This window comes from Catharus ustulatus, chromosome 2, assembly GCF_009819885.2.
Source record: "Catharus ustulatus isolate bCatUst1 chromosome 2, bCatUst1.pri.v2, whole genome shotgun sequence".
Lineage (NCBI taxonomy): Eukaryota > Metazoa > Chordata > Aves > Passeriformes > Turdidae > Catharus > Catharus ustulatus.
This window is the reverse complement of record NC_046222.1, coordinates 10,332,589-10,476,767: the sequence shown is the minus strand read 5'-3', so window position 1 is coordinate 10,476,767 and position 144,179 is coordinate 10,332,589. Positions and strand designations below refer to the sequence as shown.

The 144,179-nt window shown below is 40.5% G+C and overlaps 1 protein-coding gene across 3 annotated transcripts; it reads left to right on the top strand.

Annotated features, from left to right (window-relative positions):
• Positions 1-37,792: 37,792 nt before the first annotated feature.
• Positions 37,793-122,216, top strand: LOC116992500 (SAM domain-containing protein SAMSN-1-like). Of its 3 annotated transcripts, XM_033052191.2 has the most exons (16): positions 37,793-37,811; positions 46,118-46,255; positions 52,420-52,460; positions 54,856-54,893; positions 56,445-56,531; positions 60,267-60,334; positions 63,780-63,848; positions 66,594-66,717; positions 67,886-68,262; positions 103,500-103,571; positions 104,141-104,299; positions 106,305-106,425; positions 107,779-107,930; positions 109,914-110,120; positions 111,651-111,801; positions 120,992-122,216. In XM_033052191.2, the coding sequence occupies exons 2-16, from the start codon at positions 46,127-46,129 to the stop codon at positions 121,195-121,197; spliced, it is 2,001 nt and encodes a 666-aa protein (XP_032908082.2). In that variant the 5' UTR covers positions 37,793-37,811; positions 46,118-46,126; the 3' UTR covers positions 121,198-122,216. The 3 variants fall into 3 exon arrangements, with proteins under 3 accessions (XP_032908082.2, XP_032908084.1, XP_032908083.1); XM_033052193.1 differs by lacking the exons at positions 37,793-37,811; positions 46,118-46,255; positions 52,420-52,460; ... (4 more) ...; positions 66,594-66,717; positions 67,886-68,262 and adding an exon at positions 86,595-86,727 and having other exon boundaries at positions 104,144-104,299; XM_033052192.1 differs by lacking the exons at positions 37,793-37,811; positions 46,118-46,255; positions 52,420-52,460; ... (4 more) ...; positions 66,594-66,717; positions 67,886-68,262 and adding an exon at positions 86,612-86,727.
• Positions 122,217-144,179: the final 21,963 nt, after the last annotated feature.

Genomic DNA, 144,179 nt, shown 5'->3' with positions numbered 1-144,179 from the left:
AGCAGTTGATGGACAGCTGTTTGCAACGTTATGGTCATATATTTGTAGACCTAAGGGAATCAGATACCAATGTCCTCATAACTGCTAGCCTGGTAATTAAATATGACAGTCTTATCATACAGTGTTATCAGCATTTTGAAAGTATGTCTCGAAGACAGAGATACAATAGTCCTCTGCAGTTCAGCACCAGACAGCAAAACATGTTTAGCATGAAAGATAAAAATTTGAGATTCCAAATATATAGGGTTGAGACCTCGATAATGGAAGGTAAAGTAATTTAAAAAAAGTTATATTTGGAGAAAGATAAATGTGTTAGAACTGTTACAATGACCCTGCAATAGACCCAGAAGGATAGGATAGAACTCTTACAGTGATGCCATTCCCTTTAAGGGCTGGTTACTGGTCTCCATAGTTTTACTGATTAGTATCTTTATCAGTGAAGACTTCCACTGAAATTAATAGGATTAAATGTGTTGCCATAACCTGATCCTTGAAATTGTTAGAATATCTACAACTTTACCAGTTTCTGACTGTGCAGGTCTGTTTTGCTATAACATTTGAGTGCATTTCTTTCTTGATTTTTTTTTATTTTTTTTTTTTTAAGCCAGTTCTGATTTCTGGTTTTACCACTACAGTCTCAGTGAAAGCAGTTTTGAAAACCAAATATGTCACTTAAGTGAACAAAAAATCAATAGCACACAAAATTCTGGGAAACCCATTCTCCAGGAAATATACATCTATATTTTATCTTCTTGACTTCAATTATCAGCTTTGCCAACTTCTGCTAGAGACACTTTCCTGGCTCTTCAGCTCTTTCCTCATCAATCCCTGACGCTCTCTCTATTTTAAATGACTGTGTAACTCCTCTCCCTCCTACTTTTCAGCTGATACTACCCACTTAGATTTTGACACCCATCCTCATCTTTAGTTTTACTCTGCTTATAAAGTGTTGCCACTGATTTTGATGGCAAAATACTGTGATTATTTCTATATGTGTTGAATAGGTAACAATCCTTCCCATCAGAAGTAAGATAGCTTTAGTTGAGCAAAGATATTGTTGCCTTACTGATTAAACTACTGTGATCAAAACCTGTGTGCAAAAGCAGCTTATTGTCTGCAGGTGAACAAGATCTGGATTTCATCAAATTCTCTTCCTCTTGGGCTGTCCTTTATGATTTTAATGCAATTTATTGATGCAGCAAAAGTGCCATTCATTACCCAGTTTTGAACACAAGTGTGGAAAAACCAGTGTCATTTACACCTTTTAGTTTACTTAACTGAACTGAGAACATAATTGTGACAATTGCAAGGGAACCAAAGCCTAAATTCCACCTGAAATAGAACCTCAAGTGGTGTAAAGAAACACTGTGCCTCCTTGTCTACAACAGCCTTGCAAAAGCTGGCATCTGCACACGTTCTGTTTTGTTGCTCATGTGGATGGTGAAGTTCCTTGGGAGGAAAAAATCGGGTTACCAGTTGAATTGCACAAATGTGCTGCTGGGCAAGAGCTAGGAACTGTGGTTTAAATTGGAAATATTTTAAAATGTCACTTCCTTGGTGTTTTATTAAAAGGTCATCTGGCATCTTAAATAATAGGTGGTTTCTAAAGGCAGTATGTGGAGATGGAAAGGATTCTGGACATGGAACGTGCACACCTAAGTGTTATCTTATTTCCCAGGGTGGACCCAATCAAATCTTTGTGAAATGAGTATTCTCCCTGGGTTTTTATCATCATTTGCCCAGCTTAATTAAGCTTTTTAAGGTCAATAAGTGGCTTTCTTGGCATGCTCAGGAAAGCCCTGGCACCAGCTCTGTCAGAGTAGTAGATCTACATCTCTTCAAGCCAGCAACCCAGGTATCTACAGCAGATAGACAAAAAACTTCTCAACTGTTCAGAGGCTGATGGCAATCTTAAAAAGTGACTGCCTGAACTACCTTCTTGTTTCATTTTCTGTAATGAGTTTCTGATTTTAATTTGGCAGAAACATGAAATCCAGCTGACGGGCCATGTCTAAGGCTCCTGACACAGACATCTTCTTTATCTCCCTTAGTTTTGGAGTTGTTCATTTCCTCCTCAGAATCACAAGCCCTCCTTACAGAAGGGGTCTTGGGAAAAGGCAATAAGTGTTATCAAAGATCAACCTGCAAAAGGCAATAAGTGTTATCAAAGATTTACCTGAAGAATAATATACTATACTGGCCTCAATTAGAGAATAGGCATGAGTTTAGTTCTCTTCACAAGAAGCATTTCTTCATCCCTTACTTATGAGCAGGAGCAAAATTGCTGTTTCATCTCCCTCGTGGAATCTGTGATATTTAAGGCACCTCAAAGGAAATTTACATCAGCCTGTTATGACTTTATACCTCCCCCATCAAATAGTGGCCTTGAGCATGGAACAGAGACCTGAGGGAAATATGACAGAGAAGGAAGAGAGCCAAGCAATTAATAATATTTATAATACTTCCTACATGTAATAACCTATGATAAGGTTAGTTCCTCTTTTTTTTTTTTCCTTCATTATTTCTATGCATAAAAGTTGCTGCATGAAGTCAGTACAAATATGTGTATGAAAAAGTGTGGAAAAAGACTTGTTTCAGGCTCACTCTGTGTGTGTGTGTGTTCTGATTTTGGTAGAAGTTTAGGTGTTTCTGGAGTAAAGGAAGAAGTAGAATCAATTTAATTTATACTGTACACTCTGGATACCCAGGGAATCTTTGTGCTTAGTGATATCTAGGTCTTGCACAGCTAAAAGTACACAACAGAAAACTTGGGTGTTTTACTGGCACAATATCACTTTGCTTAAATAACCTCAAAGAATTGAAAGAGAGATGCAATTACTCCAAAATCTTTGTATGACAAAACGAACTGCACAAAAAATATTTTGTGTGTTCACTGAGGAGTAATTTTCTCAGGTGTAATTAATGAGTTTCCAGACCATCCCACAGATAATACTGAAGGAAAGAGGTGATAGGAAAAATAAGAGGGATCACTAGAGTGTATTGCTTTGGTTGATATGAGTTAAGGAAGATGCTACTCAGTGTAGCAGGGCCAGAGGCTGGCTTAGAGGACAGAGCTGCTGATGGAAAAAGTCAACATGTCAAGTTACACTCCTAAGTGGAGCTGATTTTATGGTGGGCTTTTCACACAGGTGACATTACCTAGTTTTTAATTACTGCAGACAGAACGTCTTAGCATAGATTCACTGGAGGACATATCAGTTGTCATTTTGTTGGTTCCAGTAAGTGCTCCGAGGTCCCAGTTGTTACTGTCTGTGAAACATGCTTTGTAAATCTTATCCTATGTGAATATCCTTGGCTATTGATTCTTCTGTGAACTTGGCAGTCCTGTCAATAAAGGGAGAAAAAAAAAAAAAAAAAAAGAAAGCATTAAAGGAAAATCAGTGTCCTTGCCTTATGCAGTAACCTGAACAGTTCTTGGGAAAGAGTCCAGTACCGGCACAGTAGCATGGTTAATTAAAGCAGTAACATCATTAGTATACTAATTTGGGAGTGTGTGGATGTTGGGTCTGTGTATATCAGGGACACAGTGTAATTGTTGCCCTTCTGTTCTTGGTTTATAGTTTTCTCGAATTACGTGCAAGCTGAGGTAAAAGTAGAATTGCTAAACCACTCAACCAATACCTGAATTAAAATACATATAATTTTAGGGAAGGCTTTTTAGTGCCAGAAAGAGCACAGTGTTATCAGGATATCTGGGCACTAGAAACCTGAGGAAGCTGTTCTGAGATGGCTAATGCATGGGTCTGGACTTCTGCCAAGGAGCCATGGGGATCCATAACAAGGCAAAGGAGTTTGAAATCTCCTTGCTCTCCTGGACCCGTACACCCAGATTAATGTGTGTGGGTCAGGTTTCTCTCTAGTCTGGCTCTGCACCCTGCTTTATTACTTCACACTGTAACTCCAGCAGGGCAGTGCCACACTCTTGTCTGTTGCAAACTGGGAATGTTTCTAAGAAAAAAAAAAAAATTATTCCTGCCCTCGCCTTGATTTAGATTTCATTAGTTAATTGGATGCACAAGGTACTGCATAGAGCTACAGAATGATGCTGAGCCTCTCCTCCAGTCTCTGTCCTAATTTGTATGGAGCAAACCACTTCTACTTAGAGGTCACAGGAAAAAAAAAGGTGCTGAATGAGAAACATGACATTCCTGTTTCAACACTATTAAAAACTGGAATAATGAAAATTTCAACACCTCTCCCACTACTAGTGCAAATAAAATATCACTCAGTGTGTCTCACACTAAGTACATTTAAGGGAAGGATTTGAACTGTAATGTGCACGTTAAATAGAAAAAGGCAGAATGTGCCCTCGTGCATACAGAGACTGCTGAAAGACACAACCAAATAAGAGCAAATTTTGGCCCCTTTTAAATCAGTAGAACTTGATACAGTGCCTACAAGAATTCAAAGCAGCTCACTCAGCAAATTGTTATCTTGTGTTTGGAAAAGCAAACCATCAAGACTGTAGGATCATGTTTGCAATCCATGATTTAATATGTGTTTTATCACACAGGACAGTACTGTCATGGCTCATTCATGGAGAACATAAAAATAGCTATTGACACTGCAAACATACTGTGAGCTCACCTTACAGCTTCAAGAATGTTATACTCATGATGGGTTTAAGGAAGAAAATGAACTTCTGGATTTGCTTACGGAAACATTGGAAAAATATCAATTAAACAGAAATCCAAAGTGTGTTGGCAGTTTACCTTCCAGAACTGAGACTGGCTTAGAAGTTAATGCTGATCTGCAAACAAAGAAGAGCCCAGAGGCTGTTGGAGAGGCTGATCATAGACTGTCTGAAAGGAATAAAAATCACCATCCTCAAATCATCTGTGTCAATAAAAATCGGTGCTTTTATTCAAACTTCCAGGTTTCTCAGAGGTGCTATCCAGTCCCACACACCTTATGGGGTATCTTCTGAATCCTGATATCTTGTATGTGGATGCAGGGACGTGCAAGGACTTCCCCTGCCTCAGCCAGATGTTAGCTCCATGTTTTCCTCCCATCAAAAAGTAAAAGCTTCTGAGCATTTTTCATGTTCCATTCTCTTCGGAGAACCTCTACTACTTAGAAATTCATGTTATTTCTCTCTTAGAGAAGGAGCTGTTTCAGCCTATTACTTCTTACCAGTAATGGAAACCTGATTGGGCAGTTCCATAAGGATAAAACACATTTCCCAGCTGTTCTTTATTTATGTATTTTCCACCGTGAAGCCTCCAGCGCTTGGGACTGATACTTCCAGACATTTAAGTGCTCCTCGTGAAACTAAACAGCATTAAGTAAATATTTTTTTTTTCGAGGCGTTTGTCCGAGCATTGTGCTTGGGCTGTTCCTCAGGGGTCACCTCGCGTGTTTCCAGCAGAGCTGCAGCAGGACAGCAGAGGGAGATAGCGCTCAAAGGAGGGCAAGGCTGGGCTTTCCTGGGACACCCATGGCCAGCACAGCACTGCCAGCATCTCGGGAAGAGCCCTCCATCAGCAGCAATTCCTACATGGCAATTCCCTGCCCTGCCCCAGCATCCCGGTCCAGTCCCCATCCCTGTCCCAGTCCTGGTGTCCCAGTGCTGGTGTTCCTGTCCCAGTCCTGGTGTCCCTGTGCCAGTCCTGGTGTCCCTGGCCCTGGCCAGCAACCACTGGGCTCCTTGGCCATTCCTCACAGACACTGACCTTGCACAGTGTGCTGTCTTTACTAGGTCGTGCCTTTACTGAGAGTGTGTTTGGTGCATGTGTTGGTTCCGTAATTAAAAAGCCAAAATACGGCTCCTGGAAAAAGTTTAACCAATTATTATCTTTCCTGCACAGAAGGAAGAGAGGGCTAGGACACGTCTGTTTAAAGTGACTGTGCAAATTGATGTTCCATATTTGTAGTGCTCTCCCCCAGTCACTTGCATACAAAGGGCTGGATTACTCCAGCCTGCCCCAGGAAAAGGTTGGGAATGAATGCAAGTCACAGCCACTCCCAAGGGCCTTCCCCCTGCACAGCCACACCAAATCATTTAGGTTGGAAAAGACCTCCAAGATCATCCAGTCCAACCTTTTCCCCTGCTTCCCGTGGTTGGGATGGCACTTTGATCAGGATAACATCAAAGCCTTATCCTTCCACACTGAGCTGTATCTCCGTGGAGGTGTGACTCCCAGACCCTGCTTTCAAGGTAACCAGAGAAAGATCAATAATGTCTCATCTGAAATCCAAACTCCAGTTTTAATTCACCTGGCCCACTACGGGAGAAGATCACCTCCTGCTCCCTTACACTGCAGTATGGACAGTGCTGGGAGTAACACACTCCTGGGTTTGTCAGAAGAACTTATTTGAGTCTCCCTGCACAAATTGTTCTGGTTGGTTTTTCCCTTTTTATCTTCCTTATGGAGATTTTTGGAAAACAAACCAACAAAGAAACAAACAAAAAGTAAACCAAACCAATCCAATCCAAACCAATCCAATCCAAACCAATCCAATCTAAACCAAACCAAACCAAACCAATCCAAACCAAACCAAACCAAACCAAACCAAATCCAAACCAATCCAAACCAAACCAAACCAAACCAAACCAAACCTGGTCAGAAAGGCTACAAAAGAGATTTTGTTCCTTGAATGAACCTCCAGAATTTTAGATCTCTCTTCATATTCTCCTCCATCCCACCAGAGGCACAGGGTTCTTTTTCTGTGTTGTTGGATTCCATCTCCTGAAAGAAATCAGGAAAAAAAGAGGTGAATGGTGCCCTTATCCTAAAAGAAAAAAAGGGGAAAAAAGAGGTGAATGGTGTGCTTATCTACCATTGAGTTCATCATCATTACTAAGATGTTAGGCACAGTATCTTTGAAATATATTCTGACTGTTTCAGGTTTTGCATAGTTCATGCTATTTTTTACTAGAAAGAATATTTTAAAATTTGAAGGCTGCCTTTAACTTATGACTGTAAATTTTAAATACTTACTTCAATGAGACACTAAGTCTTCGCTCATTTCACCAGGAGAACAATTTCTTCCCCTATTTTTCACACAGAATATATCTACAAGTGGCTGGAGAGAAAAATGTGGAAGATAAGCTAGAAAATGAGCAGCAATAAGGCAGCAACTAGGGTGTCAATAGGATACTACTGTAGTAGTTAAATTGCTAAATCCTGTGGTTACTGAATACTCCTCAATATTAATAAGACTTCCACCTTCCTATGGCTCTGACATACTTTTATTAAAACCTCAGAAAGTTCATTTCTACTAGTAAGGTTTGCATGTGTTTCTACAGCAGAAAAACCCCAGCTAACCTCTGTTTAAAGATCAAATTGCCTTACAGTTGGGAAAGGTTTAGTTCTCCTATCTCTTTTATAATAATACCATTTCTCTTTGTTGAAACCTTTTCTCTATCTGGGCTATTTTAGTGGAAATATTTATTTGAAGAGGTTGGTGAGGGCGTTGTTGGGAGGCAGTGGGGAAGGTTTTAGTAGGACTCCTGCTCTGGTTAACAACATCTCAGTGTGGATGCTTGTCCTCACACACAACTTCTGGGAGCTCATTCAGCCCTGGATAATTATTCAATGGGACACGTCTGGTTCTTACAGAGTCAGCACTCCCACCAGCTTCACTGGGACTGCTGCTGCAGGATTCAGCCCCACTAGAGCTAAATAGAGAAAAGGGATGAAGCTGTTTTGCTGAGGCAGAGAACAAGCATTGACAAAATAAATCCACTGAAGGAAGGAGAGGAAATATTACTGCAGCATTGTGTTGACCTTTGGGAAACGACTCCAAGGTATTTTGCCACTGTAACTGGGAGGGGGCCTCAGGAAGAGCTAAGATAGATGAGGCAAGAAGAGTTTTCTTATCATTTTATGATTTTGTTTTGTTTTGTTTTGTTTTGTTTGTTTACTTGGGTTGTTGTGGGTTTTTTTGGTTTTGTTTTGTTTTTTAATGTTTCTAAGGAGGGGTTTGTCTGCTTTATTTCCTGGTGTGACTTCTGTCTCATTTGGTGTCTGCTGGGGCAACTTTCTACTAAGACATCTATATCCAGAGCAGCAGTGATGAGAAAAGTGAGGAAGAGGGAGTGCTTTCAGATCATAGGACAGGGAATTAAAGTGAAAGTTTCTCTGATGTGAAAGCTTTACACATGTGCTTAGCTTTACAGCTGAGATACTAAATGAAAATGTAAATACAGTGCATGCTTCAGAACATCACTTGTCATTGGAAATGGTGCTGTTGAATAGAACTGAGGCCACTGAAATAGGAATAGTACAGGTAAATTGATGGTTTGTACCAACACCAACCTGTTCATTGAAGAAAACTGAAGTTACAGGAGACAGCAGGAGTGTTTTCACCTTAAGCAGTGTTTCAACAAGACTGATAATTTTGAAGATCACTACAGAAAAAAAAGAAACAAAAAATAATCTGGAGGACAAATAGTTCTGATGGATAAAGTGAGCATCTGATGGCAGACACAGTCTGGGAAGAGGAAATGCAGGTTGTTGAAATTAATTAAGGATAGAGTGAAAGGAACTGCAGGTCACATGTTGAAGAAGCTCATGGGGGAAGCAAATCCATGTGAAAACTCATAGCAGCTCATGGCACTTGCTGGGGGAGGGGGAAAGACATGGGCAGCAGGAAGAAAGATGAGTCTTGAGCGTGAGGAAAGCTGACAGTGGCCTAAAGCATACCAGGCAAAGCTGAAATCTAGTCCTGGAGAGGGCTTTCAGAGAGAAATGGAGCTGCTGAGGGCAGCAGGAGAGGGGAAGGAAGCAAATTGTAGAATAAACCAGGGGTGAGGCCAATGGAAGGAGCCAGGGGAAATGAGATAAAATGATAAAGAGATTTGGAGAAGAGAAATATTATCTGAAAAGTCAGAAAACATGGGAGAGCTTTAAGGAGATAGTGTCCTTAATTTTCATCCTACAACCCTGCAGCAAGTATTATAGAGGGGACATACCAGAAATCTTTATTCATTGGTGATCTCTGTCATAATGACCCCTTGGAGGTTTTGGCAGACTCCAATTTAAAATAGCTCTGAGATACACTGACATTAAAAAAAAAAAAAAGGCAGTTTAGCTTCAATGGATCTTAAAACTGCCCTAGCTGAATGAGGAGTCTTCACCTGCAGCTCAGGGTCTGCAGCTCAGCTTTGTATTTCAGTTTGTCCAAGCAGCTCCTGGTTTATAACCTGTTAATCCAGGATCCTCTTCCCTGAGCAATACCACCAAAGGTAATGCTGGATGGATGGGGACAGATGGGGGGGATTTGATGCTCTTTTGGCAAATGTGTTGATGAGGGGGCTCATTACATGGATAGCTGAGTGACAGGGATGGTTATCAGGGCCTTGCTCCTTAGTGTAGGTTCTCCTTCTGGCCTGACAATTTATGAACACCAATCTCTACTCCTCTGCTATCTGTGGCTTCCTTGTTACTGCAGCTTCATAGGACAGGCTGTTTCCAGAGGTTCCCAGAAGTGGAAAATTCCCTCAAGAGAGCCGGATAAAATATCTATTTCTCATAGTGATGCTTATTAGGAGCTTTCACACACCTCAGTGAGAGGGAGGGGAACCAAAGGTTGCAGGTGAGGTATATCTGGAGCTCAGCTGAATGTGCAGGTTTGGACCCAGGCTGCTGAGAGCTTCTCTGGTGGCAACCACTGATGTGGGCCTGAGTGACACTTAGGAAATGAAAAGTAATTAAAGTCATACCAAGAATATGACTCAGAGAACCTAAACAGGTAATTTTTACTTACCCTGGTGACTGATTCAGGGGGATTGTGTGTGTTTGTGAGTTAACTAATTAATGCTTTATGCAAGTTGGTGAATTAAAAAGAGAAGCAGAACTGGAGGTCCTTGCTGGTGTAAATCACATACTGAACTCAGTGAGACATACCTAGTTGCAGTGGTGGAAAACTGACAACACTTCTGAAAAACACGAGAGATAAAAACACTAAACAAGAGAAAAAACTCGTAGTTGTGGTTATGGTACATCCCTTCCTGGCAGTGTATGGACAGAAAAGAGAACTGAAAAAGCAATTATTTATGAATTACGTAAATGGTGGATGTTTCTTTTTCTGTTAATTCCTTCTTGAGTTGTCTGTCGAAGAGGTCACAGTTTTCTCAACTCTTACTTCAAATTATTTGTCAAATTCCTTCACATTTTAACTCGTGCATGGGGCATTTTGGAAGAACTCTGAGCAGATGTGTGGGTCTATGACTTGTCTTCTTTTCTTCTCTCCTATTGACTTCACAGGGATTAGGTCACCAGCATGAATGATGGATGCACATCAGAAAAATTACACTTTAATAGCCATGAGCTACACTTGCTTTTTGAATTTCATAGAAACGGATCCAGTTCCAGCTGGGAAATGTCAGCTTCTGAAAGGCAACATTTTTTCCAAGAGAAGTGGGCTCTGGAGGCTCTTGTCCCAGCTGAGTTCAGTGAAATGTTAATGAAGCATGGAGGGACAGAGAAATATTCTTGTCTCTCAGAAGGTGTTTCTCCATAACCAGCTTTCAGTGCTGGAGCCTTCTTCACTGCAGTCAGCGAGATCAATAGTCAATTCAAAGGTGCAGAAAAAAAAAAGTGTCATTGCTAGTTTTCAATCCCACTTTAGCATTTCAAACCGAGCCACTTCAGACAGTCTGGGGCTGGCTTTCACCCACTGAAGTTACAGGTAAATCAAGCAGCCCACACGGATTTCACACGCGCTCCCAAACTGGGAGGAGCATCTTTAGAAACCTGCCTGCAGCTTGTTTACAGCACTCGTAGGAGGTCAGAGCCTGCCCTTTCAACACAAACAGCTACACCAACAGGGCATAATAAAAACACTGAAGGCTTCTTTAAGCCAAAAGAGGGTAGTTTAAAACTTCCCAGCACTTCTCCCTCATGGAAACTGCTGTGTCTCGCAATAACATTTACGGTTCTGTCTGCCTCGTGGTGTCAGCAGGGAAAACACCACTCGAGCAGGCACTGGAACGAGTTCTGATGTTGACCAGGAATAGAAACACAGACACTGCTGCCTCTGGAAAGTGATGACCCAGATATTTTTCCACTGTGAAATATTTTGTCAAACATATAAATGCAAGGCTTGTAACACCTTGATATGAATTCTTACGGCATTTACTGTCACAAGTTGGGGTGATGTCATGACACAAATGATGCATTTACCAGACCAGATTTAAGATTAATGAACTGTTCCAAAAAGGAACTTTTATATGTACAAAGAGTATTAAAAAGAAAATAAAAATGGGCTGCCAAAGCACCGATGACATGCAGAATATTGAAATAAATAGCTGATGATTCAAAAAGTGCTGAGAGAGGAGTTTACTCAAGCACAGCAACTCTGCATGTTTGAATCATTTTTGGGTCTGTGTCACACTGGTTACCACTGTTACAGTCCCAATCCAGGGAAGGTAGAACATCAAGGGCAGTTGTTCTGCCATGGTGAGAGGATATTGATTGAAAATGCCAAGTTGTGTATATTTAAGTGTGAAAAGAGATGTGTTCACCCACCTGAGTGGTTACTACTTTCTAAATGTCTGTCTTCAACAGGCTTCATTCCAAGGTGCCTGCTCCAACCTAGCATTGGGAAGTTCTCTAAAACCAATATTAAGTAATTCGTGTAAGGAAAAAAAAAATCTCCATATTATAATAAATCATCAAAAGCCCCATAATGCAAAACATGAAAACATCAACATTTATGGAAAATCTTCCACCCAAAAATCTCAAACTTGCTCAGTCTAAACATCTTTTGTTTGTATTTTTAGTGCCTATAAATATTAAAGGATATTTTTTCTATGTATTGCAGCAGATACTTAAAAGTCACTGATTTTTACACATCCTCTGATGTGCATGTATTTTTATTCTCCTTCCAACACCAAAATTCCTGTACTTTGAAGGTTAATGGTTGCTGCTACTGAGAAATATTCAGTATGATCTCGGAACAGCTTGTCACAGGACGTGAGCTAGAAACCCCCAGTTGGTGAAATAAGGATATAGTTGGGTGACACAGAGTTACATAAGCAGGAATTCTCCAAGGACATTTTGATGAAGTCCTCTGTTGCTGTGAAAAGCTGCACAAGATTATTAATGATCACAAGTGGTCAGAATGTTTTGCATGGTCAGAAATGGGATAAAAATAACACACCATTTGTATTTTAACAGCGTGCTGGAATGGAAACACACTGCATGCTATAGTCCCATCCTGGCTGTAACAGATCACAAATCTATTGATCTATTGATTCTTCCACAAGCAAGTGAAGTGCAATACCCAGGGAGCTGTGCAGCCATCACTCTGAGCTTGAGAAGCAGTCCATGATGCTCTTGAATATAAAAGTAATAACTTCTGAGGGGAAGCAACTGCAGTTCTCTGCAGAGACTGAAGGGTGTGGAATAACCAGAATCCCCCCAGAACAATGAGGGAAAAGCGGAAATGGGAATCCCATTCTTGTTGGTGTGGTATTTTCCTAATCACATGCTCCTAACGAAAATTATGAGGCAGGGTCCCTGAAAATCAGGTTAACCATATGGCGAGCACAGGGCTTGCTTTGTAATGCGTGGGTTTGCTGAGGATTAGAAATCTATTAGAGAGCAGATTTGGAATTCCATTGAAGAAAGTAATGAACTGCATTTCAGTGGAGAGAAAGTAATCTCAGATAAGCAGAGAGCACAGTCAGTTTGACAGTGTGCTGCAGAGGTTAAAGAGGTGAAGTAAAAGTCACGCAAAACCACTGAGGAGATACACTGAGGTGAAGTTCTTTTATTTATTTATTGTGCTGTAGGCTTCTTGAGGAGGAGTTCTGTAGATGAAGTGCATGCAAGAGCAGGTCTATTAAAAGCAACTCTCAAAATACTGAACACATGGGGCTAAAGAAGCACTTAGCTAAGAAGCAGATGAAAAGTCTCAAAAATCATTCAAATAAAAAATTAGAAGCTAGTGAATTATGTGGTTTCTGAATGTTCTGTGAGCAATTGGTAGATCAAAATTATATGTGAAATAACTCTACAGCATACACAGAAACTCTAAAATTAGATGGGGAGATATTTTATATCTCAAAAATCTGAAAGGATACCAAGAGGCTATCCCTAATTTTCATTTTGCAAACCAGAATCCAAACCCCAAAACCCTAGAAGGAATTTCTGTATAGTGAAAGGATGAACTGTAAACAAACTAGTGATTGTGGTTGGATTTTCTCATTTATTGAATATGGTACCTCTGCTCTCAGTGAAACTGCATAAATATGGTTTTTCAAAACAAAGAGTGGTACCACAGAAATCAGTATGCAAACAGTGTGTTGCTTCAATATCATTGCCAGGCTTCCTTGGATTCCAGACTTGACATGTCATAAGAATTTATTTTCTCTGCATAGCATGTGTACTGGGCCTAAATTAGCTGTCAGCACAGGTAGATGCTTCATGAGTAGTGAATTTTTACTTTTTGTTTCCCTGTGCTATGGGGAGCATTAAAATCTATGATGTGATGGGGTGAAGTTTGCTTTCCCCCTCTGCCCAGATGTCAGCAGATAAAAAAGTGAACCATTTCTGGGTGTGCCTTTGTCCTATAATTTCAGGGTTCATACTGCTTACAGAACACTGAGAAAGTTAAAACATTTGGAGACATAATCTCCAGCTCTAATGGAATGCTCTTCCATTAGCAGACCTATAAAGAGAGGCTCTGCAGAGGGCAGGGGGAGACCAGATTCAGTCTGTACCTCAGAGACAGTTCTTAGCTCACAAACTGTCTGACCTGGGGTCTTGGGGTCAATGTTTGGCTCTGATTTCCCTGTCACCTCACACAAAACATTTCATCATTGCACATGCCTGTTCTGCATTAATAGAATTCATCTGCAGTGTGGAATTTATCCACCCTGGAGGACACACAGTAAGAAAGTGTTTATTCTCAAGGTACTGAGATCAGCCACCCACAGCCTTCTTGCTTGATCTTTTTCCCCATCATTTCTTACAGGCAATTACAGACAATTTTTCATCCAGGCTTTTCTCAGGCTTGTGATAGATATTTTTCTTTTGGATCTGTGTGTGCATCTGGTTTGCTGCTTGTTCTTTTTTAACTTGTACATTGTTGCATTGTTTTTATTTCAGCCCCTTTTGCCATTACTGCCTTCGAAGTGTTTGATAATTGTGTGGTCTGCCCAGCTAAGCTGCAGCTTAGAACCACTTTTGGTGCTCACCTTGCAGCCCTGGTGTCTGTACACTGCAGACTAGCAATGAATTCTGCTTCTCCATGCTTGTCTCATCCTGCTGCAAAATACTTCTCTCCTACTTCCATTCTACTGTCTTCCTCACCAAAGTTTTCCTCTTCCAGCTGAAATTCCATGCTTGCAATCTCAGCCACATTTTTCCCATCTTGCATCCTGTTTCAAAACTTTGCACACCTTTATTATTAACTTCTCTTTACAAGTTTCAGCAATTTATTCCAGTGAAAACTGTGCATACCTTTCCCCCTGAAAAGACCATTTGAGCTTCCCATTCCCTCCCAGATTGCTTCGCAGTTTTGTAAAGATTCTGTGTTATCTTGTCCCTTGATTCAGGTGGAAGTTCTTGAGTCATGCTCCTTCCCCAAATCTGTCTTCAGTTTGTATCTATGTTTTCCCTCCTTTCCTTTCACCTATGACACTCCAGCTTGTCCCTTCACAGTACAGTCATGCCTCAGTCTTTCCTAGTACAAATTTCACACCCTTATCTTCAATGTGCCTTTAGGTATTCTCCTTTGTCTTTCTCCTTTTCATTTATGTGTAACTGAAGGTGCAATTTAGAACTTTGAAGGTCTACTTTTCAGTTATATCCTTACTTCCTTCCCCTTTTGCTACATCAGCCATATCCCACTGGGCTCACTAAAACCTTTTCTCTCAGAAATGGCCAGGGCTGTTATTCAGAGCTTATTCTTCCTGACCCATCAATAACATTCATATCCACTATCAAACATATCAAACCTTTCTCATGATGGCCCTCGTTCTTGGGCAATGGTCCCAATAAATACCTGCAAATTGTCATGTTTATTATCTTATCAGGCTTCAAATCTTTTTTTAAAATTCTTGTCAATGAAGGCATTGGTGAACCAGCTCCTCTCTGCCAGCACTGTTTCAGTTTTCCACATGTAGATCCATGTTAACTATTAATGTTACTCATATTGCTCTTGTGAGGGTACTTGTCTTTTACTCTGGATCTGTGTATCCTACAGCTCAGTCAGGTCTTGCTCCATAATTGCTGCTCTAAGTTCTACAGCAATAGAAATAACATTAATAGTAGACAGAATCCCATTGACATTCAGCACTGCAATCAGCACCTTCAAAAATGCTTATAAATAGTACAGAGAAATTATTGGCAGGAAGGTCAGATGTTTCCTAGGTTGCTTAAATAACAGAAAACAAAATTAAATTCCTCTTAATGAGCATGGCTTGAGACTGATTTTCATGGATTAAAACAGATTAACCCACTAAACATAGCTTCAGATCCTGATTCAGTTTTTTCTTTTCCCAAAGCTAAAAGACATTTAAGTTCTTCTTCTATTGATTCAGTCTCTTTTATTTTTTTCTTTTCTGTCTTTGGATATAAGTGAAAAATTTGGCAAAGAAATGGTATAGGACAGGTTGCAGCCACATGTTCTGAGCGCTCACTGAGAAAGATAATCAGATGTGGGAAGCTGACTAATAGAGATGTGGGATGAACTGCTAAAAAAGGAGAAGCGTTTCAGAAGAGGATTCCCAAGAGACAAGGATGGAAATGTGTTTTTCTCTGGTGCGTGGCCAAAGATTTTAGTGTAAATATTGGATAATTACAAGCTGTTATTTATGTATGGCAAAGGAGCAATCAAGACCTTCCTTATGCTTACATTTTTCTGCTGTCCCATGGAGGCAATAACATTTGTACATCTCTCAAAAGGTATTTAAGCCTTGCATGTATTTGCAGCATCCTCCCCTGCCTTGCTTTGAAGGGCTTCACTCTTCAACCACTCTTCATCACCACATCCTTAAGAAAAAGGGCTCTTTCTGTCAGGCCCAGTAAAACCTTTACCAAAACAGTGTTCTCTGACTATATTTCACATTCAGCTTCTCATCTTAGCCTTGCTGACTACAAATTGGCCTTAGATACTCTTAATTTCTTATGCAGCAATCTCTAGTTCTTTTTAGTTGTTGTCTTGTCAAGAAAACCTCTTCAAATACTTTGCATTTCTCAGCTGGGTGGTCTCACAGGCTATCTTAACATGAATGTCAAACTTAAAATAATCATTCTTTATCAAACTTCTAATTTGCAAAACCCTGACCCAATATGTGTGTTTTCAAAGACCTTTAAGATCATTGTTCCCTCAGTATAAGAAAGTTGGAGATTTCAGGATGCTTCACTTTCAGCCAGAATTCTCTGGTAAAGACTTGGCTTTATCCATGCATCCTTCAAAAATACAGGATTTGGAATAATTGCAAAAGGATAATCACAATTGCTAAGGAGTCACTAAAAGCCCCCTTGAATTCTTACAAAGCCTTTTCTGCAGAGAAAGCTGTGACTCAGGGGTTATAGTATTTCTTGGTGTGGAATTTTCGAAATCTGTGAGGTCATAGAATCACAAGGTGGTGCAAATGCAAAGACTTGATAGGAGGAAGGAGGAATTTCTGTGCACAGCATCTTGCTGCTGAGAATGGACTGTCTTGGGATTTTACACCTCTTCATGCACTGAAGATGGACTTCACTCCCTAATATCCATCTCTGGGTCTCCATCTCTAATGATCAGCTCCTTCAGGCAATATTTAATTGAGTAATTTTGTGATCAAGATATAAATTTATTACAGGCTGGATTGTGACTGACAAACTCATTTCACCTATGACCTAAACTGAATATGAACTCAACTCTTCTCAGGTAGGAAGCTGATGTATAAGATTGTTTTCAAATCATTGCCAGGGGATTTAGAGTGCACATTTTTAATGGTTTAATCTGGGATTTAAATCTGAAACCAGTTAGTAGAAGAGTTGGACAAAACCAAGACAGACAGATAAAGCATAATTTTTGTCCAAAGTAGGATCTCCTCCCAGAATAGTGCTTTTGGTGGGAAAAAAAAAAAAAAACAAAAAAACAAAAAAACCAAAAAAACAAAAAAAAATTATTTTAGCACTGAAATACACAATATAATATTTCTTGGAAATATGTCTATATGTTATGTTCTTGACTATACACTGGAAGTACAAAAGCTAAAATAAATATTGCAATGTTCACAACCTGCGTTTTTGTAAGTTTTTGCTAGTGATGATAGATATAACAAAATTTTAAAAGCTACTTTCCGTAAATTGGAATGCAGACTACTTTAATGGCAGATGTTGGTCAACATGTTTTTAAAAAAAATAAATCCCTAAAAATTTACTACAACCAGAAGGTAAGGGAATGGCTTTCTCAAACATTTTAATATGCTAAAATTAAGCACAAAAACAATTACATTTATGCTGTACAGTTAATAATTTTAATTCTTTTAAAAATTCTCTCTTTTTTACCAGAAATTAAGGACTCTCTAAGGCTGGGAAACAAAGACCTTTCAAGAACATTTTCCTGCTGTTCTGTAGGTTTATTGTCTTAATAGATATTCACATTGATCACTGTTTGCTTTACATTTTTTCACATCATATTTAAAATTGACATATATTTGAATACCATTATATGGTCAGTGGAGCTATTCATTTAATAGGTCAAATAATCATTATATTTCACTGGGATGCTGGGGTTTAATTCATTTAACATTTTAATCTTCCATCAATTTTTCCTTTAAGAGGATTTCAGCATATACAGGATTTGTATAAATCTGTGGAGTAAATTTATTCTTTTAACAGTTTTATTCTTTCATCAGAAATTCATTTAAATGGATTCTACTATATATCACATTCACTGCCAGTGTGGCTTTAGGTCAGGCTGTAATTGATGCAAAAGCAATGAGGTATTAAAAGAGAAAGGAAATATCTGAAGTTGGAAAGGGTTCAAAAAGTGTGCCATTGTAAGGCCATGACATTCCTCAGATATGATGGGGGTGGGGGATGGACCCCTCATAAACCATTTCTGTCCAAAGCCTGGCAGAGTTGCTAATTTCAGCTCCTGCTGAAGTCACAATCTGTGCTAAGGGGGCCAAGTTTGAAAGGGCACAACAACACAAAAATCCCATATCAGAGTGTAAATATGAACCCCTCTATTTGAGACAAGTCTAGAAGAATTTGGGAGAAATGCTTTCTTCTTCTTCACTTTGCTCATGCAAAGCATTTAGCACAGTCAAGATTTTGGGGTGTTGCTTGGTTTTTTTGGGTGTTTGCTTGTTTGGGGTTTTGTTTGTTTTGTTTGTTAATGTAGGCTGCTACTCTGTTGGTATGGGATGCACAGAGCAGAAACTGGAATATGTTCATTTTCCCAGGTTCTGATGTAGATTGGTAATGGCCAAGCTTAGCAGAAAAGAAAGAAAGGGTTTTCATGTGCACAGGCATGAACAGAGAGAAGAGAATTTGTGGGGAAAAGGAGAATGGTGTAGACTGTGTAAATATGCTAAGATTTCCTACATATAGAAAAAAATAGCAAAAAAAATCTATTTCTGAATTTCTACATGTCACCTCCTACCATTTAATACATGCAGCATAAGGACAGACTTGAAAAGATATTAATCAAAGTTACATTAAATTCACAATTATAAGTCACACCTCCAGGTCTCAGCAACTGTCTTGGGTTACAATACAGGGTGTGATAAAAGGTATCTATTCTATCACCATCTGTTGAGGGTGGGGGCAGTGATCCTTATCTCTGTGGGAGATATTCTGCTAATGGGCCATCCACTGAAACCAGGCAGGGCATTGTTCTTTATCTTTTCACAACCCATCCTTCCTCCAGCCAGTCATTTTCTGCTCATGGCCATTGAGTCCCACTGTGGGACTGATAAAATTACTGCATCCCATTGGAAGTTGCTCCAGCCAGGGGGAAGAGCCCAACACTTCTTACCAAAATAAAATCAGAAGCCCCTTGATTTCAAAATTATAATAATTTGGAGGGAGGGAGGTTTACATTCTCCATTTCAAAGAGAAGCTCCTGCCTTTCTCAGCAGACACCTGTCCTCCAAACTAAAACAGCAACTTTTTGTTCTTTGTCCATATATAAGCCGCACCTGATTATAAGCCGCACTTTGGGTTCAGACCAAAATTTCAGTCAAAATGGTGTGGCTTATAATCGTGAAATTACTTTAATTAACGACTTAAGAAAGTTGTTACACTGCAAGAGCTCCAGGGTGTGGGTTCATACCTCTGTCCAGATCCAGCTCCACAGATGTCTGTTGGTGACCTTGCTGACAAAAGCTTCTTGGCCACGAGTGTGGGGAGGTCAAAGGGAGACCAAAAACCACCTGGCTGTGTGGTACCTTCATTGGTGTCAGCTGCAGGAGCTGGTGGAATTTCTCAGGATATATGGGGCAGCCTGTGGACCTCTGATAGTGCTGGTGCACTCAAACAGCCAACTTGCATAACCTCGAAGTAAATAGAACAAAACAGGGGTTTAAAGCTGACAATAGAGAGCAAAAAATTGCCAAATAGCTGAGGAAAATTCAGAAATTCTGAGGACTATGATGGAGGGATAGAATCTGTAATATTTATGTGCATCTAAGAAAGACTACATATCTTTATTCAATTAAATAATATCAAATAACATTGATGGAAAACAATTGCCAAGAAAATATATTTATGGAAATATCACTGTTTTTAAAAGAAAAACATAAACTTGGATAATTTCTTTTAAGTGTATGACACATACAGTATATTTTAGTTAATTTAAAAACTGTTCTTTTGCTAGAATTGCCAATAGTTGGAAGGAAGTTTGGAATACAAGTAGCATTTCAGAACTGATGAGGAATGGTTGACTAGATGAAGAAAGATATAATGAAGGATCTGTCGAACATGTACTGTGTTTCTGGTTTTAAGTCAGCAAATAAAAAGCTATAAAAATTAATTATTTACACGTAAAACTAAAATGCCATCTCAGAAAGTACAATAGTTACAGGTAACTATAGTTTTCACAGAGACCTTTTAGATGATAAAATGTAATTATTTCTTTTGTAGTAACTTTTTCATCTCAAACATATATTGGGGACCAAGGCTATGGCTGAGACCACAGCTCATTTAGGCTTATGGTTAAAAGTGCAGTACAGATAAGATTTAGTATAAGGAGAGGCACAATGCCTAAATCTCCAGCAGAAGTGGGGCTGCAAAAGGGTGGTCACAAGAAGCAATCCTGCAGAACATTTTCTCTGCTGACATTTTTTCCATCTGGGTGATGGCTTTTGAGTGTGGGCTCGGTCTCAGCCCATTCTGGTGGTTGGGGTTAAGCTTAGGAGAGACACAGTTTGCACTTCCTTCACTCAACCTGATAATCAGTTTTTCATTTTCCTCTCTATGAGATCTCTGTATTTATGGGATATTCCTCCATCTCACTTGAAGTTGCACCCTTAGAATGGTGTGATGGCTTTGTATGCTAGGGACCTGGTGCCTTCAACTTGCTGCAGTCAATTCACTTTGGACAACCAATAAATTTGATTTTTATAATGAGGAGTAAATCACAGGAAAGGGTTGTCTATAATGGACTTAGTAGAGTTAGGAGCAAGAGTGCAGCAGTTCATATCAAGAGGGTTTTAAAACAGCTGCACAGTAAAGGACATAATCTTCATGGAGAAGGAGAATTTGAAGAAATTTGGGACAGCCAGGTAATAGTTACACAGCTTGGAGGTTCAGAATCTGTTGTTGACTTGTTATGGTCTATTGTGGCTCTGGTGTGGTTCTTGGTTTGATCTGTAAGGATACCAGGAGCCAGGAGGCTGGCTGAGAACAGAAAGATGGGGTGAAGTGCAGCATGCCCAAAGCAGCTGCAGTGCCTCACTGCTCAGTGCACCGAGCTGCATGTTTGCTAAATTGAATTATACCTTTAAATTAATTCAATTGAGTGTGAGACGAATGAATTATAGATCATTCTTGGTGAGGCTATAAATATGGCTTTATAGAACCCAGCACCACAAACAGGAAAAGCCTACAATAATGTATTTGCATGTTTACATATCACTCCCCTGTGGTGGATTAGCAAGCAGAAAGAAGTCTAAAACCACAGGGGGAAGGTTTAAATAGGATGATGCAGACATTAGTGAATGATTAACCATAATTTCACAAAGGTGGAGGGTAAGCTGTTCATTTTGCAGGATCTCACAAATGTGTTTTGAACGATTAACTAAATTTGCTTGGCAAAAGTTTAATTAAGGCTGCCACTGATTAACAGCAATTATTTAACCCGGTGCATAGGCTGGCTACTCACACTGTGTGGAGAGCACAGCAGCAATGATAGGAAGGTGTTCAGGGGTTCTTGGGAGTGCCTGGGCTAGCTACCCCACCTCCAAGGAGCAGAGGGGATCTGAGAACATTCCACAGCTCTCCTGGAAGGGCACAGGGTGTCCAGAATGGAGACACAGACACAGACAGCATCCATGCACAGCCAGCTCTGTGGCCAGTGCACCAGGGAACGGGGTCAGAGCCCTGTCCCCGCTGCTGAAAGGATGGATGCTGCTCTCAACACTCTTCAACACATCTCTACAGTGCTGCACAACCAGGCTGAGCCCTGTGTCTGCAAGGAACTCAAGGCAGGGCATGAATGGAGCTCTCGTGTTCTTTGCTCCTTCTTCCTCCAGCAGCCCTACCCTCCTCTTCCTTCTTGTTGCTCTTCTTTGTGAAAATGAATGCAATCTGTCCCTGGCTGGTTACACCAATATTTTCAAGTGCTACTTATGGTCTTTTATGGGTAATACTATTTTGGCACAGTTAGACACGCTCATGAGAACAAATGACGTCTCTTTCACATAATTGTTTTTATTTTTTTTTTCTTTTCAGAACAGGAAAAAAAAGACTAGTGCTCTTAATAACTTATGACTAATGACTATCCATTTGCTCCGAAACTTACTGTGAATACTTCTTGTTTTGGAGACACTGAGTATTTCATTTATACCTTTCCTATATTGTGATGTTTGCAGAATGTTATCCAAGCAGTAACTTCACACGTTTCAGAAGCTCCAACATTACTCCATTAGCAGTTTATATGAATGCTCAGTTCCAAAATATCTGTTACCTTGTTTACAATGATTTTCAAGCTCACACACAAATCCACTAAAAGGCCAACTCATGTTGCTCTTCCATTAAGAAAGCTATATGTCTTGCTCTATATTTGCACTTAAGACCTAAACTTATTGTGTATTATATCAAGTATGGTGTTTCTATTTTTCTATCAGCAAACTATAAAAGCTAGCTAATTTTTAACCTGGTTGTTTTCTGTTGGTATACCTCTAAATCATTACTGCTTACAACAGTAAAATAAGCAATATATAGTCAAGAAGTATCACAGCCATGAAAAGTTTAAAAAAACCCCCAAACAACTGGAAATCATGAATTATCTTTGGATCAGGTTATTAAGGGTGTTCCTATCAATCTACTTCTGTGATTTGTTTGTCCTTTGAATAGTCATAAATAATTAGCCCATCTTCTTCTATCAGTGTCTAAAATAAAGGACTGGTGATGTCAGGACAGTTTGCTTTGACATTTATGAAATATGCTATGATCTACCTGTAACTGATTGTAGGGGTAGCTGGAAGAGCATATTTTTAGATTGCTTCATTTTCTGTTATCAGAAAATCTGTCAGCCTTAGCTGGAAGGCTTAAGCTGTTCCCTTACTTCAAGGAGGCCTCTACGTGTCCTGCCCTTGGGAAGCATCTGTTGTTTAATTTCGTGAACCGATGCTCAGGTTAAACTGCAGAAGATTAGCCAGGTCCTCCTTCATTTTTTTGTGGCACCTGCTGTTCCCCAGAGCCCCCTGGGGCATGGAGGGGGTGAATGCTGTCCCTGGGGATCAGGGCTGTGTGGGAGGCACACTGGGGGCTGCTGTCAGCTTCCCAAGGAAAGAGGAGGGAGTGGGGAGTGGAGAGGAGCAGGGGGAGGATGCTGCCAGCAGGTCCCTCTATTCCTCGACCTTCTCAGGCTCAAGGTAACCCATTCTCCTGCCTCTTGAGGCACCAGCTTTGAAGTGAGCTTTCCTTCCCTCCCAGAGGCAGGGTTTAGACCCTGTCCCTGCTTCTCCTATGTGATCCTTTGGATTACTGTCTTTGTTGATAACATCACACCAGGTACCCAAAGGGACAAAGTTAAGACCACATGAATGGTATTATTATTTTTTCAAGAGCTCTCTGAAACTTCCATTTTTACAGCAGTACAGCTGTGACCCTTCACAATTATTTCAGCATCGTGCAATTACAATTTAGACACAATGGGTAGTTTTTTTCATCATTCCCAGCTCCTTTTGACTCCATGTGTCACTTCTCCCACCAGTGAGCACAAATCCAGGTTTGCCCACTCAGGTGCTCTTTGCTCACCACCCACCCCACACCACACTGGAGGAGCAGATGTGAGTGGGTTGGGTGAGGGAGATGGGGCCCTGGTCCTTTGCAATCCCAGCACTTGGCAAGGACCTGAAGGAAATAGAACAAAAGGGGGGTTTCTTCTGGCATATGCAGGCTCTGTTTCCATGTCCCTGCAGAGCTGAATTACCTGCCCCCACAGAAAAATCCACGCTTTTCTCCACCCAGAATTAGGAGATTAAACTCAGGTTTGACAACTTCTAGTCTCAGAAGCAATTGGCAGGTTTTAGAGAAAGTGCTGGATTGCCATAATCCGGTTGTAAGGTGACAGATGTTTGCTTAGCTGGGTTTAGGTCACCAGGTGGGATGGCCTCTGTCCTTCAGGTTAGTCCCAGGACATAGGATAGGTGGTAAAATGATGTTTGAAATTCAAAATAACACAGGGTTACAGAGAAGCTCTGTCAGAGTTTTGATGATTTGTGGCTGGCTGCTTTAGATGCTGCAGTGTAGCTGCAGATTCTTCAAAGTATTTGTTGCTTCCTCTAAGTATAATCTCAATTTTGTGGAGGTTTAACATGAACCAGCTGTTCTACAACCATATGGTGACCTGAGCAAGACACTGGACTGACTGGATTTTTTTTCAGTTTTACTAAATGTGGGGTTTTATGTGGATACAGAAAAATGCAAGATAGAGAAGTTTATAAAATATCTCTCACTGCATTCACTTCTACTCTTGGAGCAGCTGCTTATGCTCAGCCTCTGAACTGAGTCAGTCAATTTACTCCAATAGATACTAAATCAGTCCCTTTATCCTTAATGATTAGACAGCAGCAAAAGGCACATCTGATAAAACATGGAGAAATCCAGCACAAAACTTAAGCTTTCCTCACAGAGAAAGAAATGAGCCCTAACTGTGACTGAGCAGGTTAATGGCAAAACTGTACCAAGTGAAATCATTCTGCAAAATGAAAGCAGGATCAAAGATATTAGACAGAGGCAATAGCATGTTTAAGGTACAATAAAGAATACCTCAAACCATATTTGTCAGCTACTATTCCTGTCTTATAATTAACAGCAGATTACAACTGAGTTAAATCTTAACACTTCACATTGCAGATTTTCTGTAAACAAAGTAATTTGTTTGGCTTAATTCTATATTCCAAGTAACCTTTGTAAAAGGTTTACTTCACTGAAAACTACCATCCATCTTTTAAACTCAACAGTTTTATCTGACCTGGCTTCCTTAAACATTTTACTTATTTTTTTACAAAGATTAAAAATACACTGTGGAGTAAAATTATCTCAGCTTTGAAAATATGAAATTGCATCTGAAGCAGTGCTTCAATATGTAGTAATTTACTGTGGTAGCTCTAAAGCACAGATGGGAGAGTATAGAAAGAGGATTAAGCTGCTTTCCATATCCTAAACTTTATCAGGGATAACACAGAAAACTGTGTCATTCATTACTGCCTGGGGAGTTCTTAAGTGTTAACAATTTATCCAGCTGATACAGTAGAAAAGCTAGGAAGTATTTTTTTTCATTAGCAATAACAGACTGCAACTAAAATGAAAGTCAAAGTTGCATTGCAAGAGTTTTGTTCACCTGCCAAACAGAGGAAATTAATTGCTTCACCTTATATGTAAGCCAAAGTCTAAGTGCATGGACTCAAGAAAAGCAATGCTGAAAAATTTGTTGTCTGGAGTCTTTATTTCTGAAAAGGCTATTTTGGTACATTAAAAATAATGAGACACTGGTTTTGATACTTAATGCCATGCAAGGTTTATGTTCTTACACCATGCTTCACATCACACAACTGAAATAGTTTAGGATTTCATTCAGAACCTATTAAAATCAGAAGAAATACCCTCATTAACATTTAGCAGCCTTTGGATCAGACCTACCCAAAGATCCAGCTGATAATACCAATACATGCAAGAGATTACACCAAAGTCTTGTTATCCCTTGTAATTATATCTCCCTCATGTTTGTTTTCACTTGCATGCTTTGGCAATTTTTCTAGACACTTCTGTTTAATCTGTGCACTTCGATTTAGCAGAATTTTATGACTGCAGTAGTTTTTCAATGATTTTTGAGTTTCTACAAATCCAAAATTTTAATGCTTAAGAGGCAAGTGTACTGTGATTTTTCTGTAAGGCTACTGTTGCAGAGTAGTTCTTAATTTTTTTAATAGAAACTCTTTAATGTAACATATATTTTAATTAAAAAAAGAAAAAAGAAAAAATAAAAGGTCTGTACGTGCAGGTTTTCTAGATTTTGTCACAAACCAGTTTATGGAACCTAGTGTATGTGTATATATATTCACAAAGATTTCTCTGCCTCAAGAGTATGCATTTAATCCTGGAAGTGCTAAGTTGATTAAAATTTTTCCATTGTATTTCTGTCAAATTCAGTAGGATTTCTGCATGAAAGCCTGGACTGCTCAGACAGCTGCATTGAATCTCTTTTACATGGTATTTTTGTCTCAGTTTCCCCTGAAAACTCTTGCTACAGATCTATTTCTCTTCTCTTAGCTTTTGTTCTATTAATGCCTGCTGCCAGTTTCTCTTTGTAGGCTGGACTTTATTTTATCTTCTGCTATTACAATTAGTACAAAATCTACAGGTAACATGGAGATGTAGGACACCATTTGAAAATGGGAAAATGTCTCTGGAGTACTCAAGACCACACAAGCAGACACATTGCACTGAGGTGTTTGGTCAAGAAGAGATGAGTACCCATCTCCAGCAGTGACTGAAATTTTTATGTAATTCCAGCCCTCATATTGTGTTTTTTCTTTTTCACTACCTAATCCCTTAATAATATATTATGCCTTTTTTGGTATCTGTGAGATAAATAATATGTTTTCTTTAAGGAAAACCCAGCAAAACTGTGGCAATGTCTGACCCCACTTGCAGGAGCAGTGAAAGTTTCCAGTTCCAGGCTAGGATATGTGCACACACATTTATCCTCTCCTATTCAGTTTTTACATTGTGCCATCATTTTGTTTCAAATAAGATTCCCTGTATGCACTCAATCCAACTGAGTTTTTCTATCAAGACACTGGTGACAAAATGGACTGACTACCCTGTGGTTAGTGCTACACAAGCAGCAAGCTACTGAAAATCTGCCCATTGCATTTGGCTTTCCCACTGTCTTTTTGAAATGGCTCCTTCCCCATCCTCAACGTTTGTCTCCTGGAAATTCCTGGATTGGTGGAAGGAATGCAGTGGTGAGCAGAGGGAGATGGCAGCGTAAGATGCATGCCAGCCTTTGTTCTTCAAGAGGTCATGCAGAAGAAACAAAGAAAATAAGATTGCCAATTGTACTACATAAACTGCACAGTTTACAAACTAACTGCAGAATTAGACTGCTTCCAGTTTCATTCTGAGCATGAACAAGCATCTTTGCTGGATACTCAGTGCACAAATCTACAACTCTGGTTTGTGTTTCAAATTCTGATTTTCTGCAGACTTCTTCCCTGAGCACACTTAGCCAGTCCTCCAAATTGTTCTATTTTACTTACTGCAACAATTTTTATTTCTACTCCAGTGAAATCAATATTTAATGTTTATTGGAATTGACTGGAGAATCCACTTGTATCCTCTGTCAAACAGTGCTCTGGCAATCAGGCCAAAGAGTCATGCACAAACATTAACACATTTACACACACCTCTCCTTAGCTCCACTAGTGTCTAATCAATCTGCATAAAGCTGAACAGCTGATTCAAGGTTCTGGAGAAGGAAGAAATCACCTGGTGTGGTGAAATCACACAGAAGAGAACAGAAAACAAGAAGAAAATTTGAACCCTTGGGAGAAAAGATGCTGAGGCTGGTGGGTTGCAGCAGGAAGGACAAGTCCTGTCCACTCCTCTACCCTTGTTCTCTACAATGCTTCCTTGGGTAAAGCTGCTCTGAAGGAAGCAGTCAGAATAATTGCAGAGGTATCATAGGAACATGAATGCATAAATTATAGATCCTGATTTAGCTTAAATGTAGGGTAACTGCCTAGCTGCTAAATATTGTCAAGAAATCCACAGTGTCTGAATTTTTGCACAGACAGACTTTACATTTCTAAATATCTTTAAGCATCTTAAGAGTGACGAAGCAACTGAAACCACAGACTTGAAAATCAACATTTTGACTTCAGACATTCCCTCATCAGTGCCTATGATTTTGGTTTTTGGTGATGCAGACAAAAAACTCATCTGTATGACAACACTGCCATGGGGATGCTGAAAGGATAACTGTGCTAACTGTGAAGTTTTAGATCTGATACCTCTGGTACCATGTAATGAAGGTGGGAAGGGATGGCCAGCAGCACCACCTCTGGAGCCCCACCTACACACTATCCTGGGTAAAACTGCTTCTAGATGTTTGCAGCACTAAACCAATATGTGTGTGATTCACTACGCTGTTCCTGATGGATATTTGGAGTTTATTTGTGAGCAGTGTTTTCCTCTTGGTGTTTTTAGGGTAACAGGGCTTGGAACTACATGTGGATTCAATAGAGTTAGAGTAAATCTTGGCTGTTCCATGGTTATCCAGGATAAAAAAACAGTCATCTATTCCACTGAATCCCACTTTGAAGAATTTGAGTGAAATAAGAGCAGGCAGAGTCACAGGGGAATGGGTTACTCTTTGATGTACAAGCCTTTGAACTGTAACTGTGCCTGTTGTCCACACCCTTTTTGCAGATTGCTGGATGCCAGTCTTCCTCAAAAACTGTCTCAATTCTTCTTTGCTCTCATAAATTAAAAGGAGTTAGCTTATGCAGGTAGAAAGTCCTATTCAAACACATAAATGCTGCCTTGGGTTTTTCCCTGTCTCCCCTCTCAATCCATCTGTAACTCATTAGGATGATGTTAATGGTCCTAAAGTAGAATAACACTGAAATTTCCTCAGCAGCAGGTTTTTTGTTGTAGTGTGTTTTGTGGCTTTTTTTGTCTACTTTTTTTTTTTTTCCCCATGTATGTTCCAGTTTTCAAGTTGCCCATCACAGGCTTTTGGTCAGTTGCCTGAGGTAATCATGTTCTGCTAAATCAGGGCATGGGGGCAAGAAAGGTTACCCTGCTCAACCTTTATAAAGTTTCTGGAACTGCCAACTCCAAGCATCTTGTTTAACCAGGATGATTTAAATGAGTGATAATATCCAGTTACTAGCTCTGAGACAATTTGGCCATCTGAGGTACCATGAGGACTCAGCTACAGCAAGCAAGGCTGTTCTCCACAGAAATGAATATGTGCTGGTGTGCTGCCAAGATTATTCTAGGGCTGCAGATGGCATCTACTGTTCTCACTGCATAAGCCTGGTTTAATGCGACTGGTGCAGACAGTGTGTGGCCAATGCAAATTTTTTTACTGATGGGATGTGATAATCAAATTTAAATTTTGTTTTCCCTAAATATTTTAGAACACACCAGCCATGTGTTGTTCTTACAACATGTCCTGACAGTAGTGTACGAACTTCTTCCCCTTGACATTGGCCTCTTCTGCGTGTTTGATGACCTTAATGAAAGCCCATAATAGCTGGTACAGATGGGTCCTGTTTTGGAGGTAGATAAAGTCATGGCTTGCCATTGGGAGTGAGAACTGCCATTTTTTCAAAGGGCCATAAAAGGCAAATACAGTTTGTCTCTCACATGGCACAGTATGTTTGTAGAAGTGATGGAAAGTGCTATAACACATGGGGAGGCAGTAAGACAGCGTTGCAGGGTCGGGGATAGTCAGAAACGAGGACACTCCAAGCTGGAGGCTCTGCAGTCACATGCACAGGGATGTAAACAGCTCAAATTGCCACTGAGTCAGTTGATGTCTCCTTGCCTCTAAAAAATAACCCTGTCCTAAGGATTAGCTGCCCGGGTGTGACTGCTTGGGGACACTGGATCAGCTGGCGCAGCCCAGACGGGAAATACGAAGCTCTGCTGATATCCACCAGCCCAGGATCTATCCAGAGCAACTTCAAAGAGTATAAATGTTCCATCCAAACAGTGTGGAGCTGTTAAGCTGTGTAAAACAGCAAGGTGGGAAGAAGTGCTCTGTGGGCAGCATCTATTACTTGCTGAAGCATGAACTATTTTATGTAGGCTATTCCAGCTCATGAGTATATTTGCAGCCCGTAAGAGTTTAGACCAGTGTCTTTCAAGCAAATTTTGTACTTCTTGGGCACTCACACTTCAGAAGTGTTCTAGAATATTAGAATCTCAATGGATTTTTCTAAGTAGAGATCTAAGTTGCAGAGTGTTAGAGAAAAGCTTTATTTGGCACAACAGCAACTTTTCACTGTTGCACTTGTTAATGTACAACTGCTGTGGATTGATGGTCTTCTCAGGCTGTATTAAAGAATTGCTTTTTTTAATCAGAAAAATGGTTTTATCCAGATGCTGAATCTAAGTTAGAATTAGTGTAATCAAAAGGTGTTACTTGTACAGCAGAATTTGTTGAGAATGATATATAGAAGAACAGGCTGCAGGCAGCAGGTACAGATCTAAATCAGGTAAGAATCCACGGGTTAGGTAAATGAAAACTAAGTAGGGAATTTCTGAGTTCCTAATTTTGATTTCCAAAATGGGGAGTATCATATAAACCTGATAAGGAAATGAGAAACATGAGCCAGGAGTTCACCAGTGTAATTGTTAGGTTTAATATTTTTTTTGTTTCATTTTTGTTTGTTTTAGATGCTGCTGCAGCCTCACTGTCTGCCAGTTGAGTTCCTCCTGATCTGATGAGCATGTCAAAGAGTGTCAGGGAAGATTCTTGAGGGCAGAAGAATATTTTTAATTTGGTGCTGCATCTACAAATTTAGGCAGATGCAAATCTGAACTGGCTGGCTAAGAGCCAGGTCCAGCCCAAAAAAAGCAGGATATGTGGTGGTATGGACAAAATAGTACATTCTGCTGAGAGGCTACTCATGGAGGTGTAGGGGTGGAGGGTGGGCTGTGAGGAGCAGCTGGCTCCTGTTTCACTCAGAGCATGGTGCTGTCAGCAGCCATCTGTGGGTATGTCCTGAAGATAGGACAGTACTGAGAACAGGAATAGGTGTCTATGGCCACAGGAACTGGGGCTAAATTAGGATAGACTGTCCTAGAATTATATAATCATAGAGTGGTTTGGGATGGAAGGGATCATCTCATTGCTCAGAGCCCCATCCAACCTGGCTTTGAACACTTCCAGGGATGGGGCAGCCACAACTTCTCTGGGAAACCTGTGCCAGAGCCTCACCATTCTCACAGGGAAGAATTTCTTCCTAACAGCAAATCTAAACCTACTCTCTGTCAGTTTGAAGCCATTTCCCCTTGTCCTGTCATCACATACCCTTGTAAACTCTCTGCCTGTCTTGTAGGTTCCCTTCAGTTACTGGAAGGTGCTCCAAGGTCTCCTCAGAATATTTTCTTCTCCAGGCTGAACAATCCCAGCTCTCCCAGCCTTTCCTCCCAGCAGAGCTGCTCCATCCCTCTGATCCCTTGGTGCCTCCTCTGGGCTGGCTCCAGCAGCTCCCTGTCCTTGCTGTGCTGGAGCCCAGAGCTGGATGCAGCCCTGCAGGTGGGGTCTGAGCAGAGGGGGCAGAGGGGCAGAATCCCCTCCCTGCCCTGCTGCCCACGGGGCTCTGGGTGCAGCCCAGCACACGGGGGGCTCTGGGCTCCCAGCACACGGCCGGGGCATGTCCAGCCTCTCAGCCACCAGCACCCCCAGCTCCTTCTCCAGGGCTGCTCTGGCTCCATTCTCCTCCCAGCCTGTCCTTGTGCTTGGGATTACCTTGATCCAGGTGTAGGACCTTGTACCTGGCTTTGTTGAACTTCATGAGGTTCACCCAGAGCCACTCTCGAGCTTGTCAAAGCCCACCTGGATGGCATCACTTCCCTCCAGCATGTTCCCAGCTCCACACAGCTTGGTGCTCTCAGCAAATCTGCTGAGGGTGAGCTCAGTTCCGCTGTCCTGTCACCCACAAAGATGTGGCCTCAGGCTGTATCCTACATAACATATAAATTGGTAGAGGAGCTCTGAATTAAATTGCCAGAAATGCTCAGATCGATAGATGGATTCTTTTTGGCTTCATTGAGCTTTGGATCATGCTCTTAAGGAAGAAATGGATGACTACAGGCCTTAACCTGAATTCTCATAGGCAAGAGTGGAGAGGTAATCTTTCTTGCAGAGTGGATTGGAAAACCTCTGCTAACCTTTCCAAATTCTGCTCTAACTGCTCCCACCAGGCCTGGGTGGATGCAGACTTAGAGGGCAGCACTGATTGTTTGGAGCTCTTTCCAGCAGGGTGCTGTCACCTTGATATTAAAAAAAAAAAAAAAAAAAAAAAATCAAATTAAAAGGGAAGGTTGATGGAAAACTAAATGTTTGCAAAACAAGCTGGTTCTTTGAATTTCCCAATCCATTACGTAACAAAAATGCATGAACTGTGTGATTAAGAATACTAAGTAGTAAGTACAGAAATCAATTCTGTTTAGTGAGGATTCAAATCCCCTTGAGGATTTGGAATGTTTTTTAAAATCTAAGGAGGTGTGTGTGGGGGGGTGACATCTTTTCTATAAATGCATAGAATTACTAAGCACAAGGGATTTATTTAACCAGGAAACTTACATTACTGAGATTAGACATCTCGTTTTCAAGGTGCTCTGGGAAGATAATGACTCCTGTCCCCATAATTCACTGTAGACATCAGTTTTGTCTGATAATACATAAATTGACCTGATGATAGAAGTTAGCAGTTTTCACTCTAAATTGCAGTACAGTGCTAGACAGCAATAAAGAATGTGTGGGCCTGATTCATTGAGTTTCTGTAAATTATAAAGCAGAGGATTTGTCCCTCCTATTTAGGAAATATACATTTCCTCTCTAGAACAGAGATGCAGTTTTTCCTTTCATTAAAATATAAATGCCCTGAAAAACAAAATTAAATCTTCTGGAACAAGGGAAAGAACAATGTGGTTATTTATCCTAAAAAGAAGGTTAGCCTCAAGGAATAGCTGAATATCACAAAATGAATCATATGGAAAACACCATGGGTTTTTATGATGCTGTGATTAAGTGTGATCAGTTAGCAGGAGAAGGTGCGTGAAATTCTGAATGCAGAGAATTTGATGGGAATTTTGCCAGTGACTTTAATAGGCACAGAGCTTCCCTTGGAACCTGGAAACTGTGAGAGCATTTTACTTGCCTATTTGATTTTGAGTTAGGGAATATTGGCTCTTCTTGTCTTTATTTGCTTGATTTTCTGAGCTGCAGTAAATGTTATAGCATTTTATCTTGAGTAAGCTTAAAATAATCTCTAACTGAGCTAAACTCTGTCGAGAATCCTTGTTGCAGAGGTGTAAAAACTGCTGTATTGAATTGATCCCTGCATCTGTAAGATTGTCTTTTCAGAGGAGGAGCAGACTATTGCAATTTGGCAGAGGTGAGGAGGATTGCGAAGCTTTTTCCTTACCAATTTTTAATTAGCTGCTGAATGTAAAAGGAGGAAATGAAGAAGCTGCCTCTAAATTGAAGGAGATTCTAAAAGAAAAAAAAATCAATACCATTTAAGGAATCAGATTTTAACTTGGCACTTCATGGGTCCTTTCCAAACTATTAAGTAGATGTAATTTAGAGCCACTGATTAGAACATCTGATTCAGGAATATCAAATGTTAGTAGCTCTGTCTTAGAGACTCTATTGTGTTTGTGGTCTGAAATGGAGCTTTCTACCATTTAGAGTGTATTCAGGGGATGTGCATGGCAGAAAATGTTAAACTTGCCTTACAGTGGAAGCCTCCCAGGTTCAAACAGGAGCTTCTCATGGAGCACTTGGCCATGGGATGTGGATCACAGTTCTGCACAGAACTGCTTGGTCACCTCCTGCTGGAAGTGAACAGGAGCAGGTGGAAGGAGGCAGGGGCTTTATCCAGTGTGCACCCACAGGATTGCCCTCACATGGGCACTGGAACAGGCACTGGCTGAAAGCAAGTGCAGAAAGTTCTCTCCAAAGAAATGGGACAGCAAGAGGACACCTCTGACTTAATATCTGAATTCCCCACTTTCCACCAGGATAATAGCAGTGCACTATGTTTACCTTGAAATGATGATAAAGGAATAATTCAGCCTTTTATGCGGAGTGAACAGAGAAATGTGACCACTCAGTAGTTACATGTTTAACCTGTATGAAAACATTCAGATGACAAATAAGTGATGATCAGAAGAGAAGTAGATGTAAATTTTATTTAAGGATTTATATGCTATAAGAGGAAAAAACAGAGGAGGAAGAAAACAGGAGTACAGTAAATTCATGATTATAAGCCACATGTCCAGGTGTCAGCAACTGTCTTGGGTTACAATAGAGAGTGTGATCAAAGGTATCTGTTCTATCACCATCTGTTGAGGGTGGGGGCAGTGATCCTTATCTCTGTGGAAGATATTCTGCTAATGAGCCATCCATAGAAATCAGGCAGGGCATTGTTCTTTATCTTTTCACAACCCATCCTTCCTCCAGTGAGTGATTTTCTGCTAATGGCCCACTGAGTCCCACTGTGTGACTGATAAAATTACTGCATCCCATTGGAAGTTGCTCCAGCCAGGGGGAAGAGCCCAACATTTCTTACCAAGATAAAAACAGAGGTTTTGGGACACTAAGGGAGCCCCTTTCTCCACTGGACTCCAGAGGAAAACCGGATTTATCCACATCACCACTGGACCTCCAGAGGGAAACTGCACCTTGTACAGGAGCACTGCTCCAACTGAGCCACATCTGTCACTGCAGGAGGATGCAGCCACCATTTAACGGGACTGCTGCCAACACTCTGACTGATGGGGCATCAGGTTGTACTCTGTCAGTGTTTGGAGTTTGTGCTTTGTAATTCTGTATTTCTATTTTAATTTCCCTAGTAAAGAACTGTTATTCCTAATTCCCATATCTTTGCCTGAAAGCCCCTTGATTTAAAAATTATAATAATTTGGAGGGAGGGGGTTTACATTCTCCATTTCAAAGAGAAGTTCCTGCCTTTCTCAGCAGACACCTGTCCTCCAAACTAAAACAGCAACTTTTTGTTCTTTGTCCATATATAAGCCACACCTGATTATAAACCACACTTTGGGTTCGAACCAAAATTTTAGTCAAAAGGGTGCTGCTTATAATTGTGAAATTACTGTAAATATTATTTCGATATTCACTGACATGTATCCAAGTTAACAACTACTACTATATTATTCCATCACACAAAGAAATCTGTGAGCCACACAGCCCTGCTGGTGAGCTCTCCGTCTCTCAGTGGCAGATGAGGCTGCACCAGCAGAGTGGCTGTCATTAGAAGGGGAGCCTGGAGCTAGGGCTCAGTTGAGAGTACCTGCACCATGGCTCGACCTTTACTGCTTGTGTGCCAGGTTAGATTATGAATTGCCACTTGCTGTGAATGCACAGATGAAATCCAGTCTCCTGAAAAGGCCAGGGATGCCTTGAGATCTCAGCTATGAAGTGGATTCATTGCGGAATAGAAAATTCAAAATATGAAGATCTCAATTGGTGCAACCTTTTTTTTTTTTTTTTTTTTTTTTTTTTTTAGGATTTAGAGCCCAAGCATATAGAAATCATGCAGCAGCAGTGAAGAAAGAGAACTGAATGCTAACAGTAGTGCAAGATTAAAGCTGGGAAGTGAAGGTTCAAGTATTTGATAAAAACTTTTTTCCTGTCCCCTTATTGAAGTGTAGTTTGCTGTTCTGTTATGCTACTGCTGCAGCAAAATGCACTATTTATAACAGATAAAATATACATAGAGGTCACAACACTGATGTTACCTTCAAATTTGATCTATTTAGTTACTGTTTTTTAATTATTCTCAAAGCTCAAGTGCTTTCCACAGAGAGCTGTGATATCAAATGGCATTATGAACTCTTGCTGTGTATTTTATTTGTATTATTCATCCTAATAATAAGCTGTTGCTTCTTATTTTAATTATTCTAGTAGGTGTTTCCTTACAGATTGTGATTTATCTAGTAGTCTAATGTCATCTCTAGTTTAGGCTTATCAACAAACTTGACCCTCACAGAAGGCTGTATCAGTGAATAATAAACATCTAAAGTGTTGCTTTTTCATAAGAAGAGTTTTAACACTGACAGTACCCAAACCCATGTAACACCATGTGCATTTTGGCCTTCCTACACAGTTTCTTGCCATATATGTGTCTCTGTAACTGTAGGTACAGGAGGCTGCTTTTTCTATTTTAATGTTTATTCTTAAACTATTTTCTGTTTTGCATGTCTACAAATATAGGCAAAGTGAAAACTTAATAGCTTAGTTTAAGGTCTGCCCTCTTCATTACTCTTACCTTGAGGATCTGTGGTACAAAATCAACAAACTTCCTCCGAAATGTTTTAGAGTAAATAACCAAATCACCTCTAAAGCTACAACCCAAAATCAAGAAATTAAAACAGTCTGAACGGAAGACAAAATCCCCCCGAGTTAGTTATTGTCATTTTAGTAGCTCTTCAGTCTTTCTGGAGTTTCCAGATAGTCATTACTGTAAATAGGCATAAAATAAAATAAAATAAAATAAAATAAAATAAAATAAAATAAAATAAAATAAAATAAAATAAAAATTTAAAAATAATTTAAAAAACAATTTTATATAGCTGGAAAGGGTGCTTTTGGTCATAAATTTCATAGTGCACATGAGGTTTGTGCTGGTAGTTTAGCTTTTCCAGCTGGAGAACCTGAGGCACAGGAAGGATGAGTACTTGCTCCCTCCCAAGGAAACTAGCAAGTGAGCCATAAAGCAAATGCAAGCCCATCTGTGGCAAGCTTGGTGTCTCAAATGTCTATTTTTGTGTCACTAGGTGGTAATTGACAAAATCTGTTAATGTTCCTCAAGTTTATAGAAGGAGTAAATGAGAAGTCTCTCATTAATTTGCTTCTAAATGATAAAATTTGTCATAAAGCTCTTCAGAGCCAACCCTACTTTACTAATATGTGAAACCAAACTGAAATTATAAATGAAAAGGAAACCTGGGATAAGCCTTCAAGAAGGCTTTTACATGCTTTACAGCAAATTGAAAAAGTGTATGTTAAGGATTTTTCCTTTTAAAATCCTGAATGTTATATGTGTTTGTTTGTGTGACCCTTGTTTGGGTTTTGCTCATGGTAGAAACCAACTTATGTTAAAATGTATTTATCCTGCCAAGGTACAGACATTTCAAATTTGCTGAGATTCAGACTACAGTCTACAAAATTACTGGAATAAACTGAAATAGTCAGATGATGAAAGAGATGCCTGTCCTTTACAAATATGCAGCTGTGGGCCCAAAGAAAGGAAATCAAGGTCATGGTCACAAAATGACTCTGCTTCTCCCTTTGGTACCAATTGCTGCTTGTTCATGTAATCAAATTCCATAGCACTCACATAAAAGCTGTAGGAAATTAATTTATGGGAAATTAATTGTGGGTTGGTGGGCAATATTATTCCAAATACAGTCTAATTTCAGGTATTTTGTAATCTGTAAAAATTGAGATGGACAGTAGTTTCAGCATTACTTCTTTGTTAGATAGTTCTACTCCACTATAGGCAATGGAATTTTCCTGGTTTATACCAGCTGGTGACATAGACTACTATTTTTTCTACAATAATTTCTCCTTTGTTTGCTTGTCTGTATGCTTTATAATACCTCTCACTAAAGCTAAATCCATGGATCAGCTTTAACCACTCCCAATTTTTTTTATTTTCCAGATTTGACAAGTTTTCAAATGGCAAAATTGGTTTAATCCTAATCTTCACCATCAAGCAATCCATGTGTTAGGCAGCAGACTGGTAACTATTCTTTAGAGTACAGGTGTACAATTTGAGATTTTTGGTTGTTTTTTGATTGGTTGGTTATGAGTATTTTTAATAATTTGTTTGTGTCTCACAAGTCTTTTTTCCTCGAGATCTGTAAGTAAGAAGGTTCCATTCACAATATAGTCATTAATAATTACTGAATTTTGTATATTTACTCCTGTGTATAGGAGACCAGCATTTCATGAGAATTTCTGTCTTTTGATCATCTCAGTAAACTGAGAAGATTTGCCTCGGAGTTAGAGTAGGTGCCAGTAGTCTCAGACAGAAAGAGTTTTATTTCCCTTAGATGATAAACTTTAATGGAAACAACAGCCTGCAAGAGAGCATTTTCTGAGTTCATGAAAATCATTCAGACCCTGCTTTTGTTTTGCTAGTAAACATTGCTCTTTAATTCAGAAAACAGTTTGTACTGGCCTGGGGAAGCCTGTCTCATTTGATAATGGGCTCTGAATCCCGTGGATTATTGCAGGGATTTTATCTTGCAGTAATCTCCAGGGAGAAATGTACAAACAGCTGGGAGAGCAAGGAGGAACTGCATTGTGCGGCAGGAGTTTGTGGAGCAGAATTTTAGGGTGCTGGAGTGGATCCCAATACCAACATGAATCTTTTCTGTTTTTCTCTGGTAAGTGTGCACACACTTTTTTTTTTTTTTTTTTTTTAATGTAAACTGAACTGGTGGGTGTGCTTTTAGGGAAAAATAATGAAGGTTTTATATCACAAATGGTGCAACGATTGTATAACGACACTGGGTCTCTCTAGCCTAGATGAAGGAGTTATTGTATAAAAAAAATTGTGTGTAGCAAAATATGATTCAGTAAAAATATAAAGCAGAGAATGTCTAATAAATGTGCCATGCACTATCTGTGCCTATTGCAAAACCATGCAGGTTTAGTCACGAGGCATTTAATCCAAATACCTTACTTCATAAGTAAGATAAAATTATTAATATATGTATTTTATAATTTGTTTTTTACTAGTTTTTCTTTTTCTTTTTTTTGTTTTTTTTTTAAGATAATAGTGTCTGTTTTTATTCTTCAGTAGATTGAGAGAATTGCTAGAACTTTTCAAGCAATAGTTTTCTATTAGCCAAACATAAAAATATAGTCATCAGGGATAATTTAGTCATGGCAATATTTGCACACAGACAGAGGACTTGTTTTATGACTCTCTTTAGTTGGTGTTGCTTTTTTGCACTTTTTCTGTTTGTTTGTTTGTTTGTTTTAGTTGGTTGGTTGGATGGTTGGTTTTTGGGATGTTTTTTCTTTTTATTCCCCTCTTCTCTTTCCCTTCCCCAAGGCAACTGCTCAGAATGAGCAGGTAAATCAGGATAGGAAATCCACAGAAACTGCTTCTGTTTTAAGAGCTTAACCATCTGCCAATAGCTATGCCAGGTATTAGTAATGGTAATTAGCTCAGTATATTTGCTGTATTTATGCAGCACAATAGATCTGTTTGCCCATTTTTCACCTTTTGTCCTGATGTTTAGTATATCTTTCCCATACATTTAGAAAGAATAATAAAGATCAATATTCAAGCTGCACTAATACAAACTCAAATAGGGCAATTGCTTTGTGTAAATCGTTGCTCCTGATTGCTAATACTTAGTGCAGAGTCCTGGTGTTTTCCAGATCATAAGGATTAAAAGCTGGTTTGTACTTAAAGTAAAATGCAGTGGTATTTCAGGATTCTGTGACAAGAGTCACTCTGAAAAATAATTCCCTGGGAACTCAGTGACAATTTTGATCATAGTTTTGTGTGAATGCCCATGTATTTGTACAAAGTTAACAATGGCTTTGTGGTACAATCTGTAACAGCTTGAAAATACTCATTTCAGAAGTTCTTTGGGAAAGAACTGTTCTACCAATATCTCCCCGTTCCATTGGAGCAGCTTCTTATTTTCTAAGCAATTCACTTTTTAAAAATGTGTTGAGCTTTGTATCAGTTGAGAAACCAACATTCAGATGAAATATCAGGTAGATGCAGCACCCAGGGTTTCTGTGGGAGCTGCTGTGGTAATGGATGGTTCAGACAAGTGAAAGCTGGTGCCATGGTAGTTTCTGTAATGAAATAATTAGTTCTGTTTAAAGATTGCTGCTAAGAAGATAAACTCAGTTCTTTACAAGCTTTACACGGGAGCCATTCTGTCCGCTTTGGTAATTCTCTGCTCCCAGCAAAACACCTAAGTTATCAACATCTAAAGATAATTTATAGGTCATTAATGGCTTTCATAAAAGGAAAAGCCCTGTGCAGTCCTCCCTGTCCCTGTGACACAGGGCAGTTGCTTTCAGTGATCAGATTGTCCAGCCTGGAAACGAGCTGGTGATCCAAGGATGTCCACTGGCCACTTTTACTCTGTCGCCCTGTGACCATGGAGAGGCTGGCTACTAAGTAGTTGTAGTGTCAATATAAGGGCATTTTTCCCTTCAAGAGAGTCAAGCCAGAAATACTGAACAGCATCAACATAATTAGGATTCAAAGGCAACTTTTAAAGGTGCTAGGGGAGACACTCCTCAGTAGATGCAAATAACCACCAAGGAATAGAAATCATGGTTGATTTACATTGAGTGAACATCTGGAGTAACTGCTAAACCTGAAACCATGGAAGAGAAATTTAGACTGTTGACAGATAGAACAGAAAGAGCTGTACAAAATAAATAATATTCTCAGGGAAGTATTTATCCCACGTAGACTGGCTGACAAGATTTCAGACTGCAGAGTGTGTGTGTGTATATATATGTGCATATGCATGTACTGTTAAAATACACTGGTTTATAGCTCAGAAAACAGCTTTCTAGCCTATACTGGAATACAGTGGCTGAAGTAATCCAGAATCTGAGAGAATGACAATAATTCTGTGTTTAACCAGAGTTCTGGCTGATCCAAAGAGGTGGAACATCCGGGTAGTTATAGGAACATCTGTTCATACTGTTGAATTTTAATTTGGGCTTGCTTTCCTACTTGTCCATAAACCTGAGACATGGTTCTAGAATGGGACACAGTGTTATGGGCCAGTGTAGCAAATAGTGATGTGGAGGCTGAAGACACATAATAGTCACAAGATGGTTGTGATGGGGCTTTGGAGCCTGAACTGGAATCTCCCCTTCCCACTGAGGCAAAGAGGAATATCTCCAACCTGTCCCCACTTGGGAGTCCTCTGATCTCCTAGTTTGAGTGCTCCAGCATGGGGTGTTTCCCCTGCAGTACTTTATGTCCTGACTTGACTTCAGAATGATTTGGTTTCTCAACTGAGATTATTTTTCTCATTAGACTCATTGCCCTGTTCTCAAGAGATTTGCAAGCAAATTAGATTTGCCTTCAAAACCTTGTGTCCCTTTTCCATTTACAAAATGATCAACAGGATAAATGTCCCTCTTTTTTGTAGATATATTATGTTAAAAGGTCAACCTTAGCCCTTAAATTTTCAGTGTCTTTTCCATCTCATGGTGCTTAGCATGTCAGAAAATTGAATCAGAACAATACTCTTTATATTATGGGCAATATACCTAGAGAGTCCCAAATCAAGCACTGCTTTTGTATGAATTGCAAGAATTATGCTGCCAAACCACCTGTTTTGATACACTGCCTAATAAATGTCAGAATCCTAGAAATATGATAAATAAAACTTATTATTGAACTGTGAAATCCTTTAGTTAAGGTAGAATGTTTTTCCTGCATTATTTTCCTAAACTGGCTCTCCAATATCATGGATATATGCACTAGGACTAGCACCAGTTAATCTGGAACAGTACCTGTTAAATGTATCCTGACCCATACTCACTGCCCTGCCCTCCAGTGAAGTTTTCATAAGAAAGCACAGCAGAAACCTGTGTAAGGCCAGTGGAGAAAGGCTGTGCTAATCACAATGTTGTTCAGATCAGTTGTTCAAGTTGAGCACTGCTCTTAGGATTTAAGCCAAACAAGATCCCTTTCATTTGTCTATTTCTTTCCCATATGGTGCCTTTCCAACCACCACTTTTGCTAGTAAAATGTAAAATACTGAGTGAAAGTCTAATCCTCTTAGTGATTTTCAGTAGCATTGGACTAGTTATGTTTTATTTTGGTTGTTGGTTTAAAGATGTGCTGACAGCACAATGTAAAACATATTACATCTAATGTTATAAAATGGAAAAGCCCTTGGCACTAAAAGCTAATGTTTCTATAGTGCAAAATGCAGAGGGAATAAGTATTAATAAAAGTGATGTAGTGGATAAATGATGAATTAGCTGGAGCCTCTATGTTGAAGAAACCATACAGTAAATAGAAAAGTGCTAATGCTGCTAGGACTAGTAGGACAGGATGATATTTAGAAATGGACTGGTCTTAAAAATATGCTTTGCCAAAGAAGGATTAAGGGAATGTGGAAAGAAGTGACTAGAAGATATCTAAGTGGTTGAACTTTGTAGAGCTTCCCATGTAATCATCTCTACATAGTCCTTGTTCCTTTTAGCTGGATTGCCATCATCCCACCATACACAGGATTAGATGGAAAATGACCTGACTGCATTACTAAATGCTCCTTCTCCACCTTATGATCAACCTAGCCTCTGCATGCCATGATGATAATAAAATCATGCAAAAGAAAGAGCTACAGGCAATTATTTTCATCTAGATCTTAACTAGGATATTTTTTCCCATAAAACTCCTGAAGCAAAGAGCTTCAGAAAGCTTTCTTATTCCATGTAGGATAAAGAAAATGTGCTAACTACTCCAGAAGTTCATATTTTGTTCTGCTATCTCTCATTTTCCTCTGTGATGTTTACTGTGCTCAGGACTACTACAAGAATTAACATATGAAATGAAAAAGCTTTACTGACTTGGCAGCTTCTGGTATAAAAGCAGACTTCACTGAAAAATAAAATAAAATAGAAGGGAGAAATAAAATTTCAATTTCAGTTAAATATTTTGAGTTGCCCTCAAAGAAAGGCAATTACTACAAGGAAAATAGACTCTTATAAAGTATATTACCGACAAGAAAAGAAAAGAGTTTTGAAAATTGAAGGTGTATTTTCTCTTTTTCGGGTGCTCTCCTTCTCATTCCTGTGCTTTTTTTACATGAGTTTTCTTTCTTGCACTTGCTTTGCTCATTGTCCCTTTCCCTCTCTGTCATGTGTTCTCACTCTTTCTTGTGTCTGTGCTCACCTGAGCCCACAAAAGCCTCCCTTCCTCTCTTCTCTCTTTCCACCTTCTTTTGTGTCACTTTATAATATTTTTATTTTTCTCTCACTTTCTCACTGTCCCTTGCCTTCTCTTTTCTCTCCCTTTTTATCTTTCTCATGCTTCTCTTTCACGAGCTCCCTTTATGCTTCTCCCTTCCTTCAACAATGTCATGTATTATTTCCTATTGAGGGAGAAGTATATGAGTATTTTTCATGCTGCAGAATCCTGTAAATGTGTGACAAGGTTTTAAACTCATCCTTTTTGTCTAGAACGTGTGATTCTGCTCTCTCACTCATTTTCCCTCTCTCCTCACTCTCTTTTCTGCACACTCATGCCCTTTCTCCCTTGCTTAATACTTCATGGCCACTCAATCTCATGTCCTGGTGCCCATTTTCCTGCACCTTTTCTCACTCTTTCCTGAGAGCTCTGTCTGTCACAAGGATTCCTCACATCCTCATTCTCAGTCTCTCCTGCTTGCACACTCACTTCTTGCACATGCCTTTTCTGTCTTGAACAATCTCTCTTTTGCACACCATCTCTTCCTCACTCTTCTCTGCTATTCACACTCCCATCTTCTCATGCCCCCACTCTTGCTTCCTTGTGTTTTGCTGGATTTTTTTTGGTCTGGCATATTTTCCTGCACACTCTCTTTCTCACATTCTTACTTCTTTTTCTCCCACTCTTCCTTCTCTTTCTCTCACATGTGCTGTTCTTTGCAGCCTTGCTAGCGCATGCTTGTGCTTCTTTGCACACTTCCTTTCTCAAGCACTTGCCCTTTCTCCTGCTGGTGCCTTTCTTGCACCCTTCCCTGTGATTTCCTTCCTGAGCTCTCCTGCTCTCTTGCCTTCAACCCTGCCCTTTCTTGCACCCACTCTTTCCTGTGCCCTCCTGCTTTCTCACGAGTGTTTGTGAGCGTTCCCTCTGATGTGGGCTTGCTGTCTTACAGTCACATTTGCTTTCTTAGTCTGTTTTGTGTGCACTTCTTTTCTCACATCTCACTCTTTCCTGCATGCAGGGATACTTTCTCATGCCCTCTCCTTTTCTCACACCTTGATTTCCCTTACATTTCCTTCCTTGTGCCCTCACACTCGTTCTCACAACATTGTGCTTAACCCTTTCCACACCATGATGCTCACTTTCTCACTCCCTTTCTCTGCTCTTCTCCTTGTGGTTTCTCCCTCTTTATTTCTTGTGCATTCCCTTTCTGGAGTGCTCCCCCTTTCTTGTGACCTCCCTCTTTCCAGCATCCTCCTTGCACATGCTAGTAGTTTCTCCTGCAACCATGCTCCCACACACCATGGGCTTTATCCCATCCTCTTTCTTTCCTTTATTGTGGCCACCCTTTCCCACACTTTTGCTTTCTTGCTTGCTTTCTTGTCCATGCCCTCCTTTGTCACACCCTTCCTCATTTCCCTGCACCTGATCTTTTTTGGTGCCCTCTCTCTCATGCACTCATTCTTTCTCATTCCCTGGCTCTGTTTCCCATTGCTTACTCTCCACACACTCCTGTGCTTCCTACTGCACTCACAACCTTTCCATTCCCTTATGTTCACTCTTCCTCAGGAAAACTTTACTTTTCATCCAGTATCTCTGTCTCATGCTTTCTTTCTTGTCCTCTCCCACTCTCATTCATGGATCCTCTCACCTTCACACATTCCCTCTCTCTCCCTTGCTACCTCATCTCTTTCTTTTTTTTCTCCACCCACTCTCTGCTTTGAGTGCTGGCTCTTCCTTGTGCACTCCCTTTTTCTTGTGTTCTTTCTCACAGCAGTTGTGCTTTCCCGTGTGCTCCACCTGCATGCATCCTCTTCCTCACGCCCTTGTAATTCTTCCTGCACATTCTACTCTTTGTGCCCTCACTCTTCCACATCGACCTGCTGGTTTTTCTGCACATTTGCTTTTTCTTATGTGCTCACCCTTTCTCATGCCCTTGAGCTCCATCTTTCTCACACAAGATTTCTCTTTCTTGCCTGAGCTCTTTCTTACATTTTTCCTCTTTCAAGCACTAATTCTCACACGCTCCCCATTACTCTCTTTCTCCCTTTCTCTAGGTTTCACCTCTTATCTTTCCCCCTCTCCTCCCTCTCTTGCTCTTTTCCCCACTTCTTTCCTCCTCTCTTTCTGTATTCTTTTGGTGTATTTTCTTACCTTTTCCCCGCCCTGCACCACTGCTTTCACTGTTCCTTGTCCTATCTTTTCTTTCCCTTTTTAGCTCTCTCATACTCTCTCTTTCACATGAGTTCTCCTTTCTTCTCCCATGTCTTCATTGAACACTCTCTTCACCAAAATTGTGTTTTATTCCCTATTGTGGGAGAAGTATATGGTTGCATTTCACATTGCAGAATCCTGGAAGTGTGTAACAAGTTTTTAAACTCATCATTTTTGTCTAAAAGTGCTCCATCCACAACTTCAGATGGGGAGGCTGAACCATCATTGCTATGTGGCAAAATACTTGCAGTGATAAAAAATAAATACTGTAATAAAAAAAAATGCAGCTGCTGTCAAAACCCAGGCTCAGCTGGATGTTCAGCACTTCCATGTGTTTCATAAACTAGGCACCAATTTCCCAGGAAGATTAACTCATTAGTTCCTAGAATAGGCTCAAGTATGTAACTTGAGTATTTTCAAGAAGTTCGCCAGGAAATATTTCTCCCAAAATATTTATTTTGGTTTACCAAGAATCTAGCAGACTGAGGCAAATAAATATCCATTGATAAACATTGTGCTTGCAAAAATTAGTCATGTCTTTGAACTGCTGCTCCACCAGTCAAAAATATTGCCTGTAAAGCTTTATATATTAATAATATAACTTCAAATATACATCTGTGTTTATCTTCTGTTCTAAAGGAACAAATGCCTTTAAATAATAATATATTATGTTAATGTCAATGGTGTTACTCTGCTGTTAGTCACACTGCTATAAATTTGATTTATTCCTTAATTAATGCAGCTAAAATTAGTAATCAAAATTCATTGGGAAAATATTCAGTGCAGATCAAAATGGCAACATCTAAAATTTAGGATCATCAGTTAGAGTGTCTTTAGTTTTGCCATCTGCTTTCACTTAACTCCTGAATTATGAAATGGCAGTGTGTATATGTAATCCTAGCTCTTGGATGTGGGATAAATGTGAAAATATTAGCTTCTATTAAAATGTTTATATTCTCCATGGTCAGTTAAAAAGAACCTTACATGTGCTTTAAAACACAGAGTTCAAAAATGTGAATGCAAATGGAATTTTTAATTCTATACATTATTATTATTTTGGTGGCCTAAACCATAATTGTCAGATTCTGGGAGCTGCCAGCATTATTTCTCTCTAATTCTGAATAATGAGGTTACCTTTCTGCATCAAATTGATCTTTTTTTCCTGTATAGAAGTACTAACTATAAAACATTTCTATAGTTCATATAGAGCTTTTATGGTGTATGGTTTTCACAGTTATCACAGGAATTTTCATGTAGAGTTCAGCTGGAGATATACACCTGGTTTTACTCCTTCTGAGCAGATAATACTCATTTTTACTGTACCCTTGGCTTTAACATGGCAATCTATGGTGTCTAAGTCATGATAGTGTGAACTCCACCTTTTGAGTACTTGCTAAAATCAACATCTAAATACCTTTTTAGAGGAAAAAACTAAATAAAATATTTCAAAAGACAGGGGAGATAAAACACATTCCAAATCAAATCACACAAACACCTTCCTTTTTAAATTATGGTTCATTCGATATGTTTGCAAGTGTTCATCTCTGTTTAAATGTATTTTAGGAGGGCTCGATGGACAGCTTGTATGAGCCTGCCCCAGAACATCAGGAAGCCAAGGATACAACTGCTGCTGAAAGCCAGGCTACGACTCCAGTGGGCACACATGCAGACTGTGGGCCTCCTGACAGGTCTATGTCTTTGGTAAGCAATATTAATTGCAAAGCACGCAATGCATTTTGCAAAAAAGCCCAAAACAATTGCTCTGTACGTGGGCACGTGTGTGTTCTGCTGGCTTATTTTCCAGTTTGAACTCTTTAGGCTCTGCAGAGCATCTCTGGAGCCAATGACCTGAATTCTGTCCAGTGGTAACAAGCACATTTGAAAGCAGGTCATGGGTTTCTCTACAGCGAGCAGCAAAGGGAGATTAGTGCAGCTGCACTGGACAAGGGAATTTCTCTTTGCAAGTAACAGTATATGAAAACTCTGGGTACAGTCACTGGTTTGTGTCTAAAGAATATACTACCACTGTCTTTGGTTGTCCTTTTTATTCATACAAAAAATGCATTTCTAAAGCATGAGTTGCATGAATTTCGTAACTGATGGCCTCTGGAATAAACTTGACATTTTACAAGACCTCATTAGGCAAACATGTGAAGAAGGTTGCCCTCCAGTTTTTTTCTTTTTCCTTCCTAAATGATGTTACCCTACTTAATCCTTTCTTATTTGTGTGTTATTGGTATAATCGATGATGCTTTGACAAACACTTTAACATGGTATATTAAATTTCATAAAATTCATTTCATAATCTTTGTTCTCTGCTTTGCAATGTGCCTTTGCTTATAATTACTGTTTCTATTTCAATGTGTGATGCAGTCTGGTGATTGAATAAAGGGGAAAACAGGATGTTCATCATTCAGAGGAGAGTGTCCTCCCTTCACATATTGTACCCAGTTTTATCCACGTGCACTCTGGGTTAGGTGCCATGTACCTGTGAGACTGCTGGGCCTTTGGTGTTGAAATGTCACAGCAGGTTTGCACACAGGATTTGCCTGGAAAAAGTGATGCAACTGGTGGGATGGGAGAATGCCTGGGGAATTGTGACATGCACTTGTTAAATTGCTAAAGGACTGAAAACAACTTGTTCTCAGACCCATCTCACTCTGTGCATGTCCCTCTCTTCCACATAATCACCTTGGGACTGTAAATAATGGTCCTGGTTTTGAGAGTGTAGCAGTGCAGAGATCTCAAGGTGATTCCTCATAGCATCAGCACAGATCTATGGGCTCTGAAATGTCCCTACATTATAATTTTCCTGCAATAGGTGGGAGATGCTCTCCTGAGTGACAGGGTTTTCCCCCATTACCAGGTTGTTGCCTTGTCACTATAAGAATGAGCTACCTCTACAATGTTGCAGTTAAGGATGTATAATTGTGGTTGTGAAATATGGCTGTAACCTCATCCTAGCTTGATAGGAGTATGGTCATTGTGGGAAGTTCTAGTTATTTGCATTTGTATTCTGCATGCCATTTTACATGCCAAAAGATGAACATTATATTACAGCTCCTACATCCATTCAGTCTTTTCCCCCTTTGCTGTGACTCCAAACCAACTTAAATTTCAATGACTGCAACACTAATGTTTCCTTGGCCAGTAGATGTTAATCTGCTAGAAGCAGTGTTTAGACAATGTAAAATGAAAAAGAATTGTTTTTTGGTTTGTACCCAGAATATGAACTATGATATCCTGATGGACTTTGCAGCAGAAAACTAGTAGAGATTGCCCTTTATTTTCTCAAGATATGGTAAAGACACACCCACAGCACTGTCCTCTGCTATGGTTTGTACAATCTGTAAAACTAAGATTTAAAACTGCAGTGGTTGTTTACATCAGGCTGTTTCTTGCTTTTTCTTGTTTTATTCTGCATTTTATTTGGCAGCATCTTCAGATTTTTCATTGTATTGGTTTAGAGTTAGGCTTCATAAATTATTTGGCTAAAGAAAAACAATCAGCCTATCCAGTAAAGAAGTTTGTTTTCCTTGAGCCAGCCTGCAGAAGCAGATTTGCTATTAGTGTAGGATTGGAAAATCCCATGCATTAATCTGAACAAATTTTAGCAAAGTCTTTCACATTGCTCAGTGTTTTGTGGGATAGCACTGCACAGTCTATGAAGACACCTGTATAACACTTAATAGAAGATCCAGCACTTTGGCTCCTGCTGCCTCTTATCACATATTTTTGTTTTCTTAAAGGAGATATTACGGTGATGGCACATTTGCTCATCATTAAATATAAAGTTCATCCTCAATAAAAACAACACTAAATTGGATAGGCACACTTGGCTCACTAGGCATAAACAAGAAGCCCAAGGCTGGCTCTGGTTTATTTTCTGGTTTAAGAGAAAATAAAGGAGTTAAGCTGAGCATTTAACTAAAAATAACGGCTGGATGCTGTGTCACTGTGCTGGCTGTAGAATCAACACGATTATTTATAAAATACTTTCTAGAAACGGAAAACAAGATTAGTGATGACGTGTCGGCAGTAAGACCTATGGAAAAATGTGGCTAAGGCCAGAGGCCTGTGTGTAATCTTATCTGCTATTTCTGGCCTGTGAGTTATTACAGCTACACCTTGGATGAAGCCCTTAAGCTTATTAACCGAGCCCATTTGTGCTTCTCTCCCATTTTTAATTCCGTCACTCGGTTCCAGGCTGTGGGGCAGCCCCCACAGCATGATGAATTCAGCACATTATTGGCTCCATTTAGCCATCCATCACCATGCAGCAATGCACGTGTGTAAGTGCACTGCTAAGTAGGTATGGACTCGAGAGAATGTTTAAATGGTTGGCTGAAGCACGGCAGGTTCCACAGAGCTGCTAAATCCCCAAAGGGTGGAGCAGCCCAGCACAGCAACTTCCTCCTCAGGAGGATTTGCCCCTTCCTTCTTCCTTTACAACTTCAAAATCAACGGGACAGGCATCCAGAATGAGCTTCCCTCACATTTAATAAGGGTGACTAGGGCTAGAGAAAATTCTTCCTTGTAATGCAATGAGGTAGTGATTTTCTTGCAGTGAACTTGGCTGTTGTGATTTGTCCTAATCATGGCTGGGCTGTGAAATTCTTCTGGAGATGTGGGAAATGCAGGGTAGTGTGGTCACTGAAGCTGTGCAGGACATAATTCACTGAACATAGACTTTGGACATTCCTTTTTGAACCTCGGCTCTTTTTGCTCCTGGCCAAACATCTGCCCAAATGACACATCCTGTATGAAGAAAAATCTTCCTTTCATGTACTCTGTTCTTCTCCTTCACATAACTCCAGAGACCTGTTTAGTATCCAGAATTATTTGCCAGAAATGTTTCCACTCTGGGTTTCTGTGGTACTATCTTAAGCCTGTTATGCACATTTGCCTTTTGATTTTAATCCTCTTGGAGAATTGGCCTGTTAACTTTGTGATTACTTTGCCTGTTGCTCAGCTTCAGTAATATCCTCAGAAAGCAAGAAAAAAGTAGATTTATGGATTTGTTTTTGTACTTCATGCATAGCAAATCTGAATTGGACCTTCCTCAGAAACAGCTGGTAGCCATGAGCACGTAATGAATCACATAGGTACTCTGCCTGTAAATTTGCTATTAACTGGGAAACTGAATTTCCACCTCTTGTCACCTGGTGTTACAGTCTTCTACCTCATGAGCTGTCTCCAGCTTCGCAGGGGAAGAGTCTCCAGTACAAAAACCATCCTCATATATATCCTGTCAGACTGCAATCGCCAAATGTCATAAGATCCACGTATTTTTGAACTGCTGACTGCGATATGATTGACTACCCTGTATATCAGAAGAGTGCCAAAAAATTCATCAGTTGCTCCAAGCTGTTGCCAAGGATATCAAAATCAGTTGTGATACCTGCCTTAATCTGCAGTGTTATAATTGGCCTTTGATCCCAGCGAGGGAAGGAAGAGGGCTGGTTACCTGAAATGGTCATTTCCCTGTTTGCAAGTATTAACACATAGAGGAGCATGAGCTTTTCCCATCCAGCTTGGAAACACCAGAGGGTTTAATTCAATTCCTTAATTCAGAGTTCTTTGATAAAATCAGGAAGAAAAGGGCTTAATCAATAATTTCATCGTGCAGGGTTTCACATGTGCAGGTTTTATTCTAGGAAATGGATTGTTCACATTTGGGATAAGGAAGGAAAGGATTGTTCCCATAAACAAGATAATTATGCTCTTTATAGAATGTGGAGAATAGAGCTTTATTTACATTCTAACATAAAATACAATTTTAAAAACTAGTGTCATTTTAAACTTACATATAATTTTAAATGTAGTCAATACTGAAAAGCTACTTTGAAAAAGTACAAACCAGAGCAATTTACTCTTGTACCCCAATTTAGCCACCTGATTCAGAAATAGCAGAAAGAGTATGTTGAATGAAAGGTGCCATTTTTAATTGGCCATTTAAGTCCACAACATACCTTATTTTGGCACGGCATCCCATGATATCCTGTGAACTCACATCAGTCATCACCTCAATAGGTGGTGTACTGTCAGCAATGCAACTTTGCTGGACTTTAAGAATTGGTTTCAAGTTGTGGAGCAAAAGATAATGACCCTGTTTCATGGCCTACTCCAGCTTTTTGCTGTGTGAAGATATCTTCAAGAAACAAATCTTTCAAGATATATTGCCACAATGTGGCCTGTCTTGAATTTTTTCCCTGGATCATACATGGATTTTAAGTTACAATACCCTTTGGTTTCTGACCTCCATGCACAGTGCTCCCCTTAACAAACCAAACTGTTCAAACTGTTTGAAATCAAAGATTTGATATTTTTCAGTGAAATTTGGACACTATCCTTTTAAAGAAGCCTTAAAATCACTTTTTAAAATTTTTTTAAACTTCTCTATTTTTGTGCACCTCAGTTAGTAATTTCTCTTATTTATTGAAAATACTTGTCCTGAGACTAAAATGCTGACATTTTTTCAGCAAGAAATTTATCTTACATTGCTTACATTATTTCAAAGTGAGTGATAAATTGTATTATTGATCTACATGCAGTATCTGTAAGCAAATCGACACAGGCAAAAAAAAAAAAAATTAAAAAAAAAGTGGAAACTGCATATAATTATTAACATTCACAAACAGTCATGCTAAAAGGACCTCCTACACTCAGCTAAAATAACAGCACAGGAAAACAGCCTTTTCTTAATACACTCCCTGAAAAAGATTAAAAAATCTATAATGAGTTTGACTGAGAGGAGGGGAGAAATATAAAATGCTCAATTATGCATTTACATGGTTTTATGTAGTACAGGTTTTGGGATTTTATCATGCAACCTGGATGACATTTTTAAATTACTGTGGTCAGAGTCATGCTGATGCAGTTACAAGAATGAAATAAATTAAACATAATATTATGAAAAATAGGTCCAGTTAGACTAAGTTTTCAGATTTATAAAATAATGAATGGTTATATTATTTTTTAATGCCTCTTGTTGCAGAACAGATTGAAGTGGTACCATCACAGACATTTTTAACCCAGTTCCTGCTTTTCAGGCTGGAAGAAATAAATAAGAAAGTGACACAGTGCTTTGATATCCTGACTAAGGAGATATCACAATAATATAGAGACAGAGGTCTCTTCTGTCCTAGCATGACATCCTTACGTTTTCCTACAGTTAAAATTAACCTCAAGTCCATGGTTAACTGCACAGCAAACATGCATTGAGATGTTTTGGTACCATTTGCCCAGCAAGACACGTTTTTGTTCTTTCTTTCGACAGCTACATCACTTCTCCTCCTTCTCACACCTTGTCAGGCTATAAATATTTATTGTCTGGGCCCTGGGGGCTGTGTGATCTTGCCTCCAGGCCAGTGTTTGATTCTGATTTGGTCCCCTTCAGAGCTTCCAATTTTATCTGCAGTTTCCTGCCCTCTTCCACATTTCCCTGCTCATTTGGTTTTACAGAGTCTGTGTCCCATGTCTGTCAGGAAACCTCAACCCATTGCAAGGTGTGGGTATTTTAATCCTCATAAAGTCTCAAAGAATCATATTGTGGAAGAAATATTAATTCCTGGGGTATGAGCATAATTCTCTGGTTTTTCAGGGGTATTATGGTTGTCATCTTCCTGAGAGCCATGAACAACTGAAGCCTCCTGAAATCAGGACACATAATTACATATATTCTGTGCTGCACTGCATCCTCCACAGCTTCAGCTGTTGGAAAAGGAAAGACTGAAAATGTTAGTGGATATTAAAAAACACACATCAAAAGTATATAATTCATTGTCTTTTCTGTGACAAGACCAATATATTTGGAATAAACAGTTTTGATTTTCATGGACCTTTTTTCTCTATCTTTTTAAAAGGAGTTCCCTGACTTTGAGAACACACTGACCAAAAAAAGAAAGTAAGTTGAGACCAGTTCAAGGTCTACAAGTGTCACTATATTTGTCTGTACCTTCCATCCTTGTTGTTTTATTAATGTTTGCCAACGTTGCTTTCATTCTCATAGAGTACACGTATTAATGTTGCAGTTGAAGAGCACACAGCAAGCTTGTAATGCATTACTAAGGCTCTTTTGCCATGACTTTTTCATTTCCACACAGCTTTCTTCCAAAAGATGAGAACCAGGACAGCTAAAATCAAATGCAGTTAATCTGAGCTTGGTTTAACCATATGTCTGCTTTTCTGAGAGATTGAAGTGGTAACCTATTTTATAGCATGCTTGCACCATTGACCTGATAATCTCCTGAAGAGTTTTTTTTATTGTTGTTGTTGTGGTTTTAATCCATGTAAAAAAATCCTTTGCAAAATGATTTGGATAAAGCAGGTCAGACATAATTTTATGAATCATTTTTGTGATAGCAGCATGTTTTGAATCCATTCATAAACACAATGCTATGGTTTGGGCTAATGATCAATATTTATTAGCAGGCAGAGGAATTTGTTTTGAAAATTCTATTTTTGCTTCATGTTGAAGTCTATTGCACTACTGAAGTGGACCCCTCCAAATGAAATCTGAAATCCTGCCTAATGGAATGATACAGACAGATCTCATCTGTCTGCTGTGACAGACATGAAAATCCCTGGAGTTTTTGTTGGTTTTTGTTTTCTTCATTTGTAGGTGGGGCCCCACTAAATTCAGAACATCAATGTTATCTGTGTCTCCTGCTAAAATAATCTCAAAATGGGTGAAGATTTATAAGAAAATTAAGAGCTCTTTTGTCTTAAATAAGACTTTTAATCTATTTCTTGTCATCTGATAAATGCACTAGTAACTTATCAGCTTTGAACACAGAGACATGCACTTATCTGTGAGATCTCAACTACATGTCCCTACTCAGGGGTCCATGAAACTCCTCCCAAAATTTCATTAATTAAAATATGGACATAACTCTTTTACTCATGGATTTCTCAGGCCTTACCAAGCTCTACCAAATATGATAAAATCACTTGGATGCCTGAAAGTGTCCTGCTCAGATCAGAACTAGGTCTGGCCTAGGGAAAAAAATAGCAGTCAATAGCTCAAATGTCAAATTTTACAATGCAAATGAAACTATTCTCTTTGAAACCTAATCCTCTTGTAAAAAATATTTCAGAATTTAGAAAGAATGTTGAGATAATGTGACTGATCAATTTACAAAAAAAAAAAAAAAAAAAAAAAAAGTGAACTGGAAGAAAATAGTTTAGTAGGTTGAATCAACATGAAAATATTTTGCAATGAAAATTATTTCATCATATCTAGCCGTCACTATCCTGGTGTGGCACTCCCAGTGAAAATGTGGAAGTTTTCCCATTGACCTTCCGTGTAGATATGGATGAAGTGACCAAGGAATTAATCATTCTCTGATCCATACAATGGTGCAAAAAGGAAGTACCAAATTATATGGAGTAGCAGAAATACCATAAATATTCCTTGTTTAGACAATAAGAATGTAACTGTGGAATTCTGGAATCACAACATCCAATAAATTTAAAAGGAACTAGTGGGTACAGAGCAGTTTCTGTAAAAACCCACAACTGTTTAGCTGCACCCTCTTGCTCAGAAATCCCCTCAGCACCTACATGACTGAGGATGGGAGAGGGGTCCCAAATTTTGTGCTTTTCCCTTCTACTGATCATTGTCACAGATTAGACAATCCCTACTCTCACCCACTATAACCACTGCTCATAAACTACTCTTCTCTGTTTTTTTAATGGATAAAGTTAAACAAATTAACTTTTACTCAAGGATTTTTTTTCCCGCTCTGTTAAGTTAGTCTATTCTTCAGGTGGTCCTCTATGAACTACTGACCACAGATGGAAGCATGAATTAGGAATAATCCTTGATGTAAATGTGCAAAAAGCTCAAGGTTTTACTGGGGCAATAAAATGTCAATCAGGGTCCTGGGGATGGTATGTTCCTATCAATCTCTGTTTCAATCTGTTATCATGCCACCAAACTTAAGGCCATAATTCTAAAAGTTGTAGGACGCCTCAGATCATGTCTAAAGGAAAGCATCTCTTCTTCCTGATGGGCTCCCCAGATTCCAACATGAATTCTGCATTTCAAAAAGAAACCTGTTTCACATGTCCTTGCAGAATGGAACCTCAGATGCTTCCAGAGCTTTGTGTGCTGTGTGGGAGTAGATGATTGGGTGAATGGGACAGTAACTCCAATTAAAGCCAGTGGGAATAACACAGCTAAATCCCTGTGCCCTGCTTTGAAGAATTAGTTTGAAAATACCCATATTTCATTAAACACGCTTTAATTTTTTTCATTCTGACTTTCAGCTAATGGTAAATTCTTTTAATTCTTTTAGATCCATCCAGAAGTCCATGTCTGAAAATGAAGCATTTGGTTAGTAGCTGCTTAAATCATCTACTGTTTACTTGCTAATCTCAGAGAACCAACTTTAATTAAGAGTCTAATTTGTTTTACATCAGTTGGAGCAAATGCAAAGGAAAGGAGAAAATAGAATTAAGCTATCAATATATTCTCCCTTCTTCCCTGCTTTCCACACACACATTTGCAGGTAGATAGAGAAAAAAGAAAACTAGTTAAATATAGAAACTACATTGTGATGAAGAACCTGTTATGGATAACATTAGAAATACTCAGCATGTCCAGTGCTTCTTTTAATCATTTCAATAAAACACTGAAATGTCTCTGATCTAGGAAAATTCAGGTCCCTTGCCCTTTCCCATTTTAAACTATTTTGTGAGAATTTTCACAAACAAGATCACCAAGAAGGAAATTCAGGGGTTTTGTTAAACCCATCCTGACACTGTGTATTGTTATCTACACTTGTGTTTCAATGGGTTCTATCTTGTAAATACTCCATAGGAAAAAATCATCAACTTCTTAAAAGTAAAATTTCCTGGATTTTTTTTTTCAGTGAGAGCTTCCTGTTATCATGCTTTCATTTATTCTTTGGAGTTTTGGTTTAGTTGTCCTGCTGAGTATAAAAGGTATTGTATGTAGCTGTAATGATGTGGCTTTATTTCACAATGTGTCTCAGATAGATGAAAGCTCCCCTGTGTTAATGCCTCACTCTGCAGCCCTGCACTGGGAGCACTTTCATGCAGGACATTGTCATTTGGTCCACAGCAAACAGGCTGTAATGAATTCCCAGCAGCTGACAGGATCAACAAGAGCTTTCACAAAGAAAAAAAAATTCTGAGTGAAACCTAGCATTAAATAATACTCAACAAAACGAAACCAAACAAACCCAGAAAGCACAAACTCCAAATAGTTGTCTGTGTGTTGTGAAGCATGAGCACTTTGAAATTCACTGAGGGAGCAGGAGAATGGCCATGTCTTTCTCAAAGCCAGCCTAGTTCAGCCATCCAGGCTGAGACAGCCCAATCCTTGGTGTCCATGGGGCATCACTGTGAGCATCTTTGATGCTATTCCTTGCAAATGCACCAGTTTGGTAATGGTGGACTTAAACAATAACAATAACAATAATTATTAGTATTAGTATTAGTATTAGTATTAGTTAGTATTAGTATTAGTATTATTAATAGTAATAGTAATAGCATTAGTATTATACAATTCCTGGAAGCAAAACAAAGGCAGATATTCTATGGGATGCTAGGTCTTAAATCCAGGGTTAAGAAAGCCATCATCCTGACCATGTGTTAACAGTGTTAAATGAGGTATTAGACCACAGCAAAAGATGATAAAACTTGAAGTCTGACCATACTAAATATTATCCATGCATCCATCCATCTATCCATCCATCAAAATTCCTATATTTGAAAATCATCAGTTCATTTCCATGTCTGAGCAGATGCTCCAGTGTCTGCAAGCTTGTTTGATTTGCTGATGCTATTTTTTGTAGAATTTCCTGTAATTTCACAGGTTTGCTGTGAATTCAGGTGACTCCTCTCTGTGCTTTTACTTTAGACAGGAAAAATGTGAATGGCACACTTTGGCAGGGTTCCAGGAAGCCGGAGAATGATTCCTACATAAGAAGGCACTGTCAGCTTGAAGGTAATTGCTAAACAGATTTCAGCTGATTTTGCATTTTCAGCAAAGTATTTAAAAAGGAAAATTTCTCATTTTCACCAATAATCCAGCTAAATAATTTGTCAGATCTTTTAGAGGTTTATTTTGTCCTCAAGAGGGGTAAAAGTAGTTAAAATAAAGCTTACCTTAAAACTGGAAAGCTAAGGACATACTTTATGGGTAATTCACTCTGTAGTCCATAGGAGACTTTCCCTAAAGTAAATTGGCACAGTTGTGCTGTGTAGGGCTTGCCAGCCACAGTAATCTGTGTTTTCTGGATGTTTAACACAGCTCCAGATATCCAACAGGGAAAGGATGCAGCTCTTCTCAGAAGAAACTTTTTGTGGCAGGTGCAAAAGAGAGCTGGCAAAATTTTAGGTGCAAGTACTTTGTCTGATTCTCTTTCTAAACCTGTTCTGATAAACTTTATGAAAACAACCTTACAACTAATGCATGGGAAGTTGCTTATGACACTGCTTAAGAGTGTACCAATATAAATTCATTAAAACAACATTGAGTATTTACAAATGAGCAGTCACCTGACCTATTTAAACACAAACTGGACTTTAAAAATCAAAATGCTTTGATAATCTGCTTGATGTTGCTTCCAGGAATGGCATTTATATTTGTACTTTTCAAAGTTGATAGATCTCTTAGTGTTGCTTAATCAGACCAAACCAGACAAGGCTCAGCAGAAGGAGAAACTAAGATATGTGAGATTAATGTGGAAGTATGTCTTGTTCTCAATTTAAACCAAAAAATGTGGGAATATCTCCTGCACAAATGGTCTAGAGATCATCCACTGATAGGAGATTCCACTATTATCTGGATGTGTCAAAGAAAGCAAAGGACAGGGCACCAACTTTCCTCCTGAATTTCGTTCAGTTCACCACTTGAAGTTAAACACTGAGATGTTTGGAAATAGATCTGGAATTGCAATATATATCACATTTGCCCATCTATGGGGAAATTTGGTTTCTTGAACCAGAAATAAGAGATGACAGGAAGATTTAGAGGAATTCTTGTACTGAATTAGCAAGGGGAAAAGCGACCTTCAGTAAGTATCCTTGGCTTGCAAGGAAGAGGTTCTAATGATAGGTGAAAGAAATACTGGGCATTCCTCTCCTGACAAGTCTTACTTTTAACCAAAACCATTTTGGAATGATTCTTTCAATGACATTCCAGAGGTTGCTGGATTGGAAGTGGGGAAAGGCTGAATGAGAAAGCAGAACTTTTTGACCTTCCTCCAAAGTCTTTTCTACTCCAGGCATTTTTTACCCTTTTAAATATCCAAAGCATGCAAAAGAAGCAGTGCACATTTTAAAAGCTGACAAGTGTTGTAATTGAAGGGCAGGGGCCCAGAGGGAACAGGAAGCAAAGCTGGCAGCTAAATAAAAATCTCCCTTTCCCCTACTGCAGTAAAATTACTTCAAGGGAAGTCCCCTTCACACAGCAGTGAAAACCTTTGCAAGGAGATTCACAGTGTATCACTATTGATCAAGATAATTCGTCACTATTGATCAAACTTTTCTCTGAGCAGAGATAATCCTTCAAGGGCTGCAAGTCTATTGCACAAAATGAATTTCTGTTATATTTAAAATGCCATCTATGGTGGTCACCATAGACTTCTCTGCTTACTTCTGAGCTGTATCCACAGACCTGTCTCAAATCTCACTGAAATAATTGCAGAGACATCCACAGACAATGGAAGCCTTTGGATGAAGCCCTTAATGACAGCATGTGCATTGTTACATCTGCAAACCCAAATTTTCCAGGATGAAAACACAGTGAACACGTATTTATCCCACAGACACCGTAGTGGAAACACCTCCCTTTGCTCACAAGGCCAAACCCAAATCATCAGCCTGACATTTCCCATCCTTAAAGCATCATTGTTGAAAAGTTTGACTGTGGAAGTCACACTCATTGGGCTTCCATGAAGGATTATGGAGACAAACAGGAAAGAATTGGCACCTCTCAGAGCCAGTGGATGTAACTCTCCACTGGTCCTAACCCATTCCACAGAAGAGTGGCTGGTACCTTTGCCAGACAAGGAAGACAAGAGCACTGCAGCTCTATTTGAAGTTCATTTATATTTTTTGCATGTTTTTGTTGTTGGTTGGTTGTTGTTGTTTGGGGTTTTTTTTACACAAATACCTTATTCCATTATTCACTGGGCTGGAGAGCAAGATGTAAGAGCACTGTGGGTGCAGGTTATTACAGCTAACAAAAACTAAGGTTGGTGGGACCACTGAGGTTTGCTTTACTAACTTGCTGTTTTAATTTGGGTTTGAACAATATTAAGTCAAAAGCAGTGTCACTGCATGTAGTCTTTCAGATTAAGGGAATTATGTTTCCCCACAACTGTTTGTGATTCAGCTGCAAACAGCTACTCAATAATTGTGTTTTGGATTAGACTGTAAGAGGACTTTGGGGCAAAGAGCTGAACACTGCAAGATTTAATTTCCAGATTAGGCTCAGAGAGCATAGGGATGAAGAGTACAGAGATGCCTGCAGGAGATGAAAACAAGCTATCCTGAGGACCAGAAAGAACCCAGTGATGTTAATTTGGTGTTGCATGAGCACTGCTTAACATGAGTCGTGGTGCTCCTGGAAGTCCAGCTAGCTATATAATGAAATAAACCACCAGATTGTCAGACACCAGGCCCTCAGAGACTTCAGGGAGATTGGTAGGTGCTTAAGACAAAATCTGGACCAGGATCTTTGAATATAAATTTTAATGATCACATTCAGATGCTTTTTCCATGTGATAGCTAAGGAATCGAAGTCACTCAGAATTATTCCCTGAATTACTCTTTCTTTTCCTGTTAATTGTAGGGAATACTATGCAATCAGTCTCACCTGCCTACAGTTAGTTTTTGGGGATCTATATTTTAAATAAGCTGTCCTTTTGCAAACAGGAGAACCACTGATGCTGTAAGATATTCCACAGAAACAATAAAGATGCCAAATTAGGATTAATGGGAAAAGAAACCCCAACACATTCCTGCTGTTTTCTAGTGACTTTATAAAATGTGATATGCTTAGCAGATTTTTTTCCATTTTTTTTTTCTCCCTGCAAAATATCTGAGTGATCCTGATATCTGTTCTGATGGAATCACTAGGGCTGTCCTACAGTTGTACAGTACTGGGTGCTTTCCCTTAAGGTTGGGAGCAAAAGTAGATCTTTCAAAGAAAGCTTGCTTAAAATAATTTTTTCAGACTTGTTTGACCTTTTATTGCTTATTGTAGTGAAGGTTAATACTCTTCCCATCCAAACATTCATTTATTGTAAGAGATGGGAGGACATTCATCCTTTGAAAACAATTTCTGATCTAATCTAAGCTAAACAGATCTCAGTTGAAAAGATCATTTTTGCCCTTCATTTTTCATATGAATATTCTGGACTTTGCTGCTGTAAATTAGCAGGGCAAGAGGAAAGTCACAGGGGGGGTCTGGGTTAGTAAACTGAGTATTGAGTACAGAAGAAGAAATAAGCACAAATGAGTTTTCTTTCTGTGAGTCGGTTTGCCAATTTGTTCTGCAGTCTCACTTCAAAGCAGTTTAGGATAAAATGTATGCTTAAATGATATAAGATTAACTTCAGAGAGTCAAAATGTCAGTTCAAAACATCAAGTGCAATTCAAATGATTTTCCTCGTAAAAACATAAAGCAGGACATTTTAAAGCATGTTTTCTCTTTTTTGGTCATAATTCACAGAAGATAATATTATTGCTGATGGAATACATTTACTCCAAGGAAAGAAGATAGAAGAAACAACATGTCAGGTGAAACAACTACTCCTTTGTTTTTTCAGAATCTCAATTTTCATTCAAATAAAATTCCATTTCTTGTTTCCATTCAGCATTTGCCTAGCCTAAACTTCATACTCAGTATGCCTCTGTGTTTTAGAAGCTGATTTTAAAAGAAGACTCTGGTGACTTCCAAAGTTGTTCATAATTTTTCTTATGCAGGCCATATGGATTTCATTGCCTAGAAAATCTTTTCCTTCCCTGAGTGAATACATTTCTGCTAAATTGATGTACTAGAGCTGTGTCTGGCAGGATCTGTAATAAGTGTTTAGATCTGTCTTGCATGATCCATATTGGCATATGTATCCTAATGCTCTCTGAATTTCTATAAACTTATACCACATCTCTTCTTCCTAAATCTGTATTAGTCATCCCACTGGCACAAGGAATTAATGAATTCTGACCCCTGGGCTTGCATAATCTAGCAACAACATAAAAGTAGGTGATAACCCATTAGCTGGTGAACAGCAGAGGTGAGGAGAAAAACTTGTAGCTCTGGAATTGGAATGACTGGTGTTTGGGTTCTATTTCACTTCCAGTCCAATGTTTTCTCTGATAATGTTTGACTTCAGTTCCAATCTGTGGCAAACCAGTTTAGCTCTGCTGATTTCACAGGACACAACAGTTTACCCAGTTTGGGACTAAAAATGTGTAACACACCTGTATATATCTGTGTGTTCTAAATTAGGAATTAATGCAATACAATTCTTTAGAAGCTGAAAATCTATTAAATTTTCTTTTGCAGAAAAGTTTTAAATCCAAGGTGAGGATTAAACTTTAGAAAAAGCTCTGAGCTGAGTTTCCTCTGTTGTTTCTATACAATGTCAGAATTCGTTTTAGATGTTTAGGTTAAAATCAAGAAAAAAAAAAGTATATTCATCACCCTTAAGGCATCTGAGATAAGACAGAGAACTGTGAAGACCCAATGCTTAGGCAGCTCCAGTGTAGGTCAAAGTCAGGGTAAAAAAAAGAGTCAAATGATCTGCATATTGTGGGACAGATAATAATATTGGAAACTGGTGCCTGCAAAGTCAGTGTGTCCCAGGTGTCTCCTGCTTTCCCCCAGGGTTTATCTGTCTCTGCACTGCTAGCTTGTTCCCATGATTATCTCCTCTCCCAGCTGACAAAAAAGTACCTGAGGAGGAAGGAAAGAAGGAAAGAACTCTTTTTCTTTTGCATCTCTCATTCTCTGATTTCTTTTCTCTCATTTTCAAGCATTGTGGAGAAAGATTATGCTTTGATTTCCTACAGTAGTTCTTCCCTTAGTGGGAGGGATCTCTGGTTCTGCCCCTATTCTGCCATGACAGCTTTTGGACTGGCTCCTGGTAAAGATCCCAGAGGTCATTCCTCATGACAGGCTATGGAGGGAAAAAGGAAATAAGGCCTATGTTTGCTTTTGGTATCAGTTCCCATAAAATCCCTTAAAACTTTTCCCCATGAACCATTTGCCCCATTTTAGAAGGAAAGTCCTTTTTTTTGACTTCTCAAAGCATTTGAAGCTGCTTTTTTCAGGTGAAGGATGAACTATGGGGACTTGTGTCCCTCCAAACTTTGGTATCAGTTTAAGAGCTATTGCACTTGCTTTTAAAAAAAATCAGGTTTAATGTCATTATTTTGAATTTTAGTGATTGCTGCCTCTTGTTTTCATTATCATCTATGCAACATTGATAGAATTCTCTTTTAAGCCTCCAAAACAGTCTGATTATCTCTGCATTCATTTGCTGCACTACATTACACACACAAACAAGGAAATGCTGAGAGAACAGCATTATGGGGGAAGCTTTTTCTGCAAAATCAGCACAAATGAGTGTCCTTATGAAGCGCCTGTCTGCTGATGCACACAGCATGGGGAGCAGACAGGAGGAATTAGAAGTTATGCAATTGCACAACTGCAGCCTCAGGATCACAAAACTGGGTGGGATAGCTCACACAGCTGAGCTGTCCCAGAAAGTCCAGGGAATTACAGGCTGCTGCTCCCAGGAATGTGATGGAGCAAAGGGCACAAACTGGGATACAGGAAATTTCACTTAACATAAAGAAAGCACTCTTCCACTGTAAGAGGTGGTCAGACACTGATGAAGCTTCGTGGAGGGGACATACAAAGTTCATCTTTGGAGACATTCCTGGCAGGAGATGGACCTGTGCAGCTTGCTCTGGTGACCAGTTCTGAGCAGGGAGCTAAACTAGGCAATCCCCAAAAGTGCATTCCTACCTCAGCCAGTCTCTGGGAGTTTGTGATTCTGTGTGCCATGGAAGAGGCAAATTTACAAATTTACAAGCAGGAGTAAGTAGCACAGGTGAACACCTCAGATTTTTTTCCCTCTTGTTGAAGGAAAAAGAAATAGGGGAAAGAGAAAGCAAATAAGTTTCCATTAGTGCTTCACAAAAGCTTTAATCCTTCTCCATTTCCTAAATTGACATTCATTCATCCCATTCCTTCTGTAAGTGCTGGAAAATGGTTCTTGAAACAGAAGTACAGGTTGAGGGATATAGCATGAGCACCACTGCAACAATTGTACCTTACCATAAAAAGTGCCTTTACTTTCTGCATTTATTTTTCATACCTTTGTTCTTATTTACTCATGTCTAGCAGGGCTCCCCTGATGGCTCGAAGCCTTTGTAGCATATTGGGAAGGACATAAAATATCAAGTAACGCAGTCTTTGGGCTAATACATTTTCAGAAATGTTTCATGCCTCATTTCTCACGTAAATTCTTAGGTTGCATTCAGCCTTCAACGTGCCATTCATATTCATGAAGGAAAAAGGCCAGTGTTCATCACTTTCCTGCTGAGCTGTAGGCACTGGCAGGCTTGCCCCTGGGGACTGCAGCAGTGCCCCAAGGAAGGTGCATTCCTCTGGTGTTCCTCTCCTGAGGACACAGTGACCAACACATGGCTGATGGGCAGATGATGGAAGTGTGAATAGTCTTGTGCTAGTTCTGAGATTGTCCCATTTTCTGCACATTGATAATCCAGTTCAAACTCACACCCCTGGTGCTAAACATCCCAGGAGAAATGAGGTGAACTAAGCAAGACCCTTTTTAGAACTGCACCAGTGATGCTCCTCAGCTGGGGGAAGTCTTCTCTGGCTTTCCTGTTCATTGAGCATGAAAAGCCAAGATCTAGGATGAGATCCAAGGATCCCATTCTATAATGCACAGATCTGCCATGGTATCATTTTCACTGTGATGTCTCCAAGGCATTACTGACTCCCAAATTATTGAGGAAATCAAGACAGCTCAATACCAACATAATTTCAATGTGTGGCTGTTTGTGAAAGTCAGTCTTTTACATTCATATCCACACAGTACCAGCCTGAAAAACTGCTGAGCTCTTTTCTATGTTTAATTACATGGTGCTATATATGCTTATTCATCTTATATAAATTATATTTTTTTATTTTACTTTTCTTACTATCTAGGTGATAAACTATGAGCAATGGATCCCACCACGAGTTCACAATCCAGGTGTGCCTGGTAACAGTGAAATGGTAAGTTGCCATGAAAATTGTGTATTTTTTCACCAACAGCTGGGAAGAACAGGCTGGTTTTTCCTGTGCTATATGATCCTTCTCCAAAAGCTGAAAGATCTTTATCCACACCCAAGTAATTAATCATGATATCTCTTAGTCTTCTGTAGAATAGCTTATTATTGCTTTGCTATTAACCATTATATTTCTTCATCATTTATAGAATATTGTATTATTGCTGTGATTCCCAGGAAAGAATCTGCCTATTATCCTAGGCTGCTTAGTTTTACTCTGTACTCATTTTAAACTAGTTGGAGTACCAGACCAACATCATGGGAATATTTAAAGGTCAGATATATATGGGCAGGAGCACATGAAAAAAGTCTGCACAGTGCTTCTCTATTCACTGGCTGACCATGGCTATAATGACATTTTTAACAGAAAATTTATCCAAATTTGGTGCATTTCACAGAACTCCTTCAAACAGAGTAAGAACTTGTCTATCATCACATACTATTTTAATATTAATTATGTGCAGCCATGTTATTACTGGAACTTTCCAAACATTTTTATGGTACCATAACAATTAGCACTGTGGACACAGTAAACACACACTAATTTTTGTCTTTGCACTATTACACTATTCTCTGAATTTAAGTGCATTGGTAGTCATAATTAAATCATTGCACTTCTTTGGGAAAGGCAAAGCAGTTGAAGAAAAATCACAGAGATTAGACTGTGCCATGACTAAATTCTTTATGCTGAGAAGTGACATGCTGTGCAAGTAGTTTTATTGAAATTAATGCAGTTACACCCAGGAAAGAGAGTGCTCAACAGGACTGAGATTGCAGGAATCTGACCAGCAGTGTTTTACACTTAGCTTCCAAATTGCTGTATTTCTGTCACCAGGTTAATCCTCATAATATCTCACTGTGCAAAGGTTTCTAAGGTGTTTAAAATACCTTTGTATAAACTGGAAAGAGTTTATCAGACACAATTTAGGTCTTTCTTCTGTAATGCATTTTAGAAGTGCATTTTTAAAATGTATATTATTTTGTGCTTAAGTATTCCTGCACACTTCATGCAAATTATTTGCAACTAAAGGGCAGCCTGTGATTTATTTTTTTACACAATTCATTTTGATTTGTGATGTGACATGATTTTTCATCACTAAAACCCATTAAGTAGGGAAATCAATAATATTCTTGGTTCTTATTCATGCAGGAATTCTGTCCTTATAGATAGCTTTGCTTATAGAATGGGGCAAAGCACAGATCACCTGATTGTCAGGTTTCTACATTAAAGAATGTTTGGATAGGCAGACAAAATTCCACATTTAGATGCTTAGGTAAGCCAAAATAAAATACTGTAAATTTGGAAGCTATCTCACCACCAGCTGATACTGATTGAGCTTTTTTTTTCTCCATGAGAGTTACTGCATTTATTATTTAAGCACTTATGACTTTTCCCTAACAATAGACTCTATGAAATGAGTGCTTTTAAGGAAAAGAGGATTAGAGTTTGCCATTAATGAAATTATCTGAATAGATTATCTTCCATTTATCTTGATGTCTCCATGATGGAAACCCCAGATCATAAATCAAAGTCATCATGTTGCTTTTGTGTCGTTACTTATAAGTGAACAAATTATTATTGCTACAAGAGATCTAATATGAGAGCAGTATTAGCATTTTAAACCATGTGATTTATTTTGCAAAGACATCTCACAATGAGAGACTGAAAAATTGCACCTCAGTTTCTCTTGCTAAGGTAAAAATGCATCCCTGCTCTCTGAATTTGGAAGAGGAAGGAAATCTGCGCACAGGTGAAGGACAGGAAGAGCTCAGCAGAATTGTTGGTGCTGGTGAGCTGGGGGCACACTGTGTCCTATGGGGGTCCACCTGTGCTCACATCCTCTCTGCTGGGCACCAACCAGTAGCTGCAGGTCACCAGCTGAACTTGTGGAAAGTGTCTTTGGTTTTAATTTGCCCTGTAACAAGTTCAGTTTGTGGCACTTTGAGACTGATGTGCAGCTTTCAGGGATAGCTGCAAAATTCCCTGCGGAACTAAGACACTGATGAGGCCATGGCTTACAAGAGACACTGGAGACATGAAAAGGTGCCAATTCTCTGGCTTCCTGCTCTGCTTCTGTGGTTGATTCCCAGTTTCCAGAACATGTAACATGCTGCTAAGAAGGAGGGAGTTTAAACCAAGTGCTATCCACTCTGGGAACTTTTACATTATTGTGATTAAAGGAGGAGGACTCCTAGGGTCCTGTCCTTAAGGAAAGAAACCAACATAGGCTCCATCAGCATCACTGTGATTTTTATCACCCATGAAGGTAGCCCTGAAAGGTGTATCTAGACACATAATAACAATAATTATGGTAATATTTTACGTAACTAAGATTATTTTATAATAACAGTTCCTGAAAGAATTAGGCAGTTTCAGATTTGTTGGGGTGTGGGTATATGTTTATTTTATTAGGTAATGCTCAGGTATTCAAGGAAAGTGATATGTAAACAACAATATGAACACCAGCCTAAGCTTGATGTTTCTTGTGAGTTGCCTTTTCTCCCTTTTTAACCTATTCATCTGAATCAAGGAAAAACCTGACTTTCAAAGCACAGTGTCAATGATCAGATCTTAGAATCCTACACTTTGTCATTCTCAAGACAAACACCATGTTACCCTTAGTTTTTATTTTTAGGATTTGAATTATTTTAATGTCTTGTTTTGTTTTGGATTTTTTTTTTTTTTTGTCAGGGTACAGAACCAGACAACAAAGCTGAGTCCAGAGGAACATTAAAAAGATTGCAGAAATTGGTCCGAACAAAGAAAACAAGTACACAGAGCTTGGAAGATGTCAAGCACGTTCTGGTTCCCCTCAGTAAGTACAGCATCACATCAGCATTCTCTCCAACATTCACCACCCACAATTCTGAACCCCCAAAGGAGATGTTAGTGTGATACCACTGATTTCCTCATGGTGTGAAAACCCATTTCCTGTGACACTAGTGGAGTTTTGTAACAGCACATCTCACAATGGGGACTCTGGATAAACAGAATTGTATAACAGCGGGGCCTCCATGCTGGGCACATTTTGGGTTCCCTAGTTTTGCATCACATTTCAGGTCAGACAGACAAAGTTCACAAATAGGAAGATAATTTCCAGTGCTAATCCGTGGGTCAGCAGCATCTGAAAGTGCAGGAAGGTCTGAGGTGTGATAAGCAAGTCGGTCTGTCATCTGTGTAATTCTTACACCTGGCTGTGAGATGCAGGAATTCTGAACTGATTCTGGCCTCAGCTGATTTTCTGGAGTTTCCTGTAGATCTCTGATCTGACTGTGCAGCAGTTCTTCCTCTGAACTTGCTTTGCCAACATTATTATAGCTACACACACATTGGTTGTACAATGCACTTATTTATATGATTATTTATAATCCAGTATTAGCAAAACGAGTTTAAACTCTCTGCTGAACGACTGCTCCAGCCAAATCACTGCTTGGGCTCAAACACATGAGGAAATAGGGATTTTAGCAACTATTTTGTAACTAAAAGGGATGGGAGAGCAATAGTCCAGAAAGCTTCCTGAACTTTTCCAGCTCAACTCATGCCCTCTGAAACTACCAGCAATATGACATTCAGTTAGCAAATTTTCATGGGCAGAACTAACAAAATTTTCCACACCTTTGAGGGAACAGGATGAATATACCACATGGAGAATAAATCTCACTTTTGGCTCAGATGCCTGACCCAGTACAAAATCCTTTCCATCTCCCTAATTATCATAAATATTTGGTTTTGATTTTGTTGGAGGTTTGTTTGGTTCTTTTTTCTTTTTGTTTGTTTGGTTTTGAGGTTTTTGAGGTTTTTTTGTTGATTTGTTTTTTGGTGAGGATTTTTGGGGAGGTTTTTTGTGGTTAATTTTTTAAGAGTCCTTGGCTTTTTCATTATATAGAGTGAAAGACAGTTATTAAATTAAAAATTAAAAAAAAAAGTGTGCTACTTTCTTTATGAATTGCAACATACTCTAACAAATATTTGCATTTTTAAAGATACCTTAGAAGATGCTTATCTCTCTGAAGAGGATGAAGAAGCGCTGACTTCTTGCATGAAGCTGACAAAAGCTCAGGAGAAGAAGACGTGGAGAGATAGCACAAGGAGAAAAGAAGAGACTGAGACCAGGACAGATTTTATTTCTGCGTCTCTGGGCCGCTCATACACTTCCAGATTTAATAACTTAGGAACTATTTCAATCCATTCTGAAACAGAGTTTCACTTGTGGAGTGACTGGAAGCCATTTCCTGACAACCAGCTCTGTCCTTGTGACTTTTTAATTTCAAAAATAGAAGAATGGGAAAACTGTACTTGCTCTTCTCACCAGCCACATCTTACATACTCCCTAACTGATATGGATCTACAGTACTCCTGGGTAAGTGGAAGTGGCTGCTTTTGTGCTGATATGCATAAAATTTGGAAACTTTTTGCAATGATTCAGCATTAAAGAGATGCTGTCATCTTCCATGTGGTTATGAAATGCAATAAACCAAATTTAGATTCCAGGTAAATGGATGTGAGTGCATTGCTCAGGCTAACACCAGGGGTTTGTATAGCCCTAGGTAGTTCATTTTTAACCATGCAGACATCAGCAGCTTAGAGATGGAAGGCTCTAGGCTATTCAGTTTCTCATCAGCACACTCATGGTTTTTTTTGGTTTTTTCATCTGCACTATACTCATCCTTCCAGGCTTAGAAAACTTTCTGAAAGTCTGGGCTAAGTCAGTAAGGGACAATGAAGCCAATGGACTTGGAGCAAGCTCCTGGAGGTCACTGCAATACTAGTAAAGGACACTAGAGTTATTTAGGCAAATGTCAGAAGTTGCAGAGGTATTTGTGTTTCTGTCTTCTTGGTCAGCTCAGCTGGCAAAGCCTATTTTTGCAATTACCTGTGTGACAGCAAGATTCTAGGGACAGAAACAAAGAAGCAGAGTTTAATCTTGGTCTGAAATTATCTTCCTTGGATAGATCTGTGAAGGAGGCTTTTGTATTTTAATTGCTGGCTTTTGAAAAAAGGGATATTCCAAACTAGAAGAACAAAACCAAGAGAAACTCTTTGTGGTGAGATATACAAAATACAGACACTGGCTTTACAACAAGGCTTTTCTCCCTCTCCTCACTGGGCACAGCAGGTCTTCTGGCACTCCACAGAGTGGTGAGCACATGGAGGGTGACTGGTAGAGAGAAATACATCAGGGAAGCAGTAAAAAGTAGGCACTCTCCCCTTTTATGCCTGTTCCCTTTACAGTGCTCCAGGGACAGAGCTGTCTCTCACTGTGAAATAACACCAGCTCCCAGGAAAGTGCACCTAAAGCACAGGAGGTGAGAGACCTGCTGAAATCTGAGCCAGCTGTGTTCAAATGGACACCTGAGCAAGAGCAGCCTTAGACCAGAGAGTGTCCTGCTGAGAGCAACATGGTCTGTGACATGTGCCAATATAGCATTAGAAAGGTAATAGCTGTGGGCCTGTACAGCAGCCACATTTCTGAATTCAGGGAGGAGTAATTCAGTTCCTTTGCAATGACACAGTAGCTGACATACCAGGCAGGACCTGAAATGTGGGATTTATCTAGCTGTAGATCTTCCTGGGATTTAATGTAGAAAACAGAGTGTAAATCTTTGAGTTGGCAGGAATGGGCTGGGAGCTGAGAACAAAAAGCTGGGGTGTGGCAGGGGAGTGCCCCTGCATGCCAGGAAATAGGGCACTCCACAGAAAGTGAGTTATGTCAGGGATGCTGGGCTCCATCCTATGCCTGCCTCCTTTATGCAAGCAGCTCTCAGCATCCCAAGTGAAGGCTGAAGTCTCAGGTAAAAACAGTGATAGAGGTGTCAGTCAGATTTATGAGAACATAAGTGTCAATTCAAATAATTTTATTTCATTTTGTCACGAACAGGCTGCTAACGTTCCCTACCCTGGTGAGATTTGTCCTACCCATGTTACCATTAAGTGCCAGCAAGGGGTTTAGTGCTTTTTTCCCCCCAAATTGTTTATTTTGCCATCTGCCTTCCTGACAGGCTCTCTACTTTAATGTATCTCTGTGGGCTTAGTGTCTTTAGATTTAGATTACAGCCAATGGCAAGACATCTCATTCTTTGCATCTTCATTCTACCAGCTGGGTCAACTGAAGTTTACAAAGGCTGGATTTTCATTTTTGCTGTTTAAGGATCTAAAAGCAAACACTGGTGGTTTACTGTGAGAGGATCAGAGGAGGTGGTGCAGCTGTTCTTTCTGATGTTGATTTACTTATTAGAGTAAAACCAATATATTCCATAATACTCTTCCCTGTTCTGTGAGAAAGAAGGTATGGTTTCATTTTCTTGTCTTGGTAACTCCCCTGTTGTCTCTGCTGGACCAAGGTGTGCAAGAAATACCTGGAGATGAGCTATCAAAATGCTTGTTGGTATGTCATGAATTGAGACCAAACTGGTAGATGCAAGACAAAGATCCAAGACTCTGCTTTTCCATCAGCAAACTGCTGCTGATCTGGCCTGGGGGACAGACAAATACCTAGATCAGACAAATAAATATTATCCAGATGTATCTCAGCAACGCACGCAAAGCTGATCAGGCTGGCCTTTATTAAAGCTTGAATGGCAGATAGTAAATTAAGTAGTGCTCTCCTGTAATCACATGGAAAGACATGAATCTCCATGACAGATTGCTGTTTAGAGAGACAAAATATGAGTAATCCTAATTCCCTTCCTCCAATTTCTTTCCTTGACACTTTTCTTCCCTTGACTCCCTTTCTTCAGCATCAGCAGTTTACACAGCCCCCTGATGGTGCTTCACATTGCCAGTTTCTGTCACCCAAACAGTGAAAAGGCTGATGGAGGTCATCTAGGAACTGTGAGAACAGACTCCAAAAACCATATCCATCTTCAGCTCCCACAGGCTCCTCCAGCTTTTCTTCCTTCAGCCTACCCCAGTTAAGCCTTCATTAACCACCCACATCAGCTGGACAACCTCTGGCACAGGAATATTGCAGACCACTCACGTTCCACCCATCCTGCCATGGTGCCACCATTAGATTCTTTGTGCAGAGTTAACCACAGATTTTTTTTTTATTATTTTTTTGTAATATGTATATATTTTTATCATTTAACTTCTTAAAATATAATTAGTGGTTGGTCAAAATTTTGCTAAGAGCAACATAAAGAATTGCTTTTTTTGGTGAGTCAAGCTTGCCATGTTAAATTATTGTTACTGGTATTCTTTCCAGAGAGATGTAATTTATAAATAGTTCTTCCTTAGAAAGTGAAAGAGTATATTTAAAAAATTCGAGAGTACTTGAGGGGAAAAAAAAAAGAAAAATATTCTTGCATGCTTGGATAAAGCAACTATTATGCTGCATATTTTTCTTTTATCACAAAGTATATTGGGAGATCCAGACTGATGTTTGTGATGTTATGAATCAGCTGAAAAGCAGGCAGAGGATGGAAAAGATTGTCCACTTTAACAAGCACTTGACCCCAATGGGAAAGGTTATTGGGTTTTTATATTTCTTTTTATTCCTCAGGCTTAGCCCTGCAGAAAACACTTAAGCTGTCTGTCTCAGACTAGTTTTTTTTTTTTTTGTGTGTGTTTACTGAAAGCTGCCCTTCTGTCATTTGTATGCTAAGTTACTCCCTACCTTAACACAGCAGTATTCTTAGAAGTGCCATGTCCATACGACTTTTATTCGAGCTCTTTCAGCCTTCTGTTCCTTTTTCTCAGTCTGTCTAATTGCGTAAGACTTTTGCAACCTGATAAGGCATGAAAACTCTATAGTCAGAAGGTTGCAAATTACAGGAACTTGCTAGGCTTGAATGGACCTGAAAGGCACCGTGGAGCATGGTGAGGTCACAGCTGAGGTCCTCTTCACAAAAGGGATCCCAGACTGTCCTGGACAGTCTGAGGCACAGAGAAGAAATGCAGATGAGTCCTTTTCTCCTCTCCATCAATACTTTAACATGCTACATCACTGACTGACCCACCCACTCTCCCAATAGCTGTGAAATATGGAAGGTGTGCTTGTAGAATCACACAAGCCTGCTTTACAGGAAAGGGAGGGAAGACAACATCCTCTGTTGGAGTCAAATCAGCAGAGAGTTACTGGAAGTGGGTTTCTCTTCACACACCTTAGCAGCATGGTTAAGTTTTACAGAAAAAGGATTTAGTCACTGATACCATAAGAATATTTATCTGATGTAATCTGTGTTTGGCATTCAATGAGTATGAAATATGAGGGACATTTCCCAAGACTAAAAAGACCTGTCATTTTGGTGAGGTGAAAGAAAGAAAAAAATAGAGGTATTGCAGAGGAAGATACATTTTCTCTCCCATTTTCAGTTTAAGAGGAGATGAGAACGCTTTGAAAGATTGGCTTATATCTGATGTGAATGTACTACATTGTGGTGTAATGAACAGTAAGTTTGGGGAAACTGCAAAAGACTATGCCAATTCCTGTGTTCATTCTCTCCATATTCCTCTCAGGAAAGTTTTATGGTCTTATCACAATCATGTTTACCCTGTTGTTACTGACCATGGTCCTCTTCCATTTCAGTGACCTTGAGGTTTTTCCTTTCCTCCTGGTCTGGCTTGCTTCCTAGTCAGACAAGTAATTTCTCAGCATCTTCATTTGACCCCTAGGAGACATGGCTAGTTTGACACTCATTTTTTTGTTGAAGAAACACTCTAATTGTCTACCTGGTTTTATACATTTCCTTACTCTAGCTTTTCCTGACACTTTGTACATAGCAGGTTCTGGTTGCTGGTTGCCCCATTTCAGCCTTGCTTCCTTGGGGTTGCTCTTACCCTGCCCTCTGCTCCTGATAATTTTGGTTCCCCAAAACGTGCTGGATATTGCCTGGAGGTTTCTGCAGGCGTTGGGTGTCTGTGATACCAGTGACTGATCCCTGCTCCCTGGACTAGTGGAGTGGGGAGGAAGGGTGGGGACAGCTGGCAATGAACAAACAGGGCAGGGTGTTCTTCTCTAGCAAAATGTGCTCCAAAGCTGAAAGTTGTATTTGCACTGCCCAGAGAATTGCTGTGGGATGATTTCTGCTCCATTTCAGCCAGCAGTTTCTGCTGCACACCAGAATGCTGTGGGCTTTAATGGACTTTCTGACTGCTCAATTTTCTTAAGCAATTTGACTGTTTTCTGCAGTTTTCCCTTTTTTCAGCTAATACCTTTCTGTTGAGAGACAACTGAACATGCCTTAGAAGAGCTTTCTCAATTGCATTTTGAATCCTCATTTGGCACAAATATAGCACTGAAAAGAATGCCTGGAAATCCCCAAATTGCTTTTCTGAGACACCAATTTTCAACTGCTCCGGTCACTCTGGCTGCTTCACTGTCAGTAATAAGTGGTCCTCTTAAAAGCTATAGCTCTTGTTCCAGATCCTCACCAAGTATAAATGCATTTTCTGTGGGTTAGAGAGTCCTGCTTAGCTGTAGCCAAGCTGAGGCCCAAAGTCTTTGCCCAGGGAAGAGATAAAGGGCAGCTGAAAGGCAGCAAACAAAACCAATCAAGACATGCGCGTTCAGGTGACAAGCTGTGCCTAAGACATAAAAACATGATTTGTTTCCTAAGATATGAAAATTTCCCCAGCTGCTTCTCTTTCATCTTGTCATATCTTCATTTACAAGGCCCTCAACAGGTTTCTTGTTGCTTTTTATAACATTCTAGCTAATTTCAGTGGTTACCCTGCTCTCCCCATTGGTCCACCCACTCATCCCTTCTCCCTCTGTATTCAGCACCTCTCTTGCAAGGTAAAGACACAGCTGGAAACACCCCCATGCTCCTCAGACTGCAAATATGGGATATATACAGGAACTGATAGACAAAAGGAACAGTGCTACAAAGGCACTCATTTTTTCCCCCTTCAAAACCTGTTCCAGAACCTTGTGAAAACTTACTTTGAATTTTAAGAATTTGTGAGTGGGTAGGGATTGAGATTTATGCAAATCTATTGTAGAAAAGTGCTGGTGACATTTAAATGGCTTTGTTTTTTAAACTGATGAAAACCCAAGAACCACAACTAAATTTTCAATGTTTTCTTTTCCTGGAAATACGAAGAAAAATACGGATTCAAAATAAAAACACAAAAATGCTAGTGAATTTAAGAACACTCATTTTCCTGATGCTTCACAATCTGTAGAGTTTTACTTTTTCTACTGTCACAGGGACCTTTATTCAAGAAACAGTTACAGCAACAAATTGGTAAAGACTATAGGGCTTGTTGGAGTTAAATACAAAAAGTGAGAGAAAATCACCTCTTCAAGTGCAAGGCTTCTTCTCTCAAGCTTTGTGCTGGGAAGACAGGAAACTGGGAGGGTGTCCAGCCTCTCTAAAGATGCACCATTGCACTGTGCTGATAGCAAATATCTGCCACTGCCATTCCACTTCCTACAGTGATTTTTGCTATTTCTTGCATAGTAACGCAAAAATTTGGTGTCCTCATCTGTGATGACTTTGACCGTGAAGTCTTAAAGCAACTTTTAAGAAATGTGGAAAAATCTGATGCTGTTATTCTTCACTATGGTAACTCTTGTCCTATTTTTAATACTGGACTAGAATTTTCATAGCTATACAGGGAATGATATCATATTTTCCATTAATATTAGAGGCATGGATACCTAACTCAACCAAAAAGTTTCCCAAACTTTTTCTGCCAGAAACTTCTGGGCTGTTTTGTGAAGTTGGATTGGTAGTACCTGCTAGTATATATGAGGCAGAATGATAATGAAGTGAATTTACATGCACTAAAAGATATTTTAGAATACCACAACATTTTAATATTGTTACTGATAACTCCAGAAGAACATTGCAATTCACCTCAGCAGATTTCATGGGTTTCTTTCTAACACAGCTGCTAGGTCCTGCACAGCTACAGCTAGAGAGAGAAATTAAAGATTTTGGGTTACTGTCATGAATGTAGTATGGAGGGCAATGTGATCATTGAAATACCAGGGAAAACTGCGTATTGGTAGATTTATTCTTTGTAAATAGCATATGAATTTTCAAAAGAAAAATAAGAGTTCTACCTGCTTCATGAAACATGATTAAGAGTCAAAATATAATTAAGCTAAGTGAAGTTGTTGGTAACAAACTGTCTGGTGAAAGGATGACTTCCTGCTAGCCTGCTTTAGAACTGCCAAAATGATGCACTTTTGCATGCTGAAGGATATAGATTGCATTGCCTGTCTGCAGCTTTATTTACCTACTCTGTGACAACATCATCCTTATGTGGATCTGCTGTCAGTCCAGTATAAAAGACATTTTTCTTATTGTGTTTTAATTAAAAAAAAAAGGTTATTATTTCTTCCCATACACCATGTAAAGCAAAAAAAAAAAAAAAAAAAAAAAAAAAACAAAAAAAACCCGAAAAACCAAAACCCAACACATTACTCTGCTTGATCTCTTGCTGAATGAATCAGCTAATACAGGCTATGTTTTCATGCTGTGTTGTGCTAATGCATTAGCTCGTGGTGCTGGCAGGGACACCTTGACCAATGAAACCATCAGGCAACTTTTTAAATTTTTACAAGGCAATTTATCTCCTCACACTAAGTAATGCAGTTTTACTTCTGTGTAGATTCCCTGTTGAAACCTAAGTATTTTCTACATCTTGTGCTTGTTGAGTTGGTGACAAGTTCCCCATTTGCAGTCAAAATGTTTAATGTTCACTGTGCTTGCAGTAGCTCAGTGAACGCTTTATGTGTGCTCATCTTCATGCAGGACAACGAGCAAGCTTAGCTTCAGATTTCCTCAGAATCCCTGATGAAGCTGAAATGAAAGTGCTACCCATGTGGCTAATTAGGTAAGGATTTTGAGGCTTTGGTAAGGAAGCCACGGCTGAGGATGACTCAAGGATCTTTACTGACCTTAAGTTACAAGAATAGTGGTGGCTGGCAGTGCACACCACAGTGCCTTGTCTTCTCCTCTAGCTGATTCCTTCTTTTGGGGACATCAATTTTCTGGAAGTTCTGAGATGGCTTATGGTTATGTTTACTTGCTTCTTTTGTGAGTGTAGATTAAGCTTGTTATTCTCTTTGGTAAGTCACTTTTGTATACTTTAAAGTGCTCCCTAAAGCCTATTTGTGAAATAAGCCTTACATAAATCAGAAGAAATTAGTTCTGTTTTCATCTCCCTCACACAGAAGTGAAGGGAAAGGCACATGTGCTCAGCAATGGCACAAATGGAAGAGTGAGGATTTTCAGTGCCAGAAAGGTACTAAGGTTCCCAGGGCTGCAGCATTATTATAATGAATGTGTTTCAAAGCTCTCTAAAAGAAGCACTTCTGTTGTGACATTCTCCAAAAGCAGGGCATGTCTTGCATAATTCGAAGCTTGTTTTTAGAAACTGAAAATTTAATGTGAAAACTGGGTGTTCATCCAACTTGGAAAAAATATTTGTGGGTGAAATGAACAAGAATGGGGACGGAAAAATAAGGCTGGAAATGAAACAATGAGCACAGAGTGGACACACCTGTAATTCTGCTATTTAAATTCTTCCAGCTATATCGACAGATCATTGGAAAACCAGGGCTTTTCAGAAAAAAGAATGGATTTGTATCTGTGTATATTTGTATCTGTACAGTGATTTGTATCTGAGTACTCACTTTTATTTTGAAAGGAATTCTTGTATGGTAATGAAATTTCTGGACCGTTTCTCTGTAGACACTTAATTGATTGAAGAAGTTCACCTTCCCTAATACATAAGGAAAGCAAATTGGAAACTTGAACATAATTCTTGCTGGAAGTGCTTACACTCCAGTCCATTTGAAGAAATCTGTCTGAATAATTTTTTTGCAAATAACCAAATTAATTAGGTTAAATGATGTGAAACTTCTTGTTCGCTTCTACTTAAACTTATCTTTGATTGCACAGTACAAGAAATGATGACAAACTGTGTGGGAAGTAGGAAAATCAAGAGTTCAGATAGTGTAAGATCATGAGACAGAAACTCTTGCAGATATCTTGAGGGTTTCTATATTTAGTTCTAAATTGTGTAAGTGTTTTAATACCTAGATTTCCTTCTTCATATTTATGCTTCGACACAATTCCCCTAAAAATTATGGCAGGATAGTGTTCAGATTTTCCAGTCTGAAAGACAAGAAATCAAACTCCCCAAACTTTGCTTGCAGCTGTATTTGCTCAAATTTTCTGCACATCTAACCACAGGGTCACACCCTGAGAATTACATGCAGTCAATGATCAATTGCAAAGTAAATAACTTTTAACACAATTTCTTAGTGCTCGCCTGAACTGGAATGACAAAATAAATCCTTGTTCCAGTTCCTTACAGCAGCGTAGCTTCTTTAAACCCATGAATCATGATCCAGTGATTAAGGATGTAGATAATGCAGATTCAATTCCCTGCACTGCTACAGACCTCTTGTGTGAAATTAGACAAATCACTTCACTTGTCTGCCTCAGGCTTCATTTGCAAAATGGGGATGGTGTGTTCTTGTACACATCAGATGGTTGTTGCACGAGCAAGGATGCACATTCCAGCTTGTGCCCCAGAAGGGCAGCAGTTCAAACAGTTTATTTGCAGGCTCTGACATTGCCATTCAGATTCATGGTTTGCACTAAATTAGACAGACATTCAGTAGAGAAAATGTGGTAAATGTTAAAGCTCTCTTATTAAAACTGCACCATGAAACACACGTGTAGGGGTGAGAATCAGGTATCCCAGATAGCAACAATTCTGCCTTTCCTTGGCTTTAAAAGGTTGTTTTCTTCCTCTAGTGAGTTTGGGTGTGTATGGTACATAAGGGTGCTGATTTTTTTATGGGCTTAGGTATTATTCTTTCCAGCTCATGGGGTGTTTGACTCCAAAGAGCATAATATGAATGTTTCTCTCTACCACTTTGTACAAATATTAAAAGAACCAAAAAGCTTGTTGTAAACTAGGAGTCCTAAATCTAACTTTCAGAGCTTTCTCCTGGAGTGAGGATCCTCTCCAGTTTGCTGTCTGTAGCCCAGTAGAACCTCTATCAGGTCATGGGGCTGTTTGAAGGAAAAGTTTTATTGCCTTTTCATCAGCTTCTGCTTTCTGTGGCAGCAGTAAGACAAAGGAGACAGAAATCACATAAAATAATACATGTGATAGAAGAAAAAAGGGATCATATTGGTGAGAATAGATGGTAAAAAACATTCTCTAGAGAAGGGGTATGCAAGATGTGAGTCAAAAGCTCATAATACGTTGTGGGAAGTGAAAGGGGAAGGAGTTTGATAACAGATTGAAAAATTGGTGGACGGAATAAGGAAGAAAAGTGGGATGTTTGTGAAGAGGTAAAAAACATTAATCTCTTTCTACAGAGCACAGTTTTGGAGACAGCCTTCTGTTTCCATTCCCTTGTCTCCCCAAAGACAAGTTACTGACACATAAGTAATTACCTTAAACATACTGAGCACTGTGACGGTCCCTGTGAGTGCCTTTAGCCTACAGCCTGAGATAAAGCACATGATCTTAAACCCTTAATGAAATAAATGTATGTGACTGGGCTTCACTTCTTGTTGAGGGGCTGAGAGCAAGTCCCCACCCTGTTAGTGAGGCTCAGCTGACCTGGGGCAGCTTTTTCAGTTGTGACCATTCAGCCACAGCCTGAAGCATCCCATGAGATCCTGAGTGAGCCAAGAGAGGCACTAGTCATGACCAGCACAGGCTGCAGCAATCACCTTTCCAGTGCCAAAATCCAGCAGGAAAAGCATCTCCTCTTCTTTGTCAGGGAGCTCAGTGTGGCTGCAGCTTGCCCACCCTCCCTCACTCCTGTTCTGGATGGATCCAGGTAACCTCCTACACTTGCCAGACAAGCACAGAGCATGAGCCAGACTGCCCTGCACTGAGGTTCAGAACTGGAAGTAAGAGAAAATCAGCCTCTCAAGCCCCATTCCCGGTGTGTGTGATTTGGCAGGTCTGCTGGTGGAGCCAGTTTGACCCACATCCTGCCAGATTTTGAAGGTATTGCCAGTAATGTTAGCGCCTGAATAAAGTTTTGCTACAGTAAGCCTACAGCTCTGGTACAGAGGCTGGGGAGGAGAGGAGGGAAGATTAAGGTTAAGATTACAAATGATCACCTTTCCTCCATGATAAAGATTCTGCTGGCTATCAGTCAGGTATCACATCATTTAAACAGGTAGAAATAGATTTTTAAAACCAATTACTAATAAAACCATCTTGTCCCTCTCTATCACTATCAAATTGCAATTTTAACCCATGTTAAAGGAGAAAGGGAGAACAACATTTTCCTCCAGAATCAGTATGAAATCTAAGCCCCATAAGTGAATGGATGTGCAGGGTGCTGTGTTATTCCTTTTCCTGTTAGCCTTTGCATAGCAGTCCTAACTCTGTGATGGCACAGCAATGTGACACTCTGACACCAGTGAAGAAATTCAGCAGGAGATGTTTACTGGGAGAAGATAGTTCCAACTGCAGAGTGTTCTGACAGCAGGCTGGCATTATAGTTAATCAGAATTTACTTCTGTTGATCTTGATTCTAATCAGAGATAGGCTGGCAGACATCATGTACATACCTTGAAAAAATCCCCTGCTGCACTGTCAGTACTTCTGTGTTAAGCTGGTCTTCTAAATACCAAATGGAGCATGTCATGTTTTGTGTATGAAATTAAAACAGAGAGCCTAAATTTATTTTTATATCAGTTTCTTTTATTGAAAATCTCATATCTGAGCTTTTTAAATAGATGTACAAGGCAACCGTCACTATTTGTGTGTAAGTGCATTTCTGGGAGGCTGAGCTTCAGCTGGATGACTATAAAACAAGTCATACAAACCTGCAAATTCTGGGGGATAAAATGCCCTTGTAGCTGATTAGTAATCACAGCGTTCACTAACAGAATCCACTGAGATGTTCTAGGTATGAGCACTGCAGTGTAGCCTTGATTTTAACATTCACTCCGAGAAACAGCGTGGCTGCTCCCCTGCACGTCTGAACTCACAGCAGCAGCATCCTGCCAGTGGCTTTGTGCTCTTCATCACAGCCTGTAAAGTGTACCCTGCTTGCAGAGTACAGGAATTGTACAGGAAAACCACCAGTGACGCACGTTTCTGTAGCAAATTATTACAGTAGTTTCACGAATACAAGCCACACGGATTATAAGCCGCACTTCCGGTGCCTCGACAATGTTGCTGTCTTTGTCAATAGATAAGCCGCACCCCGAATATTAGCCGCACTTTCGTTCGTCGCGAGAATCCGGGCGCAGCTTTCACAAATTGGCCAATTAGTAACAGGATCGCGGCATAGCGGGCTTTACTGGCTCGGGGCGGGGCCAGGAAGGCTCGGCCCGCTCATGGTTGCCGACGGGGCCGGGTAGCCCAGCTCAGCGCCACGGCTCGGCGGGGCTGGCCGGGTGGTGCTGCCGCCGCCGCCGGGCTCGCTGGCCCCCCTCTCCCGTCAGCACCGCCCCGCTGCCGCGTTCCCTAGCCCTGCCGGCGGCCTGCCGCCGCCCGGCTCGCTGGCCGCCGCCGCGTTCCCTAGCCCTGTCGGCGGCCTGCCGCCGCCCGGCTCGCTGGCCGCCGCCGCGTTCCCTAGCCCTGTCGGCGGCCGGCCGCCGCCGCGTTCCCTAGCCCTGTCGGCGGCCGGCCGCCGCCGCGTTCCCTAGCCCTGTCGGCGGCCTGCCGCCGCCCGGCTCGCTGGCCGCCGCCGCGTTCCCTAGCCCTGTCGGCGGCCGGCCGCCGCCGCGTTCCCTAGCCCTGTCGGCGGCCTGCCGCCGCCCGGCTCGCTGGCCGCCGCCGCGTTCCCTAGCCCTGTCGGCGGCCGGCCGCCGCCGCGTTCCCTAGCCCTGTCGGCGGCCGGCCGCCGCCGCGTTCCCTAGCCCTGTCGGCGGCCTGCCGCCGCCCGGCTCGCTGGCCGCCGCCGCGTTCCCTAGCCCTGTCGGCGGCCGGCCGCCGCCGCGTTCCCTAGCCCTGTCGGCGGCCGGCCGCCGCCGCGTTCCCTAGCCCTGTCGGCGGCCGGCCGCCGCCGCGTTCCCTAGCCCTGTCGGCGGCCTGCCGCCGCCCGGCTCGCTGGCCGCCGCCGCTTTCCCTAGCCCTGCCGGCGGCCTGCCGCCGCCCGGCTCGCTGGCCGCCGCCGCGTTCCCTAGCCCTGTCGGCGGCCGGCCGCCGCCGCGTTCCCTAGCCCTGTCGGCGGCCGGCCGCCGCCGCGTTCCCTAGCCCTGTCGGCGGCCGGCCGCCGCCGCGTTCCCTAGCCCTGTCGGCGGCCGGCCGCCGCCGCGTTCCCTAGCCCTGTCGGCGGCCTGCCGCCGCCCGGCTCGCTGGCCGCCGCCGCGTTCCCTAGCCCTGTCGGCGGCCGGCCGCCGCCGCGTTCCCTAGCCCTGTCGGCGGCCGGCCGCCGCCGCGTTCCCTAGCCCTGTCGGCGGCCGGCCGCCGCCGCGTTCCCTAGCCCTGTCGGCGGCCGGCCGCCGCCCGGCTCGCTGGCCGCGCCGCGTTCCCTAGCCCTGCCGGCGGCCTGCCGCCGCCGCCGCCCGGCTCGCTGGCCGCGCCGCGTTCCCTAGCCCTGCCGGCGGGCTGCCGCCGCCGCCGCTGGCAGGCATGCCGGCCGCCTCGCTGCTGCGTTCACGTACTCGCCGTGCCGGCGGGCTAGCCGCTGCCGCCCCTGCCAGGCTCGCTGGCCGCCCCCTCCCGTCTGCACCGCCGCCGCGTTTCCTCGCCCTGGCCGGCACTGCAGGCCCCCGCACCGCCGGGCTCCCCCACGCTGCTGGCCCCGATTCTGCTGGGCTTCCCCCGCTGCCAGGCAGCCCCACCCGCCGGCCTTCCTGCTTCTGCCATGCTCCCCTGCACTGCTAGCCCCAGTTCTCCCGGGCTCCCCCGCCCTGCTGGCCCGGGCTCTGCCGCCCCCCCCTGCCCCGCCCTGCTGGGTCAGGCTCAGCCGCCCGCCCCCCACACTGCTGGCCCCGCCTCTGCCAGGCTTTCCCACCTCTGCCGGGGCCGGCCGGGCTCCAGCTTGGCTTGGGGCTGCCGCGGGCTGTCACTTCCGTGTTGGCAGCTTTTAGAATTTTGTTAATAGATTAGCCGCCCCGGAATATTAGCCGCACTTCCGGGTTTCCACCAAAATTTTGGTCAAATTGGTGCGGCTTGTATTCGTGAAATTACTGTACACGGATGCTGGATAAGACTGTGGCTTCTGCTTTACAAGGCACTAACCTTGCTGATTTTGAGTTTTCTCAGCAGGAATACCTGGAGGATATAGACACAACTTTGGCTCTTACTCTTTGAGCTAATAGGAAAGGGATTTGCTCAATAGGTGAAAGCCAATCTCCTTGAGAATCCTTATGTCACACTAGTATAGATTTTTATTAGTGTTGGGGCTAACCTGACACAGTGTAGGTATGACTGATCTGTTCATCTACTGCTAATGCAAGGGAATGTGTTGGGATCAAAGCTTGAGATAAGTTCCTGGTACTTCAATTTCCCTTCAGGCCAGGTGGTGTTGGGAACATGCCAAGGACACAGTCTGAGGGCCTGGCAATGAGACACTTTTTCTTACTCACAGAGCATCAACCACTCTTTCGCACCAGACACTTCTTTAAACTCTGGTAGTGGTGTTCTATAGCCTGTCCCTGCCATAATTCTTCATGACTCCATTGACCTTAAAGGCAAAGGATTAGCATAAAAGAAGGAAGAATCACCGTAACATTTTTTTCAGGAAGAGAAATAGTCTGAGAGGCCAAAATCACATTTCCTGGGACCTGGCATGATGAGGGTATTTCTGCTGCTCTTCATCCTGATAGTTGCTTAAACAAGCTTAGACTCTCACTCTTTTCATTTTATGCATGTCATTAAAAATCCACCCAATGTAAATGATGTTTTTGAAGCACAATTTAGGTGTTACTTGCTTTGCTGCATAGCCAGGTTTCATAAGTATTATCTTTTGTATGGGATAGAAGTCTTCTTGATATAGGGTCAACACAGCCACAAATCAAAACTGTATACCTAAAATATTCTTTAATCATATTCTATCTCTCTAAGACTCTGAGGTTCTGTAGCTTCTCCATTTTCTATTCCTGATGAGGAAAGCATATGGGAGCCTATTCAATAGGAAATCATACACTTTGTTGTGTGAAGTCCCTAAGCATTTTGGACCCATGTTCAATACTAAGTCCTGGATGAGGAGCTTTCAGAAAATGTGGAAGTCTTAAAGATGGGACTTTAAGCATCCAGTTCCATTCCCCAGCATCCCAGTGGAAAATACAGCTTTGATCTTTGGTAATAAAATTGAATGTGTTGTTTAAATAGGTACAGCCCAGCCTTCAACCTTTGTTTTCTTTCATGGGTTGTTGTCAGTGGAGGGAGGGCTTGATTTCACTTTTCCACACTTATTGTTTTAGTTTCTGAAGAGTCTTTGCTGTGGTAGTTTCTGGAGAGAGCTCTGCTGAAGATTAGCAGTGATTGTAACTGTGTCTGGCTCAAATCAGACCAGGAGAGGGAAGTATCTAGCTAAATTCTGGCCCATAATTAATACATTTGAGGAAATTGTGTTCTGCTCACGAACATTCCTTGAGGAAATAAAGATTAAATTTGTTGCGTAAATTATTCACTGCAAATTATTCACTCAGCTTCACTTGCTATTCTGAGATTTCTGCAATATCTAAGTGAGTTAGATGGCACAGGGAGACACATGGCCATAAAACCACAGGCTGAAGGCAGGATTCCTTTCTTGTTCAAAATATGTCTTCTTTTAATTAAAATAAATAGACTAAGACACTCTGGGCTTGTATAATATTAGGGAAAGCAGGTATTTTTGAGTCTCCAGTTAAACTTGGACCAGAGAGAGTCTAATTTCATTTGCTTTTTGACAAGTGGCCAGTGTGCTAAACCCTTCAATTTACTTCATGCCTCACTTTCTAGTTTTATCAGCATAATCAAGTGTTGAAAGGACAAGTTTACTCTTGCAGTTTAGTCTGGAAGAGATCTCTCCTCCCAGGGAAGGTAACTGGATGGAGCCCCTGAGGGAATATGATAGCATGTGGGAGGGAGGCACATAAGGCACTTGAACCTCCAGGACCATTCATCACAGCCCATTCATTACAAGTGAGTAACGATAATAATAAGCTATAAGGGATGTTGCCTTTTATAAATATAATGGCAGTGGGAATCATTCTCATGGGGTCATCTTAATTATTTTTAAGTGGATAGCCTTTTTGCCCGTAAGACTTTCCAGATAAAAGAGTGACATTGCCTGGTTGTTTCAGCATAGAGGAGTCAGCCCAAGCCCCATAAAAATTACCTGAAAAACTTCTATTGATTTCACTGGGATTTGGATCAGATTCAAAGTCCAGCAAGGAAATGGAATAAGCTGCATGTAGCCATATCCAACAAAAAAAACCTAAGTATAAGAATTTTTCTTTTAATTTTACACAGGTACTCATTCCCCTTTGAAAAATTAGCTTCAAATACAGAGGATATAAGCACCAAGCTTATTATTAATTTTTAATTCAAAAGAGCTTCTTTTGAAACATAATGGTTAACTAAATTAACTTTATGTTATATATGTTTGATTTTCTTCACTTTGTTACTTTTTAAAACTGCTGGGTCAACCTTCCAAGGGCAAGAACATAATCAGGTCAGCCTTCAAGCTGCTATAATTTTTCTGATATGTGGATGAGGAAAGGAAATAGATATGGGTGGGTACTATATCTCTTGAAATAGCCTCTTTCTTCCTGTTTAACAATAAATATTCTACAGAAAGGAAGCTCATATATTACTCTTCAGCTGAGTTCCCATTTTATTAATCATGAAGATTTTAACAGTGGCCTGAGACAGGAAATCACAGTCTAATGATCAGCAGAGTCTGATTTAATCCTTACGTTTGGATCAGATTAAAAAGAAAACCAATATACTGCAATGTAAATCTATGGAGATAACAATCAAGTTTAATTACTGTTAAACATACACACAGCTTTTGTAACAACTTATGGTCCTACTGAATGACTAAGGCTGATTAAATATCCAAGGTAAAAGCTCCTTCTGAGTAGAAACTTGAACTGTTGTTTCAGGTGGTGTTTTCAAATATAGGGAAAAAAAATCTCTGACTTAACCATTATTATTATTTAATTATTATTAATCTCAATTATTATGAACTCTGATGGATATGTTATTTTCAATTAAAAAAACTCATATTCAACTTTGGTTTAAATTAGTGTTGTTCTGATTAAATGTGAAGTGAAGCATCATGGGCTGAGGTTCAAAACGTGGTTCAGTGCAATCCATAAACCTAGAGAGTTTTGGGCTATATTTGACAGAATTTGACAGAATTTTGGTACCTTAACTGCAGTTCCTCCTCCCCTTCTTACCAACCTCCATCTCAGAAGGCCTGGAAAGGAAAACCCCGTAATACCATTAGTGTATAACAATTCTGTTATAATAAATTCTTCATCAGTCTGTCCATCCAGCTGCCCATCCATAAGAACCCCAAAATACCCTCCAAAACTTCTCTTATGCATTTAAAGGGAAATCCAAATAGCAAACCAAAATGGGAATTAATCTGATGAGCATGTCTTATCCCTGGATGTACAACTGGTGGAATATTCATATGGTACAAAAGAAAGAAGAGTATTTTTAAAAGATATTTTATTTATGCCAAAATTATGGGTTAAGGAGTTAAGGTGGCTTAGAATATACTTGCTTGGAAAAAGATAATTTTGAAAAAATAACAAAATTTGGAAAAAAAAAAGTATTTCTTGGCAGTTACTCCTGAAATTTTTCCTTTTAACTTACTAAGATATTTCTTTTACATTTGTAGTAATCTTAAATTAAGATTTAATTGAAGCACTGTGGGGAGCCTGAAAATTTGGGGTTTGGAGCTCAGAATTTGCCTCTGTTGCTCAGCTAAAGGTTGGGAATATTTCATAGTTTCAAGTTTGTGGCCTATGACTCACAACAAAGAAGTTTTGCTTAGGATGCTCAAGACTTTAATTTGTTTCTCTAAGATAAAAAAGAATTCAAGCAAAATAAATGAGGAATTTATGCTATTTTAATAGCTCCACTTTCTTTTAGCTTTTGGGCTGGTTTTCAGGAGGTTGTAGAGGATTGCTGCCATTCCCCTCAGCCTCTTTGTTTAAAGTCTTCTGTAATATTTGCCTTTTCTCTCATAACTTTTTCAGCAAATCAAGGAAAATTCTGTGATGAATGCCAAGAATTTATTTAACCATGCAAGAGAAAAAGATGGCTTTAGGTAATTCCCTTCTCTACCAAACAGCAGCCTTTAACCTCATTGCTTTTATTGCATTGCTGGAGAGCCAAGAGAGGAGTGGAGGAGTTAGGGACCAGTTACACCCAGAGTGTAGCTCACATCCGATATCAATAATATCTCTTGGTCCTCTGAATATCAGCACACCTTCTTCACACACAGGTCCCAGCACAGATGGAAATAAAGGTGCACTTAGTGCCATAAGGTTGAGAGGGAACAACTGAGAGAGGAAATGAGAATTATTTTCTTGAGGTTGTCCAAACTCTTACTGAGGCCTGATGGTCACACAGCAGCAGATAAGTTTTAAAGCATCTCTCACTTTGACCCCTGCCCTAATTTTCAGCTTATCTCCTTGGTGCACCTCTCTCTTTCTTATCCCCATCACTTCCTCCCCTCCTTCCTCACCCCTTCCCCAAAGGAAGAATACAGTTTACTCCCCCATGCAAAAAAGGCAGCTGTGTGAAGTCACATCCTGACAGAAAGAGGAACTGCATAACCCATGTGCACGTCCAGAGTGCCCTCCCTTGCTCTTAGTTTGGTTACAAACTCACAGCAGTTGCACATCCAGTGGATTAACCTGAGCTAAACATGCTGAGGAGAAAACCATCTAATGTGTCTGATAAGGAGAAAAGTCAAAAGCCCAAGGTAAGAATGCCTCATTCTTGTCATGAATTAATAATAATAACAACAGGAATTAACAATTTTTAATACGAAGCTTTCCTCTTAAATCCTTTTCTTACGTGCTTGCAAGTACTTCAGTGCTATAATCTCAGGAATCTGTTTGCATATACTCACCTTGTAGTAGTAAAGATGCAAATCAAGGAATCATCATTGTGAAGCTGCTATAGCTGTGCTAAAGAATTCCTGTGCTGGACTTTGTTGTTTTATGCTCTGCATCAGTCTTTTAGGGGATAGGCACACAAAATCCCCTTTCTCTGTTTCATCTATGATAAAGAAATGATGTCCCAGAAAGGAGAGCGAGAATCAGTGAAGAATTAGAAAAGCTATTAGATTAGTTCCTCATTTTAATAAATTTGCTTTTGCATCACCATAACCAGAGGAGAAGAGGGTACTTGGCAATCAGTATTTGTCATCTTAATTTCTCTGGGAATCATTAAAATATCAGCCTGAAAGAAATACTCTGGACAGATTGACTATGTGCTACATTGGATACTTTCCACAACCTAGAATTGTAAGAAAGGAAGTGAGAGTTTTGCAAGACACATAAGGATTTGTCCAATGCTCAAAATTTATTTTCAGTCCCTGGACTGGGTGGAAAATGACCTCTGTGCATTGGATTGCTCAAGTGCTGTAGAGTATTGTAAGGCTGCAGTGCAACAGCTGCTGCTCGACCTGAGTACTTCAGTCTCCATTTCTGCCTCAGTTTATTGTGCTGAACATTTAACAAGGAGATTAGAAAAGCCTTTTAGTATTTCTCTGCTCTCAGCAACTCGCGTCTCCCACTTTACAGATCCACCTTCTCATTGTTTGGGAGTAGACCTCCCTTAGTGACTTCTGTGTCCTAGGAGATTTCTGCACTGTTTCTGCAAGGATGCCTTCTGGTTTTACATAGCATTGGCTTTTGTGGATTGTGCTTGCAATTTTAGACTATGGCTCACTAACAATTAAAATTAACTGCTTTTTCCATGGATTTGAAGTGATTTTGATAACATTTACCCCACTTATTAATATATTTTTAAAGCATTGCACTGCTTGGTTAGGTATGCATTTTTTTATGCTCAAACTTTTTAATGACAGGGAAGAATTATAATTAATATCTAATTACATTATCAGTTAAACAAGAAATGACCATGAAAGACTCTGGGGTGGGCTTTGTTTCCCTGTCTGTAAAATATTTTCAAAAGCCAGTTTTGTCCTCTCTTCTTCCAGAGTAAGGTGTTCTTTAACAATAGTCTGATTTTTACTTTTCAAGACCCACTTTTGCACAGAACTGTGTAAACTTTGCATGAGGAGAACACCTTTGCTGAATGTGCTGCTCACAGTCAGGGCAGGGGAGCAGGGGAGCAGACAGCCCCACATTGCATAGAACGGGAATCTTGGTTTGTTGTAGCACATTTTGAAACTCGTCCCAGGGTAGAAACGTAAATACTCAAGTTGCTTAATGCTGAGTTGTGTAAGATTAGGTACTCACCCCTTGGAGAAGTTACAGGATTTCACAAGTCACCTCTGTAGGTCATGTCCTGGCTGGCCCTGCTCTGTGCCAGAAACATTTGGTCCCTCCTCATGCTCACAGGGCACGATACCATTGCCACTGGGCAGCTCCTGGGCTACCTCATCTCACCTTTAGGCCACTTAGACATCCCAGTGTCTCCAACACATCCATACAGACCTGTGGGAGAGCCATAAGGCCTGTTTATAATTTTAAATTAAAATCAGGTTTGCAGCCTTGGACCCTCAAAGGGGACACCAAAAATATATATTTAGGTAATTGAACCTTAACCATGGTGATTAATTGTCTTTATCACAACTGTATTAATTCCTGTGCCTTATGTTAATGAGTGCTTCACCAATATTTTCTTTCTAACCCTTTTGATTTTATTACTTTCTAATGTGAAGAATAGAGGCATGAATTGATGCCTTTGATAAAGATGAAGGAATATCACAGAAGGCTGGTGTTAAAGCCTTTCTCAAGGCAATTTTCTGCCCCTGTATAAAACCCCTCATGGTGGTGGGCATTTCAGTGACCAAAGCAAGAGTAATACAGGTTCAGTATCTCACTGTTCACTATGTGCAATGCATTTACCTTATTTATTATTGTGGTGCTTAAGGGACTTCTGCAGGTATGTTAGATGCTGCATAGACAAAAATCTATTTTAGCATTCTCAGTGTACACTATGAAAAAGTTGATCTATGCCACAAAAGAATAGTTTTGCAGGGTTTTTTTGTCATGCAGTAAGATTTCAGTAGTGCTGCAGCCATGCTAATAACTTCTTTGAATGTCTGGCAGCTTTTGTGTATTCATGGGTATGCATATAACTACTGAATGCATTTATATAAATAAACATTCATTGTTAGGCAAAAAGACATCTAAACCAGGTGTCATTCCAGAGAAAACTGGGAGAGAAATGAGAGAGAAATGTATTCCAAGGAGATACTGGAAGGATTCTGATCCTTTGTAAATGTTTATCATTGTAGGTGCACATACATTTATACCTTGTATAACAGCTGAGGAAGCTGAATTATAAAGGAAAAGTCCTAAGGGTTAAAAATACCCTGCTTAACGTTGAAGAATTCAACCATCTGAAGGGCTAAACTCTCTATTCCAAGCGTATCTAATCTAACCTGTGTGTCTATCCAGGACCTCAAATGACTTTCTATCACCAGAGAACTTGTGCATCTCCCATCCCTCCCTTCAGGGAGTCCTTACCTGCCCTCCTTTCATTTCTGCCAGATGAGACACGGCTTGGCTTACTTGGCATAGCTGCTCAGAGCTGTGGAATTATCTGTGGGCAGCTGAGGTCACACAAAGTAGGTCTTGCACAAAGCCCTGAGGTCCATGGTCACGCTGATGGCTGGAGCAGCTCGCTGCAGGGACAGCGTGTGGCTCCTGCAATCCTGGAGCACTGCAGAGCGGGAACACAAGTGGGGAAAAGTGTCCTGGATGTGTTTCAGCTATGGGTCTGTCTGTCCCACCACCCCTCAGAGGGCTGGGGAGGAGGAGAGCAGTTGGAGGATGAAGGAAAGAGTCCTGAAATCACCTGGATTTCAGCCTCTTTGAGCCTTATGATGTTACAGATGTCAGTGCATCTGGGGAGTGGAATGAAGCAGATTTAGAATGATGGTAAAAAAACCACTCTAACAAATGATACAGGTTCTAGTCTTCTCCTTTGTACATCCTTCAGGCAGCACCTTACACATAAAAACCAATTAAAGCACTTCACAGCTATCCTGCATCCCACTTTGCACTGTTCTACACATTTGTCCACGTGCAAATAATCTGTAAAACAACCCTGCATTGTCTTGCCCACTTGCCAGCACTTGTAATGTGCTGGGCAGAACCTGCTCCCTTCCCTCTCTCTTCCCCTTTCCTCCGGACACAACAAACTTGAGAACTGCCTGATGGTTCTTGGCTTTACTTCAACGTGAAGCAAAGATGACTCTGTGCCATTTTTTCTGGCTTGACTGAAGAAAGTCTTGTGTCATTATTCTACATGACACTTGATCTATGTTTATGCTAAAGGTTTGAGACGTTTTTGTTTCTTTATTCTGCTTCTTTATTCTGCACTTGGTGCTTTAAACTCAGCTTACTTCTGGTGTGTAAGACAATTCAGGGTCAATGCCTCTACATTTTGTTTAGGCAAAAAGATGTCCAAGCTTATAATTAAATCAATATTTGCTTACTTAGGTAATAAACCAGTATTTGTTTTCAGGGTTATGAGAAAAGAGTGGCAAATCCAACGGGAGGAAACATTTTAATATGCAAATTTATTCCCCAGTACAATTTCATACCAGTAATTTTACTTCTCATAAGATTAAAATGAAACCCTGACATTGCTGAAATCAATGCACATTTTTGCCATAGGCTTGAGGCCAGAATTTCACCTTTTTATATATTCTTCACAGAAGGCCTGATCCTGATTCTGACTTAAATGAATAAATTAGCTGTGATCCCATTGATTTCAGCAGGATTATCTGAGTAAAGTTTATTGCTTGCATAAGTGTTTGGAGCCTGTAATGCAGCTATAAACAAGATTTTTGGTGCCACATTTTTTTCAGACAGTGGCTCATGCCTCTCCAATGGGGAATACTTAATAAAAAAAAATAAATAAAGAAAATAGGTACAGGAAACCTAAACACCAAAAATAATTCAAGACATAATTAGATCTTTGTAGGACAAGATCTGCAGTGAAGAGATTGCTCGGTGTTAATGAATATTAACTAGGATTTATCCTTGAGTGGGGAAAGCTGAAGGTTTTAATTTTATTTCAAAGGTAAAGACTGGTGGAGTTATGAAGTTTTATATTCTTTTCTTTCCCCCTGAAATTTTGAGTGCATAACAAATGAGCCACTGCTAATGTCACAGATGCTAATTTTCACAGCCATGACTGAAGTGATGTTGGTTTCCATTTGCATTTCATTCTAACAATGATGAGAGGTGATGAGTTGATGATAAGCTGTTTTCACCGCACTGCCCGCTGTGCAAATTTATGCTTATAGGCAAAGATGACACATAGTTCTGTCATTAAAGGGCTTTACTGCATTGCCTCTTGAAGAAAGACTGTTTGTCAAAATCCATTTGAACTCTGGTAAATAAGCAGGAACAGATGACAACATCTGGGAAGTATTTTTAAGAACCTGGTTTATGGTGTAAATACCTGTGGGCCTTTAGTGGGGGGGTTCAGAGAAAGAATAATGATACTTGTAAAAGCCATGTGTGTGTAGATGGGGAAAGGAGGAATTGCAGGTGACACTTCAGGAGGTGTTTTCTGTCTCCCCTAGAGAGACAGAAAAAATACTGGAACAAGGTTAGAGTGAACCTTGGGTTATTTTCCTTGTGTCAGTGGGTGGTTCTACAATCATATTACTGCTCCTTTTACTTCTACTTTTTCTTTATTTATATTATCATCATGCTTCTCAGTCATCAGCTAATTATTCTTTATTTTCAAAAGCAGCTTCAGAAAGTTGTGTCTTAACATATATGTTAAAGTTCCTCTTCTAGAAAGTTACTGATATTTGAGGAATTTTGTTTTCTCAGCAGGAAGTAAAGGCCCAGAGTGTTTGTGGGGTAAGAGCAGCTCTCTCTCACCTGGCCCTTGGCAGGAGGCTGGTTAGGATGACCAGGTTCCCCATTTTGATGCTCACATCAAGACGCAGTCTCATTGAGGACTGTCACAACTCTTGGCTAACTTTTGTTACAAAGGAAAAATTATATCCGTGGCTTGTTCCAGTACTGATGTATTTTGTGTGTTCCCTTGATTAAAGCATCTTTTACATTTTCAGCAACTTTGGAGAATATTCATTTAATTTTCCTTTCTTCCCTGTCTTGGTTTCCTTCACTAGCCAGGCTTAAGTCCTTAAGGGCAGAATATTTTAAAAGAAGTGAGAGCAATCTTACGAAGGGAATATTTGCATATTAATATTCATTTTGCTTACAGTAACAAATCCAGGGTTTTGTTTGTTTTCTTAAGCAAGTAGGAGCATTTCAAGAAGTCTGCCTGAACCACTTCATCCAGGCATTTTTAGAAACCAGACTATCAGCCACAGCACTATAACTGTGCTCTCTGATAAATAACATAGCACAACCACCAAGGTGACGTAAATCAACGTTAGTTGCCTCTTAATTCTTTGAGAGTTGTTTAAGAGCATTTGACTTACCTACTGTGTTTCTAGGAAAACCAAAATACCCCAAAGTAAACAGTGGTCAGGATATATGTCATTGCTGGGAAAAAAAGCAGTAACAGTGTATGGGCAGGACTGGCAGAGGATGTGGCCTGCAGTTTCCTGTACTTCAATATTCATCTAGAAATCTATGTCACGGCATAAATTCAGACAAAAGCTCTTATAAAGCCATCACTTGGCAGCTGTATAAGCACTTTCTAGGTGGATACAAACACTTCAGCAAGAAGAATCAACCCCTTGCGCTGTGGGCAGAACCCACTGGGAATACCCACTCTTGAGAAGGGGGAAAAAAGGTCTTCAGAGTCTCTGTAATCACAATATCCCTCAAGGCTTCTCTTCTGAAAGGCTGCAACAAAGACAGCAGAGTTTCTCTAGTTGTTAGAAATAGTTATACTCTGTTCCACAAATTGGCAGTGTCAGTGGTTTTGCTTAACATTTGCTGCTTGCAACCAGGCTGCAGATGCTCTGAATATTTAGGATATCATACATCCTTTAAACCATCCTAATAGAAAACTTTGTTTCATGAATCAGATAGAGGTGTACTCTGTGTGTTGTTATTCCACAGGGAGATGAACGACCACTTATCTTTTTCCTAAGTGAAATCTCTTCTGTGTTCGTGCTTACTCTTACCCTTGTAGCTTTTTTAAAATCTTATTCCACTGACAGTGCACCCAAGAGCATGTTCTTGCTGTTTTTCTTCTTAAACTTGAGAGTGAAATTCCAGCCTGGCAAAAAGTTTGGAGACTTCTTCATCTAAGCTACTTCTTTGACTATATACAATACATATGTTTCCGCCAGTTTTCCTCTCCATACTTTCTTTGGTTTATTCCATGGGTACACAGAAATCTGGAAAATGACTTCACCTGTACAGAGTTTTCAGGCTGCTTAATTGCCAGTCATAAAATCTTCTGGGCCCTTTCTGGAAAGCTGAAGGTCAAGAGCAAAGGATCTTCTATCTCATCACCCAGCACTGAAGCTGACAAGTTTTCTCTGGCATGAAGCTCTAGTTCTGCACCATTATGTCTTCTGGTGGAGTTTTAGTCCTTTTCCTACCCTTCTTTGCCTTCATTTCTTTTATCATCTTCACAAGAGCATCCTAGCAGTGCTGAACTTGATTTCCATGACGTGCAGAATGGTCCCTTCCTTGAGAACTGTAAGCACTGTGAGTTCCTCTACTTTTCCATGCTGCATTTCATCAGAGAGTGTGGCAGGTTTGCTGTTCTTCCAGGCATGTTGAAGAACAAATGGGGTATGAGTCCCTGAATACTTGAGTACTTGGCTTTAGGCTTTTCTGCAGTGCTCCTCATGGCTTCTTCAGGGGGAAGATCAACACTAGAGGAATTCTGCCCAACCAGAAAACATGGAGCAGTTTCATGTCTTCCCTCTGCCATTATGTTTATGTTTGAGACAGGGATGGAGATGTGTCACTGACAGGCTGTGGCCATGAGACAGAGAAATCAGCTTCACTTACAGCAGCACAGCCAAAAGCAGGTGTGTGAATAGGAGACAACACAGTGGCCAAGGCAGCTGAGTGAGCTCACACAGCTTCTCTGCTGCCTCCTCCTGTGCAAAGGGATGCTCAGCTCCACTGCTCCTGATCTGTTTCACTCACCACAGCTCTGCTCTTTGCCTCCCACACTTCTGTCTCTCTGCCTCCTTCTTTAGGATCAGATGTAAAGTTCAAAAACCACTTCAAAAATCTGGAAAGGGGATGTTGTTCACTGCTGGATAAGCAGCTCAGAACCTGTGGAGAGGATGCATGAAATGACTGATGATGGTAGAGCAGGCATTCAGCTCTAGCACAAGCATGTTCCAGGGCTCTTCTGATGCTGGCTGTTGGCATGTTTACATTATTTTCTCCCTGTCTCTATAATGGAGTTTATATTTGCTTGACTAATATATCTTGTTAATTGTGGTAAAATGTTTGAAAATATCTTTGTGTTTGCAATTTTAGCCAGCATCTGAAGGAATGAGAAGAGGCAACGTCTTCCGACCCCTTTGTGACAGCTTTAAGTTGTGTGGTTGGCACAGCTCCCTTTGCAGAGATAGGGCTGATTTCAACAGGATTTGGAATATTAAATCTGGGGCTCAAAGCACACCTCAAAGCCCTCAGTGCTGTGTCTGCCTCAGTAGCAGCACCTCACTGGGGAGTGTCTCTCCACTACTGGTTCTCGTGGAGGCTGCGGGAGCAGGGCAGGGGGAAAATGCTCAGTCTCACTTTTCTCATGTGTCAGGATGAAAACACACTGCAGGCACCTGGTGCACTTGTTTTTCATGAAATGAAGCTGTAGTTTTCCACTGAGCTGTGATCACAAGGACCCATGCCACAGAGATAATCAAATGGAGAGAAGGGAATTGACATGCCCTTACTGGCACCCCAGTGAGATGTTGATTGTGTTAATTCCTTTCCTGGAGTGACCTGAACAGAGTCAGGATGATACCTTCTGATTCCTAGAATTTTTTTCCCCTAGGATTGCAATTACTGAACTTACACTACAAAGCAAAGACAGCATTTAATGCATTATAACTTGTGCACTAAGAAGGATTCTTACACACTCCCAAATCATACAGAAACCCTGAGCTGGCAACCTTCTATCAGCTTCCATACAGAACCAAAAGCTTGCTGAACTTATGAGTTCAAAATTCCCAGGAGCGCATTTAGGATTCCCAGGCACAAATTGTGCGAGCATGTCCAGTTTTTGAAGGCTGAGAAGCTGCAATGAAGTGCCACGTGTGCTTTCTTCAACTGGGCAATAAGGACAACTTTGGCCTGTGGATGACAGTATGCCAATGTTGGAACACAGCCATTTGACAAGGGAGGACACAAGAAAAAGAAAAAATGGTGACCTTAGTCTACATTTCAAAGGAGTCAAAAGTTAACCCACTCTAATGAGTGTAGTATTTTATTTCTTTGTTAGGTTTTTTGCTTTGTTTTCCAATATAAAAATAATTTAAATAAATGGACATACAGATCTGATGAAGCACTCAAATTCACAGTGACTGATGATAGATACTGCACTGAATTTTGCTTCTCTACTGTAGTGCATCTCCATTAAGGCAATTTCAGCTAATCTCACTATGGATTCATTAATCAAGTGTAGTCAAGATGTCTGAAGGGAGATAATGAGGGGGAAAAATGGCCTACTGTTTGGATCTTATTCTTCAGCTAGTTATTTTGTTTATCATGCTCCATAATATTTGTACCCCGAAAAATAAGTTCCAGTTGCAATTAGTTATCATAACAGATGACTAGGACAGCTCTACTTACAAATTCAAAATCATCCCATAAATAGATCAATTAATTTTGTGTTCTCTTTACATCACATGCCTATACAGTATCAGTTAGCAGTGAAATGGAAACAGGGTGGACTGGTGCATTTTAAAATTTCCTCCTTTTTTCCAAAGATGCAAACATCCATGGAGATAAAGTCTCTAATCCCACATCTTTTTCTCTAAGCACTAACATCCTGCAGTATCAGCAGTCCTTAGTATCTTCCAAAATTTCTCCTCTGAAATGCTCAAGAAAAGATTTGTTCATTTTTTACTTACCTTTTACTCATTTAGAATTACATACAGTATATCTGCCCCACATAAAGCTGTCACTATATTACTTTAAAAAAAAGAAAAAGTTGAGATTCTAGGAGCCCGGTGGGTTTGGAGACTGCTGAAGATGGGAATGTTTATAAGCTCTGTGATATTAACTGCAGCACTCAACCTCAGGTGACATAAAGCATGCAAAAAAGAACTTTCTGTCAGTTTTATTATTTCTAAAAAGGTTCCCCTTGAAAGAGAAGAGTGACCTTGCTCTGCTGAGCTGACATATGCCACTGAATTAATGGCTAGGCTTTGCTGTAGGGAAGCTTGCAGAAACATTACAACTCCAATGGCTGAGTTTGCTGCGAACATTAATCAGGGGAACCAAGATGATGTATCAAACACTCATTTAAAAGTAATAAAAACTAACTCTCTTTCTGCCCCCCTCCCCCAAGTTTCTTAGAATTAGCTTATTGTTGGTCATTACCTGTTGTCAAGGGTAAGACTGCAGCAGGGCAGTAAAACTCGAGTAAGGGCTTTCTGAAGTTTGCTTACTCTTCAGAAAAAGAACAAACGAGCTTTTGAGATGGTCAGACTTGACCCTGACTTAGAGGTTATTTTTTTAAACGTTGTTTCCATTAGGAAGGTCATTTGCAGGAGCACCTTCCACTGAACAGCCACATTCCCACCTCCTCTGCCAGGGCAAGCTGGTTGCCCCACTCGTGGGTGTGCTGGCCAAGCATGGGGGTCCCTGTAAAAAACTGAACCTTTGGGGCTGGATTCTTCTCAGCTCCTCTTTGGGGATATGTATTTTTGTCTTCACTTAAAGCAAACATGCTTGTGAGTAATTTCTCTCACACAGGAAACCCAGCAAAACCCTGCAAGGTCAGGACCTAGATAACACACAACATTATTGAAATCATGCTGTATAAGTAAGCAGGGAAAGAACTTTAATTGAAGCTGCTAGGTGATTTGGGTTTGAAATGTGAGAATTCTTCTGTGAACTCAGCTGGTTTGAAGAGGAGGAAGTTTCAGGAGAGGAAAGATGTTGGTATTTAAGGGATTAAAGATCAAAGCCTGCAATGCTTACCAAGTGTTTAACCATTCTTTACTCAGGCAGCGTCCCCTCTGCTGCAGTGATGGTTTTGGGGAGGGTGAATTTCAAGGCTCAGCCCTCTGTGTTTCTGCCCATGTGTAAATGAAGGGTAAAAAAGGGATAGCAGGGAGGTGGAAGTGCACATCATGCCAAATCCTTAACTGTCATTTTCATAGCTCCTCTGAGTTTGTCACACATCCTTAACCTTCTTTTAAAGTCATTTTCTTTTCATGGTTTTGTGTGCCACTGAAAGTCACTTTTAATTAAATGTCATATAAATAATAAAGTCTTAATTACATAATTATTGCAAATACCTGTGTGCACATCCCAGAATTGGACAGACTGCCAGAAGAGCACTTGGAGTGACTTTTCTCACTGGGAACTGAGAGTGCTCTGCAGCAACTGGGCAGCAACGCCGGTGCTCAAAATTCAGGGTCAATGTGCATTTAAAGAAAGTGGAGTCAGATCCCTTCCCCCCTTGCACATTTTGCAATTCTCACTTGCAGAAAACTTTCCGAGTGTTAGGACTGGCGTTTCCAAAATTGCTTCCTTATTTAGTCCCTCACAAAGCTGTTTAATCATCGCAGCACATTTTTTTTGCCAGACTAAACTGCCTCTTTGCTCAGATGTCCTGCAGGGCTGCCCCTTTCCAGAGGAAGGCTTACAGACCTTGCCAGCAATCCCACCCTGGTTTAACTCCAGGAGCAGCAGCTGTGCCCTTGTTCTCAGCTGCCCCACGCCTGCCCAGGGCAGGGTGTCCCTGGAAGGCAGCTCTGGAGGCTGGGTTTGCAGTGGGGATCTGGCTGGGTTCTTGGGAGCTACGTGCCTGGTGTCAGCAGGGATTGAGGCTGGAGAGACCCAGGCTGGTACCACTTAGAGGCACTGATAAAACAGCTGCTCAGTGTTTGCTTTGGAGAGCGTGGTTTGTTCACCTGGGGGAGTGCTAGGTATGATTAACTCATTTTTTATTTTTTTTTAATTCACCTTTGCTTCTCCAGTCCTTTTCCACTGTTAAAATTAGGGTGTTTGATCTGAGGCTTCATGGTGGCAGCTCTGTTCAAAGTTCACTTTGCTTCCCTCTCTCCCCCACGTCCATGCAGCTACTGAACACTAGGCCATGATAACAACCAGTCTTTTATAGAGTCATTTTTAAGCCAGTTAAAAATGCCATTTCAGTAGATTGCTCTATTTGAGTTAGCAGGAACAAGCTGTATCTTTTTTATTGCTTTTGACTGGTGAAGTGCAAGGTTTAGGCCGTGTTTCATGTGGGCTATAAAGTTATATTAATGTGTTGGTTAGTGGTCAGAAGTTCTGTATGTGTAACTAATGTGTAAATAGGAAAAATTCCATGTGGTAGAGAGGTCATGGTGTTTTCTCTTTTGTTGCTTCTCTTACCCTTTGGAGAGATGTTTAATATTTTATGCAAATTCCCATTCTTTATACAGAAGTGAGGACTTTTTTTTTTGGTGGTGTTTGGTTTGTGGGGCTTTTTTTTCCACAGAACATCCAAAAAGCTATAAATTGCTATCTTGCCATCTGGGAAAGTAGGAGACAATTCTTTTGATTATCTATGCAAGAAGATGAGCTAGCAGAGTGGAAATATTTATCCCTACTTGGTAACTCTTTCATTCTCAGAGTGGTCTCCTCCTTCTGAAGGGACTAGAACCATCAGAGAATAGAACAAATGAATCAAATCCTGATCTCCACTTATCTCCATCAATCAGAGCAGCAAGAACAGGCTGTTCTCTTGAGGGCTGCTGTGTCTGCTTTCAAAAAAGAGGGAAGGAGACAAGTGCCTGTGACAGGCAAAGAAATTGAGCAACATGCTGAGCTCCCTTTTTATTACTTCCAGTGTCCATATTTGCCCCTGTACAGCTTACATGGTTTGGGTAGTCTAAGGATGAATGGAAGTTAAAAATTTAAATGCATGGAGGAATTTTAAGAGATTTACTTGTGTGAGAGGGTCAGTACAAAGCCTTTGACACATGTGGGACTTAAAAGATATTTTGAATAGGACTTGAAGCAAAATATAATGGGCCAGGATTTCTGACAGCAGGCAACAAGATTGCTGAGCAGTGTGAATTGTCCAAAGAAAAATATGGGATTAATATCTCCCATAATGTTTATTTATCAGGATAACTGCTGTCAGTTGTGGCTCAAAGGTTGTTTTTAGACACAGGGAAGCTCTGACTAGTTTGTCACAGACAAGAACTTACTTCTCCTATGGTACCTCCTACAAGGGAAGGATGTTTTATAACAGAAAGACGTGGATTGCAGAACCTGTTGTTGTCTTACTATTTGCATACCATACCATATTATTTTCTAGGGAAAAATAATAGGCTATTTACAGACAAACCAGACAATCAACTGCAGACTGTCCAAATTAAAATAAACAACGATTACAGAGCACTTATCCCTGTAAAAGGATTACAGTAATTTCACGAATACAAGCCGCACCAATTTGACCAAAATTTTGGTGGAAACCCGGAAGTGCGGCTAATATTCCGGGGCAGCTAATCTATTAACAAAATTCTAAAAGCTGCCAACACGGAAGTGAGAGCCCGCGGCAGCCCCAAGCCAAGCTGGAGCCCGGCCGGCCCCGGCAGAGGTGGGAAAGCCTGGCAGAGGCGGGGCCAGCAGTGTGGGGGGCGGGCGGCAGAGCCTGAGCCAGCAGGGCGGGGGAGCCCAGGAGAACTGGGGCTAGCAGCGCAGGGGAGCATGGCAGAAGCAGGAAGGCCGGTGGGTGGGGCTGCCTGGCAGCGGGGGAAGCCCAGCAGAATCGGGGCCAGCAGCGTGGGGGAGCCCGGCGGTGCGGGGGCCTGCAGTGCCGGCCAGGGCGAGGAAACGCGGCGGCGGTGCAGACGGGAGGGGGCGGCCGGCGAGCCCGCCGGCGGGGCTAGGGAACGCGGCAGCGGGGCGGTGCTGACGGGAGAGGGGGGCCAGCGAGCCCGGCGGCGGCGGCAGCACCACCCGGCCAGCCCCGCCGAGCCGTGGCGCTGAGCTGGGCCACCCGGCCCCGTCGGCCACCATGAGCGGGCCGAGCCTTCCTGGCCCCGCCCCGAGCCAGTAAAGCCCGCTATGCCGCGATCCTGTTACTAATTGGCCAATTTGTGAAAACTGCGCACGGATTCTCGCTACGAACGAAAGTGCGGCTAATATTCGGGGTGCGGCTTATCTATTGACAAAGACAGCAACATTGTCGAGGCACCGGGGGTGCGGCTTATAATCCGTGCGGCTTGTATTCGTGAAACTACTGTATTTAAAGTTCCTGGATTTCACGGAATAAATTATATAAGAGAAGATGGAAGAAGGTTTTCAAATACTTAAAAGTATCTTTGATATTTTCTATTATGTTAGTTTGGAATACTGAATGGGAAGAGATGAAAGTTACTGTGTTGATTTATAGAAATCATTTGATCAGTCCTTGTGCGGGAAAACACAGTTGTTTCTCCCTCTGCCCATGCCTCCATTAGATTTTACTGAGCAAATTCATATTTGCTTAACATATCCCTGGGTAGCTCTTGCATGAATTGAGCCAGAAAAACCACTTAACTTTATAGGATGCTGAATCCTGGTATCAAAAGTCAATAGCGTATTTTCTCTTAGTAGCTTTGCATTTACTTTAAAAGCTTCCCTTCACCTGGAAATAAGGCCTGTCCATATCTTCACAAAGTAGGTGTTCCCTGACACTAATGCAGTGACTGACACTACTGAAAGTAATAGTCCCATTTCCTTTGCAGCCAGGAGCTCCTAAATCTGCTTTTCGTTATCAGTATAATGGGGCTGGATACATTTTTAAAAGGTGGTGCCTATTGATTACTTAATGGAAAAAGTTAGTATAGAGAAGTGCTGAAGCAGCCCTATTCAGTGCTCTCCAGTGCAGCAAGACCATTATCTAGAACAGTGGAAATCATCCTGTAACCCTTATTAATATTTAATAAGGATGAAGCAACACTGAACTACGCTACCAAATAGCCCAAGGCTCCTGCACATGTAGGATATAAGGTTGTTTCGAGGGTCAAAAAAGAATAACTGATTTCCCTGTGCTCAAGCTGTTTATAGGTAAGACCAGCACTAAACAATGTTTTCCCTCTTGTTCATTTTAAACTATTTCAAGCACATCTGCACTTTAATATACACTTATTCCTACTAGACATATTCAAGTGTTGGAATGCAACAGAAAGGCCAGTGTATGTTCAGAGATTGCTGAGACAATTTTAAACTTTCCCTTCCCAGTATTGCTGTGAATCCCAGGCTCCCTTCTCCTTCCTGCTGGAAATGCTGCAGGGTACATTTGGCTGGGTTGACAAGCTAGTGAAAGGTGTTAATCGTGTCTAATAGAACCATAATCCTCAGGGCTGTGTTTTATATCATACTATTGAGCTAACCCCTTGTCACAGGACGTTCTTCATCTACTTAATAGTAAAGCTTTTTATTGGAATTTTAGATAAAAATTAAATGTAGAATTCAGATTGTCATTTTCTATTTCACAATGTAAAAACAAATACACCCCAATGTTTAGACAACAGAGATTTTATAATCAATTAAGAGGAGAGCTGCATGATATTTTTGTCTTTTTTTTTTCCTCCTCAGTGAATAGTAAATGTCATTATAGTTGTCCAAAAATATTCACAAATCTGGGTCAGTTTCTTCGAATAACCTTTGGCTGGAAATATTTTTCAGGTTAGATGTGCCCAGAAATATAGGAGGAGGGGAGGGAAGAGGATGTTGTTATTCTTTAAAGCTTCACTGCTTAGATTATGGAGCCAAAATACGGGTAGACTTTTCCATCTGACTCTGCTCAGGCTCCCATTGCTATGTCCATATTCATTTTTTGGGGGAGGTGGCAGAACTGGTTAATAATAAGTTTGGGGAAACAGGGAAATACATCAAGGAGAACCAGTCCTTTGCTCCTCTTTTGTTGCCCAAAGGATGTTCCACCTCTGCTGCTTCTCAGGCTGCCTCATGACAATTCTTGCCTGGTGGGGAACGCTGAAACTCTGTAATAGGAAAGCTGGGAGCTCACAAGCTTTTGAAGTTTGTGGAATTCCTGGATTGACAGCCAAAGGAGGGAGCTGGAGATGGCAGGTGAAGAGTGCACAGTGGGGGCTTTAGAAATCTGGGGGAGATGAGGAAATGACTCATGTGGCTGGGGTGGGGAAGAAAGCAATGGAACAAGGAACTAGTTTGGCTGAGATCACATGGGCAAGGCAAAAAAATGAACAAGTACAGGAAAATCTGAAGCCCAGATAGTCTATAATCACTTATTAAATCAGACAGAATGTATTTGTTTTGTGGTTTGCTATTTTAGTTCAGTGTTTTTTCCCTCCAGAGGGGATTTTGAATACTCAAAATAGACTGAGATTGTATTGCCATATATACAGTAGTGAACCCTGCTCAAGAGCTCTCATACTGCATTAAAGACTTCCATTTAGTGTGGAAGAGGGAAGTACTCATAAAAACACAAGTCATTCTAGGTTTAGCTGTGAGTGTAGGTGAAGACATAAAAACAAGCTCTTAAAGACACTGCAGAGTGGAGAGATGTCCAAATTCTGGCTGGTTTTGGGGCCACACTCCCAATTTGTCATCAATGCCAATTTTATGCATTTTGCCACCATGGGCAGTGCAGTGTCAGGCAGCTCTGACAGGTATGACCCCACTCCTCATAATCTGCTGTTCCACTTCCCTATTTCCATGTCATTTATCCACATGCAGAAAGAGGAAAAACTGGAGGGAAGTCAGAGCAATCCATTCACTGTCTCTTAATGCACAGCTCAGGCAATGCAGCTTTGTTAAATTGTACCCATTTATGTCTAAATGCCAGAATTTCTAATTGGAAAATTGGGAAGAAAAGCACAAACCCTGCCTGATTATTCTGTTACTTACTCCCTCTGCAATGTGTGCATTTTGGACAAGATGTATCATAATCCTCAGCAGTCTTTGCTCATTCCTGATGGTAAAGAACCATAAATTGTCTCCTCAGCTGCAAAAAAATACATTGCATAAACTGCCACAATTTACAACACCAAAAACAAGTCTATTGCTTGTATCATGTTTATGAAAACACGTTGGTTTTTTTAAACTCATAAACAAGTCTTTCTTTCCTGCAAATAATACATGGTTATTTATACACAGAAGTAATGTGAAAAAGATGTAGAAGAACTCATAAAAATATCTACTACCTAATTATTATTTGAAGCAATATTGTTTTTCTTGTATTTTTCTACTTCCACCTGTAAATTCACAATTTTTTCCCCCACAGTCACCTTTTATTTTGTTTCTAGCCAGATGTAGCAGTTCATGGTCCACTGATAGGGGAGGGATTTTTAACATCAACAGGTGGCTTGGCAGTTTTATTTAAGTCTCAATAACAGAACAAAGCAGAGCACCAGCAGTGAGTGAAGGTTTGTCCTCTCTTCTTTTGCAGCGCACAAGCAGCTTTGGAAGCTTTGACCGTTTCAGGCATCACTCCATATCGAAGACAGATGATTCAGCTGAGGTCTGTAGAACACAAAGTTTAAATTTCTGCAGTTTCCTTTCCCATGGCAGTTATGCAAAAACATTGGGGAGCTATTGTGTGAATTTTACAGTGGTGAGAACTTCTCTTGTGTACCTGCATCTGAGTGATGGAGGCCTTGACAAAACTTAAAAGAGACTCACACCTTAACTTTGGCACTTTGATGTGAAAATAGAAACAATTTTTTTTAAAAAAGTGCACTTCACACTGGTACATGCCCAAATAAACCAGCACTTTACAAGTAACCCACAGATATCTCACTTTTGTTTTCAAGACCTCTGCCAAATTTCCCTCAATTCTTATTGATGTTAGGGATAATAAATAATGGGAAACAGCATTACCTACCATAAAACATATTTTCTTTCTGTCATTCATGCATAGAGCACTGTGCTGCAAACCTGTTTAGGTACAAAATTTCCAAGGAGAATGGCCATGACTGAATTTTGTCATGCTAACTTTGTTAGTGTCCTTAATATTTCCCCATAATTCCTGCTTCATTATGCTGCACTTTATTTTTGTGGTGAGTTATTGCTTGCTTTTTGATTTCAAAGCAGATATCTGAGCTGGAGACTATAAGTGACATTGGGGAAGCAGTACAAATCAAAGCAGCAAATAATGGAGGAAGTCTGAGTAAGAAGATGAGAGCCATTTCACTTACCATGAAGAAAAAGATGGGTAAAAAATACATCAAGGCACTCTCCGAGGAGATGGTAAATACAGCCTAAGAGCCTTGTGTTTGTTGGAAATATATGTGAAGTAAAAATATTATGTGCATTTTTTCTGTTCATGTTTCAACTGTCCTCAGCTGTGACAAACCATAAAACCAGGGTAACAGCACATACTGAATTAAGCCAGCTTTTGGCATGTACCTGTTCCTTCATGTGCATTTTAGTGTACACACATATCACATAGTAAGGGGCCAAGAGAGTCATAAGAGTTTTACATCATTTAATTTTGCTTTTTCATCAAGGAACATTTCTATGAGCATGTGTGTATAAGCACAAAAAAACTCTCCTCATGTGGAGTATTGGTTGAACCCCATCATCAGCGTGATGCTCAGTTTGTACAAAAAACTTCATTAGAAAAATTTATCTCCCTATACAAGAATTATTTCTGAAGTCCTCTTTGTAAAGGTCAGCCAGCATCCTAGAGAATTCCAACTCATATGCCTTATCTCCTTTTACCTTATCTAATCTCAGTGAAACTATCTTTATTAAACATAAAAAAACCCCATAATCTTGCACATACCACAAACCCTGCTTTCTCAGTACTTTTTATCAGTAAAAAATTAAAAAAATTAAAAATTGAAAAAAATTAAAGAAAAAAACTTGTCACACTGAAAAATCAAAAAACCCACTAGCTAGTCTGCATCCTAGCTCATGAGTCAATATCCAGTAAGGATAAATAAATAAATAAATAAATAAATAAATAAATAAATAAATGAGGAACCTCACAAGTGGAAAATAATTTTTCACGGGATACCTTTAAATAGTTTTTGGAGGACTAAGAAAAGGATCCGTTTTTCATTAGTCAAGTTTTATTTTTTTCCTAAGTGCAATCCATGATCTTTATATTGTATTTTTATATTTCCTTTCTACACATTTAAAGCAAAAATTCCCATGTCAGAAATTCAATGGATTATCTGGTTGGACACACATGTAGCATGATCTTCCTTCCTGCAGGAGGTGATGACAATCAATACCAGCTCCCTGATTAATCTGCAATGCTGCTGGCTGGTGTAACAAGCACCATTCTTGTTGAAAACCTGGATAGTTCTTAATTTCAGTGCTCTGCTTGATATGTACCTGTGTGGGTCTCTGCTTCACACATGCAATATCATCTTTGCTTCATCATTTAACTGATGAATAACTATATTTTCCCAAATACAATGTGCTGAAGGAAGTTTCAGTTGCATAAGGATATCACATGCACTGGCAACATGATGAGTTCTGCTGGAAAATCCTTCAGTTTTGAAAGATCATCTTTATTTCATTTATTTGTTACATTGTCTCTAACTTAACTGTGAATATGGATCTTATTGTTTTGAGCAGGCTGTGATTCCTGAGGTGTGATTTCTTGGTATAAACTCATTTAAGGGGCTAATTTCACACACTGTTAGACTTTGTGAGAGAAACATGTACCTGTTAATTCTGGAATGCACTGGATTTGGAGGACAGGGCGAATCTTGGGCGGTGGGGTGAGCACGGTGCTGGAACACAGCAGTGCCCTACGTGTGTGCAAGCTGTCCCCAGCCTGCCACCAAGCAACCACCATCTTCACAAGTTCACAGCTTAAAAAAAGTCCTGTGTAAAACACAGCTGTGTCAGCCAGCTCTTCACCACCTGCTCTCAGAACTGAGCTTTGTATTCCTTTCTCTGAGACAAGCAGGCAAATCTTATCAGGCTGCCTACAAGTTTCCCACTGAAAGCTTCCAGCTCTGCCATGGTGTGTTGCAGTCTTCCTGGTTTAGCTGTTGGAGCAGGGATGGGATGGAGTGAGAGGGGCAGAAACAAGACAGGGAATTTCTCCGTGACTATAAAATACTGGGGATGACTGTTGGGCATGGTTAGTACCAGGCATCAACCTCTAAAATGCCTTCTCTCACAAATAAGTTCTTAATAATGATGAGCTAATCTCCAATAATGCTTTAAAACAAACAAAACAATTTCTCTGAAATACATTTCTTGGGAGTTAACATTTGATTTTGTGTTAAAGAATGAAGAGGGAAAAGATGACAATGATCCTGGTGGTGGAACACACACTGAGAAGGTCTCCCTAAAAACCAGTGACTCTTTGGAAAGTCTCTATAGTCTGAACAGTGGCCAGAGCTCATCCAGTAAGTACAAGACACCTACACTTCTTATTCAGTCACTGGATCAATATAGTTATTGCTTATGTCTGTGGAATCAGAGTTGGTGGTCAAAAATGCAATGGTAGAGAGCTCTTCAATCTGGCAGACAAAGTGTAATTTGGTTAAATGGGTAGCAGCTAGGGTAGATATGCATCTCTCCAGAAATAAATTGAGTGTTTTTAAGAGTGGAAATACTAACAGAAAAAAAAAAAACCAAATAAACTTGAATTATAGGGCATATTGCTGGTATATATACCATAATTTTGTGTGGGGTTATCACTGCCCTGGTGCTGGGCTTGCAGTCACTGGTGCAGCCACACAAACATCCTCTCCTGGTGGCCTGGCTGTGAGCTCATCCTTTGTCCTGGAGATGTGAGGCAGATAAAGCCCCTCTGAGATGATGGGAGATGTGGGTCTGACCTGGCAGCTTTGGGACACACAGCCCAGCTGAAGCCCACTGCAAACCCTCCTCCATCAGGGCAGTCTCAGTTGGAGGGCAGAGGAGCCTGAGGTGAGAAATGTGCCTCACCTCTCTCGGCGTTGCTCTGCTGTGGATATTTGCTGGGTGGCAGGCCACAGCTGTCCCTGGTGACACTGCTGTGCCACCCTGAGTGCAGGCTGGAGCTGCAGTCCAGACCATTTGCACTCAGAGTTAATCTGGCCCTGAGATGGAGCTGTGCACTTAAGCAATCACCTCAAACAAAACCATTTTTATGATCATTTTCTGTGACGTGATTTGTGAAAATCGTATATGGGAGTTTACTTCCAACACACTGCTGCTCTTATCTAAGAACATATTTGGATGGGATATTGCAGAGCTTGCTCAAATTTGCTTGAATTACTCTGCTGATATTTTATTGCTCAACTTGGATAAAATGACAGGCAGAAATGTTGATAAGATTAAAATTTCCCTCTGCAATGCAGGTTCTTTTGATGCTTCAGCTAGCTGTGGAATGAAATAAAATAACTTCTACAGTACTTGTTTTCATTTCTCTGAATAAACAGCAGAAGTTCAGCAGAATTATTTCCCTAAATCGCACTTTTAGGGTACATTTTATTAATCTGCAGAGGTAATATTTCAAAAAGTCTGTAAATAAAATGTGTAGTCTATTAGTATCATCACCAGAAAAAGATTACTTTAGGGGAGATATTAATGAAAGATCTCCTACCCATTTCCTTCTGTCTCTCGTAGCATGATTTTTATTGACTGTAGTTATCCTGGGACGCGTCAAACCCACACAGAATATGCTCTGTCTCTGATTGAGTGGCGTTGGGGCTATGTAGGGTTTCATGTGTGGGCATTTGGTGCAGGGGTGTCTCACGCTGCCTCTCTGCCAGGTGGGGTGACCAGCTGCTCTGATGGCACGAGCAACAGGGATAGCCTGAGGCTGGAGGATGATGTGCCCTACAACGGCCCCTTCTGTGGCAGAGCCAAAGTCCACACCGACTTCACCCCCAGCCCCTACGACACCGACTCGCTGAAAATCAAGGTAAGGCCACCAGGATTCCTTGCTTCCCACCAGCAATGCCAGGGCACCATTTTTTACATGTAAATAATGCATTTAGTAATGAATTTTTAACTGCTCAAGCATGTGGAACACTCTAACAAGCAAGGCAGGTCTGGTTTCGCAACGCTTCTGTGGGGACTTAGTTCAGACAAGGTTTAGCTGCTCCTAAAGGCTTTTTAAGGCACAAGTTCCAGCTAGTAACCTCTTCATGGTATCTCCCTAAATACCCCAGCCTTCCTCAGAGTGAAATATATGTTGCTACCCATATACATGGTCTGGAGTGAGAAAGAGTAAAGTCTCTCTGGATGTGAAGTTGTCTCCTCAAGCTTTCACAACCACAGCTAGGATATATCCAAAGCTTAGTGGCACCCACTGGAAGATAGTTTGGCTTTCCATTAAACTTTTCCTTAAGCCTATGTTTGAACTATGAATGTTCTTCAGCCCAGACATGGCAAGGAAGAGGAGCAACAAACAGGGGCCCAGCTGAACATTACTAAAAAAACCCAGCCCTTCAGAGTCTTTTCTTCTTCACAGATTTTTGTTTTTGCCAAATCCTGTGTCTCTCACAGACTCCTTCCTTCTCTCTGGCTTACATGAGAGCTGTTGTTCTGCTGGTACTTGCAGTCTTCAGCACTTGCCCTCCACTTCCACCCACATCTAGGGCAGTTCTTTTAATACAGCTTAACTGTTTTAACTACTTAACTGGCCATGAAATGGGAAATATCTGCTGGCTTATGCAGGTTTCTTTTTTAGTCACTTAGGTGGTATATTTTGGAATTATAAACTAATACTTAGGGTTGAAATTCCCTATATTTGTCACACAAAATTTTAGTACCCTGAATCTGAATTCAAAGTGCATCTGCAGCTTGGCTTGGAGCCACTGCCTAATCCTGACCTGCATCCACATCCGAATGCATGAGTTTGTAGAATAACACGTGTTTTAGAGCTTTAAATAAATGTTTGTTTAGTTTCTATTTCAAATGTGCTCACAGCTCTGAGGCCCATGTTCTAACTAAACCAGGTCACCAGCTCACAATGAATTTTGTACTTGGGTTTGTACTAAAACTAGGGTGACCACTTGACCTGCTGTTCCTTGACCAGACTAGAAAAGATGTACATCTTGGAGCTGTGGACACATCTCAACAAACTGAGCTTGATTTCTAACTTCGTAACACAATCCCAAACCAAGAAGCATTTGTTGGATAACTCTTCAAAGTCTTTCAATGTAACTCTGTGATATGTGCCAAGAAGAGAGGGCTCATTTCTGAGGTCCTTGGGAGCAACTTGTGTAGCGTGTATGACTTTGTAAGAGCCTTTTTACTATGAGAATTACTCAGAATGACGATTTTCCTGAGCTGAGACCTTGGTTCCCACAGTGTGGCTGCGAACACTTTTACCAAAAGTCCTCTTGAAATACCTGTGTTGTCACCCTTTTAAGCACTCATATTTACTAAGGGAGTTAAATGTTCTTTATTATCTTTGAGAAAAGTAGCCAGTGTTTTTTACTGTAAAATGGGTAGGAGTCCACCTTTCACATAGGTCAGCTATCTAGGGTTTTTGAAGACCCTTGAGAGGCTAGATAATAAGATTAATCTGTAAGTGCTATGGCACATGTTTTGAAAATAACCTTACAGTAATTCCTTGCTTTTTGCCAAAACTATGCCCACTTCTCATGACAAAAGTTAATTGCTGATGCAACCCTATCCCTTTTCAGGGACCAAGTAGAGCACAAAACAGTGAGGGGGCAGCCTATGCTCACCTCTCCTTCGCAAAGGTTTGGAGATAAGGACTAGCTCCACTTTCTGTAATTATTTTCCTGGGATTTTATAAGAGCAAAAGCACTAAATCTAGGTAATTAAAAAAAGTTGCTTCACACTGACTTGTGCTGGTTTTGGTCCACAGAGGAAAAGCTACATATAGCAAACCAGAGGTGTAAGCAGTGGTGTGTTTTTCTTACTGTTCTAGAAAGGAGACATCATAGATATCATCTGCAAAACTCCCATGGGCATATGGACAGGCATGCTGAACAACAAAGTGGGAAATTTCAAGTTCATTTATGTGGATATTATCTTGGAAGAAGAAGCTGCACCCAGAAAGACAAACCCACACAGAGGAAGCAAAAGGACCAAGCCTAAAACATTGCAAGAGCTCCTGGAAAGTGTCCACCTGCAGGTCAGCCAAGGCATTTCCCAGCTCTGTTCCCTTTCTGTGCGCTCGGGTTTGAATGTCATTTACAGGCAGGAGGAGAAAGGCAGGTTTCAGCAGTTTTGATGTCAGCAAAGCAAAGCAAAGCAACCTCGTGTGTCTTTTATCTGATATGAGTGATGCCAAGATGATTTTTTGCCTTTTATACACCTTTTATATAACTTCAATGTATCCTCAGTATTCTTAGCGTGCAAGATTGTATTTCCTTAAGAAAATAAGGAAAAGAAATAATTTCTTTGTAATTCCCTAAGTCTCATAACTTAGCATAGCCCTAGTATTTTGTTAAGCCTGGAGGCCAAACATCCTAAAGACCTCATAGCAGGAGGCCAGAAAATCCTACATAATCTTGGGAAACCAAGGTCCTCTCTGGAACATATCCTGTAAACTAGAGATTTGGCCCATCCAAGGGGGAATTCCATGGATGGGGGCATATCACACTATCATCCAGGCCTCCCATTGGGGCATCCTTGTTAGATATGCTGCTTTGTAAGGTCTATAAATTGTATATGGGATCTATTGTGTGTGTGCATTGTGGCACATTCCACCTTGGCAAAGTGGTGCACCACAAGGATCCTTATTAAAATACTGAGGTAAAAACCCCTTGTGCCTTAACTGTGCCTGGCTCTCAATTTTTAACACCAGGAAAGGCATCAGGAGTGGCTTACAGAACTGAATTTCAGCTCATGTGGCTGGGCTAGGAGACTCCACTCAGAGAGGGACACTGGTGACTTGCCAGGTCAGCCTGACTGCAGCTGTGTGCTCCAGTTCAGGAGATGTGTGGCTGTGGATATTTCAGGGGCAGGGCTGCAGTCTGAGTCCAGCACCAAAACTGAGAATTTGTGTTTCTAATTTCTTACATTCTTTAGGGAACAACAATATTTTTGCACTATGCTCATGTTGAGCCTCTCTCCCTCTCTGCAACCCTAGATCTTGACTGAGTGTCAAAGTGTAATGAGGTCATGATTTACAAGTAACATTTTTAATAAGGGTAATTGCTTTGCTGCTGATGCAAACACTCCTTTCCCTGGAGCATGCACAGAGTTTTGTACTGAGTCAACACACAGCTCAAGGGGGACCTTGTGTGACACAGCAGTGCCCAGGGCTCCCTCTGCTTCTCCCCTTGCTTCTATCCAGGGGTGCTCCTGTGAAAAGGCAGAGCTCTCCTTTCCTCAGAGGCTCTCTCAGCGTGGGAGACACTCATGGAGTGACCTACAAAACAGACACTGAGCAGATTAAATAATTTCTGAAAGAGCTCTGCCCTGGTCCTGCTTGCTCCTGGACTGAGCTATGGAGCTCAGGTGCAGATGCTGGCATGGCCAGGAGGGTCCCAGGCATCTCTGCCTCTGTTCCCTCTTGCTCTCCACCTCTGCCAAAGGTAAATCAATTGGATTGGAATCCATTTCAACCTGACCAAAAAGAAAAAGTGAAATTGTTCCTATTCCTCCACTGAACATAGTGCTTGTTTCCATGAGAAGATTTGCTTGTTTCCTTTTGTAGGAATATGCCTCAAGCCTCCTGCTGAATGGCTATGAAACCCTGGAGGACTTAAAGGATCTACAGGAAAGCCACCTCATTGAATTAAATATTTCGAACCCAGAAGACAGGGCAAGATTGTTATCAGTAATTGAAAATCTACACGACTGTGACAGTAAGTGTTTAAGATTTGTTAAGAGTATATGCACTAGTATCTTAAGCAAAAGAGAGCTTAGTTCAAACACCTCCAGTAAAGAATTTTCTTTAATTTTTTTTAAACAACATTCTGCAGATAATTACAGATTTTTTTTACTTCCCTCTCTTCATCCCACTCTTAAACCCTTATCCAAATTAGCTTTTTTTGGTTGGAAAGTATTGTTAAAAAAAAAAACAAAACAAAACCAAACCAAAAAAACCAACCAAAAAAAACCACCAAAAAACACCGTAAACCACTAATAGCTGATTTTCATTCCTCTCTCAAAATTAATCTAACTTGTGTTTCTGGTGAGCTTCCAAGAGTTGAACATATGGGGTGTGTATATGCACATGTATTGATCACCATTTTGTTTTCTTCACTAGTTCCTTTTGTGGGGAGTGGAAAAGCTAGGATACAGAAGAGAAAAACTTTTCTCATGATATTTTAATGATATTTCCAGTTTGACTTTGAATTGTAAATAATTTATGTCAATTTTGTAGAAACTACAGCTAAGCACCTACTTAATTAGACACTCAGCCAAAACAGGAGGGGTTTTTGCCTTCATTAATATTTGTGCATACTCCCCCTATGCTGAGCAGTCATGTCATCAAATGTGCACTTCCAGTTGAGAAGCATAGGAAAAAGAGAGAAGGATAAGCAATGTCTTCCTGGGATAGTTTAATATCAATTTTTGTCAGGCATCCACTTATTTTCTCCTCAGTTTGTAGGCAGCTTTCCATTGTTTTGCTGAATGGGCTTTTTTTGGAGCCCTGTTTGTACATTAAGTTGTTCCTGTTCTTATTCAGCTTCCAGGGAAAGGCTCTTGCAGACATGTTGGAGTGGCATTAGAAAGGTTCTCTTTGCCCTCCAGGTTCAGAAGTTCTTTCTGGTCTATAGCTTTGTGACATTACAGGCTTGAAAAGAACTCTTGAAGGACTGCCTATGTAGAAGCCATGATTGAAAGAGTGAATCCAGAAAAAAAAGGGTTACATTTTGCAGATGTTTTATCTCAGGGATCTGCCAGGAAGTCACCTCAAAATGTATATACTGAGTATAGTGTGTTTTTTGTGGCAACCAACCTTGCTGTGTTTTCTGCACCTTTTACTGTGAATGTTTTTAGATGTTTAACACCAGAAAAATAGCAGAGAAAAATGCTAGATTGTAATTTTGCAGTTTTGCATCATTCTGAAAACCAAACTGAGACATAATGGTTTCTAGCAGACCACACGAGTGCCAAACTATTCTGTAGTGGCGAGAGTATGGTTTGCTATTCATATTTGCTGGGTAACAAAACACAGAGCAAACAGCTTTTGAAACTGAAGGTTCTTAACGTTCTACATGCACCTGTGCAAGAACCAAACCCAACAAGGTCCTTACATGTCCCATATAGTGAAATGTATTCACCTTTGTTATCCAAATTGGGTTCTTCCTACATTGGCAGCACAGGATTAAGTCACTTCTCCAGGCAAAACAGTGTCCTTGATGTCATCTGCATGGTAGTCTAATGGTTCAAATTCTTGTAACAGCTCTGGGAATAATAACATTAAATCTTATAAAGTGGCCCATGCTTCAGCATCAGTGAGGACACTGTAGTCTCATTTCAAGAGATGAGATGAACATTTGTTTCACATGCACTTTAGTAAATATGGCAAATCTTTCCCGTATTCAAATTCAATAAAATAAATTTCCCAGAATTTATGAATGCTCACAGGGACCAGAACCACAACATCTTTTTGTGTCATGCCAGCTATAAGCATTCATTTAAGTCTAGTTAAATTCTGTAAGACTTGTATATATTTTAGGTAAGCCAGGAGTAAATACTGTCCTAGTTTGATTTTTGAATCTTGCCTTGTCTGGTTGCAAAGTGATCAGAACATTTGTCACGTGAGTGGTGGGGACAGAACTGAACAACCTGTTCCAGAAAGGAGGATACTAAAGACCAGAATGGATAGCAGCTATCTGTTAAGTTGTTATAACAAAAGACAGGGCGTCAAGATGATCTTGGGGATAAGCTCCACATGAGTCTGACGTTGTACCAATCATTTGACCTCTTTGTCCTTCTGTCAGTCAGATTGGAAAATTGGGTTGAAAGAGCTGGGTGCTACTGTGAAAGTGAATTCTGCATCTGGACTGAACTTTGCTGGGTCAATTTTTTTTTTCCTAAATGGGCATGGCTCAGTCCAGCATAAATGATTTTTTAATTAAAATTGATTTTCTGCATTGCTTAGAAGTGAGCTGCATAATTACCCACAGCTACAATGTAATCTGTTTACTGGCCAGATAGATAGAATTTCAGGTACTTTCCAGGTAAAAAAGTTCGCTTTTTTAAAATAAGCTTTCTGAAAACATAAGCTAAGGCCATAGACTGTATTTACTGTTCTAGGCCCATCTTTCTCACAGAGCTTGGAAGACTTCCATGTCTCTGCATTCCATTAATGCTTTCATCAAGCACATGTTTGAATAATGGCTGGAGAGTCAGGTGTGGCCCAGAGTTGACATACAAGGGTTTCTGAGTTTTTGTGACACTCTTATTGCTCAGAACACTAAGTGTGCTGGAACATAGCCTCATTTCACTAGACCCTCCTATAAATGCAGTAAAACAAGATTTCATATTTCCTTCATGTGAAATCTGATCTTGTGAGATGTCCAGAGGTTTTCACAAGGCTTTTAATTTCTTTGTCATTCCTTGGCTTTTTCTTGACATTTATTGTATGTTATGCTAAGTAAATTCTTCATGACACATATTTGTGGTGTATAATTCATTTTTCAGAATAAACATTTATTGAGTTTTCTAACCAAAAGACCTGCAGCAGTAGTTTCCACATTATATGCTACCTAAAGCCATGCAGAATATAGGATTTTTGGCAGTGACATTTTTTTAATCTCACATTTGATTTAGACCTGAATGAATCTGAAAGAATAAATTTTACTCCCCTTATACCATGAATTTAAAAATTAAGTTTTATTTAGCAAATGCTACCACACAGTGTTTTTTAAGTAGATTTTTCTTTCTATTACTGCACTCTCTTCTTTCTCCCTTTCCTGGGAGTCCAGGCCCAAATTCATCATCTTCAAGTGCTTCATGTAGCAAGGCTATCCTAGAACTGCAAGGATTTTTAATCTCCTCATGCCCTTCCTCCCCTTCTCAGACATCTTTTTAGATTTTCTGTAAGTTGGTCAGACCTATATATTTGGGGCAAAAATCTTGGTTTCCATAAATCCATGGCTGTGAGGAAAAAAAAAAAAAAAAGGAAAAAAAAAAGGTTTTTTTCATAAAGTATTTCTTAATAGCTTTCCATTCTTCTCCCAGATGGCTTCTAGACAGGAGATGGATGTCTGTGCTTTTGTAGGATGCTATTTTTAAAGTGAAGCGGTTGCTGGATGGTTAATGAATAAAGTAATAAAAGAAGTCTGGAACTTCTTTTCTTGACCGCTTCCCAGGACACACGTTTGTGTGTGTGTAAAATAGACTTGCTTCTCTTCTCACATAGATGATTTAAATCAAGAGATTAATCCCTGAAATCCACTGGGTTGCACTAATCCAAAGCTATTTTGAGCTAAAGAAAAATGAGACTTCATTGAATATGTGCATAGAGTTCATTTTATGGGAAAACCCCAAAAGGTGAATATGTGCAATTTGGAGGTTAATATTTTACACTTATCTCCCCAAATCCACTTCCTTAGCTTTCTTTCCATATTTAAGTGCAGATCACACTTTAAATTCCACTACTAATACCAAATAAGGTTTATTCTTCATTTATTGTTCTTGGACAGCAAGATCGGAGATAGATAAGGACACGGCTTTCAGTTCTCAGTCACATTCCTTACGTGAGAGTCAGGAACCGAGAGTTTCATTTTACTCTGGGCAGTCCCTTTCAATACATGGGCCCACACAGTATCTTGTCAAGGTCAAATAGTGCTCAAATAGAATTTCCCCTTTTCCACTGTGGCACAACTCATTGGCTTGAACATAATATTGACAGATTTCCCAAGGAAGCTTATCCTTGCATGAATATTAGTATTTTTCACCTTTTTTTTTTTTTTTTTAAGGCACATCTGTTTGCTTTCAGATTTTAGATAAAAAAAGAAGCTTCTAATTTCTGTTTTCACCACAAGTTCTCACATCAGTTAAATAACTTTTCTCTCCCACAAAAGCTGTGCCAATCATTTCAGCGAATGCAATATTTTAAGTTGCATATCTGTAAATATCCACAAATATTTAGTCTTTTGAATGCCCAAAGCATTGCACATCAGGTTTCTCTGCATCTTTTCCAAGAACTGGCGCCCTTTACTGCTCCAAAATGATTCTTTCTGAGTGTGATGGTTTGTGAGTTCCCATTTCATTCTCACACTTGCATGGTCTAGCTGGTACAGGTGACACATGGCCAATGTACACACAGGTCTGGTTTCATCCTCCAAAACTCACTTTGTTCAGTGGGGCCCAGCAACAGGGCAAGGAGCAATGGCCATAAACCAAAACACAACAAGTTCTACATCAACATGAAGAACTTGTTTGCAGTGAGGGTGGCAGAGCACTGGAGCAGCTGCTCAGGGAAGGTGTGGAGTCGCCTTTTCTAGAAACATTCCAAACCCATCTGGACACATTCCTGTGTCACTCCCTCCTGGAGACCCTGCCTTGGCAGGGGAGGTTGGACCAGATGTTCTCCAGAGGTCTGTTCCAAGTATCCTGTGACTCTGTGATTTTGAGTCTTTATTAGTTATTTATTATTATATTTATTTATTTATTTGTTTGTTTGTTTGTTTGTTTGTTATTAAAGATACTGCTCAGTACAGCACCGCTGCAAGTCCCAGGAGGGCAGGAGAGTGACTCAGCCTAAAGCACAGTGCTCCTAGCCCAGCTTTCCTGGACAAAACTCACAAAGGGAAACCCTCAGAGAGCACACTCATGAAGTTTTGGTTTGCTCTTGTGTGACCTTCTTTTTGCCCAAGACAAAATCCAGCCTCCTGCTACTCATCTGGTTTAAACTGACATAACTGCACAGGAGTCAGAGTGACCTCTGTGCATTCTTGAGTTGAATTCCCTTAAACCCAAGCCCAAAGTGCTTCCCTAATCAGGACTTTAACCTCATTAGGAAGGGGAAAAGCGCTGGTGAAGGAAAAAAGAAATCTATCCTTGCACGTGTTCAAGCACATCTAAGTCATTGAATAACAAAAAACTCATTTTAGAGGTCTGAACAGTGAGGAAGATAAGGGATGCATCACACATCTCTCACCAAGGCTAAAGGCCTCACATTTTTTTCAGAAGTCTGAATATAATCCTACTGTCTAAAAGAGTACTGGAATATATGTGTCAAAATGATGCATATCTTGGGCTCTTCTGGCCATATCATAGACAACAGTGACTGAGAGCCATTTATCTTATGTGAAACTGCTTTACTGTAGAAAAATGATAGGACTTCCATTTGTTGATAAGATAGTTATTTCTGATGATTCCGCAGCATCTAACGGCAGTTTAATTTTATCAATTCCTGTTTTCGGTGCAGCGTGGCTTTCTTCTGATGTCCAAAAGATTAAGGCAGCAAACCTACCTTTCCTAATGTAGAACTTGAGGGTGTACATGTTAGAGAAATGACTTCAGTAAAGCAGAATAGAAGAGCCAAAATCTTAAAAAAAGAAAAAAAAAAAAAAAAGAAAAAGAGCAAAAGTTACTTTGCTCTTCTCATGCAGCAACTTCTAAAATTGCATGCTATGTATTTTTATAATACTCAGCATCCTGTTCAAGTGGTTTAGTAGTTACTGCATAATATTTAAGACTGCTTCAAAGAGAAAAAAAAAAGGCACCAAAGTTTGCCTTCAGTCTTTTCTTCATGAAAATGGAGGGGGAGGGACGTTCTTCCAACTTTTTCTGCTTAGAATAAAAAATAGAAAATATAACGTTTTTACTGTCTCAAACACCTGAGTATTTTTGGTTTTCAGTTTTTCATGTAAGAAAATTCAACTGCTTTTACAGGAAGCTTTACATATACCTATGTCTTCTGAATAGGAATTTCTCATTTTCCTAATTGACCTAAATTCAGATTTTAAAAAAAATAAAAAAATAAAAAAAATCTCAGTTCTAGGCTTGTCTGTGCATTTTAGCATTTTTCCCTGAAACACTCTAGGGAGACATTGATAAAAACATTAGGATCTGTTGTTCACATAGGAACTGCTCAGATTATCTAGACAACCAGTTACAAGGCACTAATACAGTGACTGAGATGGCATTTTCCTTTTAATCCACTGGTTACTCGGCCTTCCTTCCATTGTAAAACAAACAAAGTGGATGGAGGCTCCTGTGACCTTGAAAATGTAAACAGGATTAACACTTTTTAGGTCAGTGCTTGCCAGGGCAGCAGATGATGCTGGAGCAGCAGATGAAAAGGCAGCCAGCAGCATTAGGCGGCCAAGGGGATTAGGGGGGAGGCAGCAGGGCAGGAGGGCTCCCAGGGCTGCACAAGGCTGGGTTCCCTTTGCCCCGGTGGGATGGTGCTGCCAGGAGCTGGAGACTCACTCAGGACAAGGCTTTGCTGCTGCTGTTTGTGCTGAGCTGCTTCTGTCGCTGCCAAGAGCGGTGGGAATACCTTCACCCGTGTGATGCCTTTGTAATTCCTCCCTGACTTCAATCAGAAATCAATTGGAGCCCTACATGATCAAATATTTTCCCTGCAAAGACAGAGATAACATTTGACATGACAAACTGTGTTCTGTAAAGTGAGAAGGAGATCAAACAGTTACAGATATCAATTAAATCTGCTGAAACGTGTACTCTGTCACACAAGTGCAATTAACCATTAATTTATTTGGGAACAATTTGGAACTTTTACTCCTTGAAAAATATTTAAAGTGATTTTGTTTTGTTATTCTTCTAAATACATCTGGTTATGCCTACACCCTCAGACTTTATGGAAAAAATAACTAAGTTGAGACTTTGGATTCTTTAAAAAATCAGCTTAGTTTTTCAATTTATTAGGTAACTGGAAGTTAGAAGATATTAAGCAGATTTAATCAGGCCATACAAATCTACAAGACTTCCATTAAGACCTCAAAATGTTTCTCAAGAAATCAAAATGCTTTGTGAAATAAGCTTGTTGAAATCTCACACAATGAAAAATGTCTCCAAAGAAACTCTCCCACTGTTCCATTTCACTCTAAAAGAGTGAAAAATTTCAATCTTTCATTTCTTATTTATCCTGTGCTATTCAATACAAGATAGAAAAAAAAATCAAATTTACAATCTTTCCCATTTTACCAAATGTTATAATTTCCCACAATTGAAATAAAAGTCAGTATGAGTGTTCTTCGAGGAAATTTTAAAATTCTAATAACTAAAATAGATTTAGACTTTGGCACAGCATTAAATCCTCCATACCTTTGGACTTCTGTTCTGCCTAAACTTAAATGGAGACAGTTTAGATATGACTAAGGATCCAGAACTGACTGTTTAACCAAGGAGTAACAAATCAAGTGGAAGAAGGGACCTTTCTTTGCAAAAGCAAAAAGGTACCATTTTTGTACCATTTTTCTGAAGGGCTGAAAATCTGAAGCAAAAGCATCTGTTTCCTCTGAGATGTGTTCCCTATACTCTGTTTGGAAAGCCAGATACAGTTTGAAGTGAAACTACAGCTACAGGAGGTTGATAACAGCACAAGAAAAAAATTATGAAATGGAAAGATTTATATTTTATAGTTTATTTTCTTAAGAGATTTACTGTGAGTAAACATGTACTTCACAGCCAGAGAACAGGAAGAGGAAATTTAAAACCAGTACATGTAAGAGTCATTATATACATATGTATGTCTTCTCTTGTTGAGTTTTTCTTGAGAGGTCTGTTGATACTGCCACTGAGTTCCAGATTTTTGAATTTGAACAGATTAGTCAGACAGCAGCTAAACAAGGGCAAATTATTTGCAAGGTAATTTGCTTCTACTTAGTTTTGGAACAGTGTTCAAAAACTATTGTTATAAGTACATGACATATTGTTGGCTTTTTGTAACTATTGGAATAAATGCTATATGTATAATGTTAAAATAGCTTTTCTGTATAAATATAAGGTTTTTTTCTTCTAATAGCAAAAGTTAAACATAAGTTTTGTAAAAATAGTATACTTGAACTACCCACCTAGTTAAAATAACAACTGTAAATGTGTAATAAGGACCCTGCAGCTATCACAACAATTATCAACACTCACCAGCTGCAAAAAGCCAAAACCACAACCCAAATTAAAAAATAATAATAATAAAAAATTTAAAACCACAAGTCAAAAACCACGCATACTCTAAAAAAAACAAACCCAAAAAATAGCCATGCTAAATAGTTCCCAAAAACTTTTTACTATGCAAAAAAACCTATAAATACACAACAAATTAATGTATTATAAAGTATATTTTAAAAAGCGTTCCCAAAACAACTGTGTGCTCTTAGCAGCTTGCCAAGCACCCAGCTGTTTTAACCCTTTGCTTTATGTGAGTCTCCTATTATCTTTTTATTAAACCTTTTAAATTTTACCAAAACAGTAAAACGTGTTTTTCACACCGTGCAGCAGAAATTAGGCATCTTAGCTTCATCTGAGGTTTCTGTGTTTTGGAAAATACCCTTCTGGATATCAAGCTAAGCCGAGGAAGTTTCCATCAGCCACCCACTCCTGCTGCAAAGCTCGGTGCTTTAGCGAAGCTGGTTACCACGACTTTGTGCCGAGCACTTCTGAAGGCCAGCACGCTCTCTCTCCCTGCAGAGAGCACATCAGGTGCTGGGGGTTGCACTCCAAAGACACAGATCTGGGGTGCAGTGTGTCACAAACAAGGCACAGCGGGCTCTGGGGTTAATTCAGCATCCCGCTCTGCGCTACCCCAGCACGGGAGGGGGAAATGTTCCATCCCTTCTGTGACCTCAGCACAAAGGATCAGGCCAAAGCCCCCAGCATTCATCTCTGAGAAACATCCAGAAGGAAAAAGACCAACCTCAATATCAACTCAGATGTTGTTACACTCATGTAATCATGCTTTTAATTCGCTGAGGTTTCTGTTTCTGATGGACCAAAGATATTGATGTGGTCATGTGTAGATTAACAGCTCTGTTTACAAAGTTCTTCAAGAGCAATCATGCTGCTATCTCAGCTCTTTCCCAAGGTATTGTATTGACAATTTTTTATTTCTTTTTCTGTTCTTTCTAGCTGAAGAACTGCAGAAAAGTGAGGGTGGTGAGGAGACGCAGAACTTGAGCCCCCAGCAGAGTTTTGACAAATCACAGTTAAATGACTGTCCAAGAGATTCTGGCTGTTACATCTCATCAGAAAATTCAGATAATGGTAAAGAAGAAGCAGACTCAGAAGCCCTGTCTGACATGGTGCAGTCAATAACAATCAGTGAGTCAAACTGATTTGGTCCTGCTGCTTTTCTGCAGATTTTCAGAAAAGACAATCACGTTTGTCAGTATGATGGCACAGAAGCAGAACACAAAGTATTCTCAACACTGAAAATCTACTTTTTTTCTGATTCATGATGCTATAAACTGTTTCATATGTGTACACTTGATAGCTAAATGTTAGCTGATAATAAGAATTTCTCATGTTTTTCTTTTCAATGAATCCACACGTATTTCCCTGGAAAAGTTTATACAAAAGTATTTATAAATATTTGTACAGCAAATGCATTTTCTATAATAATAGATAATTTTTTTAGGCAGTGGTTCATAATCTGGAGATGTTCATTTCTGGAACTGTCCAAAATGTAAATATTGTACATATTTATTTTAAAAATATATGGATTAATCACATTGTCTCTATTTTCAGCTGTGTTTTGCTGTTTTGTGTACAGAATGAATTTTCATTGATACCATCTCAAAAAGGTGGATACAGTCACACCCTACTTTGGAAAGTACCAAGCCAATTCTCACTAATACTAAAGCTGTTTCACACCACTTTTCTCCAAAATGAGCTCTAAAGTAGGCTGTCATTTCCTGTACTTTTTCCTGGAGGCATGAGAGAACTGTAGGGTGAATCTGAATTCAGCTCTCTGTGATCCTTGTCTTGGGGAAGAACAAAACCTTTTGAATGGCTCATGCAGTGGCAATTTTTAAATGGATCTTTTCACACCTGTTCTCATTTGTCCCAAGCATTATACAGAGAATCCAAACTCGGAGAAAAAAACCCATCAGGATCAATGCTATGCTTTTATGATAACGTTTTGTGAAGATGTTGCCTTTTGTGTATGGTGTGAAGTTTGTTAATAGAGTATTTGTTTGTATACAAAACTCGGAAGCTAACATGGTTGTTGTACATGACTGTCTTTTATATGAGGTTTTATTGTCTTTTCCCAGTATATTTCACACTGGAATACACATTTTAACTGCCTGTCTTCTTTTAGAGTACTTCCTTCACTAATAAACAGAATAATGTGTTTAAGCCCTTTAAAAATACTTGATTTTTAATGTGGTCATTACATTTCAAAGGCTGCTCTCTTCTAAGACTAACACAGTAAATAGTAATTCCACTGAGCATTTTTAGCATGCATAAGAATCTGTGTATCAAATCAATAGAGAGACTTTTTGCTCAGTCATTAGTCACAGTTTTCACACAATTTAAGGCATTTTGCATTTATGTTAAAAAGTTTCCACATATTGCTGACAGCTTGAAAGAAAATCTCCTTCAGAAGAGATGAAACGCAAAACGTTCCACCCCAAAAAGAGTATTTCTGAAGAAGCTATGAACAAATGGAAACCTTTTCTCCCTTTCTTTTTCTTTTCCCCAATTTAAATGTTTTCTGTACTTTTCATGACTTCTCAAAAGACTACTGCTGTCAGGCCCCCTAAAATCTGCTTTGAAGGATGTAGTATAAAAATTGCAATTTTAGAAAACTGCATTAACAAGATTTCAAAGATTTGGAGTAAATAAACTGTGTTTAAAAAAAATACACCAGAAAGGGAGCTACTATAATTTGTTTCTGGTTTTAACTTAACTTTTCATACCAGGAACAAATGTCATTGTTTAGCAGCAATGACCCCATACTGCCAGGCGTGGTGGGGATGCAGAGCCCTCGGTGGGATGAAGGATGTGAGAGCTTGTATCAGGCAGCTATATTTGTTTCTTAATGCTTTTCCAGCCAGAAGTGTATCATGACATGCAGTACTGACATTACTTTATGACTTAGCTTCCGAAATAATGGGTTTGAATTGGCCTCTATCATCTCCTCATTCTAGAGAAGGACTAAATTCAGCTTGAATTCCTCTCAGAGGGGCTTATCTTTTGGCTTTTGTGGCAGAGGCACTGAGTCTTCAGGTTCTGATGACATCCACAAAATTGCTGAAGCTGTAAAAGTATGTTAAGGTGAGCTTAAATATGATTGTGACTGTCAAGAAGCAGCTCAGTTAGCTGGGTCAAGGACTAACAACCACAGAGACCAGAGCCGCGCTCTGGTAGAAATACTTTGAGAAATGTTAATTTGCACTGGTTTGTAAATGGAAATAGACCTCCCTAGCCAGTTGCAGTGAGACAGGCAATGCTTTCAACAGAGCAAAATATCCAACAACTGCTATATTTTACAGGAATTAACTCTGCCTGTTGGGCTGATGGCAAGGGGATACAGGTGTAAGGTTAAGTAGTTTGGAAAGCAGGGCATGAGTTATAACCACTCTGATCTGTAATCAGTAAGGCTTTGTCCAAAGGGCTTCTTATTTAGAAAAATATATCAACTGAAATTTGTTTTCAGACTTTTGTAGCTTCCTGCGGAGGCAGAGCAGATTAGATCTCAAACTTGAGACACTTCCTCTCTCTCACACTGTTCTAAGAAAAAGAATGAGGAAATTTTGTGCCACAAAGAAAAAAAATATGTTTCCTACAAGAAATAGATCCAACTTACTTTCCTCCCTTGGTGGTCTCATTAATCACATTGATCATGGATTAAACCATTTGGAATAGCAGAAGCATTTCTCCAATTGGTTTAAGTGCTGGGTAATCTGAATAAAATGTTATTCTAGGAACTCTTGGAAAAAGTCTGGTGGAGATCTGAGTGACTTTCAAGTAATCCTTAAAACGTCCCTGAGATAGAGAAGAAAGCAGTAGAGGATTTGTTCCTCTCTGTCACTTGCTCGAGAGTGTCACGTCCCTTTTCATTTTTATTAACCTCCCTCTACATCTAAGGAGGACTAAATCATTTGCAAGTCTCTTATTTGTAACTGCAGTTACAAAGAGATGCAAAACCAGTCAATAATAGCAGAGGCAAAGCTAAGGGGGGCAGCCCTTCTGGCCTTTAGGCAGTGGGGATTTCCTGGCTGTGCAGGGCCAGGGCTGACTGCCAACACGTGTGCTGCTGCTGCCCACAGCAGAAAGCCACAACTCAGAAAAGACTTTGGTGACCTCCCAGAAAAATTCAAGTGGTGGCAGGCCTCCTCCTTCTCACATCAAAACCATCTCTGGCCAAAGTTAGCAGTGTTCAACAGTGCTGCCCCATGCTCAGCCCCATGTGACTGCCATCCACAGCTGGCATCACTGTAAGGGAGGGCTGCTCTACCATCAGAGAGAGGAGCTGAGTGCCAGCTCAGCCCTGTGATCCACGTGGACTAGCCTGCAGATCCCAGGAGGCAGCATCCTGCTCCCCAGAATTTGTAAAAACACTTCTAAAAGTCAGAGTGTGTGAATGCAGCAGCGAGGGGCTACCAGCATGGAGGGGTTTGTTTCATTCTGCTGAGGTGCCCGTGAGCATAGGAAGCACAAAGAAGAATATGGGAAGTTTTGTGGAAATTCTGGAGAAGGTTCATCTCTGAGGGACTCAACCAACTACAGGCTACCAGCTGGACTTCACAGCCCTGAGCCAAGCCAATTTTTCACCCACCTTACCACTCATTTCCACCCCATACCTCACCAATTCTACCCCTGGGTGTCTGGTCTGCGATGTGCAGAAGCCCACAGCTCATCAGCTCTGATATAAAGGGTACCTTTACACCCCAGCACTTTCTCCTACGTAGTGGCAATTGAAATAATTTCTGGCATTGTCATGGAGCTGCATCACACATTTTTAAAGAAGGCTGGTGCACAGATAGCAAGGCAATATTGAAGGAATAAATGGGCACTGTGAAGCAGACAAGCCTGTTTGTAGATGTCACGGTGTTCACAGGATGAGTACAGCCTGCCCCTTGCCTGGAAATCAGCTTTCCTATCAAGTCAAGGCCAGTACAGTTCTTTCTGCCCACACAAATACGCACAGATCTGTGGTCAACAGGTAAAGGAAGATGACACAGACTGATCCAGTGCCTTGGGTCACAGTGGCAGCTTGGTATCTGTCCTAAGACAGCTTTGATGGCAGTTGTGCAACTGAGTCCCAGTGTCACAGATGCCTGAGCCTTTTGTCACGTCAGAGAGAAGCAGTCTCAACATGTCTCGTAACAGCATGGCAAGCACTCTGCCTTTTTCACAGCTCCAGGATGAGGTTTTGGACTATGTTAGCTTCTGAATAGATTATTTGCATCATGCTCTGATTGCATATGCTATAGCACTGCATTGTACAATGACACTCTTAGTGCAGAATAGGTGACATCAATGGTACAAGTACATCCCTTTGGTTTAAGAGTTCCTGCATGAGATGTTCATCTGTGTCCCTGATCCTTGGTTCCTGGCAGGCAATAAGCAGATTTCTGCCTTCAACTGAGGAGAAGGTGGAGGAAGTTATGACATGGCTGTATGGAGCATTCAGTTTGTATGTCCCCAGTATTACCTGATGAACCCACCAGCCTGCAGCTCCTCATATGCCTGTGTCAGTCCTGAGGACTGGCCAGAAGGCTGACACAGGCAGGAATCCTTGCTGCAGGCACAGGCAGGAATCCTTGCTGCAGGCACAGGCAGGAATCCTTGCTGCAGGTTGACAGCACTTAAACACTTTTGGGGTTCCCAGCACAGCAAGGACAGGGAGCTGCTGGAGCCTGCCCAGAGGAGGCACCAAGGGATCAGAGGGATGGAGCAGCTCTGCTGGGAGGAAAGGCTGGGAGAGCTGGGATTGTGCAGCCTGGAACAGAGAAAGCTTTGAGATTATCTAATCATGGCCTTCCAGTACCTGAAGGGAGCCCACAGGAAAGATGGAGATAGACTATTTACAAGGGTTTGGAGTGACAGGACAAGGGAGAATGGCTTCAAACTGTCAGAGTAAGTTTAGATTAGAGACTAGGGAAAAATTATTTGCAGTGAGGCACTGGCACAGGTTGCTCAGAGAAGCTGTGGGTGCCCCATCCCTGGAAGTTCAAGGCCAGGTTGGATGGAGCTCTGAGCAACCTGGTCCTCTGAAAGGTGTCCCTGCCCAGGGTAGGGGGCTGGAATAGATGATCTGCAAGGTTCCTTTCAACCCAAAGCATTCTATGGTTCTATAATTCTATGATTAATAATCCTAGAGGAAGAGCTGGTCTGTTCACTGCAAAACCAATAAAAGTCGTTTCAAACCTTCTATTTTCTCCCGGCTAGGAAAGGCCAACAAATGCCAATACAGATACATGGGGAAAAGGGGATGGAGAACAGTGACAAACTCAGGGCAACACTGCTGTTGAATCTACAGAGGTGCATCATGTATGCATAGACAGCAGTCACTGCAATGAGCATGAATTATGTATTCAGGGAAATATGTATTCTCTAGAAGGAGGATACAGGTGGGAGGAGGTCCATGGTAGGCTTGGAGGGTCTGAGAGGGTCATTTTATTTTTTGTGGCTAAGGCAGAATTAGGTCTGACATGCTCAAAAATCTCTGCTAGTGATGAGAACTGTCTGCTGACAGCAAGAGCACAGAAAATCTGCCTGTGCCAAGAAGTCGTACACAAATGAGGGACAAGAGGGCTGGAGGGCAAGAGGTGTTCCTTCACAGTTCACATACCTTGGCTGCTTAATTTAAGCCTGGCCAGTGTCCCACAAAGTGCATGCTTTCTGAGCAGAGCAAATGTCCTCAGGTCCCAAGGCCCTCTCCCCATGGCAATCAGAATATTTCTGTGGAGGACCTCTCGTGCTCTGTGCCATGCACAGGTTTTTAGGGTGGAACATCAAAGGTGTTGTGCAACTCAGCATTAGGACATGGAGACAGGTCAGGACTGTGCAGGGCCATCAGCTAATTTTGACAAGTTGGTTGACACCCTTTGGTTACCAGTCATGTCCATATGGCTGAGGGATGGCTTCAACCTGAATCATTCCCAAGCCTCAGCTTTCCTGCAGAAGGAACCAAGGTCTTTATGCCTGTGATGCACATTATATCACAAATCTCTCCAAAATGTTCACCATCATATTTGAGAGCAGTCCCTTGCTACCTATCAAAAAAAAGAAAAAAAAAAAATCCTCCAGGGAAGGCACTTCTCAAAATACTGTTGGCAATAACCTTAGACTTTAGAGAGTGCAAATGTAAAAGAAGTGGAAATAAAAAGCCACTCATGTGGGGAAAAAAACACTTTAGAGAAAAATGAATACAGCAAACCCGAGGAACTTGCACTCTTTTAAAGAAATCTCTCTGTATATTATTACCTAACTATGTTGCCTCCTAAGTTTGCTCTCATCTCCAACATAAGAGCTGAATGACTATCATTATTTACACAGGCATATTAAAATAAAATGTACCTTACTCAAGAGAAGTTATTTCTCTTTAAATGTCTCCTTGGTAAAAAATATACAGCAAATATTCCTTATTGATGTTTTGGGCTACATGGCTATTTAAAGAGAGTGCTGAAGTATCAGAAGGAGCTAAAAGATCATAACAGCTAACTAATAGCTGTGCACCACTCAATTGTATGTACATGCCTGCAGGACATCTACCTGTCTTAGTTCTGCTTTTTTTTTTTCCAGTCAGAATGTAATAGCAGTCTTTTCTTATTTTAACTTGGTTAAGAAAATCGTGCTTTGTGACCTAGAAAAGGCTTTGGAGGGGCTGCTTTTTCATTTTGCTTGCAGAGTGGAGGGAATGCCATCATCAGTGGAAGGGGCTGTGTGACCAGTGACTTTGTCAGCTACAGTTTCATATTGTTAGAGAAAAAAAAAAAAGGAAAATTGACTGATTTGGACTGAATTTGTAGATATATCTAACACTTAGTTGAGGCATGAGTGTGTTGTATGTTGTGAAAAGCATGAAGACTGTATCTAAATGGGTCAGCCCCACAGCTGTGTAGTGAAGTCTGTGAACAGAAAATGATGGCTCAGTGTCCAGCAGAACAGGAGCTGTGCATGAATGTATGCAGACCACTCACCTATAATTCTTGCATAAATTCAGTCTCTCCAACACTGTAGTTTTGGTTTTTTTCCATTGGCAGAAAACCTAAGTCTTGCCCAACTGGCAGAAAAAGTAGGCATTATTTGACAAGAATAAACAAATTAGTGTGAGACATGATTCAACAATATAAGATCCTAGATAAGAGGTTTAGGTACATACTGCACAGTACTTCACAGTTGCAAAATTGAATACAGGGGATCATTTAATTAAAACCTATTCAACTGAAAATCCTATTTATCTGAAACAAATGTTTGTCCTATCTATAATATCAACAAACTATTCACATGAGCAACTAGCAATAAACAACAGAAAGATGCACAATGAATGTCAATTAACACAATTTGCTATCAAATAAACTTGCAGTTTATGTATACAGCTTTAGTTCTGTCCTGTGTATCCATTATAAAGGTCAATTAACCTCAATTGCAGCTAGTCAGCTTGTTCTAAAACAAAATCAACATAAGATAGCTTTCATTTCTTTTAAATAAGTATCTCAGCAATTTGGTTGCCTGGCACTGAAGAACTTCTAAATTGCTAAAAGTCTTTGCTAAAAGTTTTACGTTACCAAATGTCAAAAAAAAAAAAAAAAAGTGAGATTGGCTGAAATTGTCAAGGTATCACAGTGTGGCTGCATAAGGCTTTTAAAAATATTCATTATTCAGCACATAATCATGGATTCAGAACAACAAAGAGCTTTGGTGTGTGTGTGCCTCAAAGGATGAAAATCTTCCTAAGTAAAGCTTTCGATGCATACACTAATCCAAGACTACACTAACAAATCTCTTGAAATGGAAATCCTTGCTGAAAATGCCTGTGTGCTTTAAACATTATCAAAAGGTTTTTTCCCCCCTCCCCTTTGGCTGCAGAATGTCAGCATTTATGGTAAAAGTCAATCAGGTGCTCACTTGTTCTGCTTAATCAGGAAGAAGTGGTACCACGTGAGCACTGGGAGCTCTCATCTGGAATTGCACAAGCATCACTAACTCCAAGGGCCAGCAATGTTGATGAAAGCAAAGGCAAGTGGTTAGAAGGCTGACATATTGGTCTGTGAGAGAGGCATTAGATATTTGAAACCACAATTGGAAACCCAGGTGAATCCCTGGACTTAGAGAAATGCTGGTTTTCTCAAAGTTCATAATTACACTGTTATTTAAAAATAAAAACAAAAAAAAAAGGGCAAACAAACCAGAAAAACAACACACAAAAATAAACTCCCAAACCAAAACCCAAAAAACTGACATGGATTACTGATCACTTAGCAGGACATTCTCCAGTGGACGTTCCAGCCACCAGCCATTGAGTTAGGCTTCTATCCAACCCGTCTGTGTTTGAGAGGCTGTTTAACTCAATTCTTGAAAAATAATGGGCAAGGTGGTGGTGGCTGACATGATGAATCACAATTCTGGCCCTGCCAGATGCTTCTACAGTCTTTTTAAAGCTGATGATAGTTACAAAATGACCACAGTGGTGTCTTCTCCCTTTAGAAGGAAATCATAGGAGACTGCTCAAAGACCTAAGGCAAAAAAAGATTGCTTTCTCGGCGCGTACAAACACACCTTCCTTCTCAGAAGGTTAACAGGGGCTCTGTGCTTTCTGTGTCCTTTATGAACTTTGCCTTTGCTGTAGGCAGACAGTGTTCAGTGCTAAAAAGCAATTTTTCCAGTGCTGCAGCAGCTCACAGAAAATAAAAAAATAAAAAAAAAAAAGCTGGAACTTTAGAACATAATTATACCAGACATAAACCTGTGGGAAAAGGCTTTGTTTTCTGGGTATAAAATTCACCTGTGTCCCTAAGGCCTATGAAATACTTGCCTACAATTGTGGTCTGAAAACTACAGTCTCTTAACTACATTAGAGTATCCTGCCTCACTGCTTCATTCTACTTCAGTGCTTAATTCTTCCTAGAGGTGATTTTTACTTACCACCTCATTGCTACAGCAAACATCAAACTGCATTACACTGTTTAACAATCAGGGTTACAGCAGTAAAAAGAACTACTAGCATTCATAAAATGTAAGAGGCACTTCCCTGGCTGATGGGTGCATGCCTTCAAAGCTCAGCTACAAACATGAACACAGTTCATGACTACAGGAGCAGCAAGAAGTTTGATTTGCATGTTTTCACATTGCTAAAAGAAGCCCTCCTAAAAGCAAGTCGGTGTCTGAATCTTTGCAGTATGGTTTCAGCATGAGATGGAGTGAAAACAGATGCTTGGCTTGTCTAGCTAACGATGAATGGGTGATCTGTACAGACCTGGCAGAAATCTTCAGATAATCCTCAAGTTTCATGTAAAAAAAGGCAATGCTCAGTTGTTGATCCAGGATGTGTAAGGATGTTGCAGTTCCTTCAACTAAAAAAAAAAAAAAAAAAAATCAGATTTACTATGACTTCTCTCTAGTTGGTAAACTTTTAAATCAAACATTTCTTTGCCCTCCTAGGAACTTGCTAGAGGAAAGCGCACTTCATAAATCATGGGGCTTGGTCTGGTAACATTGTAAGAAAAAGACAACCTGAGTCAGCCAGCTTGGTGCAAGGTAATACCTCCTAAAAGGCATCCTGAACATCATCAGGGTCTTGTGAAACAACATTTTGATTAGCTAAGTGAAAATGAATCACAAGTGTTGGCATACAGCTATGCTATCATTTTATTCAAAGAATGATCAATCAGCGGCAGAGTGATGAAACATTAAACAGACAGATCAATTCAAGACATTATATTCTTACAAGTCTCCTAGATCCTCTACTCAAGATCTGATAGTTTCCACAAGACTTATCAGACAGGGATGATAATTACAAAGATATGGTAATTGAGGGCATTATATCAAGCGTGTGAGCTGGATCTGCTGTCACAGCAAGAACTTCTTCACTGAGAACTGGCAGAGAAGGATTTTCTTTCCCTGTGACTGGCACAGCAGGATCCTCATCCAGCCACTGGCACAGTAATAGGTTCCACTTTAAATCTATCCTATCTACACCCTGTTGAAGTAATTCAGTTAATTGTGTGCATCAGTCTTGGGAGAAATCTTTCATACTGCTAGTTATGTCCTTGGATGAGTAGGGGAGCAATCAAACACTGAGGGGGCACTGCTGCCTGCTAGACCTGGAGCCACTGCCTCAGAGCCAAGAGTCCACTTAAGCACCAAGGAACCAAGCAGCCCACAAGATCAACTAGGCTTTTAAATGCTATAAATTACTCAAGAAGGGATGTGCTGTAAGCATAAATGTTCACCGAGGTGCAAAGCATGGGGGAAAAGCTAGCCAGAGTATGACTTGGCAATTTAGAGAATTTGATGCTAATGTTAGTTTATTAAATTTCTTTTTTTAACTTTAAGGAAAGAAAAAAAAATAGAAAAAAAAATAAAAGGAAGGAAAGACTGAGTAAAACCAAAAGAATTGCAATGAAGGCCAGACAAAACATTTACCCTGACAGCTGAGACAGAGTTCTTCTCCAGACTCTGCCAATATTGACTTCCACATAAAGTCCTATTTTTTTATAGAAGAGGTTAACCTTCCACAATTTACTTACTCATGAAATATAAGGTGAACAGAGACACTAATGCAAATGATCCAGTATATTAAAAAATGCATTGAGCCAGGAAACATTCAAAGTTCTGTTATAAATTATCTTTTAAGGTCTGGAATAGTAGACATAGTGGCTGTGCCAAGCCCTATTAACTGGAATAGATGGATTTAGAAGGAATCTTTTTTAGGGCTGGTCTCTAAAAGATATGGGGGCTTTCTGTCCCACTCATTCTTCAAAGATTATTTTAAAAAAGGGTTACAGCTAGTCCATCACGTTGTTAGGACTTGAGTATCAAAGTATATATGGGCAACTAGAAGTATATATTTCAAAGGAGCAAGGTATAATAACAACAGTTTGATCCCTTCCTATCCCATCCCATAAAAGTTATCACTATCATTTATAAGGGTGGGGGAGAAAAAGACTGCATTGGCTTGGTCAGCTTTTGATGGGAGCTGCAAATGATAACTTGTGCTGTTCTTCCCCTCCTGCCCCCAGACTGCAGTCAGAGCAGTAACCAAAGACAAGCACCTGATCTGAATAAATAAGTTTTTCTGCTTCTCTCTTCCGCCTGGGACACCAGAGAAATAAGTTCACACACCACTACTTTATTTTTACTACAATTCCACTGACTCAGAGACTTTTTTGGTAATTGAAAGAGCAGGAGACTACGAGGAAGTTCCTCTAATTTTCCTGCTGCTTGGGGAGCTGAAAGGCCTGTAGGTGTTACGTAAATTTTGATCACATGAAATGGCCAGTGTGGGGTAGCAATACTGTGCCAGGTCTCTGTGCAGACAATTTTATTTGGCTGTAGTAATTCTTTCCTCCTTGTGAGGGTTTTAGGGGAAGTTTTTGTACAAATCAGTTCCAATTAAATCCCAGTTACAAACCCCTTGCATGTATTTCTTGGTGGAGGCAAGTTTTCACTAAGAGAAAATTGCTAAAGCCTAGAATCAGAGAGCTTAGAGATGGGATGAATTCCTTTCTCTCTGGGATTGTCCTTTAGTAGTCAGGTTCAAAACTTGCCAGCATCTGCTGAGATGGACGGAAAGGTTTTCATATAGACTGGGATGGGACAGTCTTTAAAATGAGCTGTACTTTTCCTTTAAATATGACTAATGTGCTAGCTGGTGAGAAGTAAAAGGGACAAAAATAGAAAGATGAAAAGAAAAATCTTTCCTTGGGTGGATACAAGATCTGAATCTGATATGGAGATTTTTGGTACGTAGGCTGTGCTGAAAACCCTCTAACACTTTGGAGGGACCATTCTGGTTTAGTTTACCTGCTGTGACTGAGACAGAAGAGGGTTAGTGTTGAGACAGCAAGAGAAAAGGATTTCCTCTGGCAGGTGTATTGACCTAGCTAACAAGAAATGCCAAAGAGATGCTGGATGCGGTAAGAGATTCGAGGATACCTTGCTCCAGTGTCCCCAGCTTCAGTCAGTTTATGTGAATCCAGTGTTGTGTACCTTTGCAAAGCCAAAAGAGACAGCAGACTGTGCATTCAGCTGGGGCTGGGTTTCACAGTTCTTTGCTCAATATGTGCACCTTTTGTGAGGGCCATTCAAGTTCAGCAGTCAAGCATGGAGCAACCCAGACACCATGTCCTCACACGTTCACGTACTCTTCACGAGCTGCAGTATTGTAGTGCTGCATGAAGTTCTGCTTGCAGCCAAAACTGGCTCCTACACCTGCCAGAAGGTAAATTAGCAATAGTGATTTTTTTTTTACAACCACAGGTTCTCAGTTGTTTTAAAGTCAGTCAGTAACTTCCGTGGTTACTTTCTTAGCAAGAAAAGTGCTTGTGCAGTATCTGCCTGACGTGCTTGAACTATCTGGCATTTAATCATTCTTTTTAATTTAACAGAGAGAGATAACTCCTCGTGTCTAGTCTCCTCAGGAGGTGACTTACTTCCTGTGTAATTTCCCTTTGTGCAGCATGAAAAACAGCTATGCTGTTCATCTCTTCCTGTCTGCTCATTTTTAGCTCTAAGGTACTGAGCTGGGTACTGTTGCACATTATGCCAGAGGTCTATTAAGCAGCATACTGGTGCACCGAGGTGGAAAAATGTAGCAGGCAGTGATGCTGGCTGCATTCAGCCTCGTAAATCCTGGGCACATTCTCTGCATCGCCTAAGAGCTGCTGAGGTAAAAGGGAGAAGCTGTGCTACCTGCATGCATGATGGATTGCCAGCACTGAAATGTTCCCTCAGACTGCACTGCTGCTCCTCTGCCACCTTTGCTCCCAGGCCCATGTCAGCAGGGGACAAGAAAGGGAAAGAAGGGCAAGGGGATGTGCCCAGGTTGTACCATTGGGACTAAGCCACACACAGAGTTAGGAAATCACAACCAGTTTCTCACTCTGCTTCAACAAACGCGGACTCAGCAAAGCCGAAGCTCTGGTCCAGCACCTCTGCTGAACACAGAGCCTGAGATGTGGGCATATTTTTACCACTCACGTTCTCTCTTGCAGTCTGACTGGAACCTTTATGCAGAATTCATTCAGTGAGTCTTTTAATTCTTTGCAGGCAAAGCAATGTGTCAGCAGGTATTGTCTTGCTCTCTGAAAGAAGTGATCATCTTCAGCAGCACTTCCAGCCAGAGGGTCTCCAGGGCTGACTCCAAGCTCTGCAGAGTCAAAGGGGATGTTTGAAAGAGAGGCCTCTGGATTTAGCCCCAAAGCCTGTCAAACATTTTAAGTATGTCATGCGGCACTCCTTGGAAGTATCACCCTCCCTGTATTTTGGGTGCAAATTGTAACATCAAGTGACACAAGTTTTCTACAGGCTCCTACAAAATGGTGGTGGCCGATATTAAAGGTGATGTTTGTCCGTGTTCTCCTTGGATGATGTACCTGTGGGGCTATCACAGGTGTGAGCCACCACAGAACTGGAAATACCCTCAGCTTCTCTCTGCAAGGGAGCCTTGAATTGTGCCACCAGCACTGAGCCATCCCTGTGAGTCCGTGCTGTCCCTGCAGCTCCTATGCTGCTGGACAGCCTCACCCCTCGAGCCTTAAACACCAAGTGCCCAAACAAATATCAGCAATGACGCTCCAGCAAATTGTTCCTGGTATGGGCATGAAAACAAAATAAAACTGCTTGCTTTGATAACTTTTTTTGAAGTTATCCTCCACTCAGCGAACAGGACTGAAAAAATTCAAGTGCTCTCCCTCCTCTGACCCTGCTATTTCTGGTGGCAGCCACCACCCACTCCCAGACCTGCCCTTCTCACCTACACAAGGCTCCTGTGCAAGTCTCCAGAGATGCAGTGGACTGGGAAAAAGCCATGGCCGAGTCACAAGGCTTGGCCAAGAGGCTGACAGTGCATCCACACTAAAAATGATGGGGTGCCCCTCAGCCAGAGGTGAGCCCTGGGTCAGCAGTGCCCACACAGCTCTGGATTTATCCAAGAGCCAAATGATCAGTTGGGAGACAGCAGACACTGCAGTGTGAGGAGATGAAGAGGGGAGTGCCTCCCCTCTGGAACGGGCAATAATTTCTTTATTTTTGCCCTAAAAACATTGTGTTAGAAAACTCCCGTTTTCTGCAGGGTTGCAGAGGATAACAAATGGATGGGGAGGCCAGGGAACCGAGCCCTGGCAGCCGAGGCGAGAGCCATGCTGAGGAATACCTCATGTTAAACAAGCAGGATAATTATTCTGCTCTACTTAGCACCAGCTAGGCCCCATTCGGAGAACAACGCTCATTTTGGGGCACTGCATTTTAAAACAGACAGAGACACTGGAGAGGGTTCAGATGAGAGCAACAAAAATGATTTAAGAGTTAGTAAATAAGACCTCTGAGAAAAGGTTATGAGAGCAGGGGCTGCTCAGTCTGGAGGAAAGAGGACTGAGGGGAAGCATTACTGCCTACAGATATGCAAAGGGCTGCTACAGAGACGACACAGACCAATTATTCTCATTAGAGAACAAGAACAGAACAAGAGGCAATGGGTTTAAGATGCAGCAAGGGGGAATTTAGATTAAATAATAGGCAAATGATATAACTATTGGAAAAGATAGGCTACTGAACAAGTTTACAGTGAAGCTTGCAGAATCACCTTTAGTGGAGAAATATATGGCTGAGATGAGAGACCTGTCTGTCAGGGCTAGGCAAAGATTAAGGATATGAGGATGAGCCCTTCACAGGCAGACAAGAATAATAAACAGAAAGGAAAATCAGGGGTTTGTGCATATGCACATGAATGTAATGCACTGGTGTAATTAACACTATACAATACAAAAAATACTATCAGTAGTCACAGCCCTTATTGTGATTCCATGTTTTCTCCCAAAACACCACCTCTCCACATCGGTCTTTTTCCAACACTAAGAAAATCATGACTGGGACATCAGTAAAACTGTACATACATATTTGGGTTCCAGTTCTACATCATTTGTCCCACAGGATGGTGAGCTTGGCAGGAAGCTGATAGAGCTTGATTTATAACCAAAATAACACATGATGTGGAAGTGCCATGGATGGCCAACCCTGCTACTGCCATGGAAGCTTACTGTGAGAGCTCCATCATTTCACCTCCATGCCTAGCTCAGACACAACTGCACAACACCAGGCCCTTTCTACCCAGTGGTTACCTTAACTACAAGCCAATAATCAACAAAGGCACAGCAAGGGAACCACAGATGGAAATGGAAGCACTGAGTCACTCCCACTGCTATCTGCAGTGTTAGAACAGTGCAGAGCCTGAGAAACGCCACTACGAAAACAGAGTGCAAACAGAGAAATAGCTCAGTCTGAAGCTCAGATATTACCTTGAATTCATATTATCCCTACCACTTCTGTGAAGTCCTACATGCTTTGAAAAGTAACACTTGCAAGTAAGCACTGTGCTATCGATACATTTTTTTTCTAAAATATTAACTTCAACTTTGGTCATTAAAAGAATGTCCTAATCAAAACCAAAAAGACTCCCACACTAGGTTCACTCTGAGTCTTCAAAAGCTAATCTGAGAATTTTGAAAATTTTTGTCTAAATAATATGATTAATGTTGATGTACCATTTAACCCAGAGTGAGGCTTTTTGCTGAAGTTTTATAAATATATTTGAAACAGGAACAAAAAAAAAAAGTGGGCATAGGCACAGTGTTAGTTCAAATGTGAACACTGAAATGAGTGACAGTGTAGTCAAGTACAAACTACTTATTTGCTACTACACTATAGCTGCTCAGAAGCACTCCTCTCCTTGCTGTAGGTCACTGCTTTGGAGAGGTTATCACCACTGACCAAGCTCTTTGCAACATTTTTTGAGGCTATCGTAAAGGCAAGCAAGAAGCATGTGCTGATAAAGAACTGATTTGAAATGTCAGCCTTATGGGAGGAGGTGCCAGTACAGCTGGCTGGCTTTTTATTTTTTTTTTATCCTTTTTCTCATGTACAAGAGGATTAAAACCTTCCTGGTCAGGAAGAAAACCCAGAGGAAAAGAAGCCAAAAGTCTGACAGGGCTGTGAACCTCATAGCTATAGCAATAATTTTGCAAATGACTAATAATAAGGAGTCGATAATCCAAAGGATGATCTCTGAAGTGAAGAGCACCAAATTACTTTGGGGAGAAAATCAATTATCTCCTTCTGTGGCTGCACAGCCTACAATATGCAAATGCACAGAAGTTACCATAGTCACAGAAACCTGAATATCAACTCAGAAGAGAAAAAACCAAGGAATTTTACAAGAATTGCTCAAAAACATCCTCTTCATGAATGGATGCGTATCTGCTTTATTGACACAGCTGCAATGTTATTCTAATATTCTTCCTCACAAAGGCTGACAGCCGTCTAGAGATGTCAGCATCTGTGAAAGAGATGCTGCACTATGGTGAAAGCAGAATGGGGTGACTGGGTCTGGAAGGCAGTAGAGAAATCAAATTATCATCAAATATTGTGGGCAGATTTTTAACATCTCTTCTCTTGCTGAGTGGTGTCTTACTCCATAACTGGGTCACTGAAATTAATGGAACTACTTGCAAGTAAAACAGTGCTCAGTGTGCCTTAGAGCATCAGAGTCTGACCCACAGCACATATTCAAATGTCACCTTGTATTTTAATGTATCCCAGACTTGAGGGGGTTTCAGAATCATTATTAAATTAGAAATAGACTCCTTATTGGGATCAGGCTCTTTCTTTCACTAGAAGCACAAATGTCTTTAGAGGAGATGTCTGAACATTTGGCCACTTGTTACTAAAAATCCCATTTCCATGCCTGTGTAATCCACATTCCCTGAAGGTTTTGAGAGCAAGGAGCTTATTGTTGATGAAAAGGGAGAAGAGCAGCCTAAGGGCTGCTTGGGAACTCCAGATGGACGGAGGTCTCCAAGGGGAGGGGTGCATTCCTCAAGCATCTGCTGGTGAGCCAGAAGACTGTGTGGGACAGACCTCATACACGTTGCAGTTAAGCATCGGGTTAGGGACTTTGGTTAAAACGCATTTAACCTCTGGATTTAAGGATAAAATGCTATTATCCCTATTGGGGGATAACTGACAAAAGCACTGTATCAATGGTGTTTGGAATGATGAGTTTCCCTAATTACAAGCACCGCCTTTACGACCACACTAGGGAAGCCTCTGAAAAGACTCAGAAAGAAATGAGACAAGGAAAGTTTTATCCAGAACAGCTTACTTAGGAGCAAGGATTTTTTCCCAGCCTAAGTGTATCCCTGGTATTTTCTAAAAATGGGAACAGAATGGTGTCACTTCTGAGATGCTGAAAAAGCTGAAAGTACTTGGACTTAAGCCACAAAGAGAGAGCAACCCAACTGAGGGATGTGGATAAGGACCTCCTAGCCTTATTACATGATTTGAGAGAAGGCACAGACATTTCTCTCACTGTTAAAAAAAAAGGAAAGCAAAGCAGTGAGAGATCTTTGTGCCCCACAGGTGAATTTCCCAGGTTCTGGACAAAAAATTCTTAGACTTAACACAGAAAATGGAAAAAGTATTTGTGAATTGCCTCACTGCTCATGTCTCTGAGAGACAGACAGGGGTTAAGACTTCACTAGGATGGGAAAGTCTTACCTAATACCACTTCACTGTTCCTCAAGCTTCTTCTGTGACCCCTTTTATATTTGCTTTTATACCTGCTCTTCAGTGACACATGGGGTGATTAACACCACCATAGATGGTGTTAATCATCATTTAGTGTCACAAGCTACTGGGATAAGGCACTAAGATGGAGCTATTTAAATATTTTTTTAAGGTAACTCCTAAAGCCTAAACACAGAACTTATTAATACCTGTAGGGCTTCACCAAAAGCATGATGAAGTCAAGAAACTGCTAACTTGTCCAGGCCAAGGTCCACTGCAATATTTGTACTCCACAGAACACCTGCCATCAAACCAAGATTGCTCCATGGATGGTTTAGGTCAGCCCATGAAATTCTGGGCTCTCAGCCTCCCTCTCTGCTGGGGTGTTGCTGCTGAGTTAATTTTCAGTCCTGAAGTAAACTGACACTGCACCTGCATAAGAACTAAACCTTCAGGGAGGGAACTCTTCTTTTTACATTGGGTGTAAACTGCAGCTGAGTGGCCCTCAAAATCAACATTTATGGCAAAAAAAAAAAAAAAAAAAGTCAGTAATAGCTGGGAAAGATCTACTTTAGTACTACTAGAGTGGTACCTAAACTATACTCTTCACTCTTTTGGAGTAGCACTGAATTATGACCTCTTGTCAGATGTAGGATATGATGTGCTCTAACATCAAAAACATGTATTCATTCCTTACAGGAATTACATAGAAATACATTGGTCTGCCTAATCTAGCAAGTTACTAGAGCTGTCTCAGAAGAAGGTGCTATGAAATATTTACATACATTAATTCTCTGAAGTCACTTATGGCATGCATAGGTCTTTGAAAAGTTTTGTCCTACAATCATTTTGTACAAGTTGGTCATAACTCTGCAACTTGAAAATCATTATCCTCCCCATCAGCTTCTGTTCTTGCTCTTATTGTCACCCTGAAAGTCCAGTCTGAGGCATTTAGCCTTTATATGACTGACCTCATCAAGAATTCAGTTCAGCAAATCTTGACAAGAATTTTTCTTTTCAAGTAGCAGATAGACTATGTATATATATTTAAGGATAACATGAGAGTTGGTTGCCTTAGTAACAGGATCTTTCAGCCATTGAGTTTAGTATTTACTCAGCACTGAAAATGTACACTGTATTGAGAAAAAAAATACAGTATTTTTATTAGTCTGCCCCTGTATATATGCCCATCAGCAGCAAATGCACACTGTGTAGTTTGACTTTCCATTTCTGACTTATGTGAAACCTCTGAGAAGGGAGCATGCAGAAATGAAACCAGGGCACCTGGTGCAATGTATTTTTGTTACAAGTGTTTTGAGAGAAAAAAAACTGTTGTGAGAGTTGAAAGCTCTGCACTAAAGATATTCCTCATCTCTCGATAATATGTCCAGAAGCAGAAAACTATAAAAGCATTTCTATCCCGTGGTTTCATACTCTGCTGAAAACAAATCCACAGAAAATAGTTATGAAAGAGGATATTTGTGAAGTGTCAGTTTCCACAACTGCATTAATGTGCAGTACAGTTAAGAAGTGTTAAAAAGGCTGTTTTGCCTGGCATTTGGGGGGATGGAGGTGAGTGTATATACATTTAAAGTGCTATTTCAAAGCCCACTTCACTCTGGGTGAAACAAGGCACCAGTTACAGCTGCATCAATTAAAATGCAGGGGAAATTAAGCAGAATTGAGCCATTGAATTTTGGGACCAGCCAGGATGCCAAAAGGTTTATATCTCTTCCTGTGCAAACATGCCATAGGATTTTTCATCCTCCCAGCAGGACAAAGTTGCCTTCAGGTGCTAAGTACAAACCCACCACGTCCAGCTGCCCAGTGCCTCCTGTGAGGGCACAGGGCTGCCTGGAACAGAGTGAATCTGCCACAGCACAGAGTCCCCTCCTGCCTCTGGGAAGTACAGAGCTGGGAACTGCTTTGCTCCAAAATAACAGGCAAGATCCACTGGGTTTTCACAGTTTTTATTTCAAGACCAAGAACAGAACCAGGCTCTTCTGCTTGGAAGTATGAGAGTCGGTCACCCAGGACCTTATGGCCCCAAATGTTCAGGGCTGAGGCTGGAGAAGGTTTAAGCATGTGAACCAACCTGGCAGATTGTTTCATCTAACAGTCTGTGCATTGCCTCTTGCTCTTATGGTTACCCAGCTCTTGCACTGATAAGAAATCCACTCCTGGGCTGGTCTTTTAAATTATAATTTAAGAAAGTGTAAAACATTTCTGTATTATAGCAATTTAACATCTGATATGGCCTCTGTCACAGTGTTATGTCATATCCTTACAGGATGATGGACTCCAGTGTAATACAGCTTTTCCTTCTCTAACTGCTGCAATCCTATATCCATTTTGCAATTCAGATGGAACACAGCCTGCTCAGACAGCAAAGCAGAATGTTATAATCTCATAGAATAACTTACATATAATTACAGACAGAATATTTCTTCTATATCAAAAAAATAAGAGCTGGAAAATAGATGTGGAAAAGGTCTAACAGTGGGAAGAGCAGGTTGAACCAGATGGTTCTGCTGGTTTAAAGCACTACCCAACAAATGCAGGCTTTTTCCTCTATCATGAAGTTTTCTCCCCAGTCCTGACCTTCTCTTTTTTTAGCACCAAATATTCTTGCATAGATGGGTTGGCAATGGGCTCTTGGGTTAAGAGCTGAAAAGGAGGCCTGAAGACTGTGCTACCTGACAGCATTACTGGGCTTTGCACTCCCCCCAGAGGGGCAGGAATGTGAGTCTGTGTTCATGTGTAGGGCTCTGCTGATGCTCCACCAGCTGCAAAAGCCACACAATGCCAGTGCAAGGGAGGCTACAGAGCACCCAACTGGATGGGGATCAGCAGGAGGAGGAGCAGAGAGGTGGAACAGAAATCACTTCCCCCAGCTGGATTAAAACGTTTGTGTTTAAAAAGAAAAGTGTTTTTTTCCTCCCCCTTCCGTTGCCATCCTTCGGTGTAATATAGAGAAAGCTTAGTATTTCTGTAAAAAGTGGAGGGAAAAAAAGGTAGAAAACACACATTGTTTAGAAATGGCATAGAGATGGCAAGTTGCCTTCCCTGACAGGCCCTCCATGAATTATTATTGCAGGCTGCAAACTAAGCTGCATTTTCTCAGGACTGTCTTTTACAGGAAAACCTCTGCTCCTGTTTATCACACACTTGAACTAAAATCTATCAATTTGCAGTAAAAAAAAAAAAAAAGGAATTCTGAGAATTGGGATAAGGTTTCAGCTAATAGAGCTTTTAGTCTAATTAAAAAAAAAAAGAAAAAAAAATAATCTTTGCTTGTCCTGCTCAGATTTTAGGGTCAGGGAATTTGAAACTAAAACACTAAAACATGTAAAAGTCACACAGAATGAGGCTTACCAGCAGAATTTTTACCCACACAATAATCAGAAAGAAGAAACAAAATGGCAGTGAATTACTAACCCTCAATGACTGCAGATAACAAACAACTCAATGTTATTCTATAGGAGATCCCATGTACAAAATCGAATTACCAAAGAGTTTTAACTATTTGGCTCCCAATCCCATACACTTTGGAACTATCCAGACACGTCATATTTTCCATATATTGACCCAGAATGTGTAATTCAACTTCAAAAAGCTGTGTATTACTAGCTGTGACCATACAGAGCATGATATACAACTATTTTTTTTTCTTACAATTAATGTAGTAGCAACAAGGATGCAGACAGATCTTGCAATTTGGGTTATTCATTACTACTGAAATTGCAACACCTTTCCATTTGTTTTATTTTGCTGAGATGCATATTGTAGGCTTTTTAACTGTATTTTTTTTTATTGGCACAGCACTGTGTCTATCCTAAAGTGCTTCTGTCATACCTAACTGCTTCTGAAATGAAAGCACAGATGATGGTGACTGCAATAAACAGCAGACAGAGAAGGACAGGTAGTTTGTTGCATTGTCCCTTGGATCCTTTTCAGCAAAGTGAATGCAAAGTATTGATGTTGCATGATGTGAACTGAATCTACATTTCCTCATGAGACAGAGGACAGCTACAGTGGGAGTAAACAGGTAAGGAGAAAAAGAAAGGGTAAGTTTGTTGTTCAGCAGCTAAAGCTGTCAAGGTCCTTAGGAAAGGGAGAATCGGAAAGAATCGACATCTGTCAGCTCTGCTCACTTTGGGACTGACTGACAGCAAGAGATGAGCATTACACTGAGATGGGAAACATTTGGGACTCCTCCAGACCGTATGAAGAGAAGTATTCTCTGTCCCAACAATTCAGCAGAAATTTACAGGCTTCTACTACCTCTTTCTGAGCTCCCTCACACTGTTTAATTGCAGCTGTGGGTGCTTTGGGAGCACCTTAGCATGCTGACAGCCACAGAGCCCTCCGTGCTCTGCAAACAGAAAAAAAAAGGCAGTCCAGCCCAATGAGACTGTTTGCACACAGTCAGAAATGTTTCTCAGAACCATGGCATAAACATACTGCTGCATTTTTATCAGTATTTTGTATTTCGTAAAAATATTCTGAAGCTTAAGGGCTCAGCGCCCACAAATATGCTGGCACACAGATTTTGCATTTCTTGTAAAGTCTCTGCCTGTGCTTGAGTGTGCATAAGCAGTAGCTGATTTTTCAAACACTTGCATATCTGAGCTGCAGGACTGAGCCAAAAGCATGGCAATGAATTATGGGCTGCACGAAGGTGTTGATACAGTCCAGCAGACCTACACACAGTGCAATCTTTCAAGAAGGAGAGAGGAAACTGGCATGGGGCTTTTATTTTATTGTGATTGCACAGAAAGGCCAATCTCTGCTCCTGTGGAGGGATCATTTTCCCTAGCTGTACACACTTGTTCTGGAATGGATCTAACTTTACAGTATCTGCTTCCAACAAACTTCTCTCCAGGCTAAACAGACACTTGGTACGCACACGACAGTGCATGGGAGAGTGATGCTGAGAAAAGAAGACATGGTGTGGCTGACATCTTTGCTTGTCTTGTAAGAGTGATCCGAGTAACGTCGGAATGATTCCATCAGTACTGTCAGAAATAGGTTTAAGAGCCCTCCAGGTAGGTTGCAAGCCTTGGCACAGGGAGCAGCTAACATGAAGTGGTTGCCAATTGACCAGAGGTTCTGGGAAGGTACAAAGCAACACTAAGGACCTTGACTTAGGCTGATGACACAGTTTTCTTCTTCTGTGTTCTCAACAGAACTGTTCTCAACAGTTCTGTGTTCTTTCCCTATTTCAGAGGGTCTGGAGTATTCTGGCTATTCTGTCAAGTCCTACTGGTTTTACATATGGCACTCAGGAATAACACCAGACTGAGTTTGTATAATGCTGGATGAGCTTGCTCACACCTCAGTTGTATCTGAACCATTATCCACTGAACTGAAGTATGTTGGGCATTTACACAATCATGGCAACTCTGGCTCCTGCAGGACAGATGTACTATAAAGATCATTAGGAAATGTCACTACCACCCTGCCCAATGAGCAATTATAAATTCTCTCCCATCAAATCTTTGATGATACCGCTTAATACAGATTCCTAAAAATAATGGAAGAAGGCTGATGTTGTTGTGAGATCTCTGGAACAGTGCTT

Bases quoted from the DNA above. Each gene is read 5' to 3' on its own strand.
- LOC116992500 (XM_033052191.2), top strand. From the start codon at position 46,127: ATGGACAGCTTGTATGAGCCTGCCCCAGAACATCAGGAAGCCAAGGAT. The intron at 46,256-52,419 runs GTAAGCAATATT...TCTTTTTAAAAG, and splicing joins CTGACAGGTCTATGTCTTTG to GAGTTCCCTGACTTTGAGAA. The intron at 106,426-107,778 runs GTAAGTACAAGA...CCTCTCTGCCAG, and splicing joins CAGTGGCCAGAGCTCATCCA to GTGGGGTGACCAGCTGCTCT.